This window comes from Grus americana, chromosome 1 (genome assembly GCF_028858705.1).
Source record: "Grus americana isolate bGruAme1 chromosome 1, bGruAme1.mat, whole genome shotgun sequence".
NCBI classification, from domain to species: domain Eukaryota; kingdom Metazoa; phylum Chordata; class Aves; order Gruiformes; family Gruidae; genus Grus; species Grus americana.
This window is the reverse complement of record NC_072852.1, coordinates 122,555,073-122,699,251: the sequence shown is the minus strand read 5'-3', so window position 1 is coordinate 122,699,251 and position 144,179 is coordinate 122,555,073. Positions and strand designations below refer to the sequence as shown.

General features: G+C 41.1%; 4 protein-coding genes across 7 annotated transcripts; 1 reads left to right on the top strand and 3 right to left on the bottom strand.

Annotated features, from left to right (window-relative positions):
* The first annotated feature begins 1,430 nt into the window (after window positions 1-1,430).
* On the top strand, window positions 1,431-16,952 carry ICOSLG (inducible T cell costimulator ligand). Its single transcript, XM_054819742.1, has 7 exons — window positions 1,431-2,056; window positions 5,469-5,509; window positions 7,456-7,818; window positions 8,308-8,592; window positions 10,138-10,314; window positions 11,437-11,472; window positions 14,266-16,952. Exons 1-7 carry the CDS (start codon window positions 2,043-2,045, stop codon window positions 14,274-14,276), a joined length of 927 nt encoding a protein of 308 aa, XP_054675717.1. The 5' UTR covers window positions 1,431-2,042; the 3' UTR covers window positions 14,277-16,952.
* A 52,492-nt stretch (window positions 16,953-69,444) lies between these two features.
* GATD3 (glutamine amidotransferase class 1 domain containing 3) lies at window positions 69,445-76,321 on the bottom strand. The gene is made up of 7 exons (XM_054819756.1): window positions 76,067-76,321; window positions 73,845-73,897; window positions 72,960-73,073; window positions 72,476-72,595; window positions 71,551-71,643; window positions 71,070-71,226; window positions 69,445-70,457 (listed from the first exon to the last, which is right to left on the bottom strand). The coding sequence occupies exons 1-7, from the start codon at window positions 76,178-76,180 to the stop codon at window positions 70,329-70,331; spliced, it is 780 nt and encodes a 259-aa protein (XP_054675731.1). The 5' UTR covers window positions 76,181-76,321; the 3' UTR covers window positions 69,445-70,328.
* A 229-nt stretch (window positions 76,322-76,550) lies between these two features.
* PWP2 (PWP2 small subunit processome component) lies at window positions 76,551-96,677 on the bottom strand. Of its 2 annotated transcripts, XM_054813385.1 has the most exons (22): window positions 96,474-96,677; window positions 96,256-96,368; window positions 95,364-95,458; window positions 94,887-94,986; window positions 93,673-93,816; window positions 93,085-93,220; window positions 92,341-92,561; window positions 91,004-91,147; window positions 90,276-90,346; window positions 90,037-90,173; window positions 88,752-88,900; window positions 87,964-88,111; window positions 86,629-86,779; window positions 86,131-86,311; window positions 85,024-85,171; window positions 83,832-83,940; window positions 83,294-83,359; window positions 82,704-82,922; window positions 80,158-80,308; window positions 79,034-79,108; window positions 78,678-78,857; window positions 76,551-77,445 (listed from the first exon to the last, which is right to left on the bottom strand). In XM_054813385.1, the coding sequence occupies exons 1-21, from the start codon at window positions 96,489-96,491 to the stop codon at window positions 78,713-78,715; spliced, it is 2,721 nt and encodes a 906-aa protein (XP_054669360.1). In that variant the 5' UTR covers window positions 96,492-96,677; the 3' UTR covers window positions 76,551-77,445; window positions 78,678-78,712. The 2 variants fall into 2 exon arrangements, with proteins under 2 accessions (XP_054669360.1, XP_054669359.1); XM_054813384.1 differs by having other exon boundaries at window positions 76,551-78,857.
* A 129-nt stretch (window positions 96,678-96,806) lies between these two features.
* TRAPPC10 (trafficking protein particle complex subunit 10) lies at window positions 96,807-143,700 on the bottom strand. 3 transcript variants are annotated; one of them, XM_054813381.1, is made up of 23 exons: window positions 143,431-143,700; window positions 132,758-132,839; window positions 131,930-132,065; window positions 130,629-130,825; window positions 128,721-128,916; window positions 127,328-127,439; window positions 126,047-126,294; window positions 123,769-123,915; window positions 121,748-121,862; window positions 120,498-120,574; window positions 117,696-117,787; window positions 115,463-115,603; window positions 113,230-113,342; window positions 111,720-112,234; window positions 107,775-107,916; window positions 106,480-106,638; window positions 105,076-105,305; window positions 103,745-103,845; window positions 103,180-103,306; window positions 102,187-102,357; window positions 100,681-100,858; window positions 100,088-100,282; window positions 96,809-99,273 (listed from the first exon to the last, which is right to left on the bottom strand). In XM_054813381.1, exons 1-23 carry the CDS (start codon window positions 143,519-143,521, stop codon window positions 99,035-99,037), a joined length of 3,804 nt encoding a protein of 1,267 aa, XP_054669356.1. In that variant the 5' UTR covers window positions 143,522-143,700; the 3' UTR covers window positions 96,809-99,034. The 3 variants fall into 3 exon arrangements, with proteins under 3 accessions (XP_054669357.1, XP_054669358.1, XP_054669356.1); XM_054813382.1 differs by lacking the exon at window positions 123,769-123,915 and having other exon boundaries at window positions 96,807-99,273; XM_054813383.1 differs by lacking the exons at window positions 123,769-123,915; window positions 126,047-126,294; window positions 127,328-127,439; ... (3 more) ...; window positions 132,758-132,839; window positions 143,431-143,700 and adding an exon at window positions 123,038-123,733 and having other exon boundaries at window positions 96,807-99,273.
* Between the last annotated feature and the right edge of the window lie 479 nt (window positions 143,701-144,179).

The window sequence follows — 144,179 nt, the reverse complement described above, 5'->3', positions numbered from 1 at the left end:
GGCAGGGATTCGGCAGCAAGAGCCTGCTTTTATTAACCACAGGGTTGTTCAGTGTGTACCATGGGGATGGTGTCACTGGCAGAAGAATATCCTTTTATTTCAAGCCCTCTGGGGAATTTCTGCAGGTAGGAGCAACTTAAGACCTTCCTAAGGCTGGACCTTAATGAAACACCATTTGGAAGGGAAATAGAACACAAAGTTGCCTTATAGATTAAAAACTCATCAGGGATTTCAGGCAATGCAGATTCAAAAGCCTGGTGCAGGCAGAGAAGAGGTTTGCACCTGACCTTTACAAATCCCAAAGAGTCTCCCAGCTATGGAAACAGGTTTGCCTTTCTTATTGATTCTGAAATTCCTTTCCACCAAAACCGATATGCATGTGTAGTAATAGACTGTTCTTATTCATCATGTATGAAAAGAGCATGATAGAAACCATTGCAAAGAACATCAGAAGAGTGCATTCAAACGATGCATTTTAGAAAGAACAAATTTATAATCAGAACTCTAAAAATTCACCTCTAAAGTTAAGCCACAAGCATTTAAAGTCAGGAAGCTTTTAGCCAGAACCAACTGATTCCATGTGTATACATGTACACCAATCATGTTCATCAAAACAGCACCTAAAATATCAAGAGTAGTTCCCAAAGAAGGACACTCTGTAAGGAAATATTTCAGAGAAAGATGTGAATTGGCTGCTGCCAACATGTCCTGATTCAACCATAATTCCACAGGAATGTTTGTTTTCCTTTATATTTAGTGTAAATTGAAGTCTACCCTCCCAAGCCAATCACTGATTTGCAGCTTATTAGTGATAAACAGAGAGGCTGAAGTAATGTTGGCTTGAAGACTAAAACTGACAGCTGCCCTTCCTGCTGCTGGTTGGCAGTGGAAGCAGCGTTGGGGCCTGCAGGTCTTGCACAACCCTGGAGTTTCTTGTTCATCATGGACAAGGTAATTGGCATTCCCAGGGTGATTCAGAACCAAGACCAAATAAAACATTAACATGGCAATCTTTTTTAACAACTGCCACTGCGGTGTTTGTCTGCAGCATGGCCCTGACAGCTTTGTGGTGTGTGTCACAAATGTTCACGTGTGCAAAGGAGTCCCAGCTGGGTTGAGGTGGCTGACAGTGAACAAGCCAAACACAGCCACTGATGTGGAGCCAGAAACAAAACTGCTGGTGAACACGAACTACAGCTTTCAGATAGCTGACTGCAGCTCCAACACCCCTTATCAACATGATTCTGTCACAGTCTTTATCTTTGTCTTCAGGCGTGGTCATGCACCATATCAAATGTTGTTTAGGGTTATTAACTAATTATGCAATCGTAAACCTAATGTCTTTTGAAATGTATTTTGAAACGAAAGTCAAGAGCAGACCCCCCGGTTCCCTGGCAGGCTTCGCAAACGCCCGTGCACGCAGCCGGGTTGCGGTACTCTGCATCCCCCGAGCGGGGCCGTGGGACCGGTCTCCACCGCCTCGCGGGGACGAGAAGATGCTGCTCTCTCCGTGCTGTCACAAAACCCGGTGCCCGGCCCTGGCTCCTCGGGTCCTCCCCAGCAGCGCCCAGAGCCGGCGGTGAGGGGCGCCCGGCCTGACGGGGCACAGGCAGCCTCCCCGCCGAGGGCGACGGCTTTGGAAAGGGGTCAGTGCCCCTGGCAAGCGGCCCCGGCGAGCTTTGGAAAGGGGTCAGTGGAACAGGCGAGTGCCTGAGACCCTCCACACCGCCGGGACGGGGCCGGGCTCTCTCGAACCGCAGCGCCCGGCGTGCGGGGCCGAAGCAGGACTGGGGCCGGTGCTCAAGCCCGGAGGAGGGTTTTGCCGGCGGTCCGGGTGCCGGTCGCAAGGGGTCCCGGTTTGCACGACGCCCCGGTAGCAGAGCTGGCCGCGCTCCGGCGCACGGAACGCGGAAATCCCCGGCGGGAGGAGCCGTGGGAGGGAAAGGGGAATGGCCTAAACCGGGCAGCCGGCGGCTCGGCTCGGCACGGCACGGCACGGCACAGAACGGCTCGACTAGCCACCCGCCTCCTGCGCCGCTACGATGGAGCCGCGAGGGTGAGTGGCGGCCTGGGGCGGCGGGGCTGCCGGCCCTCCCGCGGGTCGCTGGGGCTCGGCGGGAGGCACAAGCGGGCTGTTTGCCGGGGTGCTGGCGGGTTGCTTGCTCGGGGACAGAGAGATGCATACCCCGTTTAGAAAAATCCGAGTTTCCCTACAACGCAGCGGGCAGGAAAAGTTCTGGTGGAGGGTGGGCTTCTTAAATGGAGACAGGGGCGAGGCGCCGCACGGGGTCCCCTCCCGGACCCGGGACAGCGGGTTGCGGCGCTAAACGTGCCCGGCTGCGGGTGCCGGCTGCCTGCCAGCACGGTGCTGCCCGTGAGGCCCGGGGCCGGCGGCTCTCCCGGCCGGGCAGTTCTCACGGACACCCGAAGCCGCGGGAGAACCGAGAGGGGGGAGGCGGGTTTCGCAAGGTCCCCTCCGCGGCCAGGGTGCCCCTGGCATAGCGGGTCAGCCCACGCAGCGGCCCCGCCTGTCTGTAGTTTGTGATCTACCCCGTTGAAGGCTGCGGGGAATTAATTGGCATTTTAAGGAGTCTTTTGGTCCGAATGTGAATGGGAGATGGCAAGCAGGCGCATCGGCTTTTATTGCCCAGCTTAATGTGGCCTTACCATAGCTGTTAGAAAAGCTTCACAGATAACCTATTTAGGGCACCTGCCGATGCGAGAAGAGTGATGTCGCTACAAGGTTAGGTGATAAAGCAAATCCTAGCAGCGGAGCAGAAGCCCCAAAGTTATTGCAAGCATCGGGACATCTTTTTGTCTGGCTAGTTTGTGCCAGAACAGCAACATCCCGTGAGTGTAAAATCAATAGTGCATGAAAAAGTTGAGATTCTGGTAGGAAGAATAATCTCACCAAACAAGAATGTATGAAAGAGGAAGTGCGACTTTCTCCCATTTCACATGACATTTTAAAAACGTATAGAAGGGGAAGGTGTGGGAAAGAATTGAAAAAGAAAAAAAAAATAAAATATTTGAAAAAGAAAAAAAAGGAAACTAATGCAGCTACACCTGGCTTAGTGGAGCTCACTGCCAATGTGATGGACACAGGAGCTGAGTGGGGCAAAGGGGAGGTTTCTCTGCGGGCAAGAGCGTTTCTCCCTTTTTCCAACAGGAGCTTGGCATTAAAGCTATTCTAGGGGAATGTGGTGGGTTGACACTGCCCTCACACTACCAGAGCTGCAACCTTCTCCAAATAAGAGGATAAGCATTTCTATATCTGTCCAGCCTTGACTGTGACATCATTTATTAAAATAAGAAATCAAGACCTGCTTTGTATACATACATTAGAGAATCAGTTCTGGCTGACTATCTAAATGTTTGTTGGCATCAGCCAATACCTTCCACGGGAAATTCCCTGAAGAGTCCCACAAAGATCACTCAACTGTTGTTCTCTATTTAATTCAAATGACTTGCTCCATCCATAGTTTCTAACTTGGCCAGGGAACAACAAAACAAACACAGCCACGGGATTAAGAACTACATTAAGGTGAGCTTGTCAAGACCAACCTCTACCAGCCTGGCACAAAAGTGATGGCTCCTGCACAGTATAAAAATACAACAGAAATACAATACAAGAATACAAGACCACATGCAAAAGCCACCAAAAGTCACTGCCAGAGACAGAACAGAGCAGAGCTGCCTCCCTGGAGCGTTTAGGTACGCTTACTTGGGAGGCTTACTTTAGGGCTGATTGCAGATTTAGTAAAATATTAGAGCAGAAATGTTCCACACTGGGCTTCCGCTTAAATTTTTGAAACCTCATCTATGAAACCATTGTAAAGGACACAGAAAAGGAAAAGAAAGTATTTTCTTCATATAAAAATAATACAATTCAGATTGACTCTTCCCTAAACTTTCCCCATCTCATTCGCTGGAGATGGGGCTTCAAGTGGAGGTATTTTTTTGGGTCAGGAATGTCCTTTGCTTTCTCCATCCAAGCCAAATAGGTTTTGGAAGATCATCATTTTCTTGGGGGCTGGTAGGTATTAGAGACCCTCCTCCACAGCAGAGGAGACCCAAGCTGTGTCCAGGCAGCTGGTAGGAGTGAAGCTGGGCAGAAGCGATGCTGTGCCTGGGAGGTGGCAGATGAATCCTGGTGCTCGGCTGGACAAAGGGGCAGGAGCTGTGGGGAAAGGGCAGGAGGCTTGGAAGAGAGAGGGGATGGTGTAAAGCACAGCTGATGGGGGGGGAAGCGAGGTGAGAAATGGCTGCTGGGGGATTAGGCTTGGGTTAGGACTTGGAGGCAGGAGGGTCAGGCAGGGCAGGGTTGGTTTGAAAGGCGAGCAGTCTAGGTAGGAGAACCTGGAGCTCGCTCCTGGGTGGACATGGGCTGCTGGGGGCAGCTGTCCCCATTGCCCCAGCCCTTGGCTCAATGTTGGACCTGGCTGAGGGTTGAGAACAACTGGGGAAGGGAACCAGCTGCACCCGGGCAGTGTGGCCTCACGGTCCCGCTTGCTTACAAAAGCAAACTGGGGAAACTGGGGATGAGCAGGTCTCGTGGCCCTCTGCCCATCAGCTCAGTTTTGCAACCTTATTGCACCCAGGGCAATATCAAGGTGGGCAACTGCAGCCATGCCGTTCCCATCCCAAAACCTTTCCAGTGTCTTCCTTTCCCACAGCAGTCTGGAGGAAGGAGAACACAATGTATAGCTAGGCGTGGTGGCAAAAGGCTATTTTAAAATAACTCTTAGGAAAGTGCTGCACATTTATCTTTCTTAAAGCCATATAGGGTGAGAGTTACATCACCCAGACTTTACAGATAAGTTAAACAGGGTTTTCCTATAGCATCCAGCAGGAGTAACTCCCTTGGGAAACTCCTGCATAGATTTACTCCTCTGGAATAATCAAACACTCCAAAGTCTTTCCAGCAAAACCTTTGCACAGCCCCCTGCTATCAGCACGTTTCCAGTTTACACATTTTTACTGAGTGCACAAACCAGTGGGCAGCATGGTCAGCTGCTTGCCTGCCTTTAACCAGATAAAACCAGAAAGTCATTGAGTTCCAGCAAAACAGTGGGATGCAGGGCTTGACCTGGATTTAGGCCTGTGCAGCCATGATTCTTCCCAGCTATCCTCCAGGGCCTATTTGTCCGGTAAGCCTATACGGTTTGTTTTTCACAAGAAAGACAGGCATAACACCAGCTTCATGCCCTCTGCTCTGATTCCAATATTAGTGCGTTTTACTGCTATTCATGGCCTTGGCCACCCACCCACAGAGTTATGTCGTTTGAACAGAAGTTTTGCAGCTGCCAAAAATGCAAATACTTAATGGGACATTACGTAGTAGCAGTACCTAATTTACTTACTTCTGCTACTATACTGAAACAATCAATATTAGGTCTATTGTTTATGTAGACAACAGAGGTGCTAAAGTCTATCATGTAACACTCTTGTTTGCTTTTTTATTTTAGCTATGGATTTCTCTTTCTGCTTCATCATATCCTGAGAGTTGGTAAGTTTAGAACACTTCAGTTAAAAATGAAGCTGCCCTCCCTTAATGTGTTTGGCCAAATACACAGAGTATTTTTAATACCTACAATATAAACATCTGTGTGTTTTCAGCAAGACACTTAAGAATGCCTCAGTGTGACATGCATCAGGGAAAGAAGAAAAAATCAGTTTCTATCAGTTTCAGTATAGAGAATAGCAAAGGACCTCTTGCTTAGATTGCTCTGCTTGCTTTACAGACATCCCTGCGTATTTATCTCTGCCAACAAAAGGCCTTAGACGTGAAGTAATAAGGGCTGCTGATAAGCAGATCTAACGTGACTGGATAAAGTCACATTATGACTAGAATTATACATTACCATATCAAGTACCTAATATTAGTAAGTCTTTTATTACAGTTCCAAAAATCCCTTTCAAAACAAAGGTAAGGTTAAAGGACATCACTTGGTGATATTTAAATGTTTTCAAAGTTGTCTCCTCTGTTCTTGCTTAATCGCTGCAACGAACTGCAACAAAATCATCAAGGAAAGTCCCTGGCCCCAAAATCAGGACAAACTGTACCATATTCAGATTCACTAGATGCTGGCTGGCCTGTTCCTAAATAGCACCAGCGATGGAGGTGCCCACATCTTCCCCAGCAACGCTTTCCAGAGCTTCGCTTTTCCTGCTGCTATAAGGGGTTTCCCAAAATCTGAGCTGCAGCATCCTTGTTGCGGTTCAAGCCCGTTACATCTTGCCTCACCCAGCAGAGGATAAGGCCCTGGAGAACATACTGCCTTCCTCCCCGCAAGTACCGCCTTTGCTTCAGCGGTATTTTTAAGCCAGGGCGCCCGACTCGGACATGTAGATGAGCTATTTCTGAGACAAAGACATGTCCGTCCCCCTTTAACATCACGGCCTCCCTCTCGCCTCACCAGGCATTTCCACATTTCCAAACCCTCACTCCTGTCATCTTTCTTTCTCTAATTCACCCACCTGTATAATCCCTTTGCCCATCTGTAATCTCTCCCATCCAGCTGGATGCCTGACCCCCCACCGCCCCCCAGTCTCACATTTACACCCTGCACGTTGCTTTGTTCTCAGCAACCAGTTGCACTGGAGAGATTTCGGCTGCTGGGGTGGAGGAGAGGTGATGCGCCCCTCTCAGCAGGGAGGCTGCGGTCAGAGCCACCCTGGCCCTTTCGGAGTAGCTGACCTGCTACCTGCTGCATCGCACGTTGGCCAGCTCACGCCTTCTCATTGCTCACCAGGAGCAGAGGTTGCCTTTCTCGTGTCTGGAGGCCAGGAAAAGTGCCATGAAAGCCAGATACTGTGCTGGCCTCCCTCAGGTGGCCATAAGACGTTGTAAATGTCTAACGAATGTGTCACTGGAGGTATCTGGGTATGCTGGTTTGCCAGCTGGGTATATTTGTTGAGAGGGTGACACCAGCGGTAGCAATAAAATGTGATTGCTATGACGTGCCCGCTTTGACAAACACTGGTTTTATTTCCCCTTTTAATTTTTTGGGTTGCAAAATAATGGTAGCACTCTTCTTATTATCAGTGTTTCCACTTCTTGTGATTTACCTGGTGTTATCTGGCATTTTTCTTAATTAAAAAAAACCTGATTATTAAAGCATTAGGACCTGAATATGTGCCTGCGGTCAGTCAGTAAAGTGAAATATATGGGTATCCATGGGGCCAGGAACGTTTAGACTGGTTGGTCCTTGGAGGAAAAAAAAAGTAAGCAGAAGGCTTTATATTGTAAAAGGTCCCTTTGGAAAATGTACAGACAAACAGAGAGAGAATTAGCCACCGGCAAGTCAGAATGTAGAGATGACTATGAAGTGAGCACACTCACCCGCCTGTTGTAAATACTGATACAGGAGTCTACATGTGGTAGAATATACTTGAAAAGAATGACATTTTTTCCACATCACCTCCCTTTATTTCTCTCTTTTCGTCTTGTAGCTGTTGCACTGGAGGAGGAGATCATTGTCAGTAAACTTGGAGACAACGCTACGCTGAGTTGCATTTACCAAGGAAGAAAATTGCCCTTAAAGAATCTACGGGTATATTGGCAAATAGCTGATGATCCAGAAGAGTGCTCAGTTGTACATGCGCTGATCTCTGGTCAAGACAATGAAAGTGAACAGTGTATTCAATTCAAAAACAGGACTCAGTTATTCTGGGATAGATTGGAAAGTGGCAATTTTTCTCTGCTGCTACTAAACGTCAGCCAGAGCGATGAACGTACATACAAATGTGTAGTCCTGCAGAAAACTGAATATAACAAGGTGATTCACCAGGCAGAAGTGGTTCTCAGTTTAGCAGGTAAGAACTTCTATCACTTGCACATATTTGCCCGAATTCTCATTCTAGCTTTTCCAAATTCATGCCGTTTCAATATTACATTTAAGCATACCCTTAACTTTGAAACATACTTCAGCCCTCTGGTGAAATGAAGTCTGCTTAACTTAAATGTTACAGATAGGGAATCTAAAACTGGGAGAATACCTGTAACAGCTGTTCATCCAGTGTATGGTTTTGTCCATCTTGGTTTTCATTAATATAAGGGCTCTTCCACGTGACAGCAGCTTCAGAAGTTGCTTTCTTCCTTTGGGTTTGGCTTCAGCCTTCTGCCCTTCCAGTAATTCTCTCAGCTCTCTGCCTTACATACCACACCTGCAGGTGTTTCCCTTTCAAGTCATGAGGGTCGTGCGAAACCCAGAACTTCTGCTTCAGGACCCACATCAAAATTTTATCTTTTCAATACGTATCAACATGTCGACAACTGTTTGGTTTTTTTCTCTTGCTCTCCAGCTAGTTATAGCCAGCCGATACTCAGTGGACCGATAAGAAACAGTGACAGCACTGGAGAGGAGGTGACTTTCAGCTGCAGGTCCGGCAATGGATACCCAGAGCCCAATGTTTATTGGATAAATAAAACGGACAACAGCCGCCTGCCTCCATCAGAGCTGGAGATCACCCCCCACGCTGATGGCACTTACAGCGTTTTTAGCACGCTGAAGGTTAAAGCCACTTCTAACATGCAAATAGAGTGCTCCATAGAAAATAAAATACTGCAGGAGAATCTGTCAGCCAACTGTAAGTCCCTTCACGATATTTCATGTTTTCTAGATAGCAGATGTATCAACTAGCATGTCTCTGCCTGTAGACGCGCACTAATGAGGGGCGCGCGTTAATTCAGTAGTTCCCAAAAGTGCCGAGAAGAGCGCAGTTTTTGTTTCCAGCTAGTTATGCTTAGCCACGGACTTTGTGTTTACCTCTGACTTCTTCCACACTGAAGCGAACACCCCATCAAGCATGTTAGGACAGCAGCACTGAGAAGCTCTTGCGTCTGAGGCAGTCACTGGGCTCTACCTTTCGGTTCCTCGGAACATGACGACTTGGGGAGTCAGGCTGTTTTGCAGGGGGCACTGTACAGTAGATCCACGATTCCTGAACCCCTGCCCTACTGCTCTGCAGCACTCATGTTTGCTTTTTCTGTGCCTAGTTTTATTTTAACACAGTACACTATTTAAAGTAGGCCCGTAGCAAACGGGTACTATTGGCACAATGGAGCAATACACCTAATAGCACAAGTTTAATAAGCTCTTTATTGCTGATATGAGTGATTAATAGTAAAAACAAATATTTAACCACTTGACTCTCTACAAAACTAGAAAGCTATTAAAAAGAAGAAAAAAAAAGCTATTAAAAGTTACAGCTATAGTAGCAATAGGGAGTGTCACAATTTCCAAACAGAGAAGCTATCTAGAGTGGGAGAGCTTATCTGGAAGTGGCTGTTCAGTCCCATTGCTGTTCCTGGCTCTGCCTCCTGCCACAACTTTCTCTCCCAGGTTTCTGCACCCTGGTGCAAGAAGGTTTGGTTGTTTGCGTAACTGTAGCTGGATACCCACAATTAGTTTACCTGAACACACCAAGGAGTCACATACTCTGGACTTAATGACGCTGATCCGACAAACAGCCAAACGATATAAAGTATTTCCAGGAAGAAAAACTGTGCATATGAGCAAAAGTTGCACAGTAGAGTGTTTATATGATAGCATATCCTTGCTGTCATCCCAAATTAAAGGAAAACTAAGTGACCTTGTCCTTAGTTTCCTAATGGCATTTTGTTATATTGTATTCTGAGGGAAAAGACCTTCATCTTGTTATCTTTTGTCGGTTTCTAAAAACACTGCCACACTTAAGAGATGTGATTTGAAACCTTCAGTTTGCAGCAATCAGTAGAAATTAGTCACTAACTTCAGGGAAACAGGTTTTCACCCACTTTTCTGAATACCATCAGATTTACATTATAGATTCTGTATAGATTTATTTTCAGCTGAGTCTAGATACAAGCTCAAACATACAGTCTCCCAGGGATGGCAGGAAAGAAGAACAAAAAGGAAGCAAGAGGGATGCATGCAGTATGATGACAGGGAGGAATAAATTGGCATTGTATTATTAGACAGCGTAAGCTGGAGATGTCTTGCTCAGAAGGAATAACACCAGAATCACAGTGATATGAATAGCACAAATATTTAGTCCTTCACAATTTGTGCATGTAAAATGTGGCCAAATACTTGCCTGGTATGAAATGTGAAAACATATACCTTATTACATCCTTTTTCTATTTTATTCTAGACACACACCTGAAGCAAAGCGATGGTTCTGGCACAGAAAGTCACAAAAACCTGGAAAAAAATGGACGAGGTGCTCAAGCAGCTGGCATCGTTTCTATTGTCATACTGATGGGTCTGCTAGCTGTTTTAACCTGCTGGCTGTGGAGACGGAGGTCCGCTAAACTAGTGTCCTACACAGGTAATGAGGCCCTTCATTTGCATGACCAAATCTGAAGAATTCTTTTTCATTTGCCAAAATATTTAATGTCATCCAGCGTGTTGCTAGAATGTACAAGTAAGCTGTCTGCACACAACAGCAGGAAATCATGCTGTTATCAAAAACCTGGAGGTGCCCTGGGGAGGACACGTAGTGCCCCAGAACATGTTATTCTTTATGGTTTTCTGCTCGGGTGCCTGAGCCTCACAGGAGTTAACTGCTGGACGCGAGTAGCTCAGACTTTGTGCCTGTTCAGCCCGTAGTTTCCCAGCCTGCGGGCTGCTTCTGGACAGATGGAGGGGATGCTCCTCCATGGAACAGGACTGGGGTCAGTAGCTCGCTCTGCTTAGCACAATCCAAAGCAGAAATCAGAGGATAAAATCAATCCTGAGAGCTTTAGAGTCATTGGCTGGGCAAATTAGTGTTCAAGATCCCACTGGGATCAAGCAGCTTTCTACAAGTTAGAAATAAAGCATGTCTCACTGTCACTCCCCGTTATACATGCATACCTTTGTATTGCCACATTTGCCCACGTGTGGGACTCCTCAGTGCTTGGCAAGACGGAACAAAAGGTAGCTCTAAAAGACGTCTTGTGAACCAGACTCAGTCTGCTGATGTATCCGAGTACTTCTGTAAGCCACTTTGCAAGCGTACAAGAGCTAACATCTAAGAGAAGGGAGCAGGGACACCACAGTTTTCATGGACAAGGACAAACCCCATTTTCAATCCGGGCCCTCTTCCTTGTAGCTAGCAAGCCCAGGCGCTTCAAAAAAGAGCAGGAGAAAGCAGGGTAGTGATCTTGCCCAGTATTTGCAGCAGCTGTGCTAGGAGCCATGTCCTTCCTTCAGAAACAACCCAAAAGTGGTGCAGGACTTCTTCCCAAAACATGGAGCAGGATTGTTGCTTCAAGCCCAAAATCTGTCCTTCCTAAAATGGTGACCTAGATTGTAAGCAACTAGAGTATGGACTACATTTTGCTGTCCAAAGCACATTTAGCACATTGAACCCTCAGCTTTGGTGGGTGTTTCTTAATATTAATCCCATTTGGAAAAAGACTATAGTTATCTATCCTACATGCTTAAAACAGTGCATTTGTTTCAACAGATGTCCAACCCAATGAAGACAAAGGAGGACTCAACTGTAAGTATTAAAAATATGTTGCTGTATTTGTGTCAAGAGTGACTTAACTTCATAGCTTCAGTACTCAAGTGCAGCGCAAAGCCTTCGGATTAGACTTGATGTTACAAACTCGAGCATGTAAAGCGGTAGCCCTACTTCTTCTCTCAGCCCTTTCCTTGAGTTCTGTAGAGTTGCCAAAGGCAGCCCGAGAGCCTCGCTTCCCAGAAGTTCCTTCAACAGCCCAGGCCAAAGGCCATGACAAATGGATAGGGGACACAGAGCGTACGGGCTGAAGCTACCCTCTCCTCCTGTTCTACAGCTGTGCTGCAGCTACTGTTGCCATCAAGACAGGTGGATTATGCCATAAGCCAGGCAGAGCCAAACTTGGAAAATCTGTTTTAAATGATGATTTTTAAAGTCAAGACAATACTGACCACTTATCACTTCACATCATGTCAGTGCTCATCACCAAATGGTTGTTCCCTGCCTTTTTAAGCACCATATCCTAGAATGTCTCTAGCTGGGATACAGCAACATCATATGCCTCGTGTCTATGAGCCTGAGCTTATATATACCCAATTTAAAAAGTATTAAGCAGTCTCCTTTCCAAGAGAAAAAAAAAAGCAGTTTTAGACCCTCAGCATGTTCATATTTTTTATAAGCCAGAATGCAATATTACAGGCTAGCTGGCTTACAAATTCATTTATCATTTATAGTGGGGGAAAAATAAAAACGGGGAAAAAAAATCCAAAACAAATTTGGAAAAACAAACTCAGCACAGGGGACTTGCAAGAGTACAGAGAGGATAAAATATCTGCCTATTTTATATCTCAGTTGGTAGTTCCTACTGAAGCAAATGTCTGTTGCCTGGTTGTCTCTGCAGAACAGGCAGAAAATACTGTGGTTCCACCAAAACTGTAATAGTGAAAGCATAGTTTGCCCTAGCAGATGCTGTGAATGTACATGATTCATAATATTAAGCAGAAGCAAAATAACCCTTAAAAAAATAAAAAAAAAAATCTAGAACTTCTTTGGTGGCTCTGCAAACTGGGTTAATGCTCAGTTATTTTCCAGACCTATCGCACAACCCCAGTCTGATCCACATTTGTGTTTGCTAAACATCAACAGGCATCGCACTGGTTCCTGTAGAGCGTAATGTAGAAAGGAAGATGGATTTTCTCCTTAAGATAAAAATACATTTTCTCATTCCATTCCTGTGAGCTGCATTAACATAGCACGAACAGATCATTTAAGGTCAACTTTTTCTTCTCCTGGACTTATACTAGGCCCTATTTTATTAGATCTCTGGACTTAGCCCATAAGTAGAAAAACATCTGTGACATAAATAGGAGTAAATATTTGTCTTACATAGAAGGTTGCGGTGGCATGATTTGTTCACTAAAAACAAACCAGACACATTGGCCTTCCAGAGCCCATCTTCTCCTTGGCATGTCTCCGCACCTTTTGTGGCAGAGGAGGTGGGACAGCAGCTTTGGTGCTATCAGAAGCTATCCCACCTCTGAGGGCTGATTTTCTGCCAACAGAGCCACGTAAGGCATGGAAGGCGGTGTCTTTTGGGTGACCCGGTTTGATGGCAACTTGGACCAATACCAGAGAAAGTAGAACTATCTAGGGAATGTGATCTCTGATGAAGGATTGGTTGTGTTTGTTTAGGCTGGAGATAGCGAGGCTGATTAAGGACACATTAACAACCCTCTTCAGGGAATTTTTTAAAGAGGATGGGACAAGTTATTTATTGTCCTAACCCAGCAGACACAACGCTTGAGGCACAACAGGCTTAAACAATGGAGATTCAAGATACACGTTAGAAAAGAAAAAAGGCCTTTTTAAGAGTAATGTTAGTTGAGGACCAAGACAGAAAGTTTGTGCAGGCTGTCAAGTCTGTCAGTCCAGGTTTGTTGCTGCTGGTTTTTTTTCTTAACAAAAGAGAATACCAGCATCTGTCAGGAATTATTTAGAAATAGCTGGTACTACCTTGGGGCAAAAAGAAGGCGTCTTGGAGGAATTCTAGCTTAATTCAATCATCATTGGAGATTTTCAAGCAAGTTGTGCGTGGTAGATGGGGAGTAAGGCGCTGTGGAGGTCGCACCCCCAGGGACACTCTTGCCACGGCATTTTGCTTTTCAATACTGATACAAATGTGTTTCTGTTTCTATGGGTTTCACTTTTTATAAAGAAGGTCAGATTGTTTCGAGGAGGGGTGGGAATCCTGAACACTGCAAAACCAAAAAAGAGCCTACTGACGCTAGCTTTGCTGTTACAAAGAAAAAAGTTTTGGAAACTATGGGGAAGGCAGGTTGCGAAGAAGAGTAACTTCATCCCAGTGGGGTTAGTCTCTCCAGACCCCCATTTCAGTCAGTGGGGCAGGATGAGCCACTGAGGAGAAATTCAGAGCTGGAGCAATTTGGAATTGCTCACTGGAGGGATCCCTTCGCTGCCCGTAGATGATCAGTTTTGTGCATCTCGTTCTCTGAAGTAGCTTAAAACAAACCAAAGGTGACACATCCCTTCGCAAGAGAGGGGTGTGTTAGCAGGAGAGCACCTTTTGCATTTGCAGAAGGGGAGGCACTTTCAGTCTGTGGCACAAGGGCAGAGGGCCCCCAGTGTCTCGGGTATCGAGGCAGAGCTTCTTCACCCCAGCTGATTCTCTCTCAGCAGCATGAATACAGCTTTTCCATAGCTTTGCAGCTTGTTCCACTGGTTATGTAGGAAAAACAACTCCAGGACATGGTTATTTCTGGAGAATTTTATTTTTATTTTTTTTTCTAAAAAGATGTTGCTTTGTTTTTACAGCACCTGTCTAAATGGCAAGTCTGCCAACAATTTGGGCAGCTGGAGATGTGTCAAGAGAAGCATCACCCCCTATCTTGATGGCAGCATTGCTTGTAATACAAGTGACAGATTTCTGCAGAGTGTATCAAGAGAGATGGCAAAAAAAGCTTCTCCAACACAAGAGACAGCAAAATCTGCTGGATTTCTGTTCCAGCCACTGTCTGTGTCCACATAAGAGTTGTGTCGCCACACCAGCTAACCACTTTGGACAGTCCTCTTTGATAGTCTGTCAGTGTTTTGAGCTCCTGCACAGGGGAAAGCAGTAAGCCTGGGACTTGGATACTCTGTGCCAGGGAGCTGAAAGCTGGTGAGTGCCCAGTCTCTTGTCATCACCGTCGAGGACTTTGTTAGTAGCAGAAGCCACCGCGTTTCAGGAGCATGGGAAGTTCTTGCTGCTTCTCCTTACCCTGGCGATGACTACTGAATGTGAAGAATAGCAGCTAAAAACCAAAAAACCCAAAAAAACTGAAGGACTCTCTGCAAAGTGAGATTTGTGACCTTTTCCACTTTTATCTCTCTACAGTACATCCCTTCATTGTCTTGTTTCACCAGCTGCATGTTATTCTGTACAGAACGAGGTAGAACATTTTGACCCTGTCCTCCAAAAACAGGAGTTGCTATGACAGGGTTAAGCCCTGAATGTGCTAATATAAGGGAACATGCATTGTTTAAATGCATTCAATATCAACATTTTGTTTTTTACCAAATATTCCACTGAAAAAGGGGACTTCCACTTTTGACAGAAGCCGGTGCATACTGTGTGAAAGAACAGGCTGTGGAAATCCGACCGATTACAAATAGTGCTCTCTGCTATGTTAATGTCGGGTTACCTAGACTTACCCTTTTCAGGATGGAACAAAAACTGTGGTCAAGCTCTGCTTGATTCAACTGGTCTTTATTTATGCACTCCCCTTTGGCTTCCAGAGAGGATTTTAAACTGAAATTTTTAAACTGAACCTCTCCTTCTGTCTCATCCTTCCATCAAAAACAAACAAGCAAAAGAGAGTGCAGATTCTTGCAGAGTCCATGAATGTCCAGAAAGCCGAGAACTGCAGTTTCCTTATGCCAGTGCCTTGCTGCTTCAGCCCCGAGTCAGCCCAGAACAACTGGTTGAAAATTGCGAAGCAGTAAACTTTGCTGATGGTTTTGAAAGGTTTTGAGGTTTTGAAAGGAGGAGGAATCTATGCTAGCTCTCTTGCCTAGGTGGGGCAGTTTTCCCCATCCTGTCACAGGGGGTGGAGATGATGATTTTAAATTGAGCCCTGGAATCACATACCTTCTCCTGCACCAGTTGCTAGACTAAGATTCTACCATTTTTGTGATTAACTCTCAGCCTTGTTTGTCCTACCTCTGTACAGGGGAGGCACTCCAGTGTCAACTGTGAGATAGGACATTGATTTTTCATGTGAAGATCAGCTTTCAAATGCCAGCCAAGCGAAAATAAATTTTATTGTCCTGTTCTGCCATCACACGGAATCCAGAACCATTTGGCAGTAGCACAGGTGGCTTTTGTCAAAGGAATACCCCTCAGAGCAAGGAGGCTCCGAGTGGGGTAGCTGTGCACCACTGCTGCACCGGTATCTGGTGGGAGGGCTGCACAGGCTCAGCCTCCATGGCATTTAAGAGAAGGAGCAGTTAAGATCTCAGTTGCTGCAATCTAGGCTTACTCACCAATTTGAATGGGTGATAGGATAGGGAACGGGGTTTTTAAAAAAAAAAAAAAAAAAAAAAAGCTAAGCTGCAACTACATAATTAAGCTTCTGTCTCCTGTTTAAATTGTAAGTAACTGTGTACAATTGTGTTTTTTGTAAAGATGTTTTATCTATTAATGTCAAAAAAAATGTATTGCATATTTGCTAATCTTGAATGATGTCTGTGAAATACTGGTTTATTTATTAATTCCACTTTTGTCCTCTGTTTCCTTCCAATCTACAACTGTAACATACCCTATCAGGTCGGGCATTTAGCTCACAGTATTTGTCCGATAAGATTACAGAGGTACCATAAGTTACTTTAAACGTCAGCCTTTCCTTGTCTGTCTTCTCTCACACCCATTAATGCAGGTGTTAGATATTTTCTGAGTCCATATCTAGTCCTCAGTGAACCCTAAAGGGAATTTGCTTGAAGAAAGCATGCAAGCTTGCAGACACCTTAAAACTGTGAACATCTGTGCAGATGTGAAGGGTAACCATTTCCTAGTGGTTCAGTAAGAAGTCCTGCAGACGTTTCCTCGCTATCACATGAAATTGTTTTGCGCAGCCTTTTTGGCACTGCTGTAACTGACAGAAGCCTTTTGTAAAAACAGTTTTCCACATTTATGTTCTGCAACTGCACGAAGCTGTAACAGTTTAGAGATGTAAGAAGTGACCTAGCTGTCGCTTCGCAATGTGTTGTTAAGCTAATTTAGACTGGTTGGATTTTCTTACTTCTGGGCTACTTCACAGTGTGTACTGAATACATCTAAATGTAACAGCCTGCTCTTGCAAAATCCATACTTTCAATTGGTTTAGGTTTCCTGCTATTTTTGGAGGCGAGTAAATCCTAGATGGCAGTTGTTTTTAGCATTCAAAGGACTTGGGAATTTTGTAATAACAGAGTTTTTGTCATCACATACCATGTTTATAGTTTAAATAAAAATCTATTCAATCTTCTGGATGTTTGACTAAATCTATCAGCACACAAAGACAAGTCACTCCAAATCATTGGCCCCGACCAAAGTGGAAGTTTTACTTTCAGCCACATCCCTCGGGGCATATGAGCGCTCCTCTCCAAAGCCCTCGGATAAGGAGAGACCGACGCAACACAGAGACTTGACAAGCTTTGCTCTGTTTTGGCTTGCACAACAAAATACCTTGAACCAAGTCAATGAAAGTCACACAGCAGCCAGAAAGCAGCACTAAGCCTTGGCTGGTAGATCTTTTTCTCACCCAACTTAACAACCCTTAGCAGAGCAAAGGTACAACACACCCTCCCACTTCCAGAACTGAAACTGGCTTATTGCACTGACACAGGTCAGTGTTGCACGTGGGCACCAGCATCCCTGTTTCCCTGCATGAAAGACAACGGCTCGCTTGAACTGCACGTCCCAAGCAACTTAAACACATGTACAGGAAAGCACCGCTTGATGTAGCGTTGTGGGAAGACTCTAAGAAATGGACTCACTTTCACAGAAAAGCGAAAGGCTTTCATTGTGGCATGGCTGGTAAACCACAGATGGAAAGCCCCGAGAGAGAACATGTGTTGCTACTTAGTGGTCTGAATCCATCTGTCCTTTAGTCAAATTCAGTATTTAAATTTTTTCACCCATGAGAGCTGAAACATCTTTTTTGCTCAAAAATGCATTCCCTTTTTCCACTTCAACAACCCTGACTCCATACGCTTTTCTCAATAGCTCCTTGTGCTACGTCTAAGAAACTTTATTAGTTGCTTTTCTAAATTGCAAAGCAAATCCTTTTCACATTTGTAGCAAGATGCACAAAAGTTTACATTACCCCATGAGTGTAATCTCTCTAACCTCTCTATTTTCCAAGGCAAGAGAAACTGCTCTAAAGAATAATTGAATACAGCCCAAGTTCAGAGGGAGAGGACCTGTGCACACACCACAGAAGTGAATTAGGCTCTTGGGACTCTTCCTCTCAACGTGTGAGGTGGCATTAGGACCTTCACCACATTCATTGCATGAGACAGGATGAAATCATTATAAACTGGTCCCTGTCTGAGAATTATAATAGGCAACCCACTTGTTCCTTGAGGTGATCTCTTGTACATCTGGCAGCCCAGGGAATTACAGGCCACAGTCCAGGAGCCTCTGTCTCGTTCATCTCTCAAGACACACGTATGTGACAACACGTCAATTTGTACTATTACCTTCCAACACAAGAAAAATGCTTCCAACGCTTCATGCATTATCAGCACCACTAATAAGCGTAAACAGCATATCCAAATCAATGCCCCATGCTGCAAAACACAAGTCCTTGGGAACTACTCGGGACCTTACCATTAATCACAAACTCAAGTACTTTGTTAGGAAAGAGCCTGTCTCCCGTTTTAGTCTGGCATAGAAAATTGCTGTGTAGAGTTAGATGCTATTATATCAACAGAGACTTAAGCTGACCTTCCAACTTGCCCAAAATAGGTCCCAACAGTTTAGTAATAGAACATTAATTTATTTTCCTGTGATTTCAAGAAGTTCTGCTTGGGGACATTTTATAATTGGAAAACTTAGACACGGAAGTCACATGCTCGGGGCCACACAAGGCTGTAGCTGGCTTGGTGCTTGAACTCACATCTCCAGCATGCAGAGATCTTCTCCTTTCATTTGCTGGGCTGGAAAGTCTACTTCTTTGCAGCATTCACCCCAGTAGATGCCATAAGTCAACAGAAGATATTTGCTATTTTTGAACAGGATTACATATAGACTGCCAGGCTACCATTTCTTTTATGTTGCACAAAAAAAGTCTGCCATTACATTAAAAAAATTGGAAAGAGGAAAAAGATGACAAAACATCTTTTAGTTGAAACCAGGAAACTTTTAAGAATGCATCAGTAAGAAGCAACACTAATGCAGCCATAACGTGGACAGAGGACAAGTGCTAACATTTCCTTCTTAATTTCTTCCGCCAGGAGATCCGTGCTGTCACGTGTCATCCCTCTTACGAGGCTGAGTTTGTAGATTCAAGGTAATTCTGTTCCTCTTGATTCACCTCTTTATCAGTCAGACTTACCATTATTATTTTACCTAACTTCTAAAATACATCACTACTGCAGTCACAGCAACTGAAAAGAGGTCAAGGGATAAAGGTGTAAAATATCTGAACTACTGCCAAAGCACTGTAGCTGCTTTTTAACACAAGACAAACACAAAGTATCTTTACCACCTCATTGGAAATCTTATTAGCCAGCTCAGCTCAGTTTGATAAACCACCAGTGACATTAAACTCTGTGTCAGCAAAGTACCAGAAGTCCTATCGTGAACCTGGTCTTTTAAACCCCTTTGTTTTTTCCATATGTATGCACATATTTCCATATCTACCTGGCACTATCTGCGGCACAGAGGGTTGTTCTTTTATTTGAGATACATTATTGAATTCTCTTATCAGAATCAGGAGAAAAAATTCCTGAACCAGGCAACAGGGCTGGCGAGATAACGACTGTCCTTTCTAGGGAAATTTGACTGTTTCTATGCAGGGCAAGGCAGGCAGCCAGCACCCAGGGAAGGTCTCCTGGCACCAGCTCACGCGAGAAGCATGCCCAAAAACTGAAGGACTGGAAAGGCAGAGAAAGCGGCTGCGGAGACAGGCGAGTCTCCAGGGATCCCCGGCCAAGGTGAGCCACCATCAGGAGTCCTGGCACGGCAGGGCACAGCTCAGCTCTGAGGAGTAAGTGACTTCAAGCAAGAAAAAGAAAAAGAATTTAATAATAAAACCCCCCAAATCTACACATCTGTTTTGTTTAACCTCAGATTATTTTATTTATTTAAAGTTTAATTTTTCATGCATACCATGAGGCAGACAGCTGCCTTTCAAGGTATTTCTCATAGAACAGTTTTATCCAGCCAAGAGTAGGAAGAAGAAAGAAAAGAGGAGGGGAAAAAAAAAGACAAGTGTCTTAATCTACTCCAGCCCAGTGACACTTCACCAGTCCTCTATAGATGAAGTCCTGTATGGGAAATTTTTGGGTTTGTTTTTTTTTCTTTTTTTAAAAAAGCAGCCCTTAAGAAGAGCTCCTATTAACAAGCATATGCTCTGGCTGGCTGGAATGATCAACCACAAAACCCACCAGGCACGCACACAGTAAGCCAGTGCCTTTCATTAGCGTTTTTGGCAATGTGGCTGCTGCTGACAGGCTTCATGCAATGTGTCTTAGCTTCACTTTTGAGCAATTCTTACTGCGTCACAACGTATGTGGATGGAAAAACATTTCTAAACAAACAAACCAAGTCAAACAAACAGTTCCTCAGAAACACAAAACTTGGCAAAAGAAATCCACCCATTTCTGTTGCTGCATTTACTGCATCAGTAGGCCTTCAGGTCTTGAGAAACAGTAGTAGATATTCTACATGTCAAATACCTCTGCTGGTAAGAACCACTTTTTGCATCAAAACTGGTTTTAATGTCCCCAGGTCACAGGTGCTCAGGCTTGAGCACCCCGCAGGGGTCTGGGATCCCAGGCACAGATGTGTGCCCACGCCTGCATACTCTTCAGAAGCCTTTGGGGCAGGGTTGGAAGGCAGTGGAGGAAAGGAGCTTTGTTTTGTTTTAGTCTCTAGGCAATGCTGCTCTGGACAGCTAGGAGGAAACCACTGACCTTATTCACCTAGGCAGAAACCAATTAAGAAGTTTGCTTTGAAACTGGAAATGTACCCTAACCCCTTTCCTGTGAAGGTCTGGCTTTACAGCCCAGCGTTCTTGCACATCACTCACTACATGTTTTACAAAGCATACCTAGATGTTGGGATGGGATAGAGCACTCAGCCTGTACGTAAATAATTTTATAACATATCTCTGCCAGCTGGAAACTCCATGCAAGCAGTCAGTGTAATTGCACAGAGGTGAGCTCACTGGAGCAGCATACCGAAGCATATTTGAACCGAGATAAAATGCGATGGAGCAGCACGCCAAGTGCAGGTCAGATTTTGCAAGGAGATGAGTGAGAAAACACGTGGCTTCCACAACGAACACCTGTCCTTCCCCGAGAGGCAGGACTGCCCCAGACTGAATGCAAACACAATCCCACCGTCACTGCTTTCATTCAGACTATTTACTTTTCAGAGAGGAAAGATCAGTATCCTATCTCCCTCCTACCCCAACATGTCAAAGCCAGTGTCACTCTTTACTGCCCAGACAGCACATACTTGTTTTGCCCTCTCAAGGTGCTGCACCCCGCAGGTTGGCAGAACACCAGCAACTTAATTACAAAGGCACTTAGAACCCGCCTGAACTTTCACACTAGGAAAAATTGTGCTTCCTCTCATGAAACTTATCTAAAGATCAATACTTTATTTCTAGGTGAAGGACAGGGAGAGATCTGGAGAGTTACTGCTATGTGCTTTCTCGGTCACAAACTTTCTGCTCACCCTGCTGTCTATATGGGTCACAGCCACAGAGAGGGCATTAGGCTATAATGGCCTTCAGACACTCACAGCTGTTGCCAAACTAAACAATTTTCCTACTGTTAGACCAATTTCTGATAGGCCAGTGGTAAAGGACAGCAGATAGCATCTGCAAAATAAGCACTTTCATTGCTACTAGTATAACAGAGTATAACCTTCCAGAAACAAAAAGCCCTGTGCAAAAAAACCCAGCAAGAATGGCTGGAGCTGCAGTACTATATTCTACAAAGCTCATATTTAATCAAGATGGGAAATGGGAGTTCCTTTGCCCCAGGGACTGGAGCACCCTGCAGAGGAGGGGAGCACTGCCACCACGGCCACAGCTGCTGCAAGAGCAGGAGCTGCACTGGGTGAGGAGGTAAACCAGGACATTTTGTCTCAACACACACTAACGGTTCAGTCGACCCTGGAAGGCATCTCTCCTTTAGAGAAGGTGTGAACCAAGATGTCACAGAGATCAAAGGAAAAAAAAAATTGCATGCCTTAAGAAAAGCTTTGTGATTCATTTAGCCCTGCCTTGCACAAGGGAAGCAGGGCTCAGGGACGCTGGAGCCACTGTGGGTGTCTGCAACTGCATAAGACAGATGGCAGACAGGTCTTAAGGTTGGCACGCAGACTTAGATCATTGGGCAAGGCAGAAAACAGGTTCAGGAGAAAGCAGAGCTGACAGTCTTCCTGGAAAGCAGCCTAAAACCTGAACAATAGGAATGCCCCAGGCAGCTCCTCTTCCATGGTAAAGAGTGGGCAAACCGAACTCATGCACTTTATAGACTCAAAAATAAGGTCTAGGGAAAGAGTGTCACTCATGGAGGGTTGCGTTCTTGGGTGCAACCATCTTATTGTTTGTGTTTAGAAATGTATGCATTAAGTTTGGCAAAACTTGCACAAGGTACCACACAGCATACTTAGTGTCGCATAAACCAAGTTTTAGGGAAGTTTTTGCTATTGGATTTCATGGTTTCCCTGTCACGCATAAATGAAAGAAGCAGCCCTATAATTGGCCATAGTCTGACCAGTTGTATCTCTGAAGGATTGCAGACAGCATTACCACGACTATGCTGAACCTCCAAAGTATGTACCTCTCTTCCCTGATGGAGAGCACAGGTGGACATTCAGTGCTTAGCTTATAGTTAGCAGTGCCAGAGAGAAATCCAGTTAAAGCCCCAAATATTTTATTATCGTTACAAACAAGCTGGTTAGAATGTGAAATGCATGTCAGAAGGTGGGTGTGCTCCCCGTACATTTCTAAACAGAGCAGAGCCCCCCTGTCCCTACCATTACTGAGCCAGCCCCATGCACAAGACGAGACCCCCCAACACCAGTTGAGCTTTCCACCCCGTTTACACTTGTGAGCCCTTTTTCAGCCAGCACAGGTAGGACTGTATAACAGTGGCTCTAATAGGAGGGAAAAAGAAAAGAAAAGGGAGTGGCTGAGAAAGAGATAGACATCAGAGACTCACACCCTTTGAGATGTACCAGAGTCCAGTGCAGAGAGATGAAATGCAACAAAATACTTTTTCCCTGAATTGCCTAGAGGACTTCAGAGATGGGGGGGAAGGCAGCACCAGGAAAGCTGGGAAGGTCAATATACATGGGGGGGGGTGGGGGGGTGAGTCAAGCGGAGAGGGTGGGGCTGAGCTCTTCTCCCTGGGATCCAATGACCAGGACACGTGAGGCTGGTTCAAAGCTGAGTCAGAGAGCAGGCTCCCCGGGGAAGTGGTCACAGCACCAAGCCCGTCAGAGTTCAAGGACCGTCTGGGCAACACTCTTAGTCATATGGTTTAGTTCTAGGTAGTCTTGTGAGGAGCAGGGAGTTGGACTTGATCCTTATGGGTCCCTTCCAACTTGAGATATTCTATGAATCTAGGGGAGTTTCAGACTGGACATTAGGAAACATTTCTTTACTGAGAGGGTGGTCAAACCCTGGACAGGCTTCCTCAGAGAGGTGGTCAATGCCCCAAACCTGTCAGTGTTTAAGAAGCACTTGGACAATGCCCTTAAGAACATGCTTTGACTTTTGGTCAACCCTGAAGTGGCCAGGCAGTTGGACTAGATGGTCATTGTAGGTCTCTACCAACTGAAATATTCTGTTCCATGTCTCACTTATGCTGAGAGGAAAGCAGGAGATGCATGGAGCAACTTATGCTTTCAATGCCTCCCAGTGCTTCCTGCTATTCCCTAGGAAAGCCCAGAAGCCTCCTGGCAAATACAATCATGAATACATTTGCAGAGAAAGCATGAATCCTCCCTACTGAGTGTCTGAGATCCTGAGCACTCGGGCAGCCGCCCACTTCAGCATGTTCTGAAAAAAGGGGAAAAGTGACTTCAGAGAGGAACAGGCAGCTAATCGATCAGCCTGGAAGCTTTGTTGCTCAAGGGATCAGACTGACAAAAGTAGCAAAAGATCAGCTTCACTCTCATTCCTTTCTCACAGTCAAGCTGAAATTCCATTCCCATTTCTGCCTGCACATTCAGGTCATTAGGCCTCAGCCCTGTATGCATATTTCTTGCCAAGTATCTCCTATTGCCAGAACTTAAAAGAACATTTCTCATCTTGGACAGCAACACTGCTGACTGTTGCCTCTTCGTTTGCAAATGAACATGCTTTTTCAATTTTTACCACTCTAATAGCACCATGCAAGGACCTCAGTAGTTGCTCAAATGGTTCAAAAGTCAGCATGAGCACCCATTATTTCTTCATATCTCCATGTTACCTCAAATGAGCAGAAACAAGTAGAACCAGTCACAACCGGGAATGCTTCTCACAGGCTGGAAAGTCTCAGTCTACAGCCAAACTCAGGAAGGCAATTAAAGTACACAGATCCCAAGTGCTCACCAGCCTGATGTAAATAGTCTTTTTGTTTCCACCCGGACTGAAGAAGGAGCAAGGTTTAGCAAAATGAAGCCGATAGAGAGGACAAGCATGGCAAGCTACAGCTACTACCTTGTCCACAAAAACCCCCTTGCTTTCTTCTGCTCAGAATGACAAATGAGGTGGAGTTTGCACTTTCCTTCTCAAGTGAGTCCGACTAAAACCATTTTTATTATTTGGTTCATCTGATAACAAAAGGAGAGCAGGGGGAAGAAAAAAGTTGAAATTTAATCGATAACGCCAGGTAACATCATGAGCATTAATGATTAGTGATGCATAACAATCAAAACATGTGTGACTCACTTTTTTTGGAGTCCTCTGCCAGCAGAATCAGAAGCCATTCTGACTATGAACACAAGAGGAGGGAAAAATACAACTAAAAGAGAAATATTGCAAGGTTACAACATGCTAATGTAGCACTGAAGGAAATTACACAGGTCCCTTGTCAGGTCCATAGCAGTACTTAACTGAACCCAAGTTCATATTCCAGAGATACTGAAGATTAAACTATATAAACCCTCCCTTCTTCCATCCGTTCACCTGTATGGGGTGAAAGTCTGGTGCTGTCTTTGGAAAGCGTTCATGTCACAGTGTTTGAATTAGCAGACGTGTAGGCAACTGTGTTTTGTAACAAAGCTAGGAAAATTTCTGAAGTAGATTGCTGTATTACGTGGAAAAGGAGACTGTATTTTGCTTTTGTTGGAAGCCTTTCAGCAAATATGCAGGATACAGCAAATGGAGAGGGAAGAAAAGAAAGAGAAGAGAAAAAAGAAAAAACAAAGAAGCACGTTTATACAACCTAAAAGCAACATGAAAAAGCTAATGATCATCTGAACATCTCCAAACACTAAAGTGAGCAGCCTCAAAGACTGAAAACCAACAAGGCATTGGGCAATGGGCTTTAGTGCCTGAATCAGCTCAAGGATTTGATGTCAGCTCGGTAGCTTGTCTCAATGTTTGTGTCCCATGTTTGGTCCATCCCAACAAGTAGGAAGTCAGGAAAAAAAAGCCTGCATACGTGAACAAGAAGCTCCTGGCAAAACTCAAACACAAAAAGAAAGCATACAGAGGGTAGAAGCAAGGGTAGGTAACCTGTAAGGAATAAAGAGACGCTGTTCGACCATGCAGAAACATGGTTAAGAAAGCCAAAGGCTACATGGAATTGGATCCAGTGAGGGATGTCAAAGACAACAAGAAAGGCTTCTATACATACACACAGGAGACAAAAGCAAAGCTAGGGAAAATATGGACCCACTGCTGAAGGAGACAGGGAACCTGGTTACACAGGACATGGAAAAGGCTAAGGTTCTGAATGCCTTCTTTGTCTCAGTCTTTACTAGTAAGACCAACCTTCAAGAATCCCAGGTCCCAGAGGGAAAGTCCAGAGCAAGGGAGATGTACCTTTGGTGGAAGAGGATCAGGTCAGGGACTACTTAAGCAAACTGGACATACATAAATCCATGGGCCCTGATGGGATGCACCCATGAGTGCTGAGGGAGTTGATAGATGTCATTGCGAGGCCACTCGGTATAATCTTTGAACGACCACGGCAACTGGGAGAAGTGCCAGAGGACTAAAAGAAAACAAATGTTACTCCTATCTTCAAGAAGGGCAGGAAGGAGGACCCAAGGGAACTCTAGGCTGGTCAGCCTCACCTTGATCCCTGGGAAAGTGATGGAGCAGCTAATCCTGGAAACTATTTCCAGGCACATGAAGGACAAGAAAGTCATCAGGAATAGTCAGCATGGATTCACCAAGAGGAAAGTCATGCTTAACCAACTTGATAAACTTCCATGATGAAATGACTGGCTTGGTAGATGAGGGGAGAGCAGTGGGCACTGTCTCCCATAAGATCCTCACAGAGACACTGATGAAGCATGGGCTGGGTGAGCAGACAGTGAGATGGATTGAAAATTGGCTGAACTGCCTGACCCAGAGGGTGGTGATCAGTAGAACAAAGTCTAGTCTGAAGCCAGTAACCAGCAGCGTATGCCAGTGGTCGATACTGGGTCCAGTCCTGTTCAAGACCTTCAATAATGATCTGGATGATGGGACAGAGTGCACCTTCAGCAAGTTTGCTCATGACACAAAACTGGGAGGAATGGCTGATACACCAGAGGGTCGTGCTGCCATCCAGAGGGATCTCAATAGGATGGAAAAATGGGCTGACAGGAGCCTTGTGCAGTTCAACAAGGTGAAGCACGAAGTCTTGCACCCATAGAGGAATAGCCCCATACACCAGTACATGCTGGGGGTCACCCAGCTTGAAAGCAGCTTTGCAGAAAAGGCCTTGGGGGTCCTGTTGGGCAACAAGATGAACATGAGCCAGCAATGTGCCCTTGTGGAAAAGGGCTAATGGTATCCTGGGCTGCATTAGGCAAAGTATTGCCAGCAGGTGATGCTTCCCTCTCCTCAGCACTAGTGAGACCACACCTGGAGTACTGTGTCCAGTTCTGGGCTCCCCAGTACAAGAGGAATATAAATCTACTGGAGAGGGTGCAATAAAGGGCCACAAAAATGATGAAGGGACTAGAATATCTCTTCTGTGAGGAAAGGCTGAGAGAGCTGGGACTGTTCAGCCTGGAGAAGAGAAGGCTCAGGTGGGATCTCAATGTATATAAATACCTCAAAGGAGGGTGCAGAGAACAGAGCCAGGCTCTTTTCAGTGATGCCCAGTGACCAGACCAGAGGCAGTGGGCACAAACACAGAAGGCTCTGTCTGAACATCAAGCAGGTGGCCCTGCTGGAGTAAGGGGGTTGGACCAGATAACCTCCAGAAGTCCCTTCCAACCTCAACCACTCTGTGATTCTGGGAAAGTTATGGCTGGATTTTGAGAGAACACGAACAAATTGTATAGTCATAACAACAGCAATCTCCTTCAGGTGACTCAACCCACGCTAAATTTAACAGGACTATGTTGAAAAAACAGGAAAGGTAGAAAGGAAAAAAATGTCAGGATAAACAATTATAAGCCAGTACTGCATTGCTGCCAGGTCCCTGGTTTATTTCATATTTAACTACACTCAGCGTAGCTCAGTGGAACACCAAGCAGTCACAGTACCTTATTTCTGTCATGTGAGAAATTAGTGAGCTCAGAAAACAAAAAAACAACCCCAAACCAAAAACAACACCACAAACACCCTACACCCTGTACATATTGGTGTGGTTTGTCCTGGTGAGTAGTCACCACAGATCATCACGATTTCTTTGTCTTTATCACTGAAAATCAAATTGAGTAATAGCCATATGGCCATGCCCTCCAGCTGCACAACCTTCACTTCAAACCATTAGAAGACACATGTCTGACTCCTGTATTTTCGTACACCAAGTGGTTTTGGAAGAATGCATTAGTAATCCAAATCCACTACCTCCTCCTGTAAGATGGGAGGATAGCAATAAGATGAGAAAAGGATGGAAGGGACCTAGGCACAAAGCTAGGGTATTGCAGCCTTTCTGTTCTCATGATTTTTTTTTTTTGCTAGACGGTTCTTAATCACCATGCCAGTGCACTTCAAAGACCAAACCCAAGAACAACGCAGAATATTTAGTGACATAACACTTTAAATTGCATGTACTGAAAAAGGCTGTTCAAATCACTGGACACACTGAAAAATTACTTCAGCTGATGGTTTAAATTTAGGTTGGGCTCCATAATATTTGAGAGACCTGTTCCAAGCACATAAAGAAGAAATTAGCATATGAAGCATTATGGTTACATCTTCAAAATCTTCAACTTGGTTATGGAGTGATTTTTTTTTTTTTTTTTTTTTTTTACTTTGAGTTGGAGAATCTGAGAGTCAGATTCCAACAGTAGTGTTAACTTGGACAATACTTCTGCTTTGATGTAAGAGGAGCTCTCAGAGTAGTATCCTATCAAGAAATGAGCTTTCAGAAGATCATGGGGAAAAAAAAAATACATCTTTCTCATGACATCAGTGCAACCATAGATGTTTGTACTTCATCAGGAATTTTAGTCTCAGAAGTCTTCCACTTCTGTGCCAGACAGAGAATAACTTGTATGAAGTATTTTCCTCGGTGCTGTCTTACCACTCATCTAGTGTGAGTTGCATCAGGCATTCAAAGCTTTCCAAAAGTGAAGTGCCTCAGGAAATACTCAGGATCATCATTGTCACAGGAGAGAATGAGCAACTCCATTACAGAATCATTTGAGTGAGAAACCGTGTATTGCTGAAATACTACCACGAAGCTGACTAATTTATTAAGTGTTACTTCTCAAACCATTAAGTATTGTATGGAGGCTTTGTTTGTTTTCTAGCATAATGAAACACGATTTCCTAGAATTTCTTCAATTATTTAACATCTGGCTTAATACTAAAAAATTCAGACTTACTCTAAAGTTTAAGCAAATTTTTTTGTATATGAGCATTACACACCAACATTTAAATTCATCCAGCATGATTAAGTAGCTAACTCTCTGCTTAACCCAAGTAGAGGAGGAGTTGAGACAAATGAGAACAGTCTTTGGAATACTAATTATTCTAAATCAATTAGTATGCCTTTTATAGCATGCTTATAAAATGAAAAAATCTATAATAACAGTGCATTATAGGTATCTACACACACACTTTTTAAAATAAACAAAGGGAGATGTCAGAAGGATTCAATTCAATGCAAGAGAGACTACCCAGAAACTGGTAGCTTAAAGATGTTAGTTGACCAGAACCCACCTAATATATTTTTCTGTTTCTGATGTGTAAGTGGTGAATTGTGCAATTGTGCAACTATGTACAACAAAACCTCAGTGAAGCAATGGCCATGCTAGCAAATGCCCATAAAAAGAACACTTAATTCCTTTATGAAATAACATATCAGTGCATGCTAGGCACCCACATCCAAGTCAACAGCTGAGGAAGATGCAAGCAAGGACTCTCTCAAGAAGAACGAGAAAGGCTTCTACCATGGCTGGCTGAAAACATAAGGGCTAAACATTGCTTGGAACCCGTGCATTAAAAGCAGAGCACCAGCGGAGCAACAGTGCTTGACTGCAGAGCAAAGGAGAGAGACAGAAGTTTTCTGACAATGTAGAATTTAGAAAGGTGTGCTGAGAAACTACAAGTGGTAGCCTCTGTGTTCAGGTGTAGAGGACACTAAATACATGAATGCTAGTTAACACTAATTGTAAGAAGAGACATGTCTTTTTTTTTTTAAATCATCTTCTTTTCCTAATGGACAGAACCAAGCAAAGTCTCAAGTAATGGCTTGAGCTAAGAGGCAAGAGTTGTTTCAGAAGCATTACCAAAATCCTTATTCTTGAACACCTTCAAGGAGTACATTCATGCAAAGAAGTGCTTCTTGACAGGGACATATGTTTTATCAGACAAAAGGGAGGTAGTCCTCTTAGAAAAGACTGCAATACCAGAAAGTTGCATTATCATAAGCAGCTAAAGTTTGGGAAAAGGTGAAAGGTGAAACACTGAATGTTCCGGAGCTTTTGCTATTGGTAAAGTGGTAGCTAGCAAGTCCTTACGTCAGCTGAGCATGCTATAGCAATAATTCCTTTTATTCCTCAGCTAGTCAAGAAACACAGCCCTCGATATGTGAGTCATTGCTCCACATCCTGCCCTGCTTCAGCACTTCCTCATGCTCAGAGCCTCCTCGCAGCAGCATGTTTGAATTTCAGCACATTCAGACAGCATACTGAGAGATTCCACACAGGTAAGTAAGCAAGAGATCAAGTTTTCTATCTTATACTAGCAAGTGCTAAAACTCCCGTATCTTGGCTATGTCTTTTTATTTAAGGTCTTTTACAATTGCTTAAGATGATGTGAACGTGGGAAAAATGAAAAAGAAACAATCTGCATTTAGTTTGGTGGTTTGGTTTGGGTGTTGGTTGGTTTTTTTTTTCCCCCCCTTTGACATAAGTGACAGCTTGCTGGAAAGGAAAAATACAGATTGAGGGGTTTCCCAGTTAAAATGTTTCGGTTCTGCAGCTCCACTCCCCTCCGCTGACTGCCAGCTGGGGTGCGCTCAGATTGCAGGATGAGAAAAGTGAGGCTGAGGCTACCGGTACAACAAAAGGCAGTTTCACAGCTTTCACCTGACACCCCAAAAGGCATCTCCAACTAATTTACTGAGTGAGCCTTGACTTCTGCTCTTTATCCGTTTTGCTTTTCTTTAGTCGTTAAACTGTCACACCGACAGAAGCAACCGAACAGGGAGTTTTGGTTTGGTGAAGTTCAGAGAATGAATGCTAGGCTGAAAATAATCACACATACTGCCTCAAAACATCAGCTGAGTAAGACAAAGGGCTCAGATAAGACATTCAGCACACTAGTCACACCAAAAACGAAACCCTGTGTAACCTTTCAGGTTCTGAATGGTCACTGTTTACAAACTGACAGTGTGTGCCAGCAGCTGAAACCCCCCCGTGCGAGGAAGGTGAGGAGCCCCCTTGTACCGAGCAGCGCACGCACAATCACAAAGTCAGTGCTGCACAAAACCCGAGGTCTCAGCTTGCAGCTAATGAAGAAATCAAGTGCAAGAGTGAAAAGACACGAAAGAGGGCAAGCAACTGCATAGGAGGATTTGCCCAAGTCATGAGTCACCATGGTTTCTGTGAAAAGAAAGTGTTTGTGGACTTTCAAAGAGGTAACAAGATACTGTTGCACAACTAGGTTTCAGACAAACTTATTGCCTTCGACTTTTCGTGGAAGGTTTGTATTAGATGAATAGAAAAAAACCCCACAAACAAAGCCACCACAGGTGTACATACTAGTCCATACAGCAGGGCATTTAAAACAGCTTTTTGAATTTAAAATCTATTTTTATTCTTGATGGCTTGTCCCTTTTTCAGAAGGAACTGTACCCACCAAGGTAATGCAGGGAGAAAGGAGGCTAGAATAGAGTCATCTTGGGGAAAAAAAACAAACAAACAAAAAAAACCCCACAAAGCAACTGATGTCACAAAGCCAAATTTCTCATACCTCTACGCAAACTTAGAATTCAGGCCCCTTGAGAGCCAGCTCGTACCAGACAATTTTGCCTTTTTGAAGACTAAGTTGACATAAGTATTTCACCAGTTGACTAAAACTGAATCCTGAATGAGCAGTGAAACCACACAGCTATAGATTTCAGTTCTCATGAAATCTAAAAGCTTGCTATTGTTTTGAGTTTAATTTGATAATACAAGTGTAAGCAACATAAAGGCAGAGCTCAGCACAGATTTTTCCTTCTAGAGAAATTAAATCATTATTTCTAGAACAGGAAAGAAGGTTGTAGAAAATTTTTATCTCCGAGCCTTCTTCCTGTAATGCAGACCAGGCCACTGAAATATTTACCAAGATGAGTACTACAAAAAAAGTCTCCAATATGCTGTCTCCAATTTTGAAAGTCCCAAAATAAGATTGCGTTGATGTATACTACATTCAAGAGACTGATCTTTTGGTGGAAGTCACCATTTCTTGACATTTTGTCTGCCAAAGGAGCAATTCCAGGGGGTAGGGGAGAGGAGGCTGGAAGAACATTTTACTCTTCAAAAGAAAAAACCTATATATTATTTTAAAAAAAGCACGCAACCACAGAAAACAGTGCAGCCAACTCTTTAGGGGGGTTGTTGGCTTTTTCCCACCTTGTCATCGTAGATAACATCTACAGCCTACTGCTAGCACAAGAGAGACATGGACCTTTTGAAGCAGGTCCAGAGGAGGTCCACAAAAATGGCCAGTGGGGTGGAGCACCTCTTCTCTGAAGAAAGGCTGAGAGAGGTGGTGTTATTCAGCCGGGAGAAGAGAAGGCTCCAGGGAGATCTTATTGTGGCCTTCTAATCATAGAATGGGATGGGTTGGAAGGGACCTCAAAGATCACCTACTTCCCACCCCCCTGCCACAGGCAGGGACACCCTCCACTAGACCAGGGTGCCCAAAGCCCCATCCAACCTGAGTGGGAGGGAAGACTGTAACACAGTTCAGAAAAGGAATGTAACTGGGGGTGTGAGAGACAGAAATCAGCTCAACTTTTTCAAAGGATTCTTAAATACTAATTGCAAAAGCATAGAATGGGGTGGAAGGGCATGTAGTGATAGGACAAGGGGTAATGGCCTTAAGCTGAAGGAGGGTAGGCTTAGATTAGATACAAGGAAGAAATTCTTCTCTATGAAGGTGGTGAGGCACTGGAACAGGTTGCCCAGAGAAGCTGTGGATGCCCCATCCCTGGAAGTGTTCAAGGCCAGGTTGGATGGGGCTTTGGGCAACCTGGTCTAGTGGAGGGTGTCCCTGCCCACAGAAGGGGGTTGGAACTAGATGATCTTTAAGGTCCCTTCCACCCCATTCTATGCTTTTGCGATTAGTATTTAAGAATCCTTTGAAAAAGTTGAGCTGATTTCTGTCTCTCACACCCCCAGTTACGTTCCTTTTCTGAACTGTGTTACAGTCTTCCCTCCCACTCAGGATGAGAAGCCTATAGAGCCGACCACCCCTTATGGAAGTTCAACATTCCTAAACATACACAGAAGGTCACAGTCCAGTCCATGCAGGCACATGCCAATGGACAGAGCTTTGTTTCAACAGGTGAGAGGAAGGAGGAGAGGAGAGTAAAAAAGCCTCTGAACAATGAGATATGTTTCTGCCATAGTTCATTAAATATAAGTAAGCACACGTACTGAATGAATATATACTTGGTGAAATATCTCACTGAACACTTACAGGTTTCAGAGGCATGTGGGGATGTATATACATTGCAGGTACACCTGCAGTCAGATTTTTCTAAGCAGCCTAAGCCTCAGAGACTTCCAGTCATTGATTTCAGTTTACATCTACCTGCAGGTCCTTAAAACAGCACCTCCAGGCACATCTTAACCACACAGCAAGGCGTGGTGCAAAGGTGCCTCTGCTAACAGGGTCTGGAGAAGCACCACTGCCTCTGTGTACCCTTGCACTGGCACGAATTCCCCGTGCTGATGGGGAGTTACTAATTGCAGCTCCCCCCCGCTCTCACAGGGCTCTGCTGCTCCTGAGGAGCTCAGACAGCGTGGCACAGGGCTGCGTGGGCACCCTCGGCTGCTCAGCCCTGGCCCAAGGCACCCACTCCACCTGTGGCAGATAGCAGAGGTGTACCAGAATTCACACTGGCTTGGGTTTTTAACTGGGCTTATTGCTGGTGGGGCAGGGGCAGAAAGGAGAGGTTGGGTTTGATGATGGGGTTTTGGGGTTTGTTTGGGTATTTTTCTTTACATTTTCCTTTTCCTTCCTGCTCACATAGAGTACTGAACAAATAAAACTACAGCCACCTTCAGCATCACTAAAAGGAATCTGCATTTTATGGCTGTAGGTAATTCCAGATTTGGTTGTTCTCTCAGCTGATTTTCCCCTCTGTTGTCTCTGTGTTTTCTTTTTTCTACACTGTGACTCCAACCACCAGATTTTTCTACCAGTCCATCCCTATGCTAGTTGCTAAAGTAGTCTGTAAGAGAATAAAATAAATTGCTGGTACTAAGACAATGTCTTCAAGGAGGTGCCCAATAAGACTGAAGGAAGAAAATGTGTAGCCCTTAGTCATTATCTGTTTCAAGATGCCTGCTAAGTAAGGGAAAAGGGGGTAAAGAAAGTTAAAAAAAAAAAAAAATCACAAATTGGAGAAAATAGAATCTATTCTGGAAGGACTAGAATATATACAAGTCCTAAACTGCAGAGGTCTCCATGTCCCTATCAGCCCCTGGGAATGCAGATTGCTCAGAACAACTCTGCCTCCCTAGCACAGCAGTTTAAGAACAATAAATACGTAGCTAGCTCAAGGACTCCAAGCTAGACAGTTTCCAGACATGGAAGACATGCTTTGACTTTGTGCATGTTAAATTATGCAACTTCCTACAAGGGATGTGACCGCACTCAAAGTTCAGTTAAGATTTCCTAACATCCCAGACCCCACTGTCTTAAAGCCATACTTTTCTTTAATCCCCCATCTGTGGGTTACCACTTTTTAGTTTTGCTTTTAAAGCAACCACAGGAAGAAAATTCCTTCGTGCACAGCAGAAGAGCTGAACCCACCACAGCTTTTCTAGTTACAACATAATGGCACCTTTGGCAACAGATGCTACTTCAGTTCAGCCGCTGTCTTGGAGCATCCACCTCCTTGCAAGTGTGTGCGGGAGGGAAGCCCTTGAACCCATGTTGTTGGCCTCCTGCTTTGCTAAGCTTTGTGCATAAACTCCAGCAAATATTGCCTGTATATGATTTGCTTTACCATGCCCTCTGAACCCTTTACTCTTAGGGTAAGTGAAGGTGGCTCAACTACACCCTTTCAGCAAGGGATATGCTTTGTCAGCAGACAGGACAATGCATAAACAAGGCTTCGAGAGGAGTAAAATGTCATTTGCACACACCTACAAAGGCATCAAGAGCTAACGCTAAAGCCTTATGACTACAGTATCCATATAGCAATACACCACTAGAAAGCAGAATTATTCATCACACCCAGGCACCCAGCCCACCCGCTGAGCAAAGCGGGCATTAAACGCAGCACAACAGTAAAAGCACTCGGCAGCATCCCAAAAGAGAGCACCTGCAGTGGATGAAACCACAGGACTTAGTGTCATTTGCAAGGACTCATTTCAAGTCTTTTAGTTTTGGTTACTGCAGTTTACCAAAGTTTCACTTCTGTTCCATAAACAAAAAGCACTGGTGTAATTTTGCTTTTGCTTGGTGTAATTGAAAAGAGCAACTTTAATGAAGAGTGGAGAGGAGGGAGAAAACAGGCAAATTATTCATCCAGAGAATCCTGGTTTTATTTTATTTTTGAAATTATTTTTCCAACTTAGTTTTGCATGCAGGTATTTTCCTCTCAACCTTCCTTGTGCATATATTATTGTGCAGTTTTCTGCATTATTTTATTTCACTTACAATTTCCTTGCAATGCTGCTGGAAAGACTATGAGATGAAGGAGATGAAGGAGATGATTGCCATTTGCTTGATTTTTTCCCCTCAGTTTATGAATAAAGGTAGTTGTAGAGTCCAAATGTATTTCTCAACTAAGTGTTTGAAGTATAATGTCCTCACCTCTGGCTTCCCAGATGTCATTTCTTAACTTCCGAGTTTCCCTATGTTCTATGTTGCCATGTGCTTAAGTGCCGAACCAGTTTTTTGTAAAAGCAAACTTGGTCTCAGCTCCTTCCTTTCTCAGTAGCCTTGCCAGAGCAACGGCAGCTGTCACCAGAGTTAAAGAGCTATCTGAGGTAGAGCCAAGCAGATCCTTGCCATCATTTCTGAAGAGATTATTATTTTATTTTGGCATCAGGAAAGGGAAGAGCATCCAGAACTCCCTACATTTCCCTTGCTGAGGCAGCCCAGCTTAAACTTGGTTGTTCTTTTTAAAGAGTAAATTTACAGGGTCTATAATAGGGAGTTGCTGCATTTTGCCTTCTGCATCCTTGCATGCATGCAAAGTGACTGTTGTGTGCACCTGCAGGCTCAGCACGTTCCAGCTACCCAGCTTTGGAGGAGCTGGCACAGTCTTTTTCTTCCCCGTTACTGCAAACAAACAGTGCAAACACTGAACTGCAGCCAAAACACACTTATCATGCAATCACTGTGAACTCTTGCATCCTGAAAGGTGACAATTTCCTCTTACCCAAATGCACTTTACTATCCAAAGGAGGACATAGCTCTTAAATAGTGATGGTGGAGGAATTTGCCTAATAGCCACGTTCCTCCCCACCACACACCAGAAATACACATTTAGTACTTCCAAAGAGAAGAGGAAAAAAAAGAGAAAAAAAAGATGCCCAGAAGCATTTGCAAAACTGGAAAGGAGATGGCGACAGGGAGCGTCACCACTTTTCCAGCTCTACCGCATATCCAGCGAGGGCCATTCCATAGTTAATTCACTCCCATGCGCTCCTCCCTCAATCACCCATAGCAATGCTTCTGACTACTCAGGCTGCAAGGTAAGTTTTCCTTGGAGCTGCCAGAATTACAGCCAGTTAGAGTGCTGCAGCCAGCTGCCCGGGGCAGCACAGCGCTTGGCACAGGCTAACCGCACTCTAACTGCTGCCTGCTCCGACTCCTGCGCTGCCACACACTGCTCGTCTGCTAGCAAAACACACAGCGGTGGCTTAAAGCTGGCTCAGACATCTGCACATCCTGCAGCCACTGCATTGGAGATATATTTCCAAGAGATTTTTGAAAGCAGAGCATGACCCAGTAGCAATTTGAGGCCCCCTTGTGCTAGGATCTATATAGTACAAGCTATTAGAGCTTCTACTGTCTCCTATAGCAAAATGTATATTCTTTTTACAGAGTGATTCTTTTTGTTTGAGAGGAGGAAGGAATCTTTCTTGACATGAAGGATTGCAACAACCTGGTCTAGTGGAGGACGTCCCTGCCCATGGCAGGGGAGTTGGAACTAGGTGATCTTTAAGGTCCTTTTCAACCCAAACCATTCTATGATTCCATGAACATGCAGTTGGGAGGGTGGGAACGAGAGCTCCCTGGGCTCCCATGTTGTGCTGCATCTCTTGTATTTTCCAAGTTCTCTGCTGAGAGAGAGGGAGAAAAAAAGAAATTAAAAAACTTTGAGGCTAGAAGATTTCCCTGGACAGGTCTCCTCTGCAAGACAGGCTAAGAAATAGCTGTGCCAAGCTAGAGAGTCGGGGTCAGCATTTTGTGTGTGACTAAAACTCATGTAAGTCCTTATACTATAACACTGATTTTACTACCTCCTGCCTCATTTCTTCGCTCCTCACAGAGGAACAAAGCAGAGAAGAGCGCGTTCATTTGTACTAGATCATTGCTGTCCACCCAATAAGTATAGTCTGGGGAAACCTAACTCCATAAACAGCACTTGATCCCACAGCTAGGGCCAAGTTGAGCAGCAGCGCCTTGCTGAGCACAGACTCCTTTTATAGCACCAGGATGTGGCTGCACTACAGTCTGGATGAAGCCTTAATATTCTCAAGCCAAAAGCGAAATACCTAATTAAAGAGCTAGCAGGGTTGTATGGCAGGTCTGGCTGGGGGATCTTTGACTTTCCTCATGGGAAAGTTCCATCCTCCACACAACTAATTTCACTCTAGAATACTTCACCACAGCTGCAAGTTTCATGGTGGTCATGGTATGAAGACACTATATTAATTTACAGGTGTCTTCCGAATACTGCTTTCACAGCTGAAGTTGAACATCTTGATTCAGATGCAAAGTGACATGCACAAGCTGATCTAAGTCAGGGCAACCCTGTCAGCTTGACATGGTTGGCAGCGTTTCCCTACCTCACCCCAACTATAGATCTGTTCCATGCTTCAGAAGGGAGAAAAGGATCTAAGTTAGGATTAAAATTCGGTTTTATTGTCTTGGTTCCTATTTTCCCTTACTTTTCTTCTGGGTTGAGAGAGGCATAAACAAGCTTCTACCCAGAAATAGTCCTTGTGTCAAGGGTCATCTCCAGGGAGTGTAAAAGTGCTACTTCAGCTCCAATCCCCCTTGCATCTGTAGCCCGTGGTGCAGGAGATTTTGGGGTGGAGCAGCTGTAAGAAATAGGGCACAGCTGAGGTAACACAAGTCATCAGCTCACTACCAGCAAGGTGCAGATCAGAGACACCCCATGATTTACTCTGTTTAGGCCAGGGCAAGCATTTCATCTCAGGTGGCTTCAGAGCCTGGGGGCTGCAAGGCTGCAAAACTAATCCTCAGACATTTTGTCTCCCCTGAAGAACTACTTAGAAATAGGGTTGCTTCACTTCCTAAAAACCTCTGTGTTCCACTTCAGAGCTGCCCCAAGGAGTTCACTGTCCTTCTCCAGCTACCACCTCATCTCCCAAATGACTGTTTACAGCTTGAATGAAGGATTATGAAAGACCAACGCATAGCACTCTTAGTTCAGTCCTCTAAATAAACAGTCCTAGAAGTGCCAAGGTTAGCTTTGAGGTCCTCAAAAATCTGAGGCATTGTAAGATACATAACTAATAAGTCTCTTACAAATCCCATCTGGTGGTAGGAGAGGGATGTAAGGGCTTTGAAGTGCAGGCATGAGATCAGCATGTTAACATCTAGAGAAGATTTCCATGAGTGCTCAGAGGAAGTGCTTCAAAACTAGGCCATTTAAAGTTTACATAGTTTGAGTGGTTTCTACAAGTGATTTCTTCCCTTATGTTCAACCCATAAGCTTCTACTTTGTTTAAGAGTTTTCAGTTAAAGCACAGTACCAATCATACCTAATTGCTAGTTAACTCTCCACAGATGTGTCAGCAAGGGGAGAAAGAAAAAAAGAGTTGTTCCATTACACATTCTCACAAATAACAGACATCTGTGCCTACAAAAAAGGCAGCCATAATGTTTAATGGCATTTAATAGTGCTCTAAAGATACAAACAAAATATTTGGTCTGCCTGCATTATAATAAGTCCTCAAGATGTTTGGCAGCTGCCAGTAAACAAAGTACAATGCCATATCTAATCAATTAAGTACTTTGTCCTTTCCTATCTGAGGACATCACATCCCTTTTCCTGTGAGAGTTAGGCATGCAGTAGGTTGCACAGCAAGTCCTGTTAAACACTTCTCCCCACTTCCCCAACTGAAATTAAAAGATGCAGTTTGGGTAAGCAGTGGCTAATCCCCACATTCCCATCATCAAAGACCAATCAACTTAAGTTCTTGTTGAATGCATCTGATCTTTTTACTAGTAAGCAAATACAAATGGGAGAAGGAATCCTGTCATTCCAAAGCAAAGTTTCCGTATAGTTTTGACTCCAAGCTTAGTAATTTCTGAGGCCTCAAGTCTTGTCATACATTACCACACTCAGAACTCAGGCTTTGGACATCTCCAGAAGATGGGTTTTCGTAAAGCATTAGTGGCAAGAGAGGACATGGATTCAGGCAGCCTAGCTATGGGAAACAGGGGCAGCCCAGGGAGCACATCTCTTCCCAGCAACAGTAGGAAGACTCGCTCAATTGCTACATCTGTCAAGACTAAGAGCAAATGGCATATTGCAGTGACAAAAATCCTCCTGACTACAGCTTTGTTAAATATCTGCCTAGAAGTGTCTACTTCCCTAGAATCTGATGGCAAAGCAGAAAATCAATCGTTTACTCTAGCAGTAACAGGCGTGCATCAAATAATAGTGTGTTTTACGAGAGTTTGACTGTATCAGAAAAGCACTCATAAGTAGTTTGAGATGTGCAAGACTGGACAACCCTTCAATCCTAACAAAATATCCACTACAAGGTGCCAGAGAGGTGGCCTCCCAAATTATATTGGTTCTTTGACAGCCTTGGAGAAGATATTCAAGGATGCAGAGTTGTGAGGGGATATCATCAGATATTTCCACTCTCACACATCTTGATTTTTGATATTGCTGGAACAACATGGCACATCTTTGTGCCCTTTATACTCCAAAGCACATCATGCGCCCACCTAACAGTTTGCTGCTGTACAGCACACATACTTAACAGCATTTCCAAAATCAGCAGCACAGACCTAATCACTGTAATGCTCCAACCCATATAATGCCTGGATTTTCAAAGAACAGTTACCTAAGTGATGCATCCAGCCAAGAGCCTGAAGGGTGCCAAACCTGACGTGCCACAGACACCTGCTACTGTGCAGAAGAGCTTGTACCTTTGTTACGGCACTGCAGAGACCGAACCAGCTGCTCTGGCTACCCAGATCTAGTAGATCACCACCAGTGGAGCTGCAGCCTGTTCAGCCCTTGCAGAAGGAGCTAATGGGTCTGGATCATCCTAGGGAAAAAACACCTTGATGCGAGATGCCATCAGAAGGCATTTCACAGGGTGTTGGACAATGAAAGGGAAAAAGCTGGCATTCAAGGTAGATATCACACAAGAGGTGTTTCAGCTAAAGCACTGTCAAGACTTCTCAGCAACACTAGTGAAGCTAAATGTTGCTGTTTTGGAAAGGAAAGGGCTCAGTCACCCGTGCCACTACAGAGCACAGGGGAGGAGGAAGACATGGGAAGGGGTAAAGTAAGATCGCCTCCATCTTCTACCACTCTCTCCCCAAACAGCAGCTGCCAATCCTACCTTGGTGGCTGCGGTGTTCCTCAGACTCTAGCTGCTCCTTGCAGACCAGTGCCCTGGGCAGCTGCCCCCTGTGCCCGAAGGAGGCTGCTGTTTGACACAGAATCACAGATTGGGGGGGGTTGGAAGGGACCTCTGGAGATCATCTAGCCCAACCCCCCTGCTAAAGCAGGATCTCCTAGAGCAGGTTGCACAGGATGGCATCCAGGAGGGTTTTGAATCTCTCCAGAGAAGGAGACTCCACAGCTTCTCTGGGCAGCCTGTCCCAGTGCTCGGTCACCCTATATTTTCCTTATATTGAGATGGAACTTCCTGTGTTCCAGTTTCTGCCCGTTGCCCCTTGTCCTGCCGCTGGGCACCACTGAAAAGAGTCTGGCCCCATCCTCTTGACACCTGCCCTGTAGATATTTATAAGTATTGATGAGATCCCCCCTCAGTCTTCTCTGCAGCACCCCATCATGCAGGACTAAAACGCTACAAAGTTTCAGGTGATTTTTGCTTTAGATCAGCTCATTGATTGCAAAGATGTTTGACTGTACCTATCATTCCTGAGGCTGATAATCGAATCCACTCACAAAGCTTACCTCCTAAATGGGGAAAGGTAAGGCCTACAGACCAAACTGTAGGTCAGTGCAACGCACTGATGAATTTGCAAGCCTTATTTGGGATGTGCATTTCACACCCTCAACTTCCAGTTCGGACCTAGTTGAAAATACACTGTAAAACTAAGTTTACCTAAATTTTCACAGGGGGTTTCCTGTATTGAAAGTGTACAACCACAGAGATGTCAGGCTGATCTTTCACAGCATGAAATCTTGTGGTTTTGCACAAGCTGCTCCTCTTTCTTTTCAAGTCATTACTTACTGACACGCTTAAAACAGCGTAAACATGTAAAAGTTCTGTTCAGCATCCCTGACACTGAGAAAGGTTAAGTTTGGTGGACTCTTGATTACAGAAAAGAGATGACAGCAGCTACCCATGCACTGCTCTCCTAGGATGGGTGTAGCCTGCCTAGCTAGCCAGCAAGTTGCTTTTATAGCAGAGTTGTACAAAGTTGACCCAGTGAATGGTTGCTAAAGTACTTTGTTTGGGCCCAGGGCCATATCTAAAGTGACCTCCATCACAACCCTCAGCATGTCCCTATTGTCCACTACCAAGTGACCATCAGATGCTGTTACAACACAAGACATCTGGGTAGCATTCATAAGTTTGACACCATCTGATTGCTTTCAGATATTAATTTTCCAGCTTACTTTTGGCTATGTCCTACTTTCAAGTGACAAGTCTTATGCTTTCTGGTATAGTAACTGGTGAAAGGGCCACACAGCTACAACTGAAGTAAGCTCCCTTTGAGGAAGTGAGACAATTCACTACCAAGAGCTCCATTATCACTGAACTATATCACCTTAGAAAAGCAAACTAAAGACCACTTGAAAACAAGCAACTTTGGGGACTTCTTTCCCCCACATAGTCCTTGGGAGCTCTCACCAATTTGCATATTGGGTTGTCATCTTTGTTAAGTTCAAAGAGTGACTTATCTTTTCTGTTATCTCACAATCCAGAAAGATCAGTATCAGCCAATTGTATGAATATGCAATTAACAGTTCACAACCTGTTGTCTTGAGAAAAGTAAGGCTTGTGTGATCAAGCAAAGCATCTGCCTAATTTCTCCCTCTTCTCCCCAACATCCCTTGTAGCCCTTTGACAAATCTTTCAAAAACAAGCAAAAAAACCCCAACAAAAACACAAACCCAGAGGGGATTCTGTTAGTGCTGTTCTCAAGGCAAGAGAAAAGACAAAACCAAGACAGCCCTGTGAAGTCAGTTCTTGTAAGAGTCCAGAGAATTTGTGTTAGAGAGCAAAAGCATTAACAGCAGGAGACATTGGAGAATCCATACCAGAATTCATTTGCTGGTTTCATGCACTTTTGTGCAGTTTTCTTCCAGCAGTTATGCAACAACAGTTAGTCTTCCCTTGACACAGCCATTCTACTAGGGAATACAATATCCAACGCAAAGCATTTCCAACTTCACTGCTAGTAACTCTCTGTTCCTCAGGCATCCCTTGTAATACCACCTGTATTGTTGTTGTAGTAACATCAGTTGGACTTCCCAGTCTTTGTCCTAGTTATTTCTTTCCTTACGTTTAAAACAAACCTGAGGAGTTCTACTCTGCAGCTCTTGCCCACTGGATCATACACATCTAATCTAGTCCTTCATCTCCAGCAGCAGCAATAGGAAACACTCTTGAGAGATAGCATGGGCATCTCAGATACTGGCCAGGCTTACATTGCTGTGCTTGTACTCCCCCAGCATCCACAATTCATGTAGTCCTGCACAAAGTAAAGTTTTACTGCCTACATGAGCTAATCAGGAGCAAAGCCAGAGCAGGGACACAAACATTGCCCGAGCCATAATAGCAATTAGCATTTGCTAACTTTAAGGATCAGAGGTGAGAAGGGTACGTAAATTAAATGTACCTGTTTTTCAGAATCACCTCCTATAACTCCACCTCAGGCCTTTCCTAGCACTGGGTTGCCATTGCAGAGTAGCCCAGGTCATCCTTAGCTACATCTCGTATGCTCCTGGAGCTTTGTCCTGTTGCATTGCCTCAACTCCATCACTGCATTGCATGACTAAATCACACCACCATCTCTGACACTACAGTCACCTCTGTGCTGCAGGGGAGAAGAGGAACCATGTGGTCTGGCCCAACAATTGAGAAGTGGTTTCTCCAGATTTTCCTAGGCTTGGGGCAGTGGTTTCTGCTAGCTTTTGCCTCTAAGCTCCAAATTCGTCTGAGGCAACATTACTGCTCCAAAGCACACCAGAAGTTACTGCTTCAGAATAGAAATTGGATCCAACAAAGTTTTGGTCCAAAAAAACTTAAGCTTGTTTTCTCACTGCCTCAGCAGTGATAGAGCTGATAGAGTCACTGTTGAGAAGTGCATGAAGTCTAACCCATTATCAGTTCAAAATGTGTTAGTGCATAAGCCAGCAGCCAGACAACCTGTGGAACAGAATATTAAAGGAGAAAAAGTGTGGAAAAAAGAAGATAAATTGTACCCTGTGGAGATGAGGGCTTTTAAGTCTGCCAGTGTGGATTTGCAATAGGAAAATGAAGTCACAGAAAAGACACTGCAGTAAGAAATGTGACAGCACAAGAAATTGTGGCTTCCAATTTGCACTGTTCCTTTGCTTTCTTCCAGGGGAAAAGACCCTTCTTCAATGTAGCCCACTGGGGGAAGGGGGAAAGAAGGAATGGGAGGAGGCGATTTGGACTTTTTTTTTTTAATATAAAAAAAGACCCAAAACACAGCACCAAAAAAAAAAAAAAACCAAACAAACACACCCCAGAGCTGAGAGTTATCTTCCAGTTCTAGAAGAGCAGCGCTTTAGCCAAGTACAGCCCTCACCTAAAAATCATGCAGAAGAACCTGTTGAGGTCCTACAGTTTCCAACAGGAAAGTCAGGACACTGAACCACCACAGAAAAAGGAAAACAAACACACACCTCCAGCCAACAAGACGCACGCACAGTTAATGATAATGAAACAGCTTGCAGTAGGTTCCCCACATATACCTAAAGGAGAAAGCAGGCAATGTGTGAGAATTAATTGTGTGTACACACACACACACACACACACACGGCTGTAGGAAGAATAGGGTACTGTTGTCAGAAAAGGGTAAGGGGGAGGAGGCCACCTTTTTCTTGTGCCATGGTTCTGAATAGAAACACATCTATAGAAAGCAAACACAAGTGGTCTTTCAGAGTGGTTTGAAAGAAAGAACTTGCTTTCTTTGCTTCAGAACCCCAAGCTTGTTACTTTGAAAAGAAACCAGCACCTTCCTGTGTGGTCATGATTACAACTGGGGCTAAAAACAAACAAACAAAAAAGCAGTGTTATTGCACTGATAACAGAAGAAGCACTTTTGCTGGTGGGACAAGAATGAGATAAGGTCTGATAGTGCTTACAATGCTTGAGATAGGCGCTTCAGATTGTGAAAAGATTTGGCTGAACTAGATCTGAACCAAGCATTAACAATAAAATCTGAAAGCTTTGAGAAAATTGAGAAAGATTCCAGAGTAGAGGGCCTGCAGGAAGTGCTTATGATCCCCACTCTTCTTTTTCCTACACACAAATTGATTGTTCAAGATATTTCCTTCAGACAATAAATACATCTTACCTCAGCTATCAAGCCAATAGTCTGCAGTTCTCCACCACCTGAGCAAAATAACTTGAGCATCCCAACACAACTCTATGTTGCATATTGTATGTATATCCCAGTAACTCTATGTCTGACTCTTCTCTGCCTGGAACAATTATTTATAGCTTAGCTAAACAAGCATGAAGTGCTTATAGGCACTTGTAGGGGCCCCTGTTTGCGTCCATCTCTGATGAACAGAAGTTAATTGGACATTAACATTCTCGTGCTTGTAACACAGCTATACAACTAGAAACTTCCTGATGTGATACTAGAGCAGCTAGGTTTAAAAGACTGTGTAGGCTCCAGCTTTGTCAATATTTTCAAAAAGCAGGGGTTGGGAGGGAAATTCCATTGGGAGGAGGGGGGCAGGTTTAAGCCTGCAGTATCTGGCAACCATCAGCCTTATTTTTGTCGCTGGTTCAAGAATCCTTGAACCACTAGGACTTAATCTTTTTACTTGTACAAAGTATTCCATGAGTACTTTGTGCTTTTCACTGGGTAACTATGGAGAAGGCCCAGATGGGCTCCTGGAGAAGGGAATAGCCCTTTCTTTCCTTACTCATTTACATTCACTGCACTTACCTGTTTGTCCTTGCATAAGAAAAGGTGCCACTAGAAAATGCAGGAATATCAGAGATACTTTGTTAGGACACAGGTGGTACTGGGTACACGCTGTGAATTACTCTTGGGGAAAGTTGTTATAGAAACAGTTCCTCCCCCATCAAAAAGTTCTCACAAACTGCAGCTGCAGGTCTGTTTCAAACAATTAAGAGAAAACAAACCACAAATAAACCCCAGATGCCTTCACTTTTGCTTTAACAGAGCAATGCTCCTAGAGAGACCAGCTCAGGGAGAGACTAGCTCCTTTCAGTTCAGTAGCTCTGATACCAGTGAGTTAATTAATACCAGTGATTGACCCCAGGATTTGTTCCAGGGCTATAAAGCCTTTATGATGAACAGTTGCTTATAAGCATGTTCAAACAACTGCATTTTACAGCTTAGTAGAAAAACTCAAGATGTGATTCACATGGTTCCTCTCGCTCAGAGGAGCCATTGCTGTAGAGTTTGTCTTCTAGGTGTACAAACCTCAGCGAGGTGCCCAGCTCGGTCAGTTCAGTCACAAGTTCACATTATTCTCTGGGGAAGAGCCAAGACACATTACACAAACCTTGTTTAACCTCAGTTTCTTTTTCTCCTCTCACCTGGCATCCTGAGCTTCCATTTTCAGACCCACCATTCCCAGTGTTTCCATGTCCAATGCAGCAACTACAACAGTGGTGGCTACTAATTAGCCTCATTTACCTGTGAAGCTCACCACTTTGTTGGTGAATACTTAACACCTTCCTAGAGGACAATAATAAATATTTTCTGAACTTCACCTGTCAGGAAATATGGATCCAACCTACTGTAGGGTTACAAGTCAGGGAGGAGGTGTATTGTCTAGTAACAGATCTGACAGACAAAAAATAAACTGACCATTATATCTTTGTGGAATTGTGTATGTGTGTCACTAACAACATCATCTTGTCCTGAGAAAAAACTGGTTTCTACAATATAGAAATTAAAAATAGCTAAGAGGAGAGAGGACTCACAATCCAGAAAAACAACTGGTAGTCCTTGAGTCTGTTCCTGGCAACAGCTGCCAGCAAAAATAGGCTTCTGCAAGTCAGGATTTTCCTTGTTCTCTCAGTATTGAGCTAGAAAGTAATTTTGGAGAATGGAAATTCTCTGGCATTAGTGTGTTATATTTCCTCCTAGACGAGGCATTGAGCAAAAGTAATAAAGACATTTTATTGACTATCCCATCAGTTCAAAGCAGTCTCTTGAGCCCGGAATAGTTTCCCTTCTGCTTCCTAGGAAAGTCCCCCAGAATTTCCCTTTCTCCTTCTCCCTTGTGACCAGGCTTTATCCACTTTGAAAGTTCAAAGGGAGGGAGTTTTCCCCTTTCTTTCTTTGGACCGATGACATTTACCGAGGGGGTTTTATACTCCTGTCTTGGTGTGAAAACACACACTTGTAAAATGAATAATATATTGAGCAAGACACAGCTAAAGCCATCACCACAAACATTTATGAAATTATTACACTAAATGCTGACTGTTTGAGTTTTTTAAAAAGTGGGGTTTTTTGCATTGGGGCCTTACAACATAAATAGCTCAATACTGTTCTTACTTTGTGTTCAGTAACTCAATTATTGCCGAGTTATATCCTCCCTAAGTTTTATGACCCTTCGGCTGCACTCTTGTCAAGAGACTGTACAGATGGGATAGAGAACAAGCATAAAAGGAATGACATTCATGAGCTTTTAGAGACTTATCAGCTGTAAGCAGTGGAAGAAATGAAAGACTGCTGAGATAACCCGGGTGCTAGGCAGAGCGCTGAGCTCAGACCGCACGCCTGCTTTAGCGCCTGCAGGACAGCAGGCCCGGCTTGAGGCGCCAGGAAAACACGCTCTCGCTTAAATCACCGAGATCGCTGCTGCGGCAGAGGGCTGGTGGCCAGCCAGAGCTCAGAAGCACGAGGCAGCTGCTGCTCCTGCGGTGCCCATCCCTCCGGAGCCGGCACCCTGTGTCACCCGTCTCTTTGCCAGCCCCCAGCCCTGCTCTGTCCTTTTTTCCATGATTTCTAGCAGCAACACCCTCTTTAGCCCGTTTTTCCACAAAGCCTGAACCAGCACAGCACATGCGTAGCTGTGCTTGTACCGGGGAGTCCTTGTCCCTGTGCAGGGTCTTAGTAACAAAGGAAGAATTCAAATAATCATGAGATTTCCAACATAGATGCAAGTTGAGGAGCTTAGCAATGGAGCCGCAAACTCTGCAGAAATTTAATCTAGGCAGAGGTATTTCAGTGTAGGGATGTTTCTACAAGTAACAGATTTAACAACAGCATTCAACGATCCAGTCCTTTAATGAGAAAGGATTATTTCACACAGGGAATCTCTAATCGAGATTGCACAAAACCCTTTAAAGCAAATCATAACTACAGTGGGAGGGAAAGGCCACAAGACAGACATAGAAGAGCAAAGAGAAATACCTGTCAGCCACACCCATAATATGCAAGAATTTTCCATGTATTTCAATCCATTTTGGTTCTTCTTGCCTGTATCTGGTTTATGAGGGGCTATCTACAGGGATTCATATCACTTAACATACTGGCTAAAGAAAAAAAAAATTAAAAGTGTTTAGGTACTTGAGAGGACCCGAGGAATGGCAGAGAGATATATTTATTCCACCCATCTTCTCTCAAAAAAAAACCAAAAAAAAAAAACCCAAAACCCCACCACGATATTGATTCAGCTGAAGGAACCCTTGCCTCTTTTTGTATTCTCACTTGTGATCTACTTCTTTAAGGCTATGGTCTTCAAAAGGCAAAACAAGAAACTCACATACCTACACCTCTTTCATGTATCTGCAATCTCTTGAAAGAGCAGCTTTTTAACCTTGAGAGGAATTTATTCATCAAGAGAGAAAAACCATTGTGTGAATTAGCAGAATAAGATCAGTGGAAACTCTCAGAACAAAAAGGAATTGAGAAAAAGAAGAACTTCTGGGGGAGCTGTCAGAAAGACATTACAAAAAGGAACAATGACTTTTTGGTTTCTCTTCAGAAGTTTCATAAAAGGCCATGAGACCACCACACACCACTAGTCACAGGGAGTAAGTCTCACCCGACAAGCACAAGGTCGGGCAAAGGGTGAGATACACCGTCCGCTGCTTAGGCTGTGCTTCCTGAGCTTCCACCCAGACAGAGTCAAATCTGCAGCACTCAGAAACCCAGGAGGACTTTGGATCTGCAAGGCAGGGATAGGTGGGGCTGGGAATACTTGCTAGGGATTTAGAGGGCAAAAATTGCTCCCTAAAGTCAAGAGCCTTTCCAACAGAAAGCAAGCAAATGAAAGCTGCTGCCCTGCCATTCGATCCAGCAGCGGTGTTCTCTTGAATATTAAATGTTCTCTATCTGCTAAATCTAGCACTGAAGTTACCTTACATAGAGGATAAAGCACATTTCAAGAGAATGGGATGAGAGCCCGCTACTGAAAGTTACAGACAGTTGCCACGCAAAACTGCCTAACACAGACTGCACAGGCAGCGGTGACACAGTGTCCTCTGGGACCTCTGCACAGACATCCTTACAGTCTCTGGACTGACCTTCACCCAACGCAATCAAGCAGATAACAAATACAAGATTCCTCAGAAATGACAGCTGGAAGCATGGATGGCATGGATCCTGACAGCCTGAGAATTCAATCAGGCCAAACATAACACGAAACCACCGAATACCCACAAGACTGTAGCTTCATTTGATCAGTGTCAAATTCTGCTCACTTGCATACCAAGAGCATGCTTCCTTCCTTCCAAAACTTGAAATGAAATGTGCCACATTTAGTATCAGTCCTCTGAGACACCCAACCCCTTCTCGTTTTGCAAAGCCACAAACAACCTCAGTTTAGTCTGAAAGCCATTAGAAAGGTTATTCTGAAATCAAGAATAAAGTCCAGTTTCCTGAGCATTCCAGTTTAGCAAGTGTGCTAGCTTGTACACACTCCGGTTTTGGCCACAAAACACATTCAGAGTTTTGCTGTTTTCCTCCAGACCTTTGTGAAGGGGTTTATGTGTTTGATTCCTGGAGACTCTGATAAGATGAAAACTGTAATTTCTGCTTCACATTCATGTTTTATTTCAATACGCATGGATAAATTCCTCCTTACCAAAACTATTTCTTCAAATTCAGGGGAAGGTGTGGAAGTTCCTGCTGCAGTACTCTGCGCGGGGGTTCAGCTTTCCACTGGGAGCAAGTCATGCACCATCGCTCATTCATTCTTTATCCCTGAGAAGGAATAACTTTTCCTATTAGATATGCATTTGATAACAGTCTTTCAGTCTCCAGAGCCCGACTGTGGCTCATGATAAGCCTTGAATAGGCAACGGGGAAATTCCAGGAGCATGGGAAAACATAAGCAAGCCCAAAGCCAGCACTCCACCCACCCCACACCACCTCCACAGCATCAGTGGTGCGACTGGAGCACAGGGAAGGAAGAGAGGGAGCACGGACAGAGTACACAGCAGATAAGTACAAGTTCAGAGAGTTTTAAACAGCTATAAGCCATGCCAGAACAAACAAACATGAAAACCAGACCAGCCGCCCTCACAAGCGCACGAAGTTTGCTACAGTGCACCTGAAGATAAGGTGCAATCCAAGACTCTACTGCCACTAGAGCACATTTTGCAGCCTGGAGCTCCAGACATTCGCCAAGGAGGCAAAGGACGCTTCTTCCCACTGCCTTGAGCCAAAAGGATGGATCACACCCCAGTTAGCTACATAAACGCTACGTGCCTCGCTCACAAATCCCCAGAAAATTGCTTTCAAATTAGGGTAATTTCAAGAGTTAAAACTCTCAAAGAGAAAGTCACCGTCATTTTTGGATACATGCCAACACAGCCCTCGCTGAGAGCTCTTAAGTATCTTTCCTTGAACTAACTACAGGACAGGTCTCTAAATGATGCCTTATTTTGTTTACAGCTTGCTTTCAGATAAGATCAGAAGTAATCACTCAGTTTCGGTACAGCCTGTTGCATCGTAAAAACTTTCTCTAAGAAGTCACACTGTAATTTCCGCTTGCAAGCTCACTCATTAGCTTTCTACTAGCTATTAGCTTTTACCTAAAGGTAAAAGGGCTACATGGTTACACAAGCAGAGAGCATTTAAAGAAATGACAGAAAATTGCCTTGACGTGGATAAGGAATAGTAAGGCAATATTTCTCTGCCTAGGGTGCTCTTGGGATTTCACGAAGTCAGAAAGGTCCCCCAGTCCTCCCGCATCAGTAACAACAGTAAGCTATCATAAATCTGGTCTCAAAAGCCAAAGGCATACGGGGGGGGGCAGGGGGGACAACAACAACACTTGAAGAAACTATGGGTGACTAAGCTACAAAGCTTGGCCAGGTGCATAATGAGCAGTTTCCTTCTTGGCAGCTGCCTTCGTTCATCTGCTAGATGATTTTGGCTCATCCTTTCAGAATTACTGGTACTTCTCCAGCCGGTGCCTGTTCCAACTTGTATCACCATTCATTCAGCGCCCAGCTGCATTACCTACGTTACTCAGCCAGTACCGGAGGCTGGCGAATGAAATGGAAGAGCTGGCAAGCAAATAAATTCCTTCAATGTAACATCCAAATTGTCACATCCTGTTTTTCGGCTGGGATAGAGTTAGTTTTCACAAGAAGCAGGGAGGGGACGCAGCCAGGACAGGTGACCCAAACCAGCCAAAGGGGTATTCCATCATGCTTGGCATATAAAGGGGGCTGGCTGGGGAGAAACAGCAGCTGGGGACAGGCTGGTGTCCGGTCAGGTGAGCAAATTGCATTGTGTATTACAGAATATACAAAGTAGGTGATAAGTACTGTTGTTATTTTCCTCTTCCTTTCCTGTCCCGTTAAACTGTCCTTATCCCAATCCACGAGCTTTACCTTTTTCTTTCGATTCTCCTCCCCATCCCACCGGGGGTTGGAGTAAGCGAGCAGCTGCGTGGTGCTGGCTGGGCTGAACCACGACACGCATCCACTTAGTTCACAACAGCTTTTAAATCAGTGTCACACTTGGTGGTCACCCCACAGAGGTACCTCCGCCATGTCAAAAGGGTTCCAGCTCAGCATCTCCCTCCCTGCCCTGGCCAGCACCCTACTTCAAGTCATCCTCCCATAACAGCCTCTCATGATCCTTCTCTAGACTTTCAGTTCCTGGGTCCTTTCTGATCTAGATCCCAAACTGGTCATTCTTCGCAGTGAAAGTATAGATGTGCATGGTGGCTATAAGCCATTGCTGGGCTGATCACTCAAACCAGCTGTTTTTCTGGTACCATAACCTGCCTGCTCAGCCACCAGAACTGCTGCCCACTGTATGATCCCAGGTGGGTCAGGCTCCAGCTGCACAATTGCTGATGATCAAACAGCCGTCTGCAGAACTCAGCAGAATTTAAGGCACTAGAAAAAAAAGCCATCTGCACACAACATGGTCCCCTGGCTAATGCACGGCACCTCTACCCAAGGCATTTTCCCCCTCCTGCCACCCCAGCTGTCCTGACCAGAAGAGCTGTTTGAAGGGGAATGTCCTTAAAGTCCCACAGCAACACTATTTCCAGGGTTAACAGAGCACTCATGGAAAATACTATTTTCTTCACTTATTTTAAAGGAAGCATTTGAGCGCTCCAAGAGCATAAAGCCTTCAACAGTAGCATTTAGACCCTTTCTCATCCCCACCCATCCTGCATTGGAAAGGGACAACTCGAATCAACTTACTTTGGGACAAAGCCCTGCTACTCTACAGGCACTGGGAACATGTGGTTACTTGCCTACTTAATTTTATTGCAGGCTGAGCCAACATCTTCAGTAAATGGCCTCGCACGCATGATGCAGAAGTTGGATGACATCGTTCAGAGTTTTGCAGTTTAATCATATGCTTTAATCATATCATGTGCCATAGTTATTTCAGGTAGGTTAGTGTGTCAAGAAGTTAATTAGTATTTTAATTCTTCAAGAAGTGATTCTTCACTGCAAAGTCTTATTTAGTTAATTGTTTTATCCCCTGAAGAGTAAGTCCTAAATAATTCCTTTGTCAGATTAAAATGATCGGTAAATGGATCAATTTTTAAATTCGAAAAAAATTACATAGAAAAAATATTTGTTAGTTTCCTAAACTTCCATTTTATTTAACCCAGCACTTAAAAAAGTTAAATACCAAATAGAAAGTAATTTTTTTAACTGCTTATCCATGTGGTGATTGAAACATCTTACACCAGCTGAGCTGCACAGACAGGAACACATCTCCCTTTTAGCATAGTCTTGTTGCCAAGACCAATACCTCTGGAGATTCAGTGTAAATATTTCTGTTCCAATCAGAGTTGGCTCATTGCAGAAAGAAACATTATTTCAACTAAACAGCACTAGATTAAGCTAAAATTAAGGGTCAAGTGCTCCGGCTAGACCAGTCTGAAGTATTCCTGCAGTTAGATACTGCTTCCTAAAGCAAGACCTGCCTCCCTCCTTTATGGACAAGCTTAAGTTTCAACAGGGAAGTAACAAAAGTACGTGGGTGGCCAGAGAGCTCCAGCATTCACATGCAATTCGGATGCAATTTGGTATTTCAGGTCTGATCCCACTTCCCCCACAGTCCAAGACTTTTGTACAAGTGTTTGCAAGAACCAGAAACCCCACAGGGACTCTGTGGGAGTGAACCAGCCAAAGCCGGAGACACAAACAAGCCGGCTGGGCTGGAACAACCACTTTCATGTGGTTCTTGAGTCAGAATCAAAACTGCTAGAAAATGACTGACTCTTCAGAAGAATGACATCACTTTTAGGAGATCTGACTTTTGGGTCATTCCTGTTTGCTGCTATTGCTCCTTTATGCAGACCTGTTAGCTGGTTGCACATGCTAAATTTTGAGTCTTCTCTGCACAGGAAGATATAAGGACCCCCTCTACCTATGGGGAGAACGGCCACGGCCACAGCACCGCTGTAGGGTATGGCTGCAGAGCACCAGCTGCTAGAGCTGCCCTCCCTCAGTCCGGCAACAGACCTCGCTGCTGCTGCTGCCGCCTATCAGCGAGTTGGTGTAGAGCCCTGGTCCCTCCAGAGCCACCTTGTTCTTGTCCCAGTGCCAGGCCTGAGCACAGGATAAGGTTTTTCCTGGTATTTTTTTGCAGAGCAGCCTTATGTGGAGTGGAACAACTGTACGAAGGAGCGAGAGAGGATAAACTTGGTGGAGCACCACGGACAACTAGTCAGGCAGATAAGAGTGACCATCAGTGTCTCAATTTCATTTACAAAAGGCAAGAAGGAAACACATACGGAATAAGCTCACATTGCATAAATTTCTACCCTTGCTTGAAACAATAACCATTACAATGGGAAAGGAAGCAACCACAGGAGAAGTTTATCAAAAACATGCAGGACACACTGGTTTTAACATCAAAAAAGCCAAAGATGGCAGATGGCTTGCACCAAGTATCAGGAAAGGACTGGTAAATGAAGCATAACCAGGGCTTGGCAATCAGGAGAGAGCGAGAAACACAGAAATCCAGCTCTTGGGCCTTGCTCACCCCAGGAAGCACCATTGCACCCGGAGCAATAGGCAGGAGAATGACACCAGCACCTTCCCTCAGCAGAGCTGCCTTGGCAGGAAGAGAAGAGGACCTTGGCTAAACCACAGCTTCCACTGTCAGTATTCTCTCTGGAGCACGCTGGCAAGGAACAGTCACTCAGGTGTTTGTACCCCTTAAGCTACGAGATGCTGTGAGGACAGGGAGAGGAAGCCCAAAACCCCCATTCTTCCTCACCCCCAGCTCTGTATTTTTTTTGTTTTTTTTCCCCTCTCTGAGAAAGAGCTCGATTTACCAGCCTCCTCAAAGCAGCAGCTCTTTTAAGCAGCATTTTAGTTATAGACTTATTAGCTGGGTCTGTCTTTTGTTGGTAGATGTACAGCTTGGGTGGTATCTGGTAGTCTGAGGGATGGTGTCTACACATCTGTGATAAATACAATACTCATTAGGTTTCACCACCTTCTTTGATCTCAGCTGGCTTTAGAACAAGAATCCCTTCACTGGGTTGAAAGCTCAGGGCTAGTCGATGCATGGCTTGTGACTCACATCCAGCCTACATGTGAAAATAAATATTCTCTGTGTATTGTAAGAGCATTTTCAGAGTGTAAATACACACTGTTGTATACAGTCTCTATTATATACACAGAGTGTATATAATAATACACTGTATTATATACACAGCCTGAACCACAGCAAACCAAGTACTAGTAAATAACCCATCTCCTTCTGGAGGAATGCTTATGGCAACAAAAATCAAGAGCCTGTCACTCCTTTGCAGAGACACAAGTAGCAGCTGAAGTGCCTGGTGAAGCTCACGACAGGGACAGATTCCTGAGGGCTGGGAAGGCACCAAAATGAAATGGTAAGTTGTGCTTTTCTTGTGCTGCAAAGCATCTGAAGTTTGGGAGCAGGGGGAATTTTGTTTAATTACCAATAGAAAATAATCTCAAGAGCTAACTATGACTACATATATGCAATTAACTTTGTCCACACGAAAACACAAGCGGAAAGCACGGGCCTGGTGTTTGCGACTGAAGCCCCATCCCATTACAACTACCAAGAAACCTCAGATCTACAGGCAGGCAATATGATCCACACCAAAACAAGTCAGGGATTTAACTCATCCAGCTTTGTATCCAAATTCTCTTTGCAGATGAGGGAGTTGTGAAACAGGGCATAAATTATGCCAGAGAAAAGGTCTTTGATCTCTGCTCTAGTGTTCTAACAAAGCATTCGGCATTTCTCTCTCTCACTTTATTAGGGAGACTGCTCTCTGGATGGTTGCCTGCTTACTGTTTGCGTCTCTACCCAGAGGTAAATATACTATAATACACAGAGGAATTTGTGGAAGTATTTGTATGTGAATACACAAACTGCAAACCGAGAGTCTTGGAGCAAAACAAAACAAATACATGCTTTGCTTTGAGTGTATTTCATCGCAGTCCAAGGATGCAAGTATAAGTAATAACCTTTAAATAAACCTCCCTATCTGAAATACGTGGTGTTAAGCTATTTCAGGCCCACAAATCTCTACCTATAAAGTTTATCCTGCCCACAACCTTAAAAATGCCCTACCATTTCCATAATGTTAAGGATGGCTTGGAATCTCATCCTTTACAACCCCCAACTGCCTTGCATCTGGTTTTGTATTTAAACTCACGGAGTTGCTGGGCTCGCCCCAGGCGTAACCAGGTAAGTGAGAGGAGCGGAGCCCAGCAGCAGTCCCTCTCTCCCTGAACCTTTGCACATGCCCTGCCAAGTTCTAGCAGACTTGGGTTTCTGACATTATATAGATTAGATACAATCTTCCCTATGAAAGGGACACACAAGCGCATGCCAGTGAGGGAGTTTTCTACAAGCTGCAGGGACAACTCCCTGTAATTTCCTTATCTGAGGCTTAAATTCAGCAATATTAAGATCTGTGTGTGTGGTCAAGACTCTTCTCTCTGCCCAGAAGTGCCTCGCTTTTACCAGGCACTGTGGTGGTTCAGGAGGCTACACTTCATCTGGAACTAGTCTCCCTCTCTCTTCTGGAAGCACAACTGACATTTTTAGGGAAAACTTTCACATGTCTCCACAGCGCAGTGTGAAAAGTCTCTTGCCGCTCAAGTTATGCTCTTTCAGTAGCTGGGTGCACTACTCTTCTTCTCAAGACCAGCTTTCATAACAGCACTTATTTGACTTGTACCCAGAAGTCTGTTCTTCCCATCCACAAAAGACCTCATACAGCTGTAGGTTCTGCTAAATAACTTGTTACAGCCAGATTTCAGTCACCTGTTTTTGTCCCAGGCAACTCCAGCAAAGCCTCCCTTTTTTGCCTCCTGCTGCCCTGGTTTTTCCCAGCTGAAAGCAGCATAGGACAGGGTGGGTTGAACCCTTACAGAGTCATGACAAGTGTTAGAAGGTTTGTACACTGTACCATGCAGGAAAGGAACAGTGATGCTAAGCTCAGATATGCTGGGCACTGCTGTTCTCCATCTTCAGAAAAAGAAGAAAGAGGCAAAAAGCAAATAGATGCACTTCTAAAACCAGTATCAAATTTAGAAATGACTGCAATCAGGAGATAGGACCAACACTCTTTTGCTCATTAAACAAATGCTTATAGTCCATTTTTCTTAACAAAGCTACAAGTTTTGTTGATTTCAGGATTATCTTTTCTTCATCCATGTGCAACACCCAAAGTTGCAAGCACTTTCTCTCCTACTGGCATCCTGTGGACAGGACTCTTCCCACCAGAAAGCTCTTCTGGAGGCTCACTTCTTCCAGGGCTTACAAAACACCTGTGGCAGCCTCAGGCACGCTCATCTCACCCTGTGCTTAGTTAACCATGGTCAGCCATAACCGCAGCCTGCTTTCAGGCATGACTTTACTTTGGAGGGACTCTGCTGAGTCTCCTCATCGGCTGTCCAAGCCCAAATAGCTCAGGGACAGGTCTCAGGCTGCTCCCTCCCCTCCTCTCCCTTCCTCAGCTGGTGGTGGCCCTTTGAGGTGCCCTGGGTACAGCTAATGGCTCTGCCTGGGTACGTGACTCATTGCAGGGCTGAGGAAACTTCCTTTGGGAGTAGAGGGTCATATGTGCTACGACAGTATGGGTAGAGTACAGTGGAGGCTGAGCTTTATTATAAATAAAATAAGAACCTTGTTAGGATGCTGTTGTAATTCAGGTTCCCCTTGGGAAGTAAAATCTGGTCAGCGAGTGATACAGTCTGAAAATGGCTGAGCTCTCCACACAGTAAGGGGAGTCTCCTTCCACTGACAACCAGAAATAGCACTGGGAATATGCATTTCTTTTCAGCTAAAAGTTTAAATTGTTGGGCAAAAGTGGACTGGGATTTTCAGCTGAAAAATCTGAAAACCTACGGAAAGCTGATTGGCGATAGAGTTATAATTCAGGGCACTTGCTTGGTTCTGCGATTTAGCTCTCTGAATTACACTTTTCCTTCTGCTTTTATGTCTGTCTAGAAGGACACAATGTGACACCGAAAAGCCTCAAAATAGACACTGATTAATATGGAAACAGAGACCCGAGCATTTAACAAGCTGAGCCCCAGCTAATGTCCGTGACTTCAAGGGGGAATTGGGACTCTCTTTGGTCTTTAGCCCAATATACACACAGAGCTGGTGCAGGCCTAGAACACAGGAATGACCACACTGCGACCAAGAACATTTATTTCTATATTTAGTCTGATTACTTACCCCTGATGCTTCACAGAACTTTGGCCACGAAAACAGATTGAGTTGTTTCACAGGGAATTTTAGCCTTTCTTCTCGGCACAATCGCAGACTCATGCTGCTTTTATTCTGCTCCCTGCTGGGGATGAAAGTTTCTCATCCAAATTAATTCATCTGCATTTTAATTTATAAAATAATTTTATATTTATATTCAGCACATTCTGTGTTGAAAATACCTAGTTGTCTATTCTTTATAAATGCATAGAAACCTTCTTCCACATCCTAGTCTTCCCCTAGAAAAAGTAACACCACAATGTAGTCAGAGTTGTCCTACATGATAGTGGCAGACTCCTCCATTGGTCCAAGTTTTAGTACACTTTCAAATAACTTGGAAGAACTTATAAAAAATTTAGTATCAAAGTTATTAAATGAACAGTGCATATAAATGAGATGCATCTGGCTTCCTGCCCTGCCTATCTGCCTGTCTGTTCACCAGCAGGCCACCTGAACCCAGGTCCTTGCATGTGCTGGAATTGGTTGGTACCATCTCTGCCCGATGTCCTGGCCACCCCCTACCCAGTATTTGCCTCCCCAAGGCCTTGGAAAAGTCATTTACCTAAAGTGGGAATGACAAACCTTCTTTCTGGGGTAGTGGGACAGGTGTTAGCAAGAGCCTTAAGTGCACCCGGACTGACCAGCAGAAAAAGGCTGTTTTGGTCAGACCCTCTGCAAGATGCTGCAGGGGAGAGGAGACGGGGCCTCTGGCACGTTACGTACAAATCGTGAGCCACAATCTGATCGGTGAGCAATGGGAGCTGGGGGAGACCAAACTCATCCAGGACTTTTACCAATATAACATCCTTTTCACACTTCTCCTTTTTTCAGCCAGACTTCCTACCAAACCAAGACTTGCTTAATCATGTCTGCTCATCTTCACTTCCCTGCATCCCCTTCTCCCCTTGTGAACTGACAGATTAATTAAAATCTAATCTGACACCTGATTTCAAAGACTAAGATCCCCAGGAGCTGGGAGAAAAATCACCAGCTAAGGAGACAAGTTCGAGCAGCACCCACACTGGCAAAGCGAAGGCAATTTGCACATGGCAACATCTGTCCTGCTGCACAGCTGGCTGGGCACTGAGCACCCAGGGCCCTCAGTCCTGGCACAGCACGTGCTGCCTCCTGCCTGGTTGGGAGCAGGAGGACACAGGCAGAAAAAGCGAGAGGAAGAGATGCAATGATGATGTAGTCAAGCCAAATTATAGGAAACCTGGTGTCCCTAGCTCTGCTGGGCACTGAGAAAGTTGTCTGTTTTTTATTCCAGGTCAACCAGACACAACGTGCCATGCATTCGTTGGAGAAACTGTCCTTTTGCCTTGCACCACCACCTCTCCTGGAGAGCTGGCCCTTTCCCATTCAATGCTCTACTGGCAAATAGGCTCTCTCGTAGTTCACTTTTTTCACAACGGGCAGGATTCGCTGACGTCCCAGGACGAACGTTACCATGGCAGAACTAGTCTTTTTCTGGACCAGATGAAGCATGGCAACTTTTCCTTAAAGCTCTCCAACGTCCAATTACTGGACGCAGCTGTATATGCTTGCATCTACAAACAGGCTCCCAACGAAACACAGAAATCTAAAATTAAACTCATTGTATCAGGTAAGTTTTTTGTTTTGTTTTGTTTTTTTTTTAGTTCAGAGGAAGGGAGTTGAGGGCAGCATTTCTTGTTGACAAGCCGTATATGGCCATCCACTGGGATGATTTCAATTTTTACAGCAAATCTTCACTCAGCTTCATTCTGTTCCTTGCTTTTGTTGGGAGAATAAGTGAGAATGAAAAAAACCCACATCTTTGTTAAGCTTCACCACAGCGTATCCACAGAAGCAGCAGGACACCTGAAGGCAAGCCGCCTGCCTCTTCACTCTTCCTTCACAGGAGACATTAATGAATAATGAGGTCTCCTCGATTTTTAAGCATTTAGTTATTTATGGTATTGTACTGTCCTGGATCCACCTTGTCCCAGAGGAATGGGAGAGTTTATTTCACTGTTTGTACTTGGGTCTGTGAAGCAGGATCAGATCCAAAGTCCAGGTCATATACCCCTTCAGATGAAAGGCGGGCAGTTGCTAATTACCTTTTCCCTTGAAGCTGGAAAATCTGGTGGTAAGGCTGGGCACATGCAACAAGATACTATTATTTTTCTTCCTTAGGAAAATGAGTGAGACCGTAACACATGCTTGAGTAATGCCAAACAACTGAGCTAACATGTTTGAACTACCCACAAGCAGGGCCAGCAGAGTGATGGGGCACTGAGTTTGACCAGCAGACCAACTGAAAAAGCAAATTAAAAAAATGGGATACGTCACGTCAAAACAAATCATAGTTTTTTAAGGTGTCTTGCTCGAATAAATCAGCTGGAAACTTTCATTATAGCCAACCACACACATTTAATTCTGCTTAAAAAAACCTTCTGTTTTCAAGTAATATAAACCCTTTAATATCTTTGTTTTAATGCACATCATTCTCAAGAGAAAAATGTAGTTTTTAAAATGTAAAGTGAAATACTTTTGTTCAGAAAATTTCAAAGTGAAATGTTTTGCAGTTTTCAAAATGAAAAAAAAGTGTTTTGAAAATGCAGAATCAAAATGTTTTCATCATTTGATTTTTGGGAGCAGTAGGGTGTCTTTTACTCTGATTTAATTCTCTGATCATATTTAAACTTTCCATTTGTTTGACAAATGCATTCTTTCTCAGAAAGAAACACTAACCCTTAGATCAATTATGAGTACCCTTCTTCTGTCCTAGGCTCAAACAACTAACTTAGATTATTGTGGTTTTTTCCAGTTCCATCTAGCACTGAGAAGGCACCTTCCCCTTCTGGTAAGGCAATACTCCGTAACTTGCTAAGTGTCTAAGTGATTATCCAGTGCTTTAATTTGAATTTGCATGATTGGTAAAATGTGCTGAATAGAGGCTTCTGGTGCTTGTTCTCTCTTATGAAGTCCAGCAAAACACGGCTGTCCCAGGCAGGGAAAGCTATCTCCGCCATTAAGACAGGCCTGGACTGCAGGAAGAAGAACACCGAATTGCCAGCGGTCACTAGTCCATAAAGTTACTCACTGCTACGGGTATCATAACAAATCAGTAAAAACCAAGTAACGTGGAAGGCATTCGGTCCTGGGAGTTAAGGCCTTTGTAAATTACCTTGGTAAGAATGAACTACCAGATCAAGAGATTTATTACCTTCTGGGTAAATAAGGTAATAAATATTCTAAAAATACATGATTAATGATTCCACATAAGCTCTTCTGGGAAAATTAAAGTAGATCTCATCCAAAGGCAATTCTGAAGTATAGTGCAGATGCTAATGTCTAGGTTTAATCATTACAGAGAAGTAACTGCATTAGGGTCATTTGTAAACATGCCATCCTCAGTAAATTCTCCTGCAAAAATCCTGCTTGTAAGCCATATTACTCTTATTAGCTCTACAAAATCTTTAATTGGTATCAAACCTGTAATATTTTGTCAAATAAAAATCAATAGCTGCAATTAGTATTTTGCTCTGTGTAGCTGAAAGATATAATTCATTACATAGCAATAATTATATTACAGTTAACATAATCAGGTCAGCCACAATACAATGTTACAGCCAGATAAAGCAGCAATAAACTCAAAAAGAAACTAAGGAAGAGAAACGTTCCAGTGTTTTATCTCACGAACACACAGAAAAAAAATCAGCTCTGTACTTCATGAGTAATAAACAACTTGAAAAATCACAGGAATATCCTTTTTAGACCTAAGATAGCTCCTCGAGCTGGCCTAAAGGTCGTTAAAAGACATGAAGTTAAATTCAAGATGGTATCATGTGCCTTCAGTGACACAGCACCACATTATAAAAGCAAAAAGAACAGGAGCTAGAATAACTCTTGCTGTTACCTTCCACAAGAAATAAGAAGTTATCAAGGGTCAAACTTTTTAATGCAGTAGCAGTGCAAGTTTCTCAAAACCAAAATGCAGGCTGTATTTAAAGGAGATAGTTGTATACATGTTTGACTCAGCCAAAAACTTTCTGACAACTTTTCCTCAATATAAACTATTTCTTACCATGAAAATGTATTTTCATTGGGGGGAAAAAAAAAAAAAAGTGATTGGGACAAGGGAGAGTGTTTCAGCTTTGCTATATGATAACAAACTGAATCATGCACTTTAGACACCTGAAGGTTCCTGTACTGCTGACTTTTTGGGGGACTTGGGGATGGAGGAAAGAACAAAAGCCCAACTTTTGAAACATAATTTTTTGCAAAAAGGAAAAAAATATTTCCTGTTGTCAACTTCTTTTAAAACAAATCATCAACCACAGATCCCTTTTTTTTAAATTTTCAGTGATTTCTTAAGAAAGGGAGGAAGAGAATCTGTTTTGTATTAGTTGTTATTCTGGAAGGGACTTGGAAAAGTTAAATGACCTGCTGAGAACAAAGACACTCTATGCAGAAATAGTTCTCACACTTTGCAGTCATCATAACCAGACCAGCAGATATTTATTATTTTTCTATAAAACAGAAATGGTTTTGATATGTTTCATTTCTGCTTCATTTCTGCTTATTTGCTGGATTGATTATTTTTCCTAATTATTTTAAAGAGCCTAATTTTACTGTCACTCAGGGTTTCCTGAGAGACTCCTTCCGAGTCAATCAATCAAACTTATTTTTATTTTTTTTTCTGGGAAAAATCAAAGTGCCTGGAAGAGGTCAGGAGAAGCCAGGAGACTTGCTATAATCCTACATTTATTTCAAAGCGTTACTGAGGACTAGCTGATGTTTACTTGCTCTTTACATGTCAATACTCTTTCTAGGAAGAGGGGGAGGAAGCACCCCTACTAGTGATACCTTAACAATAGCAACATACTGAAAGCTAATACCACAGCAACAGGAACAGCCTGAGAATTGGTACAGAAAACAATATACAGCCTGATTTTCCCAGAGAAGGACTTGGACCTAAACACTTATAGGAAAAATTTTTCTACTGCTTAATTCAGGGGTTCAAAATCTTTTTTTACTTGTGTACTACATCCAGCATGGGTTACAGGTACCATCTGTGCCAAGGATAATCTGTGCCCTGTGTCCGCGCTGTGGCGTACATACCAGTAGAGGTACACAGCGCTGCTACCACCTGAGCGTCCGTGGCCTACACTTTTTAATACTTATTACCATTATTCACAGACTCCTAATCACAATGCCTACCCCTAGCCCTGAGTGGGTAGAATGATAACTTATTTTATACTCTTTTAGTTGTTGGTAGTTTTAGTATTCTTATTCATCCAGAAAAGGAAGTTGTATTAATTTTTGCTGAGTGGCTGTGCCTTTTCTACGAAGGAGAAAACACAATTTGTCACAGGACCTTGAGAGTGTTTTTTCTAGATGGTACGCACACACACAAAAAGGAGAATTTTGAAAATGAGCCAAAATCCACATGATTTTACAAACAATCTTCCATCAAGGCATTCATGTAAAATATGTCACACAAACTTCAAATACACTTCTTGTCAAGCCACCAGCTACATGCTGACTTTGTCTTTAATTTTTCAGGACACAGTCAGAATTCCTCCAGAAGCCCTGCTGATGCACCGTGTTTGGCTGTGCTTCCCCTCTCTTTCCACCTCCTGGTCACACTGGGAGTTTGGCACTTGTAACTGGTAGAGCCAACCTTCTCTTTGGGAAGTTCTCCTCACCAGAGGACCTCGCTGGCAGAATGGCTCTGTAGGTTCAGCGTGACAACTGTTCCAGAGCCACGTGAAAGAAACACCAATAGCTGAAAACAGACCTAGCACTAGGAGTTTATGTCCCGCATTTTGGTGTTCCACAAAACCAAAGGCAGCAAAACTCAGAGGTGGCAAGTCTGCTTTTTCATTTGTTTCTTGGAGCCCAGTTTTAGTGCTGCCGGTATGAATATTTTATTTTGGATTTTGTGGTTTTGCTTTAATGACAAGATAAAAGACTCACAAAACTACAAGGTCACGTTATAATTGACCCTAGTGAGATCTTTTGCTTAAGAACTCATCTGCTGTCCTTCAAGAGAATCGAAAGAAGGTGAAGGGGTAATTACCCTCTGTGTCAGATAAAAACTGGAAGTAGAAGGACGCTTGCATTTTGTGAAACGTAAGGATGGAAACCTTGTGAAACTTGAGCCTGTGGGATTTTAGCTTCTATTTTTTACTCTTAAGCATCATGGGCTATCAGTAACAACTTTTTTTCCACAACAATTGTAGTATTTCTTCAGCGGAAGGGTGAAGCTGACCAAGAAAGATGATGGAAGTTCATAAAACATCAGCATAGAGGAAGGAAGTGATGTATTATTACAAAATCCACTTCTAAAAAAGCCAAAAGTTTTAGAAGGCTGAATTCAGTATTTTCTCTTTTTGTCATGAAACACAGCAAGGTAAATGTGATTATCGTGCAAAAGCTGGATTCTTAAGCGATAACTGTGTGATAAGAAATTGTTACTGTGACAACATTACTTCTTTAAAAATGGTACCTTTGGAGGAAAAAAGAATGAAAAACTGGTCAAAATAATTGTAACTGATACCTATGCAAATTAAATGGGTTTAGTTCGATTCAGGTAGCATAGATGTCCTGTGTAAAACTAAGATCGAAAAGCTCCTGTATACCAATGATATCAGGAAAGCGCAGAAGTTTTGTTTCAGGCCAGAGCTGCTGCAACCACCCCGTTACAGAACTGAGAAGCGTCTGGAGAACTACTCACCCGGGCTGGTGAAGAGCAGTGACCGTAACACACTCCTTCTGGCTGAGCGCTCAAGCAGAGGGAAGTGACTCATAAGGATGCACATAAAGTCAATTTGATTTGGAACAGTTCCACCTTCTTTCCAAAGGAAAGACAGGATTGTTTTTGCAAGGAAGGAAACAGAATAAAATAGAGGTTAAAATGATATCCATTGAGGTAAAGGAGAGAGTTACCTTTGACTTTCTTAATGAAGGGCCCTTTCCCCACAGTGGGGAACAAAGACAAAATCCCATGCGCAGCCAGTGCTGCTGCTGCAGCGAAGCTCAGTTGGTACTTAGCCTACCCTGGGTACAGAGCAGCTTAGCCTAACAGCTGGGGTCCCACTTCGCAGAAAGATTCGAATGTAAGAATTGTACACACTGTAATTGTCCTTTTGTGTCCTACCCTCCAAGTGTTTCTCTCAGATTCCATGTACTTTTCAAAACAAGAGTTGATTAAAAACCTAAAAAAAAATCCCTGATGAGAGCAATCGCTTGGTCTCTTAAGAGTTTGATATTTGCATTCCAGCTGTACAGTTAGCTAGGCTCCCTGTGCAATCACAAAGTCCAAAAGGTGGCATCTGTACAGGTCTGTTGGTCCCAGAAGTCTGAACTGCTTACCCTCATCTCAAGGACCGTATGACTTCTAAAATCTAATAGCTACTTAGGCGGCCCTCCACTTTTGAAAATGTCTTGAGGCACACGAACAAGATGAGCACCTCCAATCACAAGTGCAAGCCGTGTGACTATAGACCTGCATTTCTTGGGCAAGTAAATGAATCATTACTTAAATACCTTTATACAGGCACGCAGGGCTAGAACAGAGCCTCAGTGCTGCAGAGAGGGACAGCCCAGGTGTGCGTTTAAGAGCACGTTCAAGAGCACCAGTGCTGGCTGGTGGCTACGAGGAATGCCCGATTCCCTCAGCCGTCTGCCTCTCTCACCCTCAGAAGTCATTCACACTAAGCACATGAGCAGATGAAGGTGGGAGGAATGAAGGGTGGGGGGAAGACAACTGGATGACCTCGAAATGTTGCTTACAACCCTACTTTTTTATGACTCAGATTTGCAGCGGCACTTGGGACATTTAAACATCCCTGTTTATTGTATTTTCTCAGAGCTGCAGTTAATGCCATTCCCAGTAATAATATACAACCACCGTTGCAGTTTCCTGGGAGACTGCAAGGGAAGGTTTGAATGACTAGCAGGCCTTGATTTGTCCTTCCTTGCCTGGGTGATGACACAGCATGTGTCTGTCTTAAAGTTCACTCAGTGTGCAGAACACAAGCAGCACATACTTCTTGTGTTTTGCAGAGTTTCATCGTGAATGAGAGGGATAGCTTTGAAAACTAAGGAGCACAATTCACACATTTAAGGAGGAATCTCCACTTCTCTCACTTCTAGTACTAGTAGGTGGCCCACACCTATGTATTTCATACGGCAAGAGCAAAGGCTGATAATCTGCTACATTAATGAAATTCTTACGAGATCCTTGTACATTATTCTTGAAAGAGAATTACTGTAAAAGCCAGTTCATTTTTTCATGTTTGACAATGACACTGGTAAGAGACAAAAAGGAGTTAGTTGGCTCATCTTGTAGTTTATCTAAGTTTACAGTGAGGCCAGTTTAACCGATTAATGCTTTCCACTGAGCTCCTCTCAGTTCCATATGATGTGGGAGAAATGGCCCATATAGATAATCAGCAAGAAATGAACGTAATACATTTGATACAGAATTTTCACCGTTATTTCAGCGAAACCTGAGGGCAGTCCCTCACATAGCATGATACTCAACAGCTGCACAAAGGGTACCGAAAAGTACTGAAAATAAGCATGGAAGTTGAATATTTTTAAATGTGCAGCAGGAAACCGCATTGCTATGGGTAATGCAATCCTCGTTGCAACTTCAGTTCAATTTCTGGGACTGTCCAAGTTTAGTCCCTTTCTCCTCCCCTCTTTATCTCTTTCCACAGAGATTCTGACCACCACTGAAATCACCTTGGAAAAGATAACCAAATATCAGTTCCTTAATTCTTCTGAGGGCTAAGGCTGATCCATACAACAAGCAAACTTCCCCTCAGCCACTGCAAGTCACGGGAAGGAGGAGGAAAAGCAGCTCAAACAACAGACTCAAGCCCTGGAATGCAGGCAACTCAATTATTTGCAGATGGAGGATTATCTAAGCTCCCACTCTAAAAAACTATGTATGTATACACACACATATAAGATACCACTTGCTAGCTTGCAAACACACAGACCCTTGAAAAATCAGTGTTTCCTTCCAGGAGTATTTCTTGGCCTGATAAAAGTCTCTCCCTACAAACCTTGGTTTTAGGTCATCTTGGCTATAATAGCATTAATATTAAAAAAACCCCAAAAAACAAACAAAAAAAAACCCACCAAAAAAGCCCAAAACAAAAAGCAGAAACCAAACCCCCAAAAAACCATCACCAACAACACCCCAGTGTGTACTTCTATGACTTTATACTACACTTTTCTTCATTCTTCAGTGATAATTATATCACAGAAAGGATTTAGAGCTTAATGTAAGCATGTTTGATATTGTATTTTCAGGGGGATAAATAAGAAGTCATTGTGTTGAAGAAATGAGTCTTAACAAAGGCATTCATTGTGATGGAATTGGATTTCCTATTTATTTTTGTTAAACAAATAAGGAAGCGGTATTTGTTTGATTCCCTCTAAGCCAACACAGAAAATGTCATACAGAAAACAGCAGCTGGAATATTGTGCCTGGGTAAGTGAAAGTCTGCACAGAACTCTGTTCACAAAGTGCCCTCTGCTGGCATTTTATTCATCCGAAACGTGTCTGTTGTAGCCACAAACCCGAGTGAAAACGAAAAGTCCATCTCAGCCCCTAACTCTCATTTCTGCTTTTTTTTGTCAACACTGCAACAATCTGCAGAGAAACATTTTGTAAAATGGTTTTTGCATGTAAGCATCAATGAGGGCAAAATGGGGCAGGCAGAAACACAACCGAGAGGTACCAACTCCTCCCCACACCCCACAAGTTAACCCCATCACATCACTAGAAAACCAGCACAAGCAGGAAGGCCGTTTATTACCACTCCCTTCAGCAGGACAAAGTTCTCACATGCTTTCTGAAGATGAAAAATGTCAGGATCCATAAGCCAGATATTGCATGCCTCCTTGTGGAGGCTTGAAGAAGACACATTCTTTTACTACTTATTTCTAATAGCGTTTAACAAAACATATTCACCGTAAACTTTCATCCACCTGGCTGAAACCAGCAAACTCCTTGGCAGCTCCAAACAGCCCTATGGAAGGAAAGGAAAAACCCAGCTTGGCAGACAGATGTCTCGATTAATCTCTAAATGCAAATGGAATTTCCCTCCAAATTTACACTGGCTGAAAGCCAAGATGACAATATTACATCTTCCACCAAAATTAAATGATCTTCTATTAATAAAAAAAAACTTTAAAAATGTGTGTATCAAAGGTTTGTACTCTGCACATTACTGTGAAATTAGAGAGAATTAAAAAAAAATGAAAGGCGATTCTGGTGCATGATACTTTCTCCCTTACAAAACATGATCTCTGAATGATGGGGGCAGGGAAAGGGTAAAAAGATACTCTAAAACGTGATTATTTCTGAAAATAAAATTTTGTCTTTGATTTCCCCAGTGCCTATCTGTCGGTCCCATCCCATCCTCACCAAATGTCCAAACTTCCAGCGCTGACAATGCTGTATGGGGAGACTGCTTTTTCTAACTACCTTGGAAAACGTTTCAGGCACCACTGAGGAGGAGCTGGTTCCTTAGGTACTCCTGTTAGAAGTCACAGCCCTAGCCCTCAAACAGTCGACCATCATTTTGGAATATTGCTGTTATTTAGCAGATGAGATGTCACGTCAAATTGCATACTTGATTGTAAGCACGTGCTACTGCGATAATCCAACCTGGAAGTCACCAAGTCAGGGATGAATATGACCAACACTGCAGCTACTTAGAAAGGTGTACAGTGGATTATTAGCAGTCTTCGTTATTTGGGTGTCTGGATTCAAGGAAGAATGTCAGACTGTAAAAAGAGGCACCATCTGGATGATTTACCAACCAACTTGCAACAGCTGGTCACTGCATGATAATAGCAATTTCTTCAAAAAAATCATCTTTTTCTTCAGGATGCCTGAATCCAAGATTCAGAATCTAAGAAAACTTTATACCACCACAGCTGCACTTACTAGGGACTGCAAATCTGAGAAACCCTAAATACATACACACAACTCTGCTGTGGTGAGGGAAGCTAATGGAAAGATTTAACTCAGTTCCTGATGGGAAGGAAGAGTTGGGCTGAATTTAGATCACACTTAAACAGAGGAAGGTACCGTTAACACAGACAGCAGCTGTTCTCCCTCTACTCCGGGGATTCCAATACCATCTCTGTTTTGTGACACTTTCTTATGTTACCAAATTTCTTTCAAAACTCCGGCAGATGTAGGAAAGACGCATTTTAAAATGTCATTACATTTTATATGAACAATAACCTCCCCTCCTCTGCTAAGCCTTTGTGCATAAAATCAGTATTAAACACATCCACTTAAGTACAAGCAAAGCTTATGGAGGAAGGTATTTGCACTGAATTACATAGTGGCAGTGTTTTAAATTCTGTTTCTTACCAACTTGATACTGAAAATTTTATGAAGAATTTGATGAACAAGCAAAAAAGTTTCAGAGTATGTCCAAAATCCACTTTATGAACCATGCCTACTACCATGATGTTTTGGTTTCTGTGTATGATTTCTTTGTAAGCACACTGGAGCTGGCAATCTGCACAAGAGATCTCTATGAAATCCCTCAAAAAAAATGGTGCCATCTTTAAAGAACAAATTCAGATCTTCTAAATCCAAATGTTTTTAGTGACAAAAAATTAATCACATACTAAGAGGCTCCCGAAGCAAAAATGCTTATTCTGGGAACACTGACTAAGCAAGCCGAGCACACCCACCTCTCATACTCAAGCTTCATTCCTCCTCTTTGTTCCCCCCAATAAAAAAAAAAAATAATTCCACATCCCTAGGAAATCTTCAGCCACAGACATTATTTACCATAGTCCATCCCAATCTAAGGCTTGTAGATTTTATTTATGAAACACGCAATTCTCCTTTAAAAATATGGGTCCCCTTCAGCATGTCTGTCATGTAAAAGGAACTTTAATACTAGGTAAGGGGTGTCATTTTGTTTGTTTTAATTTGAGAAATGTTGCTTCCTGCTGAATAGAAAGGTGAAAATTAACTTGGAAGGGGGAAAGGAGACTCTCCTGAATTCTGTATGGAAAAAATGTCTCTGATGTGAAGAGAACTGAAAAGCAGAAAACCTACTAGAATATATCAACCAGTGTAAGTTATCAGAGGCAGCTGTCAAACAAAAGTGAAGGGACAAGAATGAGATAAAGGCAGAAATTAATTTATTTATACATTGTTATTGCAGACATTCAATAATATTTCTTTGGAGAAAGCTTTATTACCCTAAAGTAGGGCAAGTAAGGATAATCTGAGATTGCTTTTTTCATCCACTGCTAGTCGTGCAACTACTTTAACATAGATACTATCCTTAAAAATTGTGCGTCACATCAGCGGATACTTTCTCCTTCATTTCAAGACCTTTTTTGCTATAATGGGCCAATGGATGAATTTTTCGAAGTGCTAGTGTTGTGACAGTTAAGATGTATCCTGCTGCTGACTGATATTCAGGACAGCTTCTTTGTGAAAACAGGATTCTTCAAAATGGAAAACCAAAACACTATTCTTTTAATTAATACCAAGTTAAAATTAAGATGTGGAACATTTCTGTTCCCTTGACAGCTGATCCTGGCTTTTTGTTCACAGATACAGGCCTGAGCACATAAAATTTGAAGCACGCACTAACTTCTCTCTACTCCCATTCTTTGTCCACTATATACACTGCCACTGCATCTGCTATATCCCTACAACAAATCTGCCCTCAGCTTCTGAAAGGTTTTTGCCCCCACAGAAATGAGTTGACACTGATGCATCAGGAGGACTGGTTTCAGAATATGGCTGCACAGCTTTCTCCAGCTGAAAAAGCTCAAGAAAATGCTCTGGGTCTCAGGCCAGACTGCTTGTACTCTGTAAATCCTTCTGCAGGCCCCTCTCTCAGAAAGGGAACGGAAAACCCCACAGCTGGGAATCAATCAGCTTCATATCAGCATTCACTAGAGTGTAAATAGGACAAGCAGATGAAAGTGTTTCCATTGGTCCATATGATATTTGATACTACATCCTAAATTTAAACATTCCTGATTTTTTTTTATTTATTTGCCAGTTAATTTTAGCACATTCTTTACCATGGCCCCAATGCCATCGAAGATATTATGTAGTTCTGTTTCACACATAAACGCTGGGGTAGTGACCACCTTGTTTTTTGTATCCACATGAGCTTCGTAAAAGGCAGTTAAGGAAAACACAGCCTCTGTCTCACTTGCAGATGCTGTCTGCAGAATAAACCATCATTGATAAAACCTCACAACTCCACTGTCCTATAAAAAAGCACCTCCAAACATATTATACCATCCAGCTGTAAAGACAGCTGCAACCTATAATCCAAGATCCTGGAAGCTGCTTTTGCCAGAAATACAAACATTGCAAGAGCAATCCCTGGGAACGCTCAGAAACACAAAGAAAAACCACGAAATTTACTCACTGTAATAAAATGTCTCTGAGTACAGTTTGATTACAACATTAGCCTTCAGGAAAAGAAAAAAAAAATCTCAAAGAGAACCGACCAATTGTAACTCATGCCATTTTTATGTGCAAATTTACTCAGCACTTACTGCATTATGGAGTTCTATGGCAATGACAGAATGACTTCTAACTACACAGCTGTGTACCGAAGACAATGTTTCTAATTGTGCACCGTATTACAAGCAATCTGCTATACACTGTATATTCCCACTAAACCGTAAGTGGAAAAGCATAGATCCTGCATGTATTCATTACTGTAACAGCACATTACTAAAGTGTCTCTCAACATGGAAATTAACAGGAAAGGATATAGTTACTTCTTTCACACAATGCTTTCCTCCCAGTTCTTTAATGGCTCCTGCAGTCCCAGCATAAGGCCACTTGCCACCTTCCTCTTCTTCATGGCCCACAGTTACTTCAGCACCAGAGAGAACCTTTGCTGCCAACACTGGTGAAATGCAGCAAAGACTGCAACAAAAGAAATTATAAGAGCAATTCTACAACAGCACTCTTTCAAAACTTGGTCATAATTGAAAAGATTCAAATGGACATGGTCTTACAAATCTGAAAGACATCACAAGGCAACTTCCACTCACATTTTCTTAGCTGCTGCTTTGACACAAACACCTACACACGCGTACATCTTGAAAAACACATTTAAAAGCTACAACTGATACAAACCGGAAGATGCTATTTCTAGTTCCAGCAATAACAGCTGCACATTTCAACAGAACATATGTTGTCTCCATGCTCACACTATCAAACAAATGCCCCTCCAACTGACATACGTACCCAATAGGTTTGCCTGCTTTGTGGAAGTCTTTCAAGACACGTTCGACTTCTCTGTTCACCTTGCAATCTTTCCCATCAACGGCAAAGGTAGATCTGCCACAAGAAGAAACTTTATACATACCTCAGTATAAACCTGCAAATAGAGGTGCCTGTCTGCCCTGAGACTGGCTCTCAAGGGTCATCACAAATTTAATAGCTTCAAAAAGGTGGCTGAAAAGCCTGCAGTTGACCATCAATGTTTTAGCCAAAATTACTCACTTCTAAGGCTGCGGTATGTCAGAAAGTTCCTTACTCGATATAAACATCTAGAAATAAGAATTATCAAATCAGCTTTCTAGGATTACTCAGAAGTAGAACAACGTTTTCAAGGGAGAAAAATACATAAGAAGATAAGAGAAATAACATCCAGGTTTCTCCAAGCTAACAAAATTGCAGGTCAGTAACAAGATAATCAGTGGCTAACACTTTTTTTTTACTTTTTTTTTTTTTGAACTAGCTCTTGTTTTATTGTTACTAATGCAAGAGGGGACTTTTGGGTAGGCAGACATGAAGAAATAGAATAACAACACTAGAAACACCTGAAACTATTGAAGTTTTACCTTCACTTTCAGGCCCAAAGAGAATCACCACAAGGGTGGGGGAAAACAGACTTTTTGTGCATTATCTAAAGTTCAGAATTCTCACCAACATTGTTCAGAAAATTTAAAATGTGACAATGCCAATAAGAATTACGACTGGAAACCATCATGAACAGCACAATTTAACTCCAACACTTTGAAAGAGCTTTCCTTATTAAGTAGTGGTTACATATGTAGTAAAGGAGGCCATTTACTGCTTCCTGATTTTATTTTGTGAATCATAGTTGATTATGAATACTGGATCATGAATATTTAGTTGAGGATTCTAATGCTTAGTTGGCACTCACAAGTTTTTAGCAGCGCCAAATCCACCAGGGAATATCACAGCATCATGGTCTGCTGTAGTAAGCTTAGCCAGGCTTGCAATTTTACCACGAGCAATCCTTGCAGATTCCACTAAAACGTTCCTTGAAGAACCAGAAATAAAACAACTAGATTAGTTAATAATTTGCGCACAGAACAGCACAAAGTAAGTTTTGGCAGAGGAAGAGGAAGGGGAGGAAGGGAAAAGAACAGTGGTACTCAATAACTGAAGGTGTTGATGCTTCTGAAATACTACTACTGGGAAACACAGGCATTAAAAAAATGTATATAATCAAGTCCAGAAAACTTGTTTAGTATTTTCTCTCCAATCAAAATACCAGCTAGCATAAAGCTACTAAAGCCATTCAGCAAAGAGCTGCAAGTGCAGTTACAGGCTGCTATGTCTGAAGAATGCCTAAGAGACGGAGGCTCAGCAGTCATGGAAAACACGTTAAACGCAGACTTTACCTTGACTCAGCTTCAGCTGGTTGCCCTTTACTGTGGTCAATGACATGCATCTGAGTAACATCTGGAGCATACATCTGAACCTCAGCTCCCCCACGACTAAGGTGTACCAGTATGCTAGAAAAATGGAGAGAAAACATGCTGAAAACCTTGTAAGAGAGGCTTTATCTGGCCCCTAAGTCTTGCTACAAATATTCCAGCAACTGAGTTTGAAAGAAGAAAAACACACATCCTACCAAAGCATACTGAGCACGTAGCAGCAAAATCCCTGTATGCAACACCAAAGTGCAAAGCAGAATGGAAAGTCAGTTTGGAGGCAGGGTCAGGTAAACTGGAGACAAGTTTCTTTGTTCAGTGCTCTTATGCAGGCAACCAGGAACAATAAAAACTTCCTTTCTCATTGCAAGTCTCCAGGTGTTATGGAAGAGTCCCACAATTAACATACCTGTGTGTACATTTAATCTAGGTCTAGGTGAAACATCTCTTAGCAATTAACACTAAGAGTTAATAATTCAAGTGGAGTATTAAAAATTCTAGTGTTGGATTTAGCTCCAGGAACAGAAACTCAAAGCGATTATGAAATGAAGTCTTTACTTAACTCTCTTGAGACTGATTCTGGAACTCTGAATTTCTGTTTCTGAAGGAAATACAGTCTCTCTCAAACTCATTGCTCTGGCATCACATGCACTGTGCTTTACCTTTGGACAATCACTGAGTCCTGCAAGAATGTGGCCTGAGCTCCCAATCATGCTGTGAGAAAACTGTGAAGCTTCATCATACATCTTTCAGGGCAATTTTGATGGCCAGAGAGAGCAAAACTGAATTCAACAGACTGCTGTAATGCAAAGGAGACTTTCTTGAAGCCTATGGTTTCGTAAAGCAACTTACGCTGAGGCCTCATGGATTTCTGTGCCATCGTAGACACCACAACCAGACAGGACCTGCAGGAAGAAAATCAAGAGAGTATTTCAGGTGATACAAAACTTCCTACAGGATCTTTCACAAGCCTTGTAAGTTTAAAAAAAAACCCCATCCAACCAAACAACAAAAAACCTTCATTCGCCCCCCAAAAATACCAACTTAGCAACAAGCTCTTTACTAAGCCAGTGGAGATCATGCTACTAGCACTGGTGTCACCATTTGACACACTGCAGAACTGGCATTTCCTATTTATAGCTACCCATCACAGACAGGTGTCAGAAATAACTAATGTTTATTTATTGGCTTATACATTTATTCCTCAGAGTTAATAAACTGACATGATATCCGTAGGTATGTTTTTATTGTGCACACATATTTTCTGTTATTCTGAGTGTCATAAGTCTATTTATGAAGTATCCACATCTGTGTGAAATACCTTCTCATCCAGATGCACATCAAATAGAAGCAGGATAGACATGCACTTCAAGGTGGCACTTAGGATAAACTATTTTTCCTGCCGCTGTATTTTGTCTGAGGATTTGCCTCAGAGATCAATAGCTAAAGCACTTTTAATCCAATTATGCTATATTAGCTATATTTTTCCTTATTACCATGATAATAAAACTTTCAGTTTGTTTATACACACTGGAGAATAAAAAGCACAAAGCAACCGACTATCCTTGCGTGAGTGGAGAGAGTCTTTCATAAAGAAAGGAGAAAAAACATTTTTAAAAACACCAGGAAGAAAGGGATTATAAGAACAAAACAAAACAAAACAAAAAAAAAAATCCAAAGGATTATCTAGTTCCTGAAAGTATCTTTATGAACTCCTGTGGGGTTTTTTTGTTTGGTTGTTTGTGTTGAAAGACAAAAATCCAGTTAAAGAAGAGTCCATTTATTAACTTTACTCTCTTCCCTCCTGGTTTCTATCTCGGTTTTCTTGAAAGTTTTTCATCACAGACACATGAACAGAAACTCAAAACTGAAACTGTCACAGTTAGAAACACTGAACTCGAAGGGGCTTTCACAACACTCAGTCCTCTACTCTCACAGGCATAGCATCCTAACATCCCTTCACCAAATGAGTAATATGCATGAATGTTCTTCTGTCCATTAATCCTAACTAAAATTTTGCTGCTCTGACATTTAAGAGCTGCCTTCTACTTTCCAACTTTTTATCTTTCATTTAATTTAGACTGTATAAACATATATACAGACAACTGTGCTAAAGTTATCTTCTGTATGCAATACTTTTTAAATGTTTCTGAAACTCACTGAAACTGAAGTACTAAACCACTATCCTCTTGTGTTTTCAGTACCTGCTTGGTGACAAATCTGTCTTCTACCACAGTCAGAAATTTATGTAATTAATGTCAACAGTAACACTTGTTTTCCACTATTTAAAAACCTGTGATTTGCTAAAATGACAGCATTCATTTACAGTTACCTTTTAGACATTTGGACCGGGATTCTGCCCATTCCCGAGCCAACTCTGCCCAAAACAGATTTCCTCATGCAGGTAACACCTTCTTATTTCTTTACATTTCATGCTGCCAACACTATGCAAAATTCGAGCTTCAAAGACCATCCACCAAGCTCCAAAACCGTGTATCCATTTGGGATGCTACCTACAGCCTAAATTTTCCTTTGGCAATCTGTAGCTCCTCTGTTTCATCACTTTCTTTTGTATTCTTAACATGTTCTACCTCCTTCCTGCAGAAGAGCATAACCCAGTTTAAGTATTTTCCTGCATGCTGCCAGTACCTCCCCAACAACACCATAAATTATTTCAAGTTCAGCTCTTTATAACTCAACTCCAGGCCAATAACAACTACACGGAAGCCAATTTTTACGTGTTTCCCACTCTTGGTCTGGCTTCTTCCAAGTTACTCAATTCTAAACAGCTTCATCTTCTCAATTTCAGCTTCTCCCAAGGCTTTCCAGCTGCCGCGGCCACCGGGCGAATCTTTCCTAGGCCCGACACCACGCCAAACCCTCCCACCGCCACCAGCCCCAGCGCCGGAGCAGACCCAGCTGCACAGGCGCCCTTCCGCCGGCACGGGGCTGAGGGTGGATTAAAAAAAAAAAACAAACAAAACCACAAAAACCACCAAAACACCTTTCTGCTCAGAGCTGCTGCGCGCCCCCCCCCCCGCGCCCAGCCCGCGGCCGCCGGAGCCGTTACCCACCACAGCGACACGGGCGGCGCGGTGGCGCCGAGCGGAGCAGTGGAAGGAGGCGAGGCCGCCGGGCGCTGCCCGCCGCAGCGCGGTGCACAGCGCCGGTCCGCAGGAAGCCAGCATGGCGGCGGGGCGAGGACTGAGGGGCGGCGGAGCGAGAGCGGAGAAGCGGAGGGGCGGCGGAGCGAGGAGCCAGGCAGGCCGCTGGGGGCGGGCCGCGCCGCGACAAGAGGCCGCCGCGGCCTTGGCGGCGCCAGCGGGGGCGCCCCCTGCGGGCGGGGAGGGGCAGCGCCCACCCGCGCTAGGGCCTGGTCCCCCTTCCCTCCCCTCATTTAGCGATAGGAGTAGTGGTAAAGAAAGTCAAACGCGCGTGGAAATAAATCTTTGGGATTTGTTTCGAACACAAGCCTAGCAGCACCAGGGGGAGCACACCAGCACAAGGGCAGTAAGAGGCTACTGAGACTGTAGCGGCTAATAAAAATAGGATAAATGAACCAACATACAGGGACAGCTTTATTTCTTTCTAGGATCTTGTGAAATAGCATATTGCTTTTAAAAGAGAAAGATAAAACAAACATTTAAACAGTGCCAAGTTTCATCACTGGTAATGGAAAGACAAGAAAATTTTCATGCATGTCATAAAATGCATCTTGATTACCCACAAAAGTTTATTACAGATCAAGCAAAATGACTAACAGGCACAGAACATGTCCTCATCTCATATCCAAGAATGGGTGCTACACTACCCCTCTTGTCTCCTCTCAAGGTTCTTGCACTTTCTAAAACACACTTTTGCTTGTGAAGTTTTCATCTTTAGAAATGTTTTGAATGTGAAGAGTAAAATAACCCAAAACCATGTTTCTAAGATGTTATCCTGAAAGGCCACATTTTCTCCATATTCTGCATTCTGTAATGCTGTAAAACCCAAATACAAATTTAGGGATCAAGCTAGGCAACTTCATAAAACAGCACAACTCCTATTTTACATAGCACAAAGCTATTGCCCAGACAGTCCCAGAACGATTACAGCCTGTCTGCTACAGGTCATACAGTTTGGGAGAAGAGTACGGTCTTTAAAAAAAAGCATGCAAAGACAGCATGTATATGAAAAACAGTAAAACGGATTAAGTAACAACTATGTTGTACATCAGGTAACACGATCATGTTTTTGACATTAGCTTAAGCACATCAGTTTTACAAGGATCCCAAGATGGATTTTTCTTTTTCCTGCACCACTACCTCCCTAGCCACCTACACCTCCCCAGGTTTCCAACGTGGCAGGAGGCAGCGGCAGAGGGGTGGAGAATGACAAGCAATTCCAACACAGTACCACAGAGCATCTTCCGCAAGCATCACTCCAGCCCAGCTACTCCTTCACACCTCAGACTCTGAAACATTGGCACGACCACGCAAGTGTTAGCAGGCAAGGGGGCACCAGCAACTGAAGGTATTTTTAAACATTTTACCGTAAGAAAAACAAAACAAATCACTTTGCTATGTTTTAAGTAGGAAGTGCATCTATTTTATATACTGAAATTCTACAAAGTGACTGTATGCGTCTGCTGTGTATTTTGGACTTCTTCTTCAGCAGTTTTACCTCTCCTTTCTTCCAAGAGTGGAAAGAGACCAGAAAACAAACCCAAAAATAACAGAATACACTGGGGGGAGGATTCTGGCTCATTATTAATATTTTCACTATCTTCATTAACAAAGGCCTTTCAACATGTGGCTTGAAAGCATCACAAGCACAGATATAGTTCTTTGTGTTCAGGACCTCACCCTGTTATTAGCAAATTTTCATGCCAATTCACAAAAGCAAAGAAAACCAAAAGTTTCAGGTTTTTATGTTAATAAAAACATTTTACAAACACAAGATAAGAAAGGGCTTTCATGAGCAAAAGAAACATCTGGAACATGTTCTCTTACAGTTCAAGTTAGATTACTGAATTTGCAATTTCCAAACCAATATTTACTACAGTATCTCAGATTAATTAAACCTCTGCAGAAGTTATATAGCACAGTATATTTTTTCCCCATATTCATTGTTATGGCTGTATCATTTATCCTCACTATTGAAACTTCATCAGTTTTGGAAGCTATAGAACTAAGAAAAATGGGGCCAATTATTCCTAACAGTGTTCCAGTAACGTGTACATATTAAACCCAATAAAAACAACATTTAAAACAAGTTGAGAGCAATATGTAGTCCTCCAATTACGAATTATTTAAAAAAAATTTAAAAAAAAGAGTCCATCACGAAGTATGACAAGATTGCATTACAAATAACTCACAATACTTAAGTCTATGTACAATGCATTTTTAATAAAGAATGCACTTCTTCCAGCCATAGTTCTAACTTCACCGATATAAGAATACCTTTTTGTCTTACTTGAAATCAGGAACGATAAAAAAAAAAAAACCCAATGAATCAAGAAATCAATGCTGTCGAGCTGTTATGGACAAAGGGTACACCTAATACACTATGGCTGGCACTTTGTCTATCCTACATTTCCCCCACCTCTGTAACTCACATGTAACTCCATCCATGCTGTTAAAAAGAGTTAAAACGTGCCACTATGAGGGCCACTAATTCTCAGTGAATACCACTGCATAGAATTACTTTGTCTTAGGTTTTCTCCCTCCCACGAAGAGTATCTAGTCTTTATGAACTTCTTGCATAAGACAATCACTGTCAGAATCCAAGTCTTCATCTACTGATGCTTCTTCTGCCAGACGTTTCATGCCCCGCTGTTGTGAGATGGCCAATGCATATTTAATATTGTAGATATTCCATTCACAGCTGTAAAAATAAACAGCAACATGTTAGAAACAAGATTCCATTTTTCTCCTACAATAAAAACATCTCTAGAAGAAGACAGTCTTGTAAGTTCTAATACCATGCTATCATCCCCCAAATTACTCCATGCTTTTGTGCAGCGTTTTGATTTAAAAACTTTTAAATATAACAATACATACAGTTTGGAAACATCTTCAAAATGGCGTTGGATGCTTTTCTGAAGGAACTGAATCACAGGGAGCAGCTTCACTGACCTTCAATGGAGAAAAAGTTGCAGTGCAATTTATATTTACATATGGAAATCTAGAACTTCTCTATGTTCTCAAAATTTTAACAAGCATACATCTTAACTTTTAAACATGAACATTTTAAGATAACACTAAATAAACAAAACCTTTTTGTTTTTGACTCTGTCCTCAATGATTATACTCAATGTAGTTGCCAGAAATAATTATTTTTCTAATGTCAAACTGCAGCTTGAAGAACTAATTCTGCTTGCTGTAGTGATGACAGTTCCTTCCAGGTGCCACGATACTTTCTGAACAAGGAAGAGTTTGTTTCAAATTTTCCTCTTCTACTTTATCAGGAACAAAAGCAAAAAAAATTGTTCCAGTCATTTAAATAACTAAAACCTTAATACCCATGTTGAAGCAAGGAAAGAGTTACATAATGCACTGTTTCTTTAACCTGCAGGACTCCCTCTGATTACCTCTCACTTAGGCTATTTTAAATTTGTAAATTTTCCTATTTTTGTTCTCAAAAGTCTATAAACTCAATACTATGGGCGGACTGAAGATAATTCATATGGCAGGCACGTGCAATGGTAAAGAACTACGTAGGAAAGCAGAATACTAACAAGCTAAAAGTGCATGCTGTAATCACAAGCTAAGTCTACAAAATGCAGTTCAGTACCTGCACATTATCTTTCAGTTATATTCAACATGCATAATTGTTCAAAACCACAATTGCCAAAATCCTATCATTCTTGAAATTTTTATGCATTTATAGGGTGAGCTATGCAGTTTTACCTGTAATATTTGAAAAATGTTTTTGCAATTTATCCTCACAAATCCTATTACGCATTCAAATTCTATCATATGCACTTGTTAGTACAGAAATTGTATTAAATTAAAATATAAATTTTATAAATAAATGTAAAGATTTAAATATTTATTAAATGCACATGTAATTAATGTAAATTAAGTCATTTTAGTTGTTGTATATGCACCTATCTAGAATGTCAGTAACTGTTGACAGGTATTTTAAAATGCTTGTCAGCTTCTTGACCTTCATAAGATCTCACCTTGTTTTCAGTTTCTGTCCATGTAGCATAAGCAACTTATGAGCCCAAATAAGATAGAACTCTAAATGACAAGATATCTCTAACGCAGAGGCCAGGAACTCCAATATTTTCTCCACGTACAGGTCTGGGAGTGATGAGCAGACAACATCAACTGTGCAAAAAGCAAAAAAAAAAGCCCATAGACATTAGAGTTGAATTACTATTTGGAGTAACATGAAAGACCACAGGAAAGCATACAGGGAAGGAGAAGAAAACACCATCTTGGCAACTATTTGGTATTTAGTATTATATTTCAGGGTACAGTACCACAGTCTCTCAGGATGCACATCCTTCCTCTTTGAGCCTTCCAATCACGCCAGTATTTAAAAGCAAGAACTTACTTCCCTCCCCCCGCAAATTCTTCCTCCCACCAGAATACTCTCCCCACCAGCTCTCCTTCAGAACCTTTACTTCCACCCTTTCCTCCTCTTTTGGTGTAACTAGACTTTATCAAAGTCTTGTTGCTTCTGACTTCATACAAATTTCTGTTTTCAGTGGAACTAGTTAGACATAATAATCAGAGGCAATAAAGGATACCTGAAAATACAGCAAAGTCACCTGCTCACAGAGGAAGCATCTGAATGCTGTTAGCAATTGCACAGCATAAAGAAGTATGATTTATAAGCATTCAAAATGATCTCACATGTAACTTTGACCTCATTATATATAATCCTCTTTCAAAAATAACCAATGCCTAGTCTCTGCAGCCACCCCAACTGGCCCATGTAACGTTCAACTGTGGAAAAAAAGCTTTCCGCTTTTGAAGAAGCAGGCACGCATTCATGCTGATAACAGTAGATTACAATGCCTGAAATTTCCATTCCTCATCCTCTGCTCCTGAGGTTTTGGCACCTGCCTACTAACCCAGCGTTGCCTGTGTACATGGAGTTTTGTTTAATTTTAGTAAAAGAGGACTAAGTTTTGCCAGACAGAGGCAAACACCGTTATGCCAATGCACGTACGCAAAAGATGATTTACCCTGACACGCAGAATTATCAAGCTTACTACCTAGGGCATAAGGTAAGAAAATCCTACAAAGCAGTTGGCTTGCAACACATCCAATTTCAGATTCGAGCATGTTTTGACTAGCTAAAAGGAATTTTTATGTTACATATGAAAAACTGGAAGGAAATAAATACTTTTTACTGGAGTAACAACACTGAGGTAAAGCTAAGAAAATATACTTCAGAGTTACTATAACAGAACTGTTATTGAAGTTTTGAAGGTAAGTAGAATGTAATACTGAAAGTTCATTTTTTTTAAGGTTGTGTCTACCATATATAGTTAATGGATGTGCACACTACTTATCAAAATGATGAAACAGGTGCTGAAGAATAATTTCAGTAAATGTCCTCCAAAGGTGAGTGACATCTTACCTGTTCCTTTAGTTTCTAATGTCAGAATTGTGAAAGTATCTGTCTCTTGTTAGAAAGAGCTTGGCGCTTGACTAATAATCTGTTCAGTTTGTGTGAACACAGCCCTCTAAGGGCCACATTTACATTCGTTTAGAGGGATGAATTTCACAAACACTGTAACTAAAAAAACAAAAATCATCAGAACTTCAAAAGGCTGACAGTTGCTGACTCGCTCCAAATTTTCGCAGTCCAAAGCAAGACTAACTTAGAGCAGCTGGCACAGAGTTTTATCCAGTTGAGTGCTGAACAGTTCCAAGGGTGGAGGCTCCACTACCTCCCTCATCAACCTGCTGCAGTATCTGGCTACCCCCAACATCATAATATTGTTTTTAATGTCTAGTTGGAATTGACTATGCTGCAAGAGATCTGTTGCCTCTTGTCATATTGTGCAACCCCAAGTCTGGTTCTGCCTTCTAACATCCCATTAGGCACGTGAAGACAGTAAAAATATTCCCCTTCTCTTCTAAAGACTGAACAAACTCAGATCTCTTAAGCCTCTTCTCAGCTGTCATGCACTCTGGCCCTCCAATCATATTCCAAGCCCCAAGCTCCACCAGATGCTCCAGAGCATCAATGTCTGTCTTGTGCTGGCAAGCCCAAAACCAGGCACACAACTCCTGATGTGGTCCCACAAGCGCTGATTGAGAAGACTAATAACTTTCCTCAAACTGCTGAGTACATCCTTGATAGTACAGCCCAATATCTGGTTGACTGCCTTCATCACACAGGCACGCTGCTAACTCACAATAAACTTGTTGTGCCCCTCTAACATCAGCTGCTTCTGAGAATTCGCACCCAAAAACTTTACCTGCATAGCCAGACCTGATCAAATTCCATGTTCAAAAGTCACTAGATGACCATGCAGTAAAATTAAAACATAAGTTAACACCAAAAAGTCTTTTTTTTTTCCCCAAGACCATCCCTTCCTCTTCAGTCTTCAGCTACAGTAGAAATTCCTTAAATATCAATGTTATAAGTCCCCCTCACTGCCCAACCCCAGAGCTAAGCTCTGTCCCTTATGTTTCAACTTATTTAGCTTACATATCTCCGCTTACAGCTAGCTTGGTCAAATTTCATGGAAGATCCACTTACCTTCATTGCTAGGTACAGCCTCTATGACTTCCTGAATTAACTTCTTTTCATTCAGCTTGAAGGCCATGATGATAGCCCTAGTGTATTCCTTCTGATGCAATGTTTTGCGTATATTGCTGGGTGTGACATCAATATCCAGATCAAAAGGATCAAAAATTAGCCCAGAGTCCAATGAATAGATAAGAAGACCCTCTGTGGTTGTGGCTGCCCAGCTTCGTCCTAGAAGAGAATAACAATATTTAAGAACAAAGCTGGTTTTTCTAGGATGGAAACAGAAGAGTAATGATAAACAGATGACTCTTCATTGCTTACAAGAAGCGGGTAAGACTGAAAACCATGCATCATTGTTGGACCTGTCAGCAATGACAATGCTTGTAAAAAATACCAGCTGTAAGTGATGTACACTTAAGTTTCCTAATTATCCACTGCATGGGAAACTAGACTACAAACCTAGCAGCACTGTGTAACATCTGGAGAGACCATGTCTGAGGCATTTGTACTTCATTATTACTCCTCCAATGCTCGATGCTCTACTCTTTTGCTTGTTTTACATGGAATAAAGAAATCCTACAGTAATTGTCAATACTCACCTGTGGGAGAGAATCGCAGGCAAGTCACTCTTATTTCTGGTTTAAAGTGTCGATAACTCATGTCACCTAAATGAGAATTTTAGAAGTGATTTAATATATTCATCAAAAGTTCACTGGCTAGCTATCAACTCTAACTATGCTGTTCTCATTATGCTAAAAAATGATGTGGAACATGCCAAAACCTGGCAGAGTTAAAGACAGGGTAAGAAAGGGACAGTCCTCATCCAAGAGATCTTACAGCTAAAATACGTAGTGGGACTTAATTTTGCTCTTTGAAAATGAAATCAGGACTGCTGGGTGCCGTATCCAGGAGATCACAGTACCTCCTGTTTCCTGATGCTTCTACTATGCAAAAGGACCCACCATACAGCAGCTGAACACTTGTGTGACAGATCCCTGCATCTACAGAACATTCAGGTAATCCTAACTTCAATACTGAGCTGAACAATTCAAACCCTTCTGATCTGGTATTGATTCTATGTCAAAGGTTTTGATCTGCATACAACTACTAACAAGGCAGCAAAGCCAAAAGTCGTACCTCTTTTTACTCCAGGAAGAGGAATAGCAACACCATCTTCACCTCCACCTCCTTCATCAATCAGAGCCATGCTGCCAAATTCAGTCATTTTTCTCCGATCTAGGTACTCCTAGGAAAATACATAAGTTCCATTCACTGCACTGAATCTCCTCTCAAACACCTTTATTAATTGAAAATTCTCCATAACATTCAGGAGTTATCTAGTGATTATTTCTTTGCACTTTCTTCCAAAAGTTTCTTCAAAACCATGGAGAAAACTGACAATTTCACAACAGCAGACAACAGTGTCTGACCGCAGAAGAGAATCAGGCTGCTTCAGTCTTAAGGCCTCAGGAACAGCACAAATCAGTTTAGACTGCAGTTTCACATTATTATCTTGTTGTTCTACTTAAGAGATGCAACATTCCTCAGATGCAGCTCTACTCTTCCTCCCCTTCAGGTTCCGTAACTGCACTGTGCTGATGTAAGAGCTGTGTAGCCAGACAGCAATGCAAATGACATTTTATGGACCCCCCTATTTTTAAACACCCATCCCCTCCAGGATTCTTCCCAGCTGCCTCACTTCTGGTACCCTTTTAAGCCACATGTTGAGCTACGGTAGCACAATAGAGGGCAGCAGAGAAACTAAGGCTGCATCACAAACCACTGTTGTCAAAGAAATATACTTGGAACCACTCAAATACAGCCTGACATGAACACTGGAACAATCAGCATTCTTCCAGGTAAGGGGATGTTAAGGAGGGTTACTGGAAATTTTTTCCTTCTGATGCTTTTCATCATTCACTTTAAAGGAAATTAATTTTGCATTTGGTAATATTTAGAAACTGAGTTTGTAAAGGTCAGTGATGTTCTTCTGTATCCACAATAAAATCCTTCATTTCTTTGCTAACACAAACAACTGACACCTAGAGAAAGTTAGCTTAGTACAAAATATTGAAAATTTAAATTTTCGTATTTTCTCTTCAAGTGCCAACTGACTTAACTATGCTCAAGAGTTCTGCTCATTCAATGCGAACACACCACAATCTGCAAAGACTTTAGTTAGCACAAAACCCAAGAAAATGAGCCTATGCTTAACAAAACATTCATGTGTCCTACTTACTGAGATGTTATACCAAAACCAAAGTCTTGGGTGGGGGAGGGTGGGGTGGGGGGTGAGGTGGTGGTGTGTGAAAACACTTGACTCACATACCTCCATTGCATCTAAAGAAAAGTTGCATGAGATCTCAAATTTTTTCATAAGAATCTGCTCCTTGATATTATATATACAGACAAATTTTGACAATCCACCTGCCAGAATAGACTGACCATCTGCTGAGTAACACAGAGTAGTAAAAGATCTAGTAAAGAAAAAGAGAAAGTAGTTAATTTCACTGCCACATCTGACCTAAAAGACACAAGTACAGTGTGAAGACACAGAAGCATACCCATTCCATGGAAAAAGGGGAGAGCTTCTTTCACACAGTATGTACTTAACACACAAAATCATTTACCACAAACAAGTACTTGGTGCTTTGCTATGAATCACAAACAATTTAGAACTTTGACAGCTTTCTGAAGTGCTTCCATATTCCTTCTGAGTCACAGCTCAATGAATGAGCTTTCAACTGCACCCTACACAACACTAAGGATGATCAGAAACTAGATTAAAAAAACAGTATCATGACATGTTTTAAAGAAATGGTTGAGAGATCATCACCAAAAAACATTTTTTTTTTTTCCCAAAGTGTTATTGTTTCCTTTTGTCATTTTGTTTTGAGGGGGAGTAATAAGGTGGGGGGAGAAGGCGCTCAAGGGTAAAAGAGAGAAGAATGAAAAATGACTTATGAAACATGACTTCTGTATTACACTTTTTGACAGCACACAAATTCAACTTGCCTTTAAACACTACCTCACACACATAGCATGGTGTAATAACACCCACAGTGTATTTACATTTTCTAAAAGATGTCACAGTTTCTACACACTAATAATTACATACTAGTACCTACATAACAAGATATCCACTTAAAAACCTATCACATTTAGCCAATTAACAACTTGTTATGAGAAGCTTACTATTATGCTGGCAACCCAAGTTTATAACTGATGAAAGAGAACAGATGCTCAGAATTATGTTCATCAGTGGGTAAACACAGTAAAAGACAAAAAGGATCCATCCAGATGTCAAGTCAGGCAGTCTTTTAAAATCCAGCATCAGAATCAAAATATTTGAACAGCAGATGCACTCTGAAATCTTCACGTAAAAACCAAATGGAAAGGAACAATTCAAAAGCAAAAGGCAATCTCATTTACTTACTTTCCCTTAGCCGATTGTTTGGCAGTTATTTTATCAAGCTCCTTCCTTCCCATCTGAAGATCATGCCTTCCCTCAATTGAACCAGTTTGCACTGCATTTTCATGATCCCAAAATGTTATCTGTCCATTCAAAGCAGCCACTGCAAGCTCCTTGCCATCAGGACGGAAAGCAACAACAAGAACTGCAAAGAATTTAATTAACAGTTAAAAATGCAGTCAGATCTTTTTCTAAGAAAATACCCTGTATTTTTCTAGGATCTCATTTCAACTACCAGAAAAAAAACTTAAAAGTAACAAGTATGACTGCACTTTTGCTCTGGACAACATAGCTAATTATAAAGCTCAAGTCAGTATTAAATAAAAAAATATTTCTTGCACTGTTATCTAAGTACTACATAGAACTATCTCAGCTTTTGGGTTTCATTACCAAGAATAAGTCTCATTCTTGAAACACTTTTGATAAAATTTTTATATTTATATAAGATGAAATAAACGTTACCATCTGAGTTCAATATTAGTGTCTCCTTAGTTCTCCAGCTGTCTAACATATCCCATAACTTGACAGTTTTATCCCAAGATGCACTAGCTAGAACACACTTCATTGGGTTAAAGGACAAACTGCTGATGGGGCCCTCATGACCTGATAAGACCTAATAAAAGAAGATAACATGGAATTAGGTGAGAGAAACTGAAATTCATGTAGTCTGCATTCAATAAACTCTAAATATAACAATGAAACTGTGCCTAACTTGTCCACACATGCTTGAGGTCACTTTTGGACACATGGCATGATACATACCAGGGATTCTCAACTTTTTCTTTTCAGAAGTGTTAAAAAAATTTCACTGAAATGTTACCACTGCACAGGCATCTATAAGCACTCTCATGCATTCACATAGCCTCTTTAGAGATCAAGATTAAGGAATACAATGCTCTTCCTCCCCCTCCCCATCAGAACAATCAGACCAACTGTGCAAAAGCAAGTCATTGCTCTGAGAATTCAGTACGTCCTGCAGCTGAAAACATTTAAGAAAAATCACTATTAAAAACTCTGAAAAACAGTAACACAGACTTCTATAGCATGGAGCTCCTACTCCTCTCAAAAGAAACCATGGAAAGACTCTCAACTCAAAACTCTGGAGACCCACTTGAGTATAGCTAAGTTACTGTTAGCAATCTGTATTCAACAGTTATGCCAAATTAAATACATGAATCGCCGAGTTCATCCACTTGTACAAGATGTACAAAACACTTAAGAACTGAAAATAGTAAATTAGTTTGATCTGCTCCGAAGTACTGTATCTTTCCTTTATTACATCTACTCTGAAGAGAATGCACTTCAAACTAGTAGCAAGACAGTGGGGATTTAACTTAATAGTGTTCTTGCCCTACACAATAAAAACCTTCTACACAAGAAACTGTGCCTCTGTTCTGCTCCAACAAAACTGCCCACTTAATCTGTACCGATCTTAGGACAGCACTTACAATTTCTTCCTTACCTACACAAAATACATAGAAAATATTATCTCTGAACAACTACTAGAGGAAAGACCCTCATACCCGTGTGTTAAGTCAGCAATATTGGCATTACTTCATCAGCTAGAAAGAGCTCATTACTCAAAAATTCTAAAAAACTATTTCGCACACAAATCCGGGATAGTCTCCATGCAATAAATCAAAAATTGCTGCGAATAACATAGCGTAGCTCGTTCCTGAATATAACAAAATGCTTCATGTTGTATTAAAAACCTCCAACAAATCCAAAAGTTAACATAGATTGTGATGATACTAAGTATGTGTTAAATTCAAGCCCTCCAACATCGTAGGTCCTTACATCTAGCAGCCTCCCACTCTGCATTGACCAGATGAATATTTCAAAGGAATCCTGGGAACCAGCTGACACAATCTCGCCACTGGAGTCCACAGCTAAACAAGAGAACTGACGTGGTCGTGGAGACGTAAAGGTACGGAAATTGCGGTATCTGTTGTAAACGTGAAAATAAATTATGAGAACATTTTAGGTAGATTTAAACATGTTTCACAAGCATATTTAAAAAAGCATTTCATTCTTCTTGTAAAGTCTTTTAAGCTATCTACAGAAAAAATATTCTGTGTTTAAAATTAGATGCAATGCCTTAGCATGATTCCGAGATTCAAAAATGGTGTCATTACTTCTGGAGAAATAACAGCCAAAACCACTCCAACAGAAAAGCTTTTTTCTATTACACAGCATACATCCATTCTTTAGAAAATACAGGCTTGTTTACACATCCAGTTCTATACACAGCTGTATTATAATGGCTCAACCACTAAAACTATGGCAAACATTCCGTTAGACAGATGTCTTCTCCCCACTGGAGTAGAGGAGCCAGACAATGGTCTTAGTGGATTTGCAGCTTCTCTGAGAAAAGCTCTTACAGAATTTTCTTCACAGAAACTGGATGGAGTAGCAGGATTCCTAATTACTATCTAAATTTGAATCAAAGGCTGAACCAGAAGTGAATAAAGCAGTACTCACATTTGTACAACTTCAACTTGAAACAAGCAATCACCAGTTTGCTCTGTTTTGGAGGGTGAAAGCTGAAAACTAAGTGAGACACAAAAGCCTTTATAAAGAGTTACCTGTGTAGATCAAAGGCACGCACAGTTCCATCTAGGGAAGCACTCAAAATGACATAACCATTGGAAGTAAAAGTTACAGCAGTTACACCACTGGTATGTTCTGTAAAAGTGACAAAACAAAAGCTGCTTGAAGTGTTCCACACTTTCACCTGAAAGAGAGACAAGAAAAGCCTTCTTAGCATCTCCATCATCAGTTCAAAGAGAAAGTATACGTAAGGCAGCAGAAGAGAAAAGAACAGTCAGTCCTAAAACTCTGCAATAGCATAAAGGACTTTCAGTACCATCAGTAAGGAATTTTGTGCAAGTGAGACAAACAGGGCCGCAGCTTATCATTAAATCCCTACAGACACATATACAACATGAAAATCTAAGTGGAAACAGACAAAAAAAAAATTAAAACAAAGCTAATTTTCAAGGAAAGTTATAGTACATGGTAAGCATCTCAGGCTCCCAAACTTTGGACTGTCCACTGTCTGTAAGACAAGTGTCAAATTCAAAACCATCTGTGAAGCCACTCCAGAAGTTACAATTGAAATGTTATTTCAATCTCTTTTCGAAGAAAAACATTACGCATTTAGCTATCTGCAGTTTGAGACTTCTAGGATTTGGCCAATTTTAAATCTGAATGGCAGAAACCATGAAGTGGCAGGTCTTTTTCTGACATTCAGAAGTTTTGATAGGAAACAAGATACTATCTTTGTCCTGTTTATGTGCCAAGAGATCGTGGGATTACTCTACAAAACATCTTAAAGAAAGAGTACATACACACCTAGCCTACCATTTCAACACAAGTCAACCATGAGAAGCTAATTTTTCTTTTAAATAGCAAGCTTCTGCAATGGTACATTTCTGAAAAATCTGTTTAGGAATTGCACTTTTATAAACAATTTCAAATTAATTTTTGCATTAAAAGCAATTATTAAAAGGGCATGAATTTGCTGACATTAATTCATCCCAAATATCTGGAGCCACCACAAGCATACATAAATTAACATTTGATGAATTACATCTTTTTGTGTTTGTGGTGACTGCAACTATAATAATTTAACAATCATCTGCTAAAAAGCATAAGTGATGCAATTTGCAGAGGATACCAATAATAGCAAATCAAAAAATATATATTTTAGAGAGAAAAATCAAAACATTTAAGTGAAGCTAAAAAATTATGACTTTATATTAAGAAAAATATATCAGTTACAGTGTTTTCCACATAAAATAGAAGTTAAAGCTGTTTACTATGTTATTAAGACTTAAGTTCTTATTTCGGTGATACTGCATCACTTACTTTTCCATCCTCCCCTCCAGTTACTATGTATTGTCCATCTGGAGAATATGCTAATGAAACCATGCTGTTGAAATGCCCCTGCTGCTTCAGCACATAGGACTCGCTTTGCCATTCCCACACCAGGAGCTGACCCAAACCTATGAACACGTGAGAAGTATTAACCAGAATTATGAATACAGTCATGAGACCCTGCAAATGCAAGCCACACAAAACACAGAGAAGAAAGAAAATTTACAAACCTGAACATCCAAAGGCAATCCAGTCACCGGTACAGTTGACAGAAATAGAAGCTATCCTTTGGTCTGAAATACTGAAAGAAGAGAATTACCCAATAAAAATAAAACTTGTGTTTTCATGCCTTGTGTGATAAAACTTAAAATGTAGGGTTTATTTCCTCTGTTCAAGCAAGTTGATTACTGTACTGAATTTCTGTATCACTGTAACATCAAAAGCAGCATACATGTTCTTTCCTTTATTCGTCAAAAATGTCAAACAGACAATACTGCCTTATTTGAATGAAGACAGAGTATCTACATCCCAAAGACATACTTGCCAACACAGAGTAAAACTCTGCACATTGATGGGGTTTTTTGTACAGGGAAATTATGCATTCTTTAGCTAGGTTCATACAGCAATGGAAAATAACTATGGTTTTATTTTTCAACTTAGAGACAATTCACAGATAATTTTACACATGCAGAACTTTTTTTTCCAGATACTATCTTTATTTTCTACAAAAAAACCTGACAACATTAAGTCCAAACCATTGAAGAAATCTATAACCAACAACTAACTACTCAGGAGTTCCTCATTTAGACCTCACTTTTCTATAACAAGCTATGGAACACAGCTATATGGTATTTTAAGTCTATGATTCCGCCTTTCCAGAAATTACAATACTGAATAGATAAAACGTACCCCCCCCACAAAACCAAGAGAAAAGAACAACCACAATCCCATACCTCACCTCAAGGAGTGGATCAGATTGAAGTCGGGAAGCTCATGGAGGTGAAAGATTCCAGAAGCAAAACCAGTGACTAAAAGATGAGTTTTCTTGTGGTAAGCTGCAGATGTCAGGTTATTAAAATCTCCCTCTTTATTGAAAAAATACCTGCCATCAAAGAAATAAGAAAAAAGGAAACAATGCAAAAGAAGTGTATGCTGTTATAGTTGCATTTCAATATAGGCCAAATATTTTGATCAAGGTATCCTACAATAAAACTAAAAAGCAGTAGTTCCAGGAATTGCTAAATATGTGTACTTTACAATTCTCTTCCTCAATGTTTACAGCTGCTACAGTGATCTGATTATCAGAAGTGACACCTGATCACATGCAATGACAGGGACTAAAAGTTAACCTCAGAGGAACTGCACTGTGCATTTCCTGTTGGTCATCGAATGTCAACAAGTGACTCTCATGAATTCACTGCTTATCCTTCTATATGCGAGTCCTCTTACTGAGGAAGGAATTGAAGCAATATTCATAAATATACGCCTGGTGAAGAAGGTTTTCTCAGTTTCTTTGTAACTGTATCTCTTACTGGAAGGAAACAGATAAGCACCACATGACGGTCAAATAAAAGAGCATCTGAACATTACCCAACAGTTGTATACTCCAAAATCCTTCAGTCTGGAAGTGATGTTCCCTGGCTTGGGGTAGGGTACTTCCTTTACACTCAGAGAGACTGAGTCAGGTGTTCCCAATTAGCCTGTACATGCATCCCATCTCTCCCTCACTTCACTGACCAAAGAGATTGCCTATGAACATTGTCCTTCAAGCAAAGATAAATGCTATGGCTATCTTAAAACTGGATTATTCTTTGTAAGCCTTGACTCCTTTGATATGGACAGATAAGGAGATCATTCAGGAAGGCATCTCCAAGTAGTTTACCAAAGGGGCTGATGAGCTATCTTTATGAATCGTTGCTGTCACCTCTTGAAGTTAACCAATCTCTTCTTTCAAGAACTCAAAGCCTCTACACTTAGTTAGATGATACTGTACCAAAGATCTCCTTACACTTTTTTCAGTTTCAAACACCAAAACATACACTGTAAGTCAGTATTTCTTATATTATTAAAATTATACTGACTTGTTATTCTGAAGATGAAGGGTATCACCCTTCATATAGGCAAAGTAAGACAAACTGGTGTTCTACTGAAACTATTTTAAATGGGATCTACAGTAAATTACTAAATCCTGGGCAAAGTATTATACTACTTTGAATCAATGATAAAGGGTGAAAAAAGCCCAATATAGTAATTCCCAAAAATAACTCTGTCTTTGGAAAACTGAAAATCACTTACTTTGCAACACGTGAATATTTAACCTTATCTCTAGTCTCTTGTTTATTTGGATTGGCTTTTCCATGAACTTCTTCACCCTTTGGCTCTTCAAGAAACTCTTCATCATCTTTTGCCGCACCCTCTTCCCTTGCTGCATCTTTAGGGGGCATGGGCTTCAAACCACTAAGCTCTGTATCACACTGCCACACACAGAGCGCTGCATCCTGGCTAATTGTGTACAGCTAGAACACAAACACACAAATGTACGATTATCACATAACATCTATGTTTTATAATCTGCTTTCTTGTTATGAATACAGAATTGCAGAAGGGTTAAGCAAGTCTGCAGTCTATCATTAGGATAATACGTTACTTAGTCCTCACGAATTCAATGTGCTTTAATCTGGAAAATCCACTTCATGTGTGAACTGGTGATTTACTTTATCTACCCTCAGATATTTTTTGAAAACACTGAAGGCAATTTGATTATCGGTTGTCATTACAGCCAATTAATTTTTTCATATTTAAAATTGTAACTTTTGTTGTGGAGCAATTTTAAATAACTTACTATCCTTCTAAAGTTTACTTCTTCAAACATTCACACAATTGTAAGCTCCCAATCACTGCAGAGGAGTCGAGAAACATACTACTTATTTTCTAAATTCTGAGATATTATCAAAATAGTCAGCATTCTTACCTACAGACAAGACTCTACTTCAACTATTTTAATATTCAAATTCAAGAATGTTGTGTGATTATACATACATCTAGACTGTTCTCTTCAAAAAAGCAGGCTACTATTATATCCTTATGCCCTCCAAGTGAGTAGTAGATCAAGTTTGCCCATCGTTCTGCTCCAAACACCCATGTAGACATGTCCTTGCTCCCTACTGCAAAACATCTACAAAAGAAAAGGCAATCTGAATTAGAACACTGGATTGCAAAACTCTTCTCTGGGTGGAGAACATTCTGAACAGGAAGACACTTTAAAAGTAATTTTATGCACAAGAGAGTTGTAAACTGAGTTTGGCAACTCTAGCAAAGGTAGATGGGATTAAATACATTCAAAAGGTCAACCATGCTCACATTCCTAAGATACGTTCCTTTTATGGATAACTACATATTTTCAAGCAAGAATACATTGTTGATCCCTGATACATGTGTATTTTATACTTTCTAGGCTGCCTAATTATAAGATTTTTTTTAAAAATCAAGATAGAACGAGAAACAGAAGAGCCAAAAAAGAGTTTTTAAAGGTAGTACAATACTTTAGAGCAAAGAAAATGGACTATAACATGCATGCAAATATTAACAATATGAGCAGGTAGACAGTGCTTTAGTTTAACCACTCACTTGGAATCATCAGTCCAGTCGATACAGGTTGTTTCATCATATGGACCATAGTAAGTTTTGTCCAGAACAAACGCATTAAATTCTCGTTTCCTCCCAGGAGCATGGTACATAAGAGCAACATTGTCTTTTGTAATCACAAATTTCCTGTCACATGGGGGGGAAAAAAAGCATAACTGCACACAAAGCTGTTAAAGCAAACAATTGTTCAGTACAGTCTGCAATACAACAAAACAAAACAATGTTAAAAAGATTTCTGCATTACTTAAGTCAGAGATATGGACTGGTTTTGAATTAAAAACAAAAAATAATTTGCAGATTGATATTATCCCCCAACTTCATGAATGCAGGTATACCTTACACATTGTAAGACAGAAAACCTTCAGTAAAAATTGCTTAAGTTGAATAATGAAATATTCTCTAATTCTCGCAAAGGAAGGGAAAGTTCAAACATTCAAAACAGGATATTCTCTTTCAACCTCTCTTCACCTCCATATATTGGCCATTTTCACAAACACAAAGCATCTGCATCCGTGTTACGTATATCCTCTAATCTGGTCCTGTTGCCAGTATAATTCCTCAACACAGAACTGTGACTCCCAGCTTTCAAACAAAAACTCATTTGTGATCACTTCAAGTCAACCCAACTGAGGAATGCTGCCAAAAGGGGAACTCCGTACTTTTTCCTCTCACTGTTTCGATGCTTCTAACATTTACGATAACCACCCTCTGGATCCGTGAACATGCAGTTAAAATATAAGGGATGTGAAAAGCAGCACTCTATTCAGAGAACTACCTCTTTCAGTAGCACAGTTGTCTTAGACTAACCCAAGTCAGCAGTGAAACTATACTGCCACGACTGCCATCATGCAACTCTGCAGCACTGACTGTCCCCCCCCATGGGCTCTTTCACCTCACATATGATACATAAGAACAGTGAAGACTCACAGCAAATCTTCTATGTTTCTAAGAGTTCCACCACAGACAAACAACATCAGTGACAGACAACTTTCCAGTCAGTATCTGTTTCCAAGGCTTTGCTTTTCCTCTTTTCTTCCCCTCTCAACTTTACAGGTAAAGTGACTGATCACCTCAAAGTCTCCCCTATGTTAATCAATAGACATCATCCCCAGATTGATCAAAATGTCTTAATAATTACAACCAGTTTATTGGGTACGTTCTGTTGTTTTGTTCTAAAGCATGCACATTTTACTTACTTGCCATCAGGGGAAAAGCTGACACTGTGAACTGGCTTGTGAAAATAAAAGCGATGTATCACACATTTACCGATCAAACTGACAAGCAAGGCAGCTCCCTCTGTAAGGGCAGAAAAAGAAGGATCATGGAAATAATCCAGTTTCCAAAGAAACCATAACGCTAGCAAGCTTAGTTTCTTTCCTTAAAGGGGGGGGGGAGGAGAGGTACCTCCTCAGAAACTTTTCAAGATAGTGTACTTAATATTATTAAGAAGAAAAACACAATCAAAATTATAAGTCGCTTTCTAAATTCTGTAAATAAGTTCTTTTTGAGTTCTGTAAATAAAGACACCTTCCCCTGAAATTCTAACATAATTTTGAAAGCAGAGCACTTCTAATCTGTGTTAAGGTTAAATACCTAGCAACATAGACTTTCCTCTTCAGGCTGTATTTTTATTTTGTTCTTTTATAAAACAAAAGCCTCCTTTATGAAAGTACCTTCATCAATTAGTATGGCAAGACTTCCATCTGGAGAGAGCCCCACGCACACAATATTAAGCCGTGTAGCCAATGGGAATGTCTCACACTTATTACTGCAAGAAAAAGATAAAACAGTAAATTGAGTATAAGGATGTAGAAATGAGTCATCTTCGGTATCAATGAAAACAGTTCGATATCTGTGTTAAAACCACCAAATCAACTTAGATGTAAAACCCCCATGACTTTTAGCTGCCACAACCCCATAAACACCAACTACGTAAGAGATGGGCTCCTGACCAGAATCCTGGCACGACGACCACCAAATCACAACTCTGGCCTATAGGAAAAGGCAGATGACAGTTTCAGCTTTGCCATGTGCAAGAGTCAGTACAAGACAGAACCACACAAAGAAACCTTATGACTAAATTAAACGCAAACCATTTCCCCCCCTCTTTATTTGGTTCTAAAACACATCTTTACAGACTTCTATGCTGTTTTCCTCACAGGCCGATATACAGAAAACCTCAATAGTTATTCTACTAGGCAAGCTTCTACCTTTTAACACTAAGCCAGAAACATTTTGGGAAGGCAAATCATTCCTGAGAGCCCCAGCCCACGCCAGCTGCACCCCACACCCTGCTCTGCCGTCTGTGTAGGGCTGCGGGAGCCAGCAGCGCAAGGAGCACCGTTTCCCCCGCACACTGGAGCCAACGCGGGCTTGGCTACGGCCCTCGGGTCGGGCTCCACAACCTTCTGTGAGCTCTACCTCCCTCCCTAAAAACCATGCTGGCAGTACCAGACCCTTCTCCCCCGGCCCCGCCAGGAGGCGGCCCGAGCAGGGGCTGGCAGAGTGCTGGGCCGGAGGGGGGATAAGGGGGAAGGAAGGAGGCGGACGCTGGAGCTCGCTTACTTCTTCAGGTCGAAGACGGAGATCCTGTTCCCGACGGGGCTGATGAGGGTGCTGCCATCGCGGGTGAAGTTGAGGTTCCCGCGGCGGTACACGGTGCCCAGCAGGCCGGAAAACTGCGAGGGGCGGGAGGAAAAAAGAAAGGGGGGCGGTTAAAGGCGCAGGGGAGCGGAAGGCAGTAGGCCGCCGTCCCGCTCGGGCGGCTGCGGCCGGGGACTCACCCGGTACGCGAACTTCATGGCGGCGGCCCCACGTGAGGAGCGCGTGGAGCCCCTACCGGCACGCGTAGCCACGGAAGAACGACCGGCAGCGCAAAAGCGGGCGCGCGTCGATCCCGCGCATGCGCCGGAGAGGGGACGGTGGCCGCTTCTCGCCGGGGGCGGGGCCGCGCCGCTGCTGGGGACGGAGGCGCTGCTGGAGCCACCCCCTGGGCAGTACCGGGGGAGGGGAAGCGCTGCCGACAGGCGGGCCTCGCCGTTGAGCCCGTCCGGCATCAGTGGTGCCCCCTCCTCCGCATGCCGCCCGTGGCCTCCGCGGCCAGGGCCGCGTTCGCTAATTGAGCCGTTCTCGTCGCTCCTCAGCACAGCGCCGTCGGGCCCCCGCGGCTCCCGGCCGCAGTAGGCTCCAGGGGAGCTGGAGCGTAAAGGACGAGCGGAGCCCGGGCGGCGGGAGGCGCCTGTCCGTGCGGCTCGCGGGGGGGGAGCGGGGCCGTTCCACAGCTAGGGAGAGACGCCTCCCCTGCGGCTGCTGGGCAGCTCTTCCACAGAGCCCCGTCAGATTCCACAGAGCACGCTTTACACCCCTGCTCGAGATACATCTCCTCAGGTCAGTTTAGAAAATACTCTTCCGTTAAAGTAGCTTCAGCTAAAATAGATGAAGCCAACGCTCCTTCAAACAGAAGGAAAGCGGGAGAAGGCGCAGCAGCAGAGAAGGTGATTTCTTTTTAAAACATGTATATTTAGAACTGTAACGCTTACAATTTCATTAAACAATCTTAGTACAATGTGTTTAATCTAACAGTATATTACAGAACAATGTGAAAAATGATTTAATAGCAAACCATGAAAATGGAATTCATTATAATACCTGCAGTGTCAAAGTCACTAACTTGTTACCTTTTCCAGTCAAAGAATCCCAGCAGTCATTCGCACTAAATGATGCTTTGGGTTTTATCCAGAATAAAATGGTATGGTTTCCACAGAGAAAGGGCATTCCTTCACAGAAAGAAGATGCATAACAAGAACATTTTCAGCTAGCAGGTCTACTTCATACATATTTAGACATATTGGGGTTTTTTTAATTAATAATAATTTAAAAAATGTTTAGACCAGTGCAGGGTGCCTATTAATTTTTCAACTTAATTGCAGTTCTTTTTTGAAAGAGGGTTTGGTTTTTTCCTTCCCCTTTATAATTTAGCAGAACCTGAGTTTAGAAAAAAAACAACCCAAACAAAACAACAATGAACTTGTCTAATGAGCAGTTCCTCACTTTAACTTTACTGACAAGTATTTGATATGGGACAGTTTTCCTCTGTGGAGTCTGTTGACAACGCACCATTATAGATCTGCAAGTAGAAAAGGTCATTCTCACATTAAATGCACAAGTTTCAATATCAGAAGCAGGACATCAGAAGGAGTTGTAATTTTTCCAGTCACAGGTGGATTTGCAACATTCACAAAAATTACACTTTTTTTTACATTTTTTTATATTTACATTTCAGATATAAATAATGAAGTTAAGTTACATGTTTTAATTTTGCTTCACAATTATTCTACATCTGCAAGCTTTCCTATATCAAACCAACCTCTTTCTTCCATCATGAATGCGGAAGTCTGGCCTCTAATCAGTAATAATTACACTAAGCCTTTATGATGAAAGGTTGACTGTTCAAGTATCATATCATACTGAAATTTTTGCCCCAATTTAAAAATTGGGGCAGCAAACCAAGCCACTTAGAAATGGTAGTAAAAGAAATTGATCTGGGAACTCAATAAGCCAAATAATTTATTATTAAATTCTATCAATATCTTTCTTTGGTAAGAACTATGCAAGAGGATGACCCAACCCCCACCCCCAAAAAAATCATATAATATGTGACATCACAGTGTCTACTCTGTGAAGGAGAAAGCCTCAAAAAATTAAGGAATTTTGTTCAGTTAAGATTGTTTATAGCAGTAGCTCTTCCATGCATTTAAGTATGCAAACGATGGAAGTTTAATATAAAATTGCAATGGCAGGAATTAACAATGATAAAACCAACAAAACAAAACAAAAAACCCAAACAGAAAGCAACTATTACACCAGTGAATGTGCTGTTGTATGCTTTGTTGTGTTTCTGGCACATGTGTGGAAAAGCCTGTAAATTATTACATAAAAATCCAAGACTTGGATAATTATATCATCCAACTCTAAACTCTAAAATATGTAGGAAGCATGAAACAAATCTCTCAGCTGCCAGACAAAAATAAAGAAGTGGTCCAAATATTTGGATTTTTTGTTTGTGTTGCCCTGTGTTGTGATGCAGGATGTGACAGAAGGGAGAAAACCCAATAGCTTACACAAAACATACTAAAGTGGCAATATAAACTAGCTGACACAAGCTTCACTGTACATTTAAATTGATACAATTGTCTGGTGCTTCCATGGCCAGTACATGTCGAGTGCCATAGGTCTCCTTAGAGTTAGAATGTTACAACAAAGACTAATCAGGTCATAATCCTTTAAAGTGCTTTCATATCCAGTTTCTAACGGGTTTTGTTTTCTGTGTTTTCATACCGAGTTGTCACGTGATATTGACTTCCAGAACATGGTCGTCCTTGCTGGGAATGACAAGTATTTGCATACCCGTGCTGCAGTTGAAGACCTGACCGGATGAAAAGGATTGCAGACGAGGCATTGGCAAACCTTTGTGTTCCCCGCTAGCTGCAGAATGCAAGCTACCTCTGCTCCTTATGCTGCTGCTGTCAGCTTGATCATCCACATTCTTGTCCACAGAGAGGTTATCATTTTCAATCCAGCTATCTGTTTAAAAGAAAAACCCACAGTTTTGTTCTATGGAGTGATGAAACAACTTAAAAATTCGTTCAGAGCTCAGATGCACAGTCAACTTACCACACGTGAACAGTTACTGATCATCTCTGCTGAGGTAACAGCCTGTGCACGCTTTTGGCCAGCAGCAGATGTAACAGAGTGAATTATATTGGTTTCTAAGGAAAATGTAAGTAGCATTACCTCACATTTGGCACAGGCTAGAAGGGTGCGCACTGGCAGTTCCTGGAGCTCTGCTGACAAACTGTAAGTTGCTTGTACGAGTGAATTCCCACTACAGCTCTGGGACTACTCAACAGAATAGATAAATACTCTAGGTGGCTGTGGTAATTTAAACTCCTCATCTAATCTGCTTTATATGCCACAAATTTTCAGCACTTCTTTTATTTCATACTTAATCCTTTCAAAAACTGGGAAAAAAATTCAAAGCTAGTGAAGACACAGGAGATGTGCAGTTTACAGGCGATGAAACCACGGGATTAGAGGGTTATCAAATAGTTTTCACTTGATTATAAATCCAGTGATAACTAATTTGCACACTAATCTTTAAATGCATTGTTTTCTTATATTTCCTTTATTATTCCTCCTCACAGATTAAGGCTGCAACTCGAATTCAGAGTTCCCATCAGAGTAAGTTTAAAATCAGAACTGTGAGTGAAGGTAAGTAACAAAGACATCTAGGAGTATTTGGTCATTATACTTCCTCGCCTGGCTTTTCTCTTTATGCGAGAACACGGGAGAAGCAGAATCATTTCTGTAAGTAGCCATGTAGTCAAGATAGCTTTACCAGCATCAAGTTGCATGGAGTGAGCAGAATGGTGAGGGAGGTATTTAAACAGTCTGACATCAGGAAAAGGTAGATATCCAGCAAACAGTGGCATCACTTCCATGTGGACTTTGTGAGTTGCTCGAGCTGCTACAGGCATAGATATGACTCCAGAACTTTTTCCACAGACTGCCCAGTTACTACTGTTGTCAACAACTGCAAGAATAAAGAGGAAACACTATAAGGATCTTTTCTGAAAAATGGAGACACCCTCAATATAGTTTTAGAGCACTTTTAAAATCAGTATTTTAGCAACATCTAAAAGCCCACCAGCTTTTCTGTGCTAAGAGCTGTGCAAGGTAAGAAAACAGCCCTACACAAAAGGGACCACAGCTGGGCCTCAAGCAAGTATCCAGTCAGTCTGAATAGCATTTGAAGACAGATTAATGAGGAAAAAAAATAAAAGAGTCTCAGTTTAGCAAAATGAAAACTGCTTCACTGAGCAGTCATACTCACAATACAAGAATATATGCCATAGAAAGCCTGGCAGGTGTCATTATCAAGACAAAACTACCGGGGAATTTTGTCAATATGCTTAAGAAAAATATTCTTACCTTCATACATAAGTTTTGTTGTGCAATATCCATCCGATTCTGTTAATGCTTCATCTCTGTCAACCTCCGAGAGGTCAACAAGTCGGGTAATTGACACCTCTAAAGAGCAGAGTGAGCCTGTTTTACAATACTCTGCCCCCAGTGGTGGAAAAATTTCAGTTTTCACATGATACAATGTCTGTCAGGAAGAAAACAGTGCTGTTATCAAGAAAAAAGGGGCGTTTTACTTGTGTTTAAACTGAACTGGACAATTGATACAGTACAATCTTAACTTTACATTTAACATCCACATCCTATTAAATCTTTTTAATGCAAGACTCAGTTGTAAGTAATGTTCACTTCATTATCTTGCTCAGTTTGAGGAAATAATCAAAACCAAGTTTGATTTAATCTATTTTTGATACCAGCAGCAAGCATACCATTTTCCCCTCCACTTCTGTGCTTTAACTCAGCCTTTCAATGCTTCTAAATGGACACCAATCTTCTATTTAGCAAACTTTCATTAGTTTCTTGGCTCCTCACTTTCCAGACACATCACTCAAATTCTCACTAATACCAGAGAACTACTTTATCACTCTTACTATCACAGTCCCCAGAATAACGATACCCACATTATCAAAGAGCTAATTTTTAATTACTACAAAATTTAATTTCTACCAAAAACCCCCACTGTTCAATGCAGTTAGTTCTCTTTAAAAACTCCAGAAAGATGCTGATACAGGTGCCAGCAAGTGCTAATTACATACCAGTAGGTAAACAAATACCCAAAATATTGCTCAATGCCAGTTTGTAATAAGCAGGAAGAAAACACAGCAACACTGAAGACACTGAAGGATTTGACCAAATGAGGGTCGTCTTATGTTGCTACTTTTTACCCAAGCATCAAAAAGGGTAACACAAGACTGAATTTAGAGATGAGATTAAATAATGTTGATAGAATTCCTTTAATAGGAAGTTATATCTAGCCTACAAGCTTCCTAGCTGATCAAAGGAATAAAGTCTTTGTCCATAAAGGGAAAGAAGAAACATTTAAGATAATGGCCTAGAAAACCCTAAATATTTCATTAGAGGAGCTCATCTCAAGCACTACAAAAAACAACTCAAATGCTTTCACTAGCAAAGATTTTTTGGAAATTGCAATTTGCTTTGGAGAGCAGAGTCTTAAGCCAGCATGGAAGAAGCAGCTCCATAATCTAAGGACAGTCTCCATGGCACAAGCCCAGGAAGGCAAAAACACAGAAAAAAATTAAGCAAGATGAAGGACGCTTGTGCAAGTGTTATGTCTTACACCCCCCCGCCGTTTCCAGTGGCAAGTGTATGATTCCACCATATCACATCAGGCTTGCTTCAGTTCTATCGTTCAACAGACTGGCTTTCCAAAGATTGTAAGTAGGTGTCAATCTCATTATGTTAACGGAAGTTTCTAGTGTATTGCTTGACTTTCCCTTTCCATATATTAGGAAACCATATTCCGTTAACATATGCTATACTTAGAAGAGTACTTACAAAAAAATTTTCCACTTGGAATTCATAAGTGAACGGCTTCAGGGAAAAAGACTGTTCTTCAGAGGTAGCTGGACAAAAGCTGACTGAAAACAGGCACTGCAAGGAGAGAGGAAGGTCTTTTGTCCACTTCAATTCCCATACAAAGAATATTGATTGCTTACTGTATATGACCTGAAAGAGAATGTTTATAGTATTAGCTCCTTCCTTCCCCTGAGAAGGAAGTAGAAATGCACATATATATGTTTGTCTGTTCTGGCATTAATATAGTTTGCAAAAACAAATTACCTCTTTAGTGTTAAATAAACCATGAGGAAAAACATGCAACCGAAATAACAGTGAATTTTTTTAACAATGCACATTAATTAAAAGGAAGGATACAATTCACTGTCAGAGTCAATGTTTCAAAACTGAACACTTCACATTTCACATACATCTGAAAAATATTTTATTCAAAAGTCAAATTTAATAAAGATATTAATAATGTTTGTATATAGTTTTCCTAGGCATCAAGAATGACAAATTTAATATCACCTTCAGACAAGGCTGAAAGAAACTTCAAGGGGACTGTTCCGCAACTTAACTCATTTACAGCTGTATTGAATTGGAAAACAGTCTCTACCTGTTTTTTTTTCCTAAAACCTAGTGACAAACTGCAGCTATAAGATGAACAAATTAAACGTTAACAGTGACATAAATGATATTACTTTTGCATAGCTTTTGTTTAAACAAGTATGTTGTGCTTTGCATGAGGCAAATGGACAAGTTTGAAAACTTATCTAATAATCTTTGCAAGTTTTAGAATTTAATCTGAGATCCATGAGTGTAAATGCCTTCTATAGCATCTTTAAAAATCCGAGGACCTCGAAGGTCTGACCTAACATCAGCTATCAGCCTTACTACAAAATCTATGTGCAGAAGTGCTAATAATTTCACTAACAAGAACTTCCATCTAGCTGTCCTGCCAACAAGCTCAAACCACTAAGTGAATTTTACCTGTTGAGATTCAGGGTTCAGAGGTACCAGCTGCAAATCTGTACAGTCAGCAGAATTTTTTAAGCTGTTGTCTGAAAGCTGGAAACAGAGTTCTGACAAATTCTGTACACAGACTTGCACATATTTCCTGAAAAACATGACACAGTTTGTTCAACAAAAGTTGAATAGTTACATTGAAAGAGTACATGTCCATAAAATCGTTTTCAAAGTGCAGAGCTCAAACAAAACCAGAATGGCAGATATATTTGTTTCTTTCAATCTATTCCTCAATATTTATGAGTCTGTAGGAACAAGGCTGTAAAACATCCTCTTTCATATTAAACAAACAACTACACAGAAATAGGCTCTCTTGGTTTATCTTGTGGTCCTATTTCCAAAATAGCTGAAACTACAAATTTCTTTTATTGTTATGAAAGAACACTTCCAATGGGAAGCTGTGTAAGATAACCAAAGCCCAACTTAAAAAAAAAAAAAAAAAAAAGGCTGCTATAAATATTACTTATGAAACTCCAGCTCCATATTTTGTAAGAAGAAAGAAACAATAAATACTTAATGAGTACATTACCGTTTTCCAGCTGACAATAAGGAATGCTTGGCATTAAAAGGTATGCAGAATGTTAATGCAATAATAGTGGAGTAAATCGACCAAGGACAATCAATGGTCACCTAAAGGAAAAAGGGAACAAATTTCTTATTCGTAATGGTCTTTGGCATAACAATTTTGCTTTTCTTCTCATTTCTAAGCAAAACTTTTCTCAGCAAGTGTCTATATCTAATGCATCCAGCAGGGGAAGAAGAAAAAAAAAAAAAAAAAACAACCCACAACAGTATGTCAAAAACTAATCAGACAAATATTAGATTTTTGTTTTCTTCTTTCTTCTCAAAGGAGCTTTTCCTGTGGAAACTGACATACCCAGTTCTGAAGACTAGAAGTAAAAGGAAGGGGAATAGAAGAAAGAAAACATAAAAGGACACCAACAATACCAATAGCATCTTAATTCTATAATCTGGAAAAGGTCACTATCAAATAAATTGCTATAAGATCTAATACTGAAATGTCTTTGTAATACTTTGATATATCAAATCCAAGCTCAAAATATTTTTTAAGAAGTAGTTAATGTATATTTGTTTTAATTTGAAGTGGCATGCTTAACTGAAGAATTTCTCCTGAAGTGAATGCTGCCATTCTTCCAAGCATATTTATTTAACAACGTATTTTTATATACAGAGGAAAAAAAAAAAATTGTCACATCACATTTTAGCAGTGTTAGCCTTTAGCTATTTCTTTTTACCCAACTCTTCGCACACAAGGATACACAGCAGCACACTTGGTCAATTTTAACAAGGAGTAACACTGTGAAAGGTGATGGTTTCAAGATCATTTTGCTGTCAGCTGAAGAGCTTCTGTCCATACTACTTATTTTATTCACCCTTCATAATGAACATTAAGAGGAAAAGTTACCTCCAACTCAATAACGTGACAGCTTGAAACACTACAGTGTTAAGTACCTTGACAAAGCATACAAATTCTTTGCAAGTAAAAGAAATATCTTTTCCATGAGTCAGAAGGGAGAATTTAAAGACCACCATGCCACTTTTTACAAAGACACGGGTATCCTTCAACCTATATAAATTGCGAATGTTAGAACGTTAAAACTCAGATTACTAGCCAGTAGAACAGTTGGCAATATAGTAAACATAGTGTATATTTGTCATTATATTTATGTTTTCTTTACAATTATAATATTTGCTATGATTTTTGCATGTACATCTTTAAGGGAAAATTAGTTCAATGCAAGCAGGTTGCCCCCTCATCACCACCACTTCTATCTTGTGAAGCGTATGCCCCTGTGATCAAATACGTTTCATAATAAAAAACAATAAATTACGTCTTACTTTTTGGTCAACAGTAGCCATGCAGTTGTCCTGTTTCTGCTTCTCTCTGTTTTTTCTGTGAACTTCTTTATTTGTAGTATTTTCTTTCTCCACTGCAGATTCTGTGGCTGATGGCAAATACATGACTTCTAGCTCAAATTCAATCACATGATATGCAGGAGCTACCGGCAAACTGATGCTTGTGATCTTTTCAGAAGACTGAATCCTTAATGATGATTCTGAGATCTTTTCTATAGTTGCGTGGAATGGGGAAAAAAGTAGTTTTAAAACAACTAACACATTCATCCCTTCCCTATTTTCATTTTAATCTGTAACTATGTAATGAAACTAGCCTAAAAAGCTAAGTGTCATAGAAAAACATGTGGTGTCATAACCATTTCCTAGCAAGACCTTCATGTTTGCAAAAACAACGAGAAGCCATGTTGTTTAACTCTACGGTAACCTCTTCAAATGACCTATCATCTCCACATCTTAAATACCACTGCTGTTCACAACTCGCCAGTAGTAACACTCTATCCTTAAACTGCAGGAAGGTAACCACCACATTCCATGCAGTAATCCCTTCCAATGTTCAAGAAAGGACTAAGAGAACAATTTGATAACAAGCTTCAAACTAGCTAAACAGCTACTTTAGTCCATCATATGACACCTACTGAAGGTTTATACAACATCCTGCACCTCCGTAGTCTCATAATTTCACTTCAAGCAAACTTACAACTTATGGAAACACATGCATTGGTATTCTTGGTCACTATTCAGCATCTATCTTTAAAATACTACACACGGGTGCCTCTGTACGGTCTATTTCCATGTTCATTAGGACTGTTTTTCATGTTCATTAGGATATTCTATTTTCATGCTCATTAGGACTGCTCTTCCCATTTATGTAAAAGTTGCTCGTATTTGAGCAACTGAGGAGACTATACAGTACTTATGCTCAAAAAAAAAAAAAAGGAACTAGGATGTCATGTTTAAATGAAACACTGGCCAAAGGAAATGCTCCATTTACATAGTGCTCTATGTAAAAACCTACTTAAAACTACTTCACAATAAAAACGGTCTAGTTAAAACAGAGCCCACGTAGTAGTAGGATCACCATGATTCACTTGGAAATCATGACAGATGCTCACCTCAGCAGTCTCACCACACCTACTGAATTTCATCCATGAAATTAAAAGTTGTCCAGCTATATTTGCTGAAAAGTTTATACTACCACTTTGGGGGTGAAAGTTTTAAGACCTTTCTTGCACTGAAGTACTCAGCTGCAAGTCCCTAGAATTGTTCTTAGTAACGACTATTGAAAAAGACAGTGTCAGTGTTCTTAATATTGTAAGTACAGGTTTACTTCAGGATTACTGAATTTTCAGCCATTTAAAGATTATTGATTTTTACTTCATTGCTTACCTCTGGTGTTGGAATAGATCACTGCCTTGCTCTCTGGGTGATACAGAATAGGCATGGCATCCGCATTACTGAGCTGCAGAGTGTCACCATTCTTCATGGTGTAGTGACCAGTAGTCACTGTGAATTTCACCTTCTGGGGAATGCCGGCCAAAAGGCTATCTGAAGAAGAAAACAGAAACTGTTAACAGATTCCGGTACTCCTCAGTAGATGGTTACAATGCAGTGCTAAGGCCTGTTAGCGATATCCCCAGAAAATTTGTCACGCGTTAGGGTAACTTAAAGTGTGGGGTTTTGGTGTCATGCAACACATTAAACCTAGCTCAGATACAATGGTGTGGAGAAACTGGTTGTTTCAACTCAAGTGACCAAAACCACTGTTTCTTGGACAGCTTAGGTTAGCTGGCTCACATACTTTGTGGCTCTGGCAGCACAGAACTCAGTGAAATACAATAATCCCAAAGAATTGGCTATGCTTTTTGTTAAGTTCTCCAGGTTGTAGACAGCTACGTATTTTTGCACCTATGATGCCAGTCATACCCACATGCTCTATCTGCATAATCAAGGTAACAAGAAAGCCAGTATGCACACAGACTCTCAAATATCTGAATCGCAACCATCCATTTCATAGGAGTAGCTAATTTGATAAATGCCTAATATGCCTGTCCTTCCTTCACTATACTTTGCAACGCCTGTAACAGGATGGGTAGCACAAAATGCCTATTAACTCAAATACCTCAGTTAATAGCCTGGAAACAAAATCACTATTAATTTCCATTTATAAACTTCAAAAAACTCTACAAGTAATGCTCAGCTGTCCATGTTTCCTGACTGAAACCAATGGATGTATTCAGTATTAACTTTTAGTAAGTTTATACAATCACCCCTAGTAGAGAATCCCAGTCCTTATGTGTTTCTCATAAAAACCAAAGGGACTGCAGCATCACAGAACTAACTAATAAGGAGCTCAGCCCATTATGAATTTAAATATTCACTTCTCCTAAACGGTGTGGCAGCTCAAATCCTACCTGATATTTAAGTGATGCTACATGTTCAAATTCATCTTGAAAAAGCAACACTACGTATTTCAGAGCCAAGCACTGGAATTAGTTGTTGAAAACTAGCCATCATTGACAGAGCATGCTTGATGGGTAATTTGAGAAGTGAGAGTTTATTTTAGACTCAAGAGTAAGGCAAAAAACATCTCAGTAATATTCAAGCCAGAAAACGCTTTATCTAGTCCCACGAGAGCAGAACAGAAATCATCAAAACCACTTCAGCACAGCCACTGTACCTACCAGTCATCGGTTCCACTTTCAGCTGGGGCTCCTGAGCATATACATCATACTGCACAATTGGGTAAATATGAAGAAGGACAAACTGTACTTTTCCCACTGAAGTGCACAGTTGCCTGAGCGTGTATGTCCCAGGTTCTCTGGCCTTTGAAGAAAACATTTGAATGGATTTTTCAATTTAGGAAATACTTCAAGAACAAACCCTCTACTAAAGAACACGTTTTCAGCTCGTTTTCATCAGATACTTCGCATTTGTAAATTAAAACAACAGACTTGTTCTCTGAGTAATTGACAAGATTTTCAAAGGCGCACCTTTTGCCCCATTAAGACAGAAGCTCTATAGTGCTGGCTGATTCAAGAAACATCATAAGTAACAAGTTACAATAATCAGAATAACTAATTTAGTAGCTATGCTGCCAAATTCTTATTTTGGGGTGCTTTTTGTCTTGTTTGTCGGGTGGGTTTCCCCCCCTCAACTGCCACATACATTAAAATATAATTATAAATTTATTAAGTACTGAAATGATACAGCAAGCAGTGAAGTGCTTATTTGGCTAACGTTCATAAAATCCTACGACACTTATATAAGGCACAGCTTTCAGCTCCAGCTATCAATTTCACACACTCCCCACCCCACACCCTGTGTGAATGCTTACGAAAAAGTAATACAGACATATTTAATTTCAAACTCTTCCCTTACTCTGAATAATAGAATTCTGGATGTTTTTTGATAACATTAGAAAAAGCAAATCTGTAACATCTGCTAGTATATTTATTCTTAATTCTATTTGCTCTTAGCTACTACTGCTACGGAATGTGAAATGTTTTCTTTTTCCATGTGCCATTTTACCAAGTGTAATCCATAAATATTGATGCTGGGTATAATTAAATCTAAAGAATAAGATTAGAAGTTACGGAGAAAAGCTATAACAACTTAACATTCAAACCTCACTTACACAATTATTTACAAAGCAAATCCTGACTGAAAGTCAGTATTATGCATTTTGACATTAAAGTCACTAACTTTTATCCCTTGAATACTTCATAAACAGAAAAGCATGAGTAAAGTCTTTCATTTTTTTATATATATGTACACACACACACACACACTTTAAACCTCAACATGGGATGGGAATATCAGTCTGAAGAATTTAGGTACTGCTTTCTGATGTCTTTTAAAGCTTGAAAAAATACACTGGAAGACTGATATCAGTACAAATAATGCTAATCATCAGTCTGAGATCTACAGAGAGAATGAAACTCCCTCTGCATCTTAGAAGCACAGTCATTCCTCTTTCTGCAAAAGTAATGCAATTAAGCATTACCGTAAGAAAATTTAGAAAACAAGTTGACAGTAGTTTCTATCCTCTGGTCAGCTATGCAAACCAGTAGAAGTGACAAAGTATACTACTACGATAACGGATTTTTAGTAAATATTTTGTAAATACTGCAGCTCAAATCTAGAGAAGCTTTCATCATGTTATCTAGTAATACACTATCAAAACTATAACATATTCAGATTTTCCCTTTAAGGACAGGTAAGGCATGCTTTGAACAACTGTATACAGATAAGTAGGATTCACACTGAGCAGTCTTCCCATGCAAAGCTCTTTCAAGAAAGAAAGGTTGGGAAAAAGAAAAGGTATAAGCATAAGGCTGTCCATCCTCCCATAGCCACCAGAAGCACGCAGAACGAGGCAAATTTAAAGCAGAGCTATATCTAGCTTTTCATCCATCTCTCTTCTGTGGTTTCAGATTGCTCCCTGATCCCACTAAGCCAAAATGCCTGCTCAGAACAGTGTCTAACAGCTTTCTTCTAGTAAGGCTCCTTCACCTGAAATCCAGTTCTACATACATGTGAATTTATTTTACAGAAAACTACATTGGCAGCCACCAAGACCCCTGACATCTCCAGATCCTATTAACTTGTCCAAATCCTTTCAAAGAATGAGAAACCTAAAAAAATTAGGTCAGTAGGTAGTTCAAATGACATTATTGGCATTTCACATTGTATCATCATGGACTTGAACTCAACTTCCATCTTGAGATATTGGCTAACCACGCAGATTCCACAATGTGTGTGCGCACGTGTACCAAGCAGATCTCTCTAGTGCCTTCTGCTCCAGCGCTGGAGGAACGGAAAGGCAGAGTAGGTAAGCCTACACAAAGCTTTGCTCTAAACAAAGTTCTATGACAAGCTAGAAATTAACAGTTACAAAAAAGGAAAAAGAGGAGAAAGTTAAAATCTCAGGTGTGGAGCACCTAAACTATGCTAAGAATGCTAAAGAAACCTCCTGGCCAGCTCTGTCTAGCTATCAATTTTTAATCATCAAAAGCAGATATCTAGATTCTTATTTCAAAATTGGTTTAAAAAGGGGACCAAAAAAGGACCAAAGCTAATTTAAACCAATTAGAAAATGGCAAAGCTAGTAGGCATATATGCCAAATGTGACTGCAAAACACTTTCTCTCTTCGTAGCATTCATAGTCTTTCCAATATACAGGCTGGATAATGCTCAGAAAGTGAAGCAGCTATGAAACACCTGCTATATCCCTCATTGTGCTGCCCCACCTCTTGTCAACCATTCAGATGATGCACTGAATCTCTCACTCAAATTTTCCCCTACACTGATGTTCATTACTGTAGCACTGAACTCTACTAAGTACTTCCCTATGAAGGGTTAAAGGTGGGGAAGGAGATAGAAAATACTTTCTTAGAAACCCAAAGAACAGAACAACACGATAATTGAGGCCAGAAGTTCCTACTCCTGGAGTGCCAAACAGATGGTGAAGTCTCACTTTCGAAAATGCTTCGCATTTCACTTCCTAGGACTAACTTGGCAGGTAAATGCCTTTCCCCATTTCATTAAAACAAGCAAATGAACCACAGATCAGCAAAGTACAAGGCCACAGAATGAGTGGCAGTTTAAGAAAAAAATAAACCACCAACCCCCCCCCAACCAACCAACAGAATTGGTACTCAAGGCCTGCTTATTTCCAGTTACTATGCACCTAGTAGTAACGCAATGCGATCAGAAGTGATAAGCACTACAACCCTTAAATATTTCAGTAATTAGTGGCAGTGGCAGTACTTAGCTTTCTGGGGGAAGAATGGGAGGAAAAAAAAGGATTTCTCCAAGTATTAAGCTGACTTATAGTGCATGTGTAAGTTGGGAATTGAGGGAGTTTCATATACATATGCCATATTCTATGTAGCAGTAGCAGGACTGTAATCCATTTTCTGAGGGTGGCATTTAGATGGTGATGCTCTGTTTTCACAGATGTTTGCTCATGCAAATTTAGTCTTCCTGTACCAGAGAATCCTTGTGTTCTTGTTTTCTCATTCCCTACATCAATAAGATGAATAATGGGGGCAATTTTAATTCTGACATCTTCTAAATTCAAATATTTGAAGCTGAGCTTAACTTTGTCATACTTCTTGCAGGTAGCAGGTTTACTACACCCACCACGTGAAAAAACATTCTACCACCCTCCACAGGAAAGAACAGGCTATCAATCGAATTTAACCACACAGTCACTTCTTAACAACTAGAAAATGCATTCCCATCAACATTTTGAAATATTATTCTGAATGAGCTCAACAGTTCAGGCAGACTTCATGAGCAGTAAACTATCTTGTATATGAATTTACCAGTTTAATTTCTGGCAGCAATAATCGAGATGTTTAAAATAAGTTTTGGAACGCTGACTCAAATGATTGCAAGTAGGAGAGTCACCTGTGCATTTTGGCACAAACACAACAGCCTTCTTTCATGGGAAGTTAAGGTCTAGAACAGTGAAAGGAAAGCCGCAAGAAGAATGGCATCACCCGAACTGTAACAGGAAACACTACAGGTACCACTTGCCAGCACTATGCTCTTCCTCAGCCAGTGCTTTCAGCTGTTCTTTTGTGAGTGCTACATTCACTCAACTATAAAAAAAACCATACCTGAGTATTGAATGTTATTTTATTGACCCCTGGTTCCAGTATTAAGTTGTTGCATTTCAACACATGAGCCCCATCTTCTAAAGTCACCCCTGAGGGCACATCCAGTGAACTGCTGCTCTCTTGCCTTCGTAGTAGCATGTGCACATTTTTGCAGATAATTCCTGCTGTGTTCAAAGAGTTATCTGAGGGACTCCGTTCATACATTTCGTATAGCTCCAGTGCTGGCAGGTTGTTTCTTGACAAAGGAAAGCCTGCAACTTCATTTGGAAAGCTGATAACACCATTGGAAGTTTTGTGCTTAGTGAGCCACTCGGCTGTTTTTCTGTAACTATTTTTTTCGATGCTGAAGTGAACATGGATGGCAATCTGATCCACTTGGACAGGGATGGGCATTTGGCTCACCAAAGTCAACTCAATAGATAACTTTCCACCCACATGGACAACAGCATTTGGAGGGTCAAAATGTAGAGTTTTCAACTGCGCAAAGGAGTGCATAGGCAATATAACCTTTTGACCTGGAAAGATAAAATTTTTTATTCTTCTCCACTGCTGCTAGAGATCAGCAATTCTTTTCTCTTAAAAATTTAGCCCCTAGAATTAAGTGTATGAACAACTTTTCATAATGAATCCTTTCACGACAAATTGATACTTTCATATTTTAGTTTTATCCTGCATAGAAATGAGGCTTAAAGATGCTGAGATTTGTTTTCTTACAGTTACATCTCTACAATTTTAGTACTCAGGTTATTAAAGACAACTAAACTAAGAGATAGTGTCTATGCAGAAGTTTAACATTTCACTACTAAAGTATTCTAGACAAGCACATTAGCATAAAGTGACGAACTTCCCAGAGCACATAAATTAAGAGAAAGTACAAGTTTAAGAAACTAATTCCAAAAATCAGAGGCAGTACCAAAAGTAAATTAAGAAGCAAGTCAAAAATAACATATTATTATGGTACATCTATTCATAAAGAAAAACTTCTGCATAAAAATGAACAATCTTCAGATCTACAAGAAGTATTCCATATGAATTTGAATCATGATTAATATCTGAGGACAAGGTATTACTGAAGCAGCAGGAAGAATAAAAAGAAGAGGCAGGACGGTCAAAATAGTAAATTGCAAGTGGATGGGAACAGATCTAACATCAAAACCGAAGAAGTATCATCACAGAGGTGCCATCTGTGTGCCAGCAATGTAGAGACAAAGGTAAGTTTGGAATTGCAAAAACCCAACACAAGTTAAGTTATGACCCGTCAAAGCAGAGAAACAGATAAGTGAAGGAAAACAAAGACTATCCGGTATTCAGGATGAAAACATTAATTATCCTTTCATCTTTGACTATTTTTAATTATTGCAGAAGTTTTATAAATGTTCTGGAGATGACAAGAATCATGTTGATTCAGAAGTTATACACAAGGTAATGAAACCCATCAGAAAATGCCTTCCAACCTACTTTTAGGGAAACATCAGATTAGAGCAGCTTAAGTTTTAAGAACCAGACTTACCTTGGTTCTCAGCTTGCTGATTGGCAAAATCTAGTATTTCTTGGCAAAAGCTTTTGCGTTCATCTCCTGTTAAGTGATTATCACCAGCTAAAAGGCTGCTTGTTTGAAGATAACTAGCAAAGTTAAGGAAACATGAGGTAGAAACCTACAACATTCAGAAATCTGACTGAAAACAAGATACTTCAAGTACTGCTTTTCTAATCTGTTAATACAAGACCTGCTTTTATCATCACCACACTCTTCCATTAGAAAAGAAACAATGGAAGCTTTACTATCATCTGAGAATATTGCAGAATCTCTACTTTTTGCAGACCTACTAAAATATGATCCATTATTAACCTGTGCAATCTTCCCCATCTAAAAAGATTAGCGAGCACTGAAAATTCTTTGACGATAGATAAACGCAGCATGCAAGTTAAAGACCCAGTGTCTTGCATTACGCTGCCCAATATTTAGAACTAAACTTGAGTATTTGATTATATTCCAATTTACTTGGCTGAGAATCTGCCAGCTGTTACAACATCACTTACCATAAGTCTTAAGACATTTTTTATACTTTTGAGTGCTGGGGGTACAAACGCCCATTTAAGTATTTACCTAAGACTGCAATATTACTGTCTCAGATTCTTTAAGAGCATTTGCACTGAAGGAGAACAAATTTAAGAGAGTTTAAAAGTGATATAAGAATTTTCAAAGGAGGCAGACATTTACAATGTCTAAGTCTAGTTCTAAAAAAAAAAAAACCAACCAAACAAAAAAGAACAAAACCCAAGATACATTACAAATTTTAATTTAGCTCTAGTGATTTTCAGCTACAGTAAGACTCCTAGTACCATCACTTAGAGACTAAAATATAAGCTGCTTAGGCAAAGAAAAACACAAACAAAAAAACCCCCCAATAACTTTAACAAAAGCTAGAAGAACCATTCCAAAAAAAACCAAAAACCAAAACCCCCACCCCTGTCTTTCCCCGCAATTTCCACAAGAACTGCCTTCCAGAGAGTACTCTGTTCAGCTGACCACTCCACTTTGGAACACGTAGAGGAATTCCATTTATAACTATGGCACCAATGAAAGCGGTACCCTTCCTCCAAAACACCAAAAAATAATGAAAATTTGCCATTTTGCTATAATAATTAATATCCTGCATACAGCACAACAGTTCCCATTAGAACCAAATTACTTAATCTAGGTACTAAATTTAGGCAACATATGAGGCCAAAATGAAAAGCAGAATTTAAATTGCGCTGTTTCTAATGCCAAAAAGAATAGAAAAAACATCCAAGGCCAGTCAGTAGATTTTTACACACACACCCCCCCTCTCATCTTGAAAGTAGCAACAGTACAGCAACACAGATTAAATATTTAAACAAATACAGTTGTAGCAGATAGAATTGGTGTGTGAAAATAATGCAGAGAGTATGAAAGTGAAGAATTCAAAGCCTGTCAAACATTAGGATTGGACCAAATTGTCCTCTCAAAGTATTACTTTGCATTTATGTGGCGTTTCCAGAGAAGATTTCACTGACGTGTTGAAGACACAGCTTTTACACAGCTTGAAAGCAAACAGCTCCCACTCCCCTTCTGAAGCAGATCAAAGCCAGAAATAAAAAATAAATAATAGCAAAAATAAAAAATAAAAAAATTAAAACACCACACAGCACACCAAAGCCACAACATTTTCATCTTCCAAGCCTCTGTTTTAACTTTTGGAAAAAGGTACCATTACAAATACCAGAAGAGTCCTTGCCAGGTCAGATACAGGAAAAAGGTGGTAGCAGTTATAGAAAGCAAGCCCAGAAATTAAGCTCCTTAATATAGGAAGACACTATAATGCCGTATTTACCAAATGAAAAAACAGTCCCACATAAAAACTTCCATAATGATAAAGTACAAACAGAATCACAAAAAACCTCTATGGTACTTGCTAAACTAATGACAAACTTCACACTATCCATGTTGCTCCACTCTCTAGAGCCTAGACGTATTTAAAAAGGAGAGCAGCAACTATATGGCAAAAGGTTTTAAGTGAACCAGATGTTAAAAAATTTTAAAAATAAATAACCCAACCCTTCCCAAATGAACAGCAACAATGGAAGCAATAAACAACTCGGCTGTCTGATGTTTGGCAGTCTCTACTGTTAAATAAACAGCTAGAGATATGTCAGAAAAATAATCAGAAGTATCATTTTCTTTGGTTTTGAATTTTCTGGCTCCATCTTTTAGAGGATACTTTTCTATTTGCCCAAGGTGTTTCTGACATTCAGCTAACTGTTTTCTCGTATGCGTGACGAGCAATGCCCAGCCCTCAGCAAGGTAAGTTTTCAGTGCTCCTTGAAGATAGACTTCTGCTTTCTGTGGACCTTTCTTCCTCCTTTAAAAATAAAGAAATTAGTACAGAGTGAGATAAGAACCTTTGCAGCCATGAAAACTTGCTACACATTTTCAAAAAGTGGTGATGGGAGAGGGACACTGCATGTGAATGCAGAAGAAGATGCAGTGAACCATTATGCTGTTTATTTTACTGGTAACTGATCAACACATTAGCCCACCTTTATGAGATTCACTCAAGCAAGCAGAACTACAATTGTCAAGGAAAGACTTCATGTACAGATCCATCCCAAATCAGAGCAAGTGAGGCAGAGCTACCTCCCACAAATGCGACAAAAGCCATCTCGAGTTTCTGACACTCAACTAAAAATAGGCCTACTCAATTTTAAAGGAGGAAAATGCTTCAATGAAAATATCTTTTTATCACTACACAGCAGTTCCACAGTAGCCTTTAACCCTAACATTATCCCCTCAGGTGAAAATTTAAGTTAATTTAGGAGAATCTGTTGCAGCCAGAAGATCAGACTGCTTTAGTGAACACAGGTGAAAAGCATGCCCAAACATGTTTCCTCCCTCCAACTCCAAAAAAAAAAAAAAAAAATCACCTAGGACTCCCAAATTCTTTTAAATAAGAAAAATAAAATGAAACCAAAAACCAATGCAGGAGGTTGCTTTAGTGGAGTGTAACAGCAGGAATAAACACAAAAAAATATATTTGGAAATGAGGAATGAAATTCCTGGAGACCAGTGATGAGTGCACCCTCAGCAAGTTTGCCGACGACACCAAACTGTGTGGTGCGGTCAACATGCTGGAGGGAAGGGATGCCATCCAGAGGGACCTTGACAGGCTTCAGAGGTGGGCCTGTGCGAGCCTCGTGAAGTTCAACAAGGCCAAGTGTATGTGGGTTGGGGCAATCCCAAGCACAGCTACAGGCTGGGCGGAGAACGGATTGAGAGCAGCCCTGAGGAGAAGGACTTGGGGCTGTTGGGGGACGAGAAGCTCAACGTGACCTGGCATTGTGTGCTCGCAGCCCAGAAAGCCAACTGTATCCAGGGCCGCATTCAGAATAAGTGTGACCAGCAGGTTGAGGGAGGTGATTCTGCCCCTCTACTCTGCTCTTGTGAGACCCCACCTGGATACTGTGTCCAGCTCTGGGAGCCCCAGTACAGGAGAGACATCGAGCTGTTGGAGCAAGTCCAGAGGAGGGCCATGAAGATGACCAGAGGGCTGGAGCACCTCTCCTATGAAGAGAGGCTGAGAGAGTTGGGGCTGTTCAGCCTGGAGAAGAGGAGACTCCAGGGAGACCTTCTAACAGCCTTCCAGAAGAGCTGGAGAGGGACTGTTTACAAGGGCATGTAGTGATAGGACAAGCGATAATGGCCTTAAGCTGAAGGAGGGTAGGTTTAGATTAGATGTTAGAAAGAAATTCTTTACTGTGAGGGTGGTGAGACACTGGAACAGGCTGCCCAGAGAAGCTGTGGATGCCCCATCCCTGGAAGTGTTCAAGGCCATGCTGGATGGGGCTTTGGGCAACCTGGTCTAGTGGAGGGTGTCCCTGCCCATGGCAGGGGGCTTGGAACTCGATCATCTTTGAGGTCCCTTCCAACCCAAACCATTCTGTGATTCTATGAAAAATCACTATAAGGTTCACAGTGGGGGAAACAAGGATTTTGCAATCATAACCTCAAATATGAAACTGATTACTCTGCAAAAAACATGTTTTCTAGCTTTTCTTCAGTATATATACACATATGTAGTTAAGATAACTATAAACTTTGAAAGAAGTCAGAAACCGTGTTACAAAGCAGGCTATAGTAAATGCCAAGCTATATCTTTCCTCTCCATGCTCCCTTGTCCTTTTTTCCATAGGAGGAAAAAAGGATTAAGTTAAGGAACACAGGACAGAGAGTACTAAACCATGAGGTGATAATTAGGGTTTGATATGATGAGATTGCTGGTGTTTTGTTGTTGTTTGGGGTTTTTTTTCCTGAAATACAGCCTGAAACTTAGGGCATGTTTACATTTTTAAAAATAGTTTTTAAAATTCCTTTTAAAAATACAGCGCATTTTCCTCAAGATTATATTCAAACTTTTCAAAGCTAATGCATTTAACACGTTTAAAACATTCATTTACATATAAAACTCTGCCAAGTCCTTTCCCACAAGCTTAGCTGAGCGAATTCTTCCAATATTTGTGTACATTTCAATGGTGGCATGGGACAGATCCTGTATAAAAGAAAAGAAACTATTATAAGCTTATATATACATTTTTAGAAGCTATATGGTATTTCACACAAACTCAGTAACTAAGCCTGTAACTAAGTTACTACAACAAAATGACCATAATGTGTCACTTTTTAGATTTTCCCTTGCCCCTAGCACACAATATAGAGCAGTTTGTAACAGGTCATCTTCACTTTTTCCTACAGTTGGTCATTATCTGTGTTATAAAAGGCAGAAAAAAAAAGCCTATTAAAAATTAGATGAGGCAACTCAAAACCACCAAAATAATAGATGAGATGCAGTTGCAAGATCTTTTTTATGCTTGAATTCTCCTTTTTTTGAAAACACCTATTTCTCTGTGACTATATTCCATTAGACTATCATTGCAGGATTGTATAGTGTATCATTCCAGGACACACCACAGCATAACATATTTGGAACAATATTAGAGCTTGGTCCAGAGACTCCTAGCTAATACTTCAGAAACAAATCAACAACATACAGAACATGGTGCATCATTCTTGCACTAAAGCCGCACATAATACCATTAAGGATATGAAAGTTTACAGTAAGTAAACATACAATTAAATGCAAAATGCTAAGTTACAATCGGAGTAAGTATTCTCGCAAGTGTGCCTTAAAGGATTTTTGCTTGAAGCTATGCAATCTTGAGTTGAAGTTTTTCAGTCATCTTTAATCTTAATTTCCAATGCAGCCACACTGCCAACATGTCACCTTCCTTACCTTGCCCTAAGCTTGTAATAACAGCATCAAATCTTTCTCCCAAAATTAGCAGTTACAACACACACTGTATACCACCCCCAAACTTTTTTCTTAAGTATATAATAGTCTCTGGACAGGTACATAGAAACATTTCACAGCATATTTACAAACCCACAGCCTCTTCTGACTGTCAGCAACCTTCCCAAGAAGCTCACTCTCCTTCACTTAGAGTATTAAGAACTACTCTGTCCCTCAAAACAAATTGCTTAAGAGCTTCCAACTGCCTAAATATTTTGCAGATTATCTGTCAGAAAGCATCTATTCCTATGGGGCAGAAAAATGACCCAGAACGAGCTCCCAAAGCCTTTCTTAGGCAGTATTTGATGTTTCTTAAGGAGAGACTAGAAAACACACTTCTTTAAGAACTCACAATACCCTACAATAGTCTAAGTGACCACTCTTTAACAGATCAGTATAACCAGAGAGGTCTTAGACACCAGCTATAAGTACAAGTGAAAAGTCATCTTCCCCCCAGATTAAGGTACAAGCCAACATGCTTGTACAAGATCTGACAATCTTACAAGAGATTCTAAAGTTGCTGCATGAGACTAGTCATTGAATGAGAACAGAGCATTTTCTGGTAATAAAAGCTCATCACTTTTTGCTTTCAACATGTCTGAAAAGCTGCATTTTACTTTCCAGACTCTATTTGCATTTAAAATTTTAGTATCTTAGCTGTGTCTGGAAATTTTAACTTATTCCATGTTCTTCTCCACTGAATAGATGGATAAAATATGAGTATATATAAATTGTATGGATTTATGTGACAACTACATAGAAAACAATCTTTCATAGTGTATCTGATAGCTGAATTTCTGTTGCATAAAAGTGCAGTCAGAAATACAAACAGGAGTGGCAATTATTTCATTGGCAAACTCTACAGATCCCACTTAGTTTCTTAAATTTAGGAAGATACGGCTGAATTTAGCAGAGATCTTCAGATGCAAGCTGGAACTGAATATGTAAGAGCAGCTAGCAATTCTGAAGATTACAGTTTTGTTCCAGCTATCCAACTAGTCTTATAAAGAAATGAAGTATAAGAATGAAATCTGATATCTTGACATGAAATCTTTCAAGACTTTTTCTTTCAATAACAACTTTATAAAAATAAGCACCACGTAGTTTTCAGATTAAAAGAAAAAGCTCAATTTTCCTTCAACTTTTCCCCAGAAAACTATAAAGCAGTACTGCAAATATAAGACATTTCAGAGGAAAATGATTTAAGGAAAAAAGCAAAAGAAAAAAACATGCACAAAATAACCAAACCCAAAAATCCCAAACACATTCCTGTGACAGTCAGGGTTTTTTTTTTGTTTTATTTAACAATCTTTTATACAAATAACCAGAAGACCATTACAAAGGCTTCTTAATAAGGGAGCTGTCAGGAAATAAACATACATATTAAAGCACAATGAGAATTCTCATGTTTCCATCTGTGCCAGCTCCCACCCTATTATCCACAGATGTTTCACAGTGTACATAAAAAATTCAATAGTACAACTTAAACCATGTTAACACCCACTGCAAGACGGAAGTCTAAACCATTCAAAAAGAAAGTGAATTCACACATCAATATTCTTCCAGGGAAGATCCAATTAATTCTGAATTCAGGACAGCAGACTATGACAGCCATGACATCAGCTTTTTTAATAACTAACTGTACATACTCACGGATAATAACCTCCAATTCATAACTGTAAATATTAGAGTTAATCCAAATATTTGAAACTTGGGGCCCATAGAGGGTTCCAGTTGTAAACCAAATCAGCTTTGCTGTGTTCAATGTGTAAGCAATAACATTTGATACCAAAATACAGAAAGATAGATTTATGTTCTCAATGTTATCTTCTCAGGTTTGAAAATTTTGGCCCTCTCCAATCTGTAATGTAAACATCCAAAATTAATATAAATAACCAAAACTCATACTTACTAAGTAGTGTTTTTCAAAAGCTTCTACAGATGATAAGGCCTCTTTAAGTTTCTTGTAAGGGCTCTGTGATGCATTGGCTTTAGAAAAAAGCAGAACAAGAGGTGTCACTTAGAAATACTTTCCTACTTTAACACCCCACCACCACCTTTTTACTTCAGTAGACAGTAGAGAAAAAAAAAACAAACCTTATAACTAATTTTATGTGGGAAATGTCACTAATACTTAGAGACGGATCATGAGTTTCTTCCCCAGGCTCTAAAATAAGATCCAAAAAGGCTGTTTCACAACGCTGTGTGTGTGCATTCACATGTGAGTGATGTTCAGGGTAGCAGGGTAAAGGCAAGCAGCAATATAGTAATTGTGCTAACTTCTCCACGCAGTATTTCATAACATTTATTCAACGCAGAAACACATACAATTGTACTTAAATACCCTATTGTGCCAAGAGTAACATTCTCACAACTCTCCACTGCTGGATTTATAAATCAGCATGACAGAAGTACACTGTAATTTGAAGACATTTTACTACCTTAAACAACATACTTCAAAGGAAAACAGTTAGCTAGAACAAGTTTTTTTCTAAAGCAGCTTGCTCAATTTAAGTCTTTGCCAGACCAAATTTGTGTCAACATTTCTAGGAGAAAAAAGCCCCCTTTTTAAATAAATACAACAGGCACTATAGCACTGAATTAAGCATCATATATCATCATACCTGCAAGAGCAAGTGAAGCATCAGTCTGTCAGCTAATGCTTCAAAGATACTAATTGCTCCAGCATATTTAAATCATCTTCCTTTCAGAAATATCTTTGTGAGGGATAAATTCCACAAGCAGTAAATAAATTTGATTGTGCAGCCACTCAAATAATATCTCTTTGTAGCTCTAGTTGCAGGTTATCTATATGCATCAAATCAAGGATTCTCCATTTCTTTTTCAAATAATTTTATTTTTAATACTTGTCTGAAAGTATTAAAAACTTTATTCAAAGCCAGTACTATTCACAACTATTTACCTAAATGCTGATAAATGGAGCACTAATGGAAAAACTTATGCTTGCAACAGTCAGGAGAAGCACTGAGAATTTAAAGTACTAGACACACATTAAAAGAACTCGGTAAGAGATAATAGAGTTCTATCAATGTTTATATATACTTAGGGATACTCAGAAATTATTATTGTTGATGTATTTATACGCTATGTATTTAAGACAATGTCAGTTATTAGAAAGAATGCGTACATTCCTGGTAATACCTGTTTCAGGGCGTTCTGCTCCCAACCCTGCCAACAGATCGACAGTTCTGTTAAGGTCTTCTGAATTGGGTCCCTTCTCTGACACAAGTCCACACAGATAACCCAGAGATTTTAACTGTAAAAGAAACCAGATGCTCATTTTCAATAGGCTACAAAATCAATATAAAACTCCTTTTATTCTATCGCATCAATCCTACAATACCAAACATTTCCACTGCTGTCATATTATACTGCTTATAAGATCTGTAGTAAAGTTGCTTCACATGAAGAAAGTAGAGGACCTTTCAGAAGTAACTGTTATTCTCACAGTAGAAATTAATTTTATCAGTTAAATTTCATGTAAGTTACTGACTCAAATAACATTGGAACACATGCATATACGCACACACCCCTACATGCATTACACCTAATCCTTCTGTTTTTCCATATAAACATGGACAAAGCTTGAGATGTTCGGCAGTTACTGCCAAAGATAATTTCTAATAATTGTGCCTGTACTTTTGAAAACTACATAATCAAGAAATGCAGGTAGTCTCCAGTATACTGATTAGACAAGCTTACAAATTCACCTAAAGTATAGTAATCAGGTGAAAACCTTCATGGAACAGAGATGATTAGCATAACTAACAGTGTTAAAACAGCGCCACACAACTACCACAAAACCCTTTCTAGACAGCAACTGGTACACTTGATACCCAGAAGTCAGCAGAGGATACTGTCTTGAAGTTCAGTTCTGTTGGTCATTTGGTGAATTCATTTAGCATAACTCAATCAATTACCAAGGTAAGCCCACAAAAGAAAAAAGGTCTCAGCTTGCCATATTACTCTATACCACATAAAATGGGGACAGTCATTAACTTTTTTTAAAATTCCACTTAATTTTGTCACTAGTTGCTAAGCTTCTTTCATTCCACCTTACTGATACTCATTACCCTACAATTTTTCCCTTTACCCTTTGTGTTAGAAGAGCTAACCTGTGTACCAACCCAGGTACACACCTTCCATAAAATACGTAACGAGCATGGGAAGAATCTGATACACCCGTCACCACTTTAAACAATTCTTTGTTTTCTTTATTCTGATCCCCTCCCCCTCCTTTTTTTTTTTTTTTTTTTTTTTTTTAAAACAGTAACTCTGCAAGGTGAAATTGTCTTTCTATGCTTTTGTAATAAGACAAGGACATCCTAGGGTCAGTTCGAGGATTCCTAAGTCTACTGAAATATGAACAAACTATGATTAAAATAAACAGAAAATATTCTACAGGCTATACAAACAAGAGGATGAGCTTACGCTGTCTTCAAAAACATCCACGAAGATCACAGTATGTTATTTCAGTAGTTTCTGGAGTTTGTCATCTTTCTAAACTGTTTTTCAGCAGTGGAAAGCAGTAGCCACCTTAGGCACCAACTCCTTCATAGAAACGGAGTAAGTGGAACTTGAAAAGGCATTCACATACCTAGGGAAAGGGCTTAACCAAACTGAAAAAGGCCACTTTAGAACTTTGACTTTATAATAATGGGTGGTAACTGAAAAATTGCAAATTATTACTTATTTGCCTCTTTCACAAGTCACCAAGAGTAACACCTTCAGTGAAGTTAGGGGACTATTACTACCATACAAACATACTGAAAAAATAATGAACTATGTAAATAGACTGCTGTAATCTCTGCTTAAAAAGGTAAATGCATACAAATCTGGGCATCTTCTGCTATAACTGAAATTCATGCTCCTTCTCAGTCAACACGGACTAAGGTTTTTTTGGAGTTTAATCTGCCAATCATTATCAAACTGGTGGTGAGGGAGGGGGACAGACAGAGAGGTGAAAACACTCTAGTTATCCCCAGGCCTCATCTGACAGTAAAAAAAGTGGGTATACACCTGGATGTCTCACCTAGACGAGACAAGACAATCTGCAGAACTCCACATTAAATTCCACAATAAAAAGCACAAAATCTGTTCCGCAGAAACAAATGGTCTATTCAAAATTGTAATACCACAACTGGAACACATCATTTGCTCACCTTCTCAGTGGCATAGCTCCATAAGCCAACTGTGTGAGAAACATTTGCATCTATTTGAGCCCTATCACAGCAGCCTTCTATTCTTTGTAAGACTTCCAAACAACTCAAAAATACCCAACAATCCAAAGCTCCAGGAGGAACAGAGACCTGAAGATGAACAGATAAAATTAGCTGGGAAAATGAACATTAGTCAGATGAAAAAATGCTTCAGCAAAATACTTTTCTTGATACAATGTAGTAGAACCTCTTGGAAGAGCTTACTCTAAGAATACACAAAAAGTGGGCCATCTCTCACTAGGTCCTGAATAATTGATATATATCAGTTCATGAAACAAGGACAGCTAAGCAACTAAACAGTGATTAGACTAACTAGATTTGATACATTCACTAAGATGAAAGAGAAGGAAAAGTGGACTAATAGGTACTAGTACTTGGAAAAAAAATTTAAAAATTTGGAAGCTAAGCCTAAGGAAAGCAGAGTTAGGAAAAATTTCTGTAAATATACTACTACTTTCCTAAGGAGACATCAGATCTAAGTGAGACTGAAATTAAAAGTACACTAAGAAGTAGATTAAAAAACCTGAAAAAGAGAAATTAGTCTAAGTTTCCTTCACATCAGTGTTTGTTAATCAAAGGATAAGACATCTGTCATGGACAACTAATTCTTGGTCAAAATCTTGGTCAGAACCAATGCAAAAATACTCCTTTTAGAAAGACTATGAAAACCTTGAAACCCATAATAAACTAGGTAATTGACTAATGTGATAGGAAAGTTCAGCATGCAAGCACAATGCATTTAAAAAAAAATACCGGTCTGCATTCTGAAAGAATTTTCAGGAAGAACAACATCACAAGAACAGAACAGTTTAGATTTTCGCTATGTAGATTTCAGTGGTGGCAGGCCACATAAAGAGGTTTGCCTGTATTAAGAAGGCGGCTCACAACAGGGATAACTGCCTGGTATGCACAAATAAGTGTTACTGTCTCACAGCCTGAACACCTGCACTCAGTCTGGATCACCACATCAAGCCAGAAACAACAGAAATAAGAGATGGTGCAGAGGAGAGCCCCAAATACTGCGGGCACAGGACAGACTTGGGGTGGAGCAAAAGGGGAACTGCAGGAAGTACCTTCAGAGATTTAGAAGGCTGGGTGTATTTATTTTGGAAAGAAAAAAAAATTACCATAAACCACACACACAAAACATACTATATATGAGAATTACATGTTAGTTTTAGAATACACAAAGGTGTCAGAAATGCATCTGACGTAGATTTTCTGTTGTTAAATGCAGATGAACAGATGGAACTTATGGAACTTACTACCACAATGTCAGACAGGCAAAAGTTAGCAGCTACTGTTACAACAGCACAGATAAAACTAACAGAGAACCAGACACCCACAGGATTAAGGACATGGATGAATCACAAGGTGCAATCCAGAAATATTCTCAAATACGCTACGCTGTTCTTAAAGATGTATTTCAATTCATAGACACCTGTGGTCATACATGGAGGATGATCAGTGTACAACATCCCTGATAAAGCCTATTTATAGGATTAAAAAACCACCAGCAGAAACTAAAGTATGGAGGGAAGAGGTGTAAAGCATGGAGGCATGCAACATGACCAAAAAAAAAAAAAAAAACCACCACCAAAACCCACCTTTGAGCACCATCACTTGTTTCTGTCTTTCTTTTGTAATTGGATGAGATAGCCAGAGACACACGCATAACACAAGAGAGTGTTATTGGGCACCAAAAGGAATTACAAAGTCAGAACCACAAAAGGCAATCAAAGTGCACAGCAGTAAGAAGCCCTACTGTAGATCCTGTTTCTAGTTCAAAACTGCTTTCTGTTACAAACTACTAGTCTGCATATCAGCATATTAACCACTCTGCCTTATTTTCTTCAATACAACACTGTTATAGATTTCAGTCTTGGGAAATATAGTTCAAGAGACTGGTAATAAATCCGGGAGAGGAGGAGACAAATTACCTACCAGCTTAAGAAGTTACTTTCCAGGTGGAGACTAGAAAACTTTAACTAAATACAGGTTTGGGTTTCAGGTGTGATGTCTCCAAATTTCTTTCCAAAGACATCCTCATGGTGAAACATTTAACTGTAGCAGTGTTACAATCTGTCATTGCAGCATCATTTTGATAACTCACAGCCGGTGCTTACTGTATTCTGGTCACCGACATCTAAGCTTCAAAAATCTTGTTAGATCATCATTAGATAAAATCATTTACATAATGGAATATAGTACACTGACTCACTTCTAGTAGCTTGAGTTCTTGCACGCAGTTGTGAAGAAGCTCCAATGCTCGCTGGGAAACCTCCCATGGCCTCTGCAGGAAGATTAATAACGTGCACTGGCGAGAAAATAGGTAGCTACGCAAGTCCAGTAGAGTAGCTTCTTGATTCTGAATTAGCTCTCTCTTCTCCATGTCTATTGGTTTTCGGAGAATTAAACCGTTCCAGCTCCTCACTGGCTGGCAAAAAAATGTCAGCCAGTTTGCACCATCTATGTAAATAAAGTTAATATCCAAGAATCAACCACCACTTTCTATCAAAGCCCTTTCCTCCTCCCTCCAGAGGTTGTGAGCTGGCTCATTCTTTCTGAAGTTTATCATATAGATAAATGACTTAATATCTTAACTTTAAAAACAAAATAATAAAAAAAACCAGCAGAACTTCCACAGCGAAGTTGATAACTGAATTTCAGAACATTTAAACCCCATGGGCGTTTTGTCTTAATTGCATATTTGTTATTAGTATAGTGGCAATCAGTTTGTAGTGTATTTCTCAGCAATTAAGCCTACTTTAAGTTCAAAACAAGCTTTATCTACGTAAGTATTTCTTACTCAGCCATCGATAGATGTGCCCCTACTTTCAGGTATAGTGTCAGGTTCAGTCAGTGAATATATTTCATTGCAATTATTTCTGCACAATATTTTTACCAGATTCATAACACATACCTGATTAAAGCTGTTGTTATATAACAACATATGCTTTAGCTCATTAAAACAGTTTAAAGTTATCTGATACTTCTTGCACAGTAATTTTTTCTTGAAGAGAAAGTTAAATCTTCTGTAGTGCAGATTAAGCACATATTTCTATTCAGGTTTTTAGTGATTACCAAATGTCTCATGTAATTTGAGGCAAAACTGAATGCATTTTTCCAGGAAGCTCTTTATTGAATAACTTAGCAGTGAGCTGTGAAAACAGCAACCATATCCCAGCCAGATCGATATTTAGGTAATTACAGAGTTTCAGGGCTCCGTTTGTAACGATCATTGAATAAGAGCAAAACGCAGGTTTTCATTAGAAATTACTTCTAACCCCGAGAGACGAAAAACAATACTTTAATAGAATATAACTCATGTGCTCTTGAGTTTGCATACAGCATAAAACAAGAGCACAAACTGCCTAGTGCATCTTCACTGCCATGTAGCATCATCTTCTCCCATGTACCCAAAGCACTGGGTTGTTTTACCAGAAACATAGTGAAGAAATTAATACACTTAACATTTATGTAGCACTTTAAAAAGACTTACCACCAGCCCCAAAGTTGACCACGTATTGAGAAAACAAGGCATCCAGTTCATCATACTGCACTAGCGCATCCTCAAATTGCTGCAGCATCTCAAAGACAAAGGCCAGTTCTTCCTTTTGACACACAAGCAATACAAGGAGCAGGTTACTGATATTAATCATGTCTGGTATTACAGTCTGTCCTGATCCACACACAGAGCTCTGGGAACTACTTTTTCCAATGTTCTTCCCCTTCTACTATTCACATATATAAGAAAACCTGCCATTGCAGCAGATAAACCATTTCTTCCAAACACAGGAAAGTTCACAAAGGAAGATTAAGTCACACAGCTATGCCAGTAAATTCTGCTGTGTATTCAGTTCCTGATTCAGGACAAGATATTGTTCACATATCTATTAAAAGTTCAAGTCTCAAAAAAAATTAATTGCTGAAGACTCATCTCCCATAATAGTAATAATTTTTTATCCTCTCTTTACACTTTGAAAGCACCAACTGCAGTAACAATAAAGGTCACCTCTGGTCACCTCCAGCCCTCTGGTAATCTTCGTGGCCCTCCTCTGGACTCGCTCCAACAGCTTCTTTTACTGAGGACCCCAAAGCTGGACACAGTACTCCAGGTGGGGTCTCACAAGAGCGGAGTAGAGGGGCAGAACCACCTCCCTCGACCTGCTGGTCACACCTCTTTTGATGCAGCCCAGGACACAGTTGGCTTTCTGGGCTGCAAGCGCACGTTGCTGGATCATGTTGAGCTTGTTGTCCACCAACAGCCCCAAGTCCTTCTCCTCAGGGCTGCTCTCAATCCACTCTCCGCCCAGCCTGCAGCTGTGCTTGGGATTGCCCCAACCCACATACAGGACCTTGCACTTGGCCTTGTTGAACTTCACGAGGCTCGCACAGGCCCCCTGAAGCCTGTCAAGGTCCCTCTGGATGGCATCCCTTCCCTCCAGCATGTTGACCGCACCACACGGTTTGGTGTCGTCGGCAAACTTGCTGAGTTGCCCTCGCCAGATTTAATTCTATCAGACCTTTAGCTTTCCTAACAAGTTTGAGTCTTTGTACAGGCACAGTAATGGTATATTTACCCAAAATTCAAGAGCAATTACTAAAACATTTTCTAGATGCAATTTGTTTGCTTCAGTTGTGGTTCATAAAACTTTGACAAGAGCCTGAAAACATTCTGCTTCTGTAATAGTACTGTATTACAGTGTAATGACAAACCTGCTACAAACCAGATCTAAAAATGCTGCTTTTATACCAGTCTTCATATTTCCTGCCGCAACCCTCAAAGAATGAGCAGAACATTAAAAGTACCAGAAAGCCAACTACAAACAAAAAAAAAGCCATTATTAAAAACTAGGACTCAAGTACTTTCTTCAATAAAAAAAGACTCTTACCTGGACCATGAAATACTCGCAGAAGCTCCACCCTGGCTCAGTCCTTTTCTCTCTCAAAGTTCTCATGTCATCTTCAAACTTGCCTAAGTTTTTGGTAAAAGACATGAGAAGCAGTGTCCTGAGTTTGGTCAGGAAGGCATTCCAAGATTCCTGAGAACGGGAAGAGTCTTTCAAAGGGTCAGAAAGTACCACACATCTGTAAAGAGATTGATGAAAATTATTTTTGAAGAGGTAAACATAAAATTCACATATAAATGCACAGTTGAACATTGTGCCAAACTGGCAGATTCAGAGTGAATAAAATCTAGTTTTTCATTCAACACTAATCAGAGGAAAAAAAAACAAGTTGAGGGTTATGTTTCTTTGTTTGGGGGCATATGTTGGGGTTTTGAGGCTTTTTTATTTGGTTGGGTTTTGGTGGCTTTTTTAAAAACTTTTCCATGTGTGTTTGTGATATACTTTATGAAGAAGAGTTAAGTGTTTTCTACAAAATGAGTACTATAAAGCTTTACTTTTTTTAAAGCCAATAATGGCTACATTATTCCAATTACTTAAACGTAAGTAATGCTGTAGCTACCCAAGGAAAAAAACAATCTGCTTAGCAATACAATCAGCAAAATGGTAATTATAGTTACTCCTGGCAAGGATTATGCAAGATACAAATCAAGATCCATTAGATCACATATAGTCAGCCTTTCCTAAGTCACTTAAAATAATTCTCCATAGTATATTCTTACAGTATCTCAATTTGGTTTTACACATCCTATGTGCTAAAACTTTCACTCCTTTTCTCGGGGGGGAAAAAAAAAAAAAAAACAAAAACCAAATCACATTTATTTATGAATTAATCAGCCTCTTTTAGAGCATTTTCTTTCCTCAGTTTAATAACATTCAAAAAGCTACCAATATCTCTAAAGGCGGGAAAATCTCTCATCCAAGTAAAACACCATTTCTGGTTGGAAAAGTCATCTCATCCTACAGCAAAATGATTAAACCAAGCCAAACAATCAGTTAGAAACCAAAATCAAACTGAATCAGAGTTGTTCAAACTATTTGCCCAAATAATCCTGTAACATACCAAACACTAAGTACAAAGAAAGTGCTGTCTATGTACAGCGTCTTGTGCTGACCTGCCAGTCACTGCCAGCTCACACCAAGGTACAATGAGTGCTTCCATCTTCCCTTTTCAACTTCAAACATTTATCCTGTCACTCATTCTTAGGGGGAAAATCTCCCATTTAAAGTTACCTCTTAAGGTTGAAAGAAAAAACTGTAATATATAATAGATTCAGTGCAATGTTTCGGAATAAGGAAGACAGTATGTATTAAAGTTGTTTTCAAATTATGATTTGTGTATTATGTTGACTTTAATGAAAGCAGAAGTGATTTCATGTATTTATTATTATTTTCCTTAAAAAAAAACACGTAAAGAAACTGGCTTTAAGTCAATTATCTCAAAACAGAAAGGTGATTAAGCGAAAGGCAGAAAGTACAATGGTAAAAAAAATAAGCCCTGTTGGCTTCATGTTCCCCTCTTGCCTCATTCCTGCTACCTGTAGTTCTGGTATTTTTGCAAGCACCTACGCAAACAAAAAACTCTGAAGTTCTAAAAACTGGTTATTACTACATTGTTCCCCTTAAAATTCTTAGCCAGGAGGAGATACTTGAAAGCTTTGTGAAACACATTTCAAAGTCACCATGAATCCAGGAAGAAGTGAAAATAAACTTCTCCCTTTATTGCTTGTGTCAGTCTTCTTCAAAGCACAAGTCTTATGGTACCATCAGTTTGAATGCTGGATGTCAAGGAAAGTCCTTAAATGCACAAGGAACCCGTTACATAGGGAGTTGAGTTTTTAAATCAGCACACTAGTCAAAGGTTAAAATGTTTGCAAGTAAAAGATTGCTTACCTGTCACTTTGTTTGTTACAGAAGTCATTTCTTATTTTATCTACTATAGAGGTTCGGGGAAGGATATTTGTTTTGTTCTTTTTCTTGGCATCACTCTCAACTACCACAATTAGCCAGTCCACTGAGTTGTGAGCTTTGAGAACATTCTGCCACTTGGTGATGTCATCCTTGACTGTAGTTTTGTACACTTCTGTGTCCTGGGATAAAAAGTGGTGAATCATCAAATCAAACACACATTCTGAACAAATTCAAAAGGCAAATTTTGTTCCAACAGAAGACAAACATAAAGACACACCAAATACAATTAGTGACAATAAGTTCATTTACTGAAAGAAATCAAATGAGGTAAAGTATAGTAAGGTTTTGGTCTTGAATTTATTTTTTTCTAGTATTTTGGCTAACAGCAAATATATCTTAGTATTTTGGTATATCATCATTCTTTAGATTACTGAAATTAAGATTTTTAAACATAATTTAAACTCTTATTTTACACATTCTTGAACTTTACAACAAAAATATGTTTGAAATTACAAAGCTGAACTGTTTTATTCTCACATAGTAACAGAAGCATGATATTTGTGCTTTCTAACACTGCTCAAATCTTAATCTGCATAAAAGTTTTTTCATAAAAATAACAAAACCCACAGAAGTGTTGTTTGGCACTTTTTCAGCTCCTGGGTTGGTTTTAAACAGATAGATTCAGACAACTCTTAAGGTTGTTCTGGATACGATTGGTCACAGATCAGATGTCATCTTTGTCCTTCAACAGGATAATTAATTCATAACAGAGGCCAACCAAAAAGCAGTGAACTGTAGACAAACAGGATTAAGACATTCTAAATCTTGCCCAGTTTAGATTGCTGACATGTACTAATACCTGACACATATGGAAGATGAACTAAAGAAAAAATACATATCTTAAGATTTAACCTCACGAATAGATCACAACTGAAATACTCTGGCCACATCTCGGTATTATGAAGCAAGCGTGGTATGCTACTGCAGTAACGCTGTTAGATCCTGGGAGTTTTTGTGACAACGTACTGCAAATAGGTTATTCAAAACCTGTCCTCTTAGCATCAGGCAACACTACAAAGAAATACTGCTTATCGTAAAAAGTACTCAAGCTAAGTTCTATTTCCAATAATAGTGGGTATGCATGCTTATGCAATGCAGACTTAATTATTCAAATAAGCATGAAAAGCAAATGAAAAATACCGGACAGCATGAGTAGGAAGTCAAAACAATTTCATTTTTAAATCCAAGTACTCAGTTTTTCATGATGTTTTCCTCATACTTACACAACATTCTGTCCAATAAATATGAAGAAAGGGAAAAGTCAAAAGAGCCTTATTCCCCTCTTTGGGTAGTAGCTCCTCTTTAAACTGAACAAAGTTAGATTCTAGATGAATCATCTTCGGAGCACGGCCATAAGACCTGCAAAGTTTAAAAACTGAAATTAGTGGATGAGACATACATAGCAGAATACAAAAATGAACATGTATTTTGGGGAAGAGGAATAAACTGAAATACTTTGGTATTGGAAACTCACAAACTATGTTTACTGCAGTTTGCATAAAGTTAAGTAAAATTTGATATCACTTGAAATGAGATAGATGCTCCTTTTTGTAAGAACAGGAGCTAGAAGCTTTTCAGCTTTCATTAAGAGATCTGCTGTATCTCTAGGACCTCTAAAAGTAGAAAATTCCAAATAAGAAAATTACCAAAATATTTTTTTCTGATCAGAAAACAGTGTACTATACCAAACTTCTTGCAGGAAAGTGCATTTAATTCTACGTAAGTTCTACCTATATTCTCCTTCAGAAGAAAGCATGTCGCTTTCAGAACATGACTGCCAAAGCACATCAAAGCACACACCAAGACAAACCCACAAAACCAAAAAGAGAAACACAGCACTGCTATCATTTTTCTATAGGTGAAGTTCACCATAGCTGAGTGGAAATCATCCTGAACATTTACCTTGATCTAAGTTCTCCTTTCCTCATGTCAGTTGCTACATTCAACTCAATTTATGGTAAGAGCTTCTCAAAGCACAACAAATAGACACTTTCCCAAGTCTAAAAACACGCTCTGAAATAGTATCACAAAAAAAAAAAATCTAAGTTTACCTCCTCCATTCCATGGGTTCTCTAGGAAGCTGCTGAGAAAGCGTAGGATATAAGGAAGTAAATAAATTCTGATCTCCAGCACCTAAAAGTGAAAGGCATTGATCTGTTACCATGTGCAAATTATAGAAAAGAGATTAATAAGCTATACTATTAATGGTTTGTTGTTTCAATAAAAAGATATAATTTTGTCTGTTATGTGGAAACTGGAGTCTAGCACTGAATTAGACTTCTTTAAATCATGTGCTCTCACACACTTTAACTCTCACATACAACACTTCGGCAAGGCACATAATACATATACCGTTATAAATATTACAATTGTCCACATAGCTACATAATCCACATACCAAAGAGAGTATCATCCATATAGCTGGTCCAGCTCTAAAAACTAAACAAGCAACTCCTTGGCCAGAGTCATTGGCTAAACAAAGTATATTTAAAAAAATCTCAAGAATTTAGCCTTCACAAACCAGAAGACTGGTTAGACAGTGGTTTACATCCCTTCTATAGCTGGCCCTACCATAAGAAAATTAGCATTAGCACATGTTCTGTGCTTTACTGGGTTTGAATCCTCTCTCCCTGTTATTCTGGGGCTGCTGTTAATATGAAGCAACTCCCTGCCCACCACGGTGCTCTTGCTGCCTTCAGAAACACCTTATCTGTTAACATGGTGCAGATCCCCTGGAGCTGGCCCTACACAGACACACAGATCTGTGGTTAGGCTTTAAACAACTGCATTAAATACAACACCATTGGAGTAGCTACCTATATACAAGATGCAACAGTGTAGGGTCCACCATACCAAAAAAACCCCCCAAAACCCCACAACCAAAAAAAAAAAAAAACAATCATGAGTAGCCTATGAATATAAATTCTTAAATCCTGTTCTCTTCCTTTGGGTACAGGGAGGACATGAGAAGACAAGTTTAAAGCCATCAGAAGTTGGAAGAACTTGCTATCAGCATCTCTGAGCAAAGAGATGGTAAACTCTGGAATAAGGCACTTTGTCAGACATGTTTGAACCCATATTGACTGGTTGACCATACCAGCCAAAGCATAATACCCATATAATCTTTCGTGATACTTAAACAGAAAACATGGCATTTGACATCTGGCAGACACATCCAAATGAGATGTGAGGTCAAAAATATATTTGCCACTGCATTTGATCATAGTTCTAAAATCTGTTATGTCATATGCATTCTCTAAATCTAGGAGAATGAGCTGGCCCATAATAGTTCAATGGTATCGCTTATTATATCTCTCATCTGCATATTGCCCTGAGTTACCACAGCTATTGCTCCCTTCCCTGTACTTCCCCCTTACTGCCTCATCTTTGGCAGGCTGCATTCTCCTCTACCAGAGACCACAATTTAATTCTAAAAAATCCTTTATTTCCTCCTGCAGACATTCTACTGTTGCCCCTGAAGAGCTACATTTTCCAATTAAGATTTTAACAGGCATATAGGCAATTCTGCTATTTCCCGGTAATTTTCCACCTGTTTCTTGTTTACAATCATCTGCCATTGTACAGCCCAACCTGAACAGAAAGATCTTCTTACCCTCCAGTGGAACAGGGAGCTAAGTCTGGAGAAATACCTGACCTTTCTTTTTCCCTCCCACCATACAATCTCATCTCCTGGCACACTTTAGTTTTTCCTGGGAACCCTCTTCTAGTCCACTCACCTTTTCCCAATTTTCTCATATATACTATTTTGACTACTGGCCACTAGCATAATTCTATATTCGCACAATAAAAAGATAAAAAAAAAAAATAAATTAAAAGTCTGATTAAATGCCAGAACAAGCAAAACCAGCTCTGCTGATGTCTGCCCACAATAGCTATTATTCAGTGATATAATTTCCTAGAATAGTTAGAAAACAAAATACAAACAACAAAAACCACTCCACTGTCACTGCTTTAGCCTTTAGTCTCCAGAAAGGTACTAAACCAGCACTTTATTCATGACTCTTCACATTCATCCTGTTTTTTCTGAATTAAGTGTACCATACAAAATCTTTTTTAAGCCTTTAAACAAATGTCTAAAACGAATACCAAAGCAAATGTTAGTCATATTGTTAATGCTGTCTTGTACCAAGTTACAACACCTCTGTGAGCTAGGCCATGGAGAACAGCCTATTGATTTGCAACTCATTACTGCCCATAGAAAGTGAAACACAGCTTAGTGATTTAGCAACAGCATGATGACCACATCAAAATGATAGCCCATGAAGCTTGGCGTCTGACTGAAAGAATGAACTATGTATTTTGCCTCTGGAGCATAACAAAGCACTCTTTCTGTACTTCACCTAAAAATTCAATGTATGCCACACAAAAGTTTCAGAAATCAGCATCTTGAGTAAAACGAATTATTCCATGATACAGAGGAACTACTAAATGACAATATTTAAGCACCCTGCTATTCCAGAAAACCACATCACAGTATCAGCTTAAGAAAGGCATATTTGCTCTAAACGCAATCAATTTTTCCTCCTGCATTGGTTTTAAGGGCGTATAAAATACATGTAAGAAAGTGTTTTATGATCAAGGCAAGACTATCCTCTAGGATTAGAAGAAAAGGATCTTATGAATGCTTATAAATATCCAAAGGGTGGATGTCTAGAAGAAGGGGTTAGACTCTTCTCAATGGTGCCCAGCGACAGGACAAGGGGCAATGGGCACAAACTGGAACACAGGAAGTTCCCTCTCAATATGAGGAAAAACTTCTTCACTGTGAGGGTGACCGAGCACTGGGACAGGCTGCCCAGAGAGGTTGTGGAGTCTCCTTCTCTGGAGAGATTCAAACCCTCCTGGATGCCATCCTGTGCAAAACCTGCTCTAGGAGATCCTGCTTTAGCAGAGGCATTGGACTAGATGATCTCCAGAGGTCCCTTCCAACCCCCACCAATGTGTGATTCTGTGTAAACAGACCTTCAATGCAAATTATATTGGCTATCTTTTGAACACAGTCCAAACACTGCTACCATATATTACCAACGCCCAAAGGATTGTAACATTTCAGGTTCTGCTCATCTAGACCCTGCATCTACTATAATCAGCACATTTGAGCTGCTCAAGCCCAGAACACTAAAAATGAAGTTATCAGCAGGCAACACTAGCACAGCACTGTCACAGGACGAACATCAAGACTAGTTAGTTGGAAGGAACATAAGACTGGCAAGATGAACGTTAAATTGTTAACTGCTTGCTACCGGACCACGGGGAGGGAGGGGAGCATCTCACAGCAAGTAGACAAGTAAGAACACAACCTTCACAAATAACAGAACAAAAAATCCTGAAAGATCACTCTAGTTTTGGAGTGGTGCTGTGCAAGGTTTCTATGACTCAAGAGACCTTAAGCAAGGTAGAAATCTCATTCTCTTCTGTATTTATGCCTCTGAAACATTAGTAGTTGCTGCATCTATGATCTCCTTTCCAAAATACATATTAAAAAAAAGAAAAAAAAAGGTAAAAAAGAAAAAAAAACCAAATCACACCACTACAGGAATTTTTGCTTGTTTCTATGAATTTGGAATGAAACAAACATTCCAAAACACAAGTAACCCTGGAATTCAGACTTAGAACAAACCCCAAAAGACTGCACAAATAGAAAAGTCTGAGAATTGCTTCAAAGATTTTCTTGCAGGTTTTTTGTTGGTGTTTGGGGTTGATGTTTGTTTTGGTTGGGATTTTTTTGTTGGTTGGTTTGGGGGTTTTGTGGGTTTCAAAAAAAAAAAAAAAAGAGAGACAGACTAATGTGGCCAGATGCCTAAGCACAACTGTAGCACAGCAAATTCATTTCAGTGGATAGTCCCAACACTAATCCCTCACTCAAAGGATTCTCAGTAACGGAGGAAAGATGCTCCTAGGCAAAGTGTAAAGGATGCTGAGATATGGCTGAAAAGGGGAAGGAAGGATATGCATATATGGGAAGAAAAATAACTTATTTCCCATAATAACTAAACCCAAGCAGCCTTCTAGAGAAGGGTTTTTTTTTCTTTTAGAATCGACAGAACTAAATAAGACCTAAATATCCAATAGAGATGATAACAAGGGAGTAACATTAAAGAGTCATCCTTTATCACTTAACAAACAATAAGAAGTGCATATCTTATGTCTTATTGTTAAATTTGTCTAATATAATTATTTTATAAGTAATATTAATTAGATTTAATTGATTTATATTTCAAATTTATACATATTTTGTACTATTTTAAAATATATTCTACAACTTCTCTAATTCACATTTTAAATCTAATAAGCCTTTTTGATTGTTTTATTTTAATACTTTATTTATTAGAATAGGAAAAAAATGCTAATCCATAGCCTCTGGAGCACCTGTCTCAGCTTTTAGACCATGTATGTTCGAACTAATCTATTCCCCATCTGGATGTCAAAACACACACACCAAATACAGAAAAAAACCACAGTAATTCTTTAAGCGATGCCACTCCAAGTATAGGGTGGTTCTGTATGTGAAGTGGTAACACTTATTTTAACTAACAAAATAATAGAAAGCAGTAATGTTGAAATGATATACATTTAAAAAAAACCCACACTTCTAGAGAAAGGGAAGAAAGAAGAAAGCACATTTCCTTTCTTTCCACATTACAAAGCTCAGAAGGTCCACCCTTTGCCACTTATCTAAACAGTTCATAAACAAATTCAGACAAATAGGTATCTGTCTAGAAACCAAATGCAAATAAAGCATAAAAATAAAGCAAATAAACCTTAACAGGAGTTTACAATAAACCTACATCAAACACCAAACCAGACAGCATAAATTAAAACAGTTCTATGACCTTCAGACTTCATGTCCACCAAATTAACAGACAAAAAGTTAAGATGGCCAGGTGAGGAAAAGAAGAACAAAACTTACTCAAATGAGCCTTCATTGCAAACATGGCTGTAAAAACTCATTACATAAACCAAGAACGTCTATATCTTTTGTTCAAGGACAGGCTGTAGCTCTATAGAGCAGCTCATGACCATAAACCTAATCCTGGGGAAAAGCTCTGAAAATTACATTAGCCGAGAACTGAAATGGGCATCTAATGCCAAAATACTCCTTACTTAGGTTACAGCATAATGCAAAGGTGACTGAGTATCCTAGTAAATACAGCTCCAGAAGACCACGTGAATGTTCAAACTACTTATTTTAAAAATTTTATGCTATTGGTCCCATATTTTCGTTTTCTCCATTCTTTCCTCCTTGTCTTACAGCCTGACATTTTGGTAGATGAAGTCAACACAGCTATCCTCCCTTCCCTCTACACCCATCTAGGACACTTGCTCTGCTGCAAATCCATACAGGAATGATATGAGAAGCAGAATGACCACCTTACCAGGAACTCTTTGAGGCAGCTGATACAAAAGCACAATAAAATATTGACATTTTTTAGTTTGATGCCTGCCTAAAAACCACAAAAATGCCCAAGAATCTAATTTTTCCTAACAATTTCCAAATCTCTTAGATGCTTATAGGCTTTGTCACTGCAGTACCTGAATATCCCACAATTATTTTTTTTTCCCTCTAGAGAAAGTTATCCCAACCCACTAACTACACAGGCAGCGTAAAATGAAAACTCCTGAGGTCAGATGACTAAAGCAGACAAATATTTTTCTTTGATACCAATGACAAACCCAGTCAACTGAGATAAAAGGCTTCAAATACCTTTAAAAGAGCTCAGCGCTAAGACTACACTTTAGTGGGGGTTTGTTTAGGTTTTTATGCCCAAATATCGGTCACAGTCAACCTTTCTGATCTCACTTATTTTTCCACTGGTAAAAAGTTCTGCTGTGAATCTTTATTCGTAATTCACTAGCCTATTATAGGTGGATCCACCTGAATTTTGGAAGGCTGGTGGGTTTTTTGTATTTGATTCTTTTAAAGGTCCTCCTCCCGCCCCAAGCCAGATTCATGTTCAAAAGAGGTCTAAAAACTGAAACACAAGACAGCTTAATTGCTATATAAAAATCTTAGCTGATTCACTAGCAGCCTGCAGAAGAAAATCCTTGTAGTAAAACTTTACATCTTGACTTACGGCTGTACTACTAAATCTGTAAAATAGGGGTTAACACTAACAAGAATATGCTGCTGCTTCTCATGATGTGTAATCAGATATTTATGTACAGCATAATATTGGATCAACTACATGATAGCGATGACTTACAATGCAGACTTCTTGTAATAAAAAAATGTGCCAACATCTACCTACTAGCAACAGAAGAACTTTTGAATTGAGCTCTTCCAGTCCCAGAACAATTTAACAACTTCTTAACCGCGAGCATTTATTTTCACTCCAAAAAGATGTAAAATTCTTCCCACCATCCCCTTTACTTCTATTAACCTTTTCTGTTTATGCTGCTTTTGTAGATATTTGCAAATCTTCTTCTATTCTCAGGCCTATAATGAATTTGCTCTCGCTATATCACAGCACATTCTGAGCATGGACCAGATAAAAGCAATGCATCTCATTCCCTCCTAAGATTTATATAAAAGTTCATTGTACTAAGACAGAGTATTGACACTGAGAACAAATATGCATACATACAATATTTAAACAGATACTACAAGCTGATAAGAAATATTCAACAAATACATGAAGATAATTACAAAAGAACAGCTTGGTAGGAAAGCTCTGAAAAATCGATTAATTACTTCATTTAGTAGGATTTTCTTCATTCTGCAACTTCCTCTTCATATGGATAGACAGAGCTAATAGTTTAAGTGCAAACCAGCTACATAAGGACAAGTTCTTTCATCAGAACACCTGGTTGATACATATGTGCAAGAAGTTCCAAAAACTTTCTCAAATTAAAGTTTCGAGTAGGGCTCCTGCGAAGGAAGCAGCATCATTTAGGTTTCCTAGGAAAGTAATCTGCACTGTTTTAAAGACTATGTCAAGTCAACAATGCAAAGAAACTACCCAAGGTCAAGATGTCTGATGCAAATGCTCAAAATGCCTCTTCAAATAAAAAAAAATTAATGATGCTAAAAAGAATATTCTTACAGCAGTGAGAAAGCTAGAAGCTGACTCAAAATGCTTTGGAAACATACAAGGTCTAGTAGCAATAAACTGCTACAAACTGGAATTGAGAGTTTGCAAGGTAATGTGCCAGAGTGAGCATAACCACACCTGGACAGTAAAACTCCCCAGTGGGTTTACAATCTAGTAAAACCGACAGTATAAAAATGTGATTCAAACTAATTTGGAAAGAAGTCGTGATGGCACTCAGTCCTAACTGACAAGAATGATTTAATACTACATGGGATGCTGCCATCCTGAGAAAAGGGAAAAAAACCCTATAAAGGCACAGCATCTTTCCTTGAATATACTACTTTTTCCACACTTACAAAACATGGTTGTCTGTTTGCCTAGAGAAAATGTCTCTGGAAGTTTTTGGTTAGATGGTTTGCCTAGCTGAATTCTATTAACCTAAACTCTCTATTAAAACTATGGGGTGTTGCCAGTAATACAAATACCATAAATACAAGGATAACGCATCTACATACAAATCCTGAGGACAAAGTTATGAAGTTACAGTAGTAACATGAAAAGAGTAGTGACAAAAGCTGCATTTGCAATTGACATCAAATATACAAGCCACATGGAATCTGCCATTGTTATTCTATAGGCTGAAGTCTGTACATACGTAAGTGCTGAATTCAGGATTGTACCAATATTTAAAATAACTACTGTTAGAATACAGATGAACTCACTGATTTGAAAGCATAACTCTCTTTACCAAAGAAGCATTCCTTTCAGAGTACTGTCAAATTTATTGCAAGTAGATAAAAATATTTGTTTACAGAACATATCTGGTATGCACAGGGTTGAAAATATGTTTCATTTCAAACAAAACTCTCTTCAGTTCTCCCTTATTAAGAATAAACCCTAAGAGTTAACAGGACTGTTTCATGATACAAATGTTTAACTGACAAAGATGAATCTAAATCTTGTAGCAAAAGGAAATACTCATGTTCTGAGACACAACCTCACTTAACTTTCACTCTTCCTTCATATAATCACAAACTAGCCATCCCCTTGCAGGTCTGTTTTCCCCTCACATGCACCTGCTAGGTAAGGCAGTTATCCCAGACAACTCCAACCACCTGAAACTGGAACCACAAAACAAAAGATAAACTGTATTTGTTGAACAGCTTCTAATATGGTGGCTTTGAATGTGTTTTCCAACAAACCAATACCGACCCAACAATTCTTTCCCTGCTTCATCTCCTCATAAGTCACCAGCAAAATAATTGCTTAGAGGAGCTTTCCTTCATGTAAGTCATTTTTGTTGAATGCATTTGTTTGAAATACTGCGGTCTCAAAGTACTCCACCTCTCTGGACTGAGAAAAAAGAAAACTAAAACAGCTGAAGCAAAATGCATTCCCCATTAAAAGCAAACATTTTAGTTTAAAAATGGTAGTAAGTCACCCTTACTACATTTACCAGACCGGTCATCACTGAGCACTTTTGCTCAATTAGCCTTATTTTCTGAATTAGGCTGTCTCAGACCAAGCCACCCTAGTCCATACCAGTAAAGAAACCACTGTCATGCTTGTTCACAGCACCAGAAATGATTCCTTTAGAAATGATTCCTTTAGTCCAGCAGCAAGGCATACCAGTGATACATAATGTTCATCTCGTATTTCATTTGCAAGTATGCTGCTACCATACTGTATGGTGGTAAGTCCAAAACATTTTGCAACCACAAAGTATGCTCACTTACTATAGGAAATTAATATTCTTTTCAATATCATATAATTGGGCTTGATAGAAAATCTGATAAAATTAAATGTTTGGAATTTTGAAATTTTCCTTGCACAAAGAGGCCAAAGTTCTTTTCTGCATTTACCAACAAAAAAGCAAGTCTGAAGTAAAACTGCATGTACTTCAACAGACTGAACTATATGGGACTTACTCAGATCATACAGGAACAGTAAGGACTGACATGCACCACCCCCCCCCAACACACACACACAGACTCTCCAATTCTGAATACAGGATAAAGCCAACAAATCTAAAAAGCAATCCACCACAGCCTAAGCAATAGCACAACAGTAACACCAACAAAGGAGGCAATGATATACTCCAGATGTTTCCAGTGTGTACATTTTTCTGACTTTAAATCTGAAGTGAAATTGATTTCAAAAGTCTTGAAGCAGGTGAGTACAGAAGATTCGATACAGATACCACTGACTTCAGTTTATGAATTGCATCCAAAAAAAAAGCACATTTATAAAATAGTCTGAAGAAAATATATATGTGCACAGAGTTCCACAGTTACATAGTTATGAGGTTACAGTTGGATATTTTTTCTAAATATCAGTCTAAGACCTTAATTGTCAGTAAATGCTGACTTCTTAATAAGACAATACACACCCGTGAAATAGAAGCTATTTCACACACGCATAAAGCATTCCCAGTGTTTTACTGATAAAGTGCAAATATGTAGTTTGTTATGTCATCGACAGAGATATACTTTTGACTAAGAATGAACAGCCACTGGTTACCTTTTGGTTTTTTTTTTAAAAAAAGCAGAATTCACTATGCTGATCTCATTCACTTTACTTTTTTATTAAGAACGTTATAATGTAGTTAGAATAGAATAGACTATTTCAGTTGGAAGAGACCTACAACGACCATCTAGTCCAACTGCGTGACCACTTCAGGGCTGACCAAAAGTCAAAGCATATTCTCAAGGGTGTCCAAACGCCTCAAACACCAACAGGCTTGGGGGATTGACCACCTCTCTAGGAAGCCTGTTCCAGGGTTTGACCACCCTCTCGATAAAGAAATGGCTCCTAATGTCCAGTCTAGCTCACACACTTGTTTTCAGTGAACTTTGTGTGCAATCCTCTATACCTGTAACAGCATAGGAGCTCACGTTTTACATTGGGACCAGCATGCACACATCCCAGCTGCCTGTCTCTGACACCTGAAAGAACTAATTCATTGCTGGAACCACGCGATCCAGTTTGTTAAATAAACTGTCTCAGAGATGAAAACGAGGCACAGTAGTTAAAGATTAAATTATAATGTCAGTAGGAATCCATCAGTGGGAATCTCTCCTCACCACAGAGGATGGCTTACTTCTCATGACTTCTGTTAGCCAGAGCAAAACTACACAAAGCTCGCTGGCAAGAAGTTTGGGGTTTATGATTTACTGTCGTATTCGAATTTCTTCCTCATAGCACCTGTAAGCGTGATATTCGGTTTTGTTATTTACTATATCCCTAAAACACACAGAAACAAACCCAAGTTTGTCCACTGCCATTAAAAAGGAGGAAAACCAGTAAAGAGGGAAAAGCAGCCACCAGAGCCCCTTGTAGGCACCGCGTCCCTCAGCGCCGAGCGCCGGCACCCAGACCTGCGGGCAGCCCGGAACCCCCGCCGAGGCGCCCCTCCGAAACGGCCGCTCCCCGCCTCGCCCCCCTCCCGCCTTCCCCGCCGTGTCTGTGCCCCGCGCAACTCCCGGGCTTCAGCCCCGCGGGCCCGTCCGCCGCCGCCGGACCCCGCCCCGGGCCACGCTTCACCCGGGCCCGGAGGGGGGCACCGGCCAGGGCCCCCCCGTACCGCACCGCTCCGGATGGCCATTGCTGCCCCGCCCCCCCACCCCGACAGCGACCGTTAACGCCCGTTTGGAGGCGCGGGGCGCACTCACAGGTGACGATGGGCTTGTTCTCCATGGTGTAGATCACCGGGGGCTTCTCCCTGCCCTCCTCCTCGGCGGCCGCCGCCGCGGCGGGGTCCATGAGCGGGCGGGGTCCTCAGCCCCGGCTCCCCCGCCCGCTCGGCGCCATGGAAACGCCGCCGCTCTCCCCCCGCCGGGGGGCTGGGACGGGCCGCTCCGCCTCGGGGCCTGCTGGCGCCCCCCCCCCCCCGCCTCCCCCCACCCCCTTCCCCGCGTCCCCGCAGCGCCGCTCCGGAGGGGAAGGCAGGCGAGCTCATCCGCTTCCTGGATCACCGGCTGAGCATTACCGCTTCCGGGGAGCGCCGCGGCTTGCTGGCGAGGGGTGACGCCGCCCGGGCCCAGCGCGGCCGCACAGGGGTTAACCCGGAAAACGGGTGAAATAAAGGGGAAGCGCGGGGCCGGGGAGCGCTGGGGAAGGGGTGGCGGGATGCGCCTGCGCAGAGTGGACGGGGTATAGCTCTCCTCTCCCCCTCCCGCTGGGTTGGGTGGGGGGCGGTTGCTCGCTCTGGCCCCTGGCGGGGGAGAGGGGCCCAGTGCTCGGTGCTGAGGCGCAGCTGGGTTCCCTTCTATGCTGCCGCTCCGGGCTTGGGGCAGCCGTGAGTGGGCGGAGTCGTTAGGGCCGGCCTGCGCTGCCCGCAGCTACAGGCGGCCGGAGGGAGGGTCACCTGGCCGGCCCCGGCTCCAGCCTGCCCGCGGCCGGGGCGGGGGAAGCTGTGCTG

What these genes read in the sequence shown, in the direction of transcription:
- ICOSLG (XM_054819742.1), top strand. An exon ending in GGAGAATCTGTCAGCCAACT is followed by an intron (nt 8,593 to 10,137) that starts GTAAGTCCCTTC and finishes ATTTTATTCTAG; the next exon opens with ACACACACCTGAAGCAAAGC. An exon ending in TAAACTAGTGTCCTACACAG is followed by an intron (nt 10,315 to 11,436) that starts GTAATGAGGCCC and finishes TTGTTTCAACAG; the next exon opens with ATGTCCAACCCAATGAAGAC.
- GATD3 (XM_054819756.1), bottom strand. Translation starts at nt 76,180, where the DNA reads ATGCTGGCTTCCTGCGGACCGGCGCTGTGCACCGCGCTGCGGCGGGCA. An exon ending in TTTGGCGCTGCTAAAAACTT is followed by an intron (nt 71,644 to 72,475) that starts GTGAGTGCCAAC and finishes TTCTTGTGGCAG; the next exon opens with ATCTACCTTTGCCGTTGATG. An exon ending in AAAGCAGGCAAACCTATTGG is followed by an intron (nt 71,227 to 71,550) that starts GTACGTATGTCA and finishes CTTTTGTTGCAG; the next exon opens with TCTTTGCTGCATTTCACCAG.
- PWP2 (XM_054813384.1), bottom strand. An exon ending in CTGGAGGGGAGGATGGAAAA is followed by an intron (nt 88,901 to 90,036) that starts GTAAGTGATGCA and finishes TCTCTCTTTCAG; the next exon opens with GTGAAAGTGTGGAACACTTC. An exon ending in ACTAATATTGAACTCAGATG is followed by an intron (nt 86,312 to 86,628) that starts GTAACGTTTATT and finishes AATTCTTTGCAG; the next exon opens with TTCTTGTTGTTGCTTTCCGT.
- TRAPPC10 (XM_054813381.1), bottom strand. Translation starts at nt 143,521, where the DNA reads ATGGACCCCGCCGCGGCGGCGGCCGCCGAGGAGGAGGGCAGGGAGAAG. An exon ending in AAATAACATTCAATACTCAG is followed by an intron (nt 107,917 to 111,719) that starts GTATGGTTTTTT and finishes TTTTCTTCAAAG; the next exon opens with GCCAGAGAACCTGGGACATA. An exon ending in TCCAAGTGGAAAATTTTTTT is followed by an intron (nt 100,859 to 102,186) that starts GTAAGTACTCTT and finishes TCTTCCTGACAG; the next exon opens with ACATTGTATCATGTGAAAAC.